Here is a 115,343-nt window from a genome sequence, read left to right as displayed (position 1 = left end):
TATGCTACTGTTTACTTCAACAGCCTTACTTTTAGAGAAAAAGTGCAAATTTAAAAATTATCTGTGCTATGAAATAACAGCTGCAGCAATATGTGAAAGGTAAGTAAATATCTTGTCAGTTTTATGACCCTAAGTAATGCGGAGTAAGTACTTGCCCAGCTTTGGGAGAGAAGGGTTCTAGGACCCTGCAAGAACCCAACACCTTCCTTCCAGAGCCAACCTTCTTGCTCAGTGCAGGATTGAGAGTGGTGCCAGTATTTTCTCTGCACAGGGTGCCAAATTAAGAAGATCCCCTTGGGGGCGCTAAAGAGCAGGCTCGCAAGGCCACCATGTTATGAAAGATCAGAGAGTGCCTCCATTTTGTCTGGCTTTTGGAGAGGGCGGTGCAAGGGCTCTGGGTTATGCTAGAGCCCTGGCACTGCCTTACATAAGCCGGAAACCTAAGAAGTGCTTGCCCATATTTGGGAAGGAGGGAAGGACTCTAGGACCAAGGGGTGACAGCAGTAAGATCTATAATAGAGAAAATCCCCTTGAGGGCGCTAAGCATTGGGAGCAGAAAAATAGAATCATAGAACTGTAGAGTTGGAAGGGACCCTGAGGGTCATCCAGTCCAACCCCCTGCAATGCAGGAATATGCAGCTGTCCCATATGGGGATCAATTGTGCAACTGTGGCATTATCAGCACCACACTCTAACCAACTGAGCTATGCAAAGTCCACCCATCTTATTTGTCTTTGGTTGGGCAGCACAAGTGCTCTTTTCCCAAAGACACCTGTCGCAATCACAGTTCTGCACAGGTAGGTGTATGGGGAGAAGTATAAATAAATGAAGACTGAGTTTCCTCATCTCTCCATTTGTTTATTTATTCCCTCACATGACCTAACACCCTTGCAAGAGCAGAAAGTGATTTCCACCTCACCTCTGAAATTGCCCCCCTCTGAAATTGCTGCCCAACACTGTGCAACACATAGATGTGTACCTGTGTCTCCCTCATTTCTGTTAGGCAACATTCACGTTACCTTTGAGAGATAGAGTATTAATTACTTATACAACTTTCTGCAAATTTAAAAGTTATCTGCAAAAGACGAAGTAGCACAAAATTACAAAGATCCATGTGGGAGCACTAAATAGCCTCGGACAGGCGGCCATTTTATGAAAGATTACGGAGTGCCTCCATTTTGTGTGGCTTTTGGTAGGGGGCGGTGTGAGGGCTCTGGGATGCTGCCAGAGCATTGGCACCGCTTTCCCTAAGCCAGGAGCCTGGCAGTTTTTCTGCTCATGGAACAGAGCTGAGTTGCCACAAAATTTAGAAGATACACTTGGGGACACCAAATATTCCATTTTTGAAAGCTGCTCCCTTTTCAAAGCCAGCTAAACCTGATGCAATCGCAGTTTTGCACAGGTGTGTGTATAGGGTGGGTGTGAGAGAGAAATCAATGAAGTGTGTTTTTTCTCTGCTTACTATTTGTTTCTCCACCTCTTGACACCCTTATGCATGGCCTCCCAAATCCCCCCCCCACGTTACTGCAAAACATACAGATGTGTACTTCTTTCTCTCTCATCTATTAAGGAACATTCTCTCACCTTATCTTTGATATCTATGCTACTATTTCAGCAACTTTAACTTAAGAGAAAATGTGCTAGGCTAAAATTATCTGTACTGTGACATAACAGTTGCAGCAATATGTTAAAGGTACTTATTTCAGACCTTGTGCAATATCAATGTATCACGATGTTTAGCTATTGACTTATCGCGATCTTGAGAATCGCCCAGCTGTACTTGCAGCCCTTTTAATTTCTGGCTTGTGTTCATGTAGGATGCTCATTTCAGTCTGTCAGTCTCCATGCCTTTTTCACATAGCAGAACCACATCTATTATCTAATACATGACAGGTATTCTTCCTGAGATACTTAACACGGTTTCCAGTCCATTATTGCTGTTCTCTTGTTTACACAGTGCTATGCTCTCAGTCATTCACAAATCCTAAAAGCACCTCTAGTGGTGGAACACAAAATCACATAAATACTTCATTGAACAACAAGGTAAAGCATCTACACATCACTAGTTTTGTCAGGGCAGGATGCTGGAGGGCAAAATCTGAGGAAAAAATGAATAAAGTCCCCAGCAAAGTATGGGGCTGCTTACCTGACTTTGGGAAGGTGGTGGTGGTGGAGCAATGGAACGCTGCCAGAGTTCTCCTGGCTGTCAGTAAGCGCTTGCCGAGCTTTGGGAATGCTCCAGGAATTTGCCAGAGTGAGGGACCCCAGAAAGCCTCCATGCTCAGTGCAGGATTGACAGCAATGACAGCTGTTCCTCTGCACAGGATGCCAGCCAAGGTGACACAAAATTAAGAAGATCCACTTGGGGGGTGGTAAATAGCGGACTCACAAAGCCGCCATTTTGTGAAAGATCAGAGAGTGCCTCCATTTTGTCTGGCTTTTGGAGAGGGCGGTGCAAGGGCTCTGGGTTATGCTAGAGCCCTGGCACTGCCTTACATAAGCCGGAAACCTAAGAAGTGCTTGCCCATATTTGGGAAGGAGAGAAGGACTCTAGGACCAAGGGGTGACAGCAGTAAGATCTATAATAGAGAAAATCCCCTTGAGGGCGCTAAGCATTGGGAGCAGAAAAATAGAATCATAGAACTGTAGAGTTGGAAGGGACCCTGAGGGTCATCCAGTCCAACCCCCTGCAATGCAGGAATATGCAGCTGTCCCATATGGGGATCAATTGTGCAACTGTGGCATTATCAGCACCACACTCTAACCAACTGAGCTATGCAAAGTCCACCCATCTTATTTGTCTTTGGTTGGGCAGCACAAGTGCTCTTTTCCCAAAGACACCTGTCGCAATCACAGTTCTGCACAGGTAGGTGTATGGGGAGAAGTATAAATAAATGAAGACTGAGTTTCCTCATCTCTCCATTTGTTTATTTATTCCCCCACATGACCTAACACCCTTGCAAGAGCAGAAAGTGATTTCCACCTCACCTCTGAAATTGCCCCCCTCTGAAATTGCTGCCCAACACTGTGCAACACAGGCAACATTCACTTTACCTTTGAGAGGTAGAGTATTAATTACTTATACAACTTTAACTCTGCAAATTTAAAAATTATCTGCAAAGGCGAAGTGGCACAAAATTACAAAGATCCATGTGGGAGCACTAAATAGCCTCTGACAGGCGGCCATTTTATGAAAGATTACGGAGTGCCTCCATTTTGTATGGCTTTTGGAGGGCGGTGTGAGGGCTCTGGGATGCTGCCAGAGCATTGGCACCGCTTTCCCTATGACAGAAGCACAGTAAGGGCTTGCCCATCTCTGGGAAGAAGGGAAAGGCTCTAGGACCATACCAGAGTCCTGGAAATTCCTGCCCAGATCCAGAGTGGTACCAGCAATAAGACCCAAAATAGGGAAGATCCCCTTGAGGGCACCAAAAATTGGCCTCAAATGATTACCAATGTCTTTGGGAGGGCAGCGTGAGCGCTCTGGGATGCTATTGCTTTCCCAAATGCAATAGCAGTTTTGTACAGGAGGGGAGATAGATAAATAAATGGGGAGTGGGTTTACTCCATTCCCCTTTTATTTATTCATTTCTGGGAGGCAAGGTGTTAATTACTTCCTGCTCTTCCAAGGGTGTTGAATAAATGAAATGTTGAGTGGAGTGGGTTTAGCAATACGTGAAAAGTAAGTAAAAATCTATCAGTTTTCTGTCACTAAGTAGCAGCAGTTGCCAAGACATTACTCCGTTTGCCTCTATGTAGTGCAGGCCTTATTCCAGACATTGTGCAATATCAGTATATCACAATGTTTAGCTGCTGATCTATCACGATGTTGAAAATCGTCCATCCCTAATTACAGCCCTTTTCCTTTCTGACTGTGTTCATATAGGATGCTAATTTCAGTCTGTCAATCTCCCTGCCTTTTCACACAGCAGAACCGCATCTATGATCTAATACATACCGCCTTCTTCTCAAAACCCAGTAACCCCTTGCCCAGCTTTAGGAAGGAGAAAAAGGCTCTAATATTCTGCCCTGGACATATTCATTCCCCAAGCCAGGTGACTTGCTCTGCTGCAGTGCGGGATGAAGAGCCATGCGAGCAGTTTCTCTGCACAGGGCGCCAAGCCGAGGTGGCGGTAAATTACAAGGATCCACTTGGGGGTGTCAAATAGCCCCGCACTAGTGCCCTTTTTGTAGGATTACGCAGTGGATCCATTTTGTCTCGCTTTGGGAGGGTGGCCCTCCCTAAACTATAAGTGTGGCAGTTTTTCTGCACAGTGAGCAGAATAGAGGTGCTGCAAAAATGAGAAGATCCACTTGGGGGAGCCAAATATCAGCTTCAAAAGATTACCAAAGTCTGTCTTGTCTTGTCTTATCTTATCTATCTATCTATCTATCTATCTATCTATCTATCTTATCTATCTTTGGGATGCTACCCCCTTTGCAAAGGCAGCTAAACCTGATACAATTGCAGTTTTGCACAGGTGTGTGTATTTGAGGGGGGAAATAGAGGGAGAGTGGGTTTCCTACAGCTTTATGCAACAGCTATGCTACTAATTACTTTTACAACTTTAAACCTTTACAAAGGGGTGTGACATTCGCAGGGAAACCAAAATGCTTGTTTGCAAAGCTATTGTACTACCAACCTTACTGTTTGTGAAACATGGACCACTTATAAACGCCATCACCAACTCCTCGAAAGATTCCATCAACGGTGCCTCCGAAATTTTTTACACATCACTTGGGAAGACAGGCAAACTAATGCAAGTGTACTGGAAGAAGCAAAGATCACCAGTGTTGAAGCAATGATTCTTCAACATCAACTTTGTTGGATTGGTCATGTCGTGCGGATGCCTGATTATCGTCTTCCAAAGCAACTACTCTATTCCTAACTTAAAAATGAAAAGCGTAATGCTGGTGGTCAATAAAAGAGGTTTAAAGATTCTCAAGGCAAATCTTTAAAAAAATGTAGTATAAACATTGACAACTGGGAAACACAGGCCTGTGAGCACTCCAGTTGGAGAACAGCCATTAACAAATGGAAGACAATCTTACTCAGCTATGATTGATTGCCTAAGAAGAAGTGGTGGTGGTAGGACAAATAAATGGAGAATGGGTGGGTTTCCTCTGTAGTCCATTCATTTATTTATTTACCCTGCACCACCTGACACCCAAACCTTCCTGGGGCCCTTGGAAGAGCAAGAAGCCATTTCCACCTTGCCTCCTCAATCGCACCCCCATGTTGCTCCCCAACCTACAGATGTGTCCTTGTGTTTCCCTCATGTCCATTAGTGAACATTCACTCACCTTACCTTTTATTGCTGTACTACTAATTACTTCTAGAGTTTTAACTTTGGGGGGAAAGTGTTAATAAAAAATTATATGCACTATAGAATCACAGTTGTAGCAATATGTGAAAGATAAGGGAAAATCTATTGGTTTTATACCACTAAGTACTAGCAGCTGCTATGACATTATTCCATTCGCCTCTACATAGCTCTATACTTATTTCAGACATTGTAATATATAAGTATATTAGAATGGTTAGCTGCTGGTATGCCACGATTTTGAGAACCAGACATTGCCCAGCCCTACTTGCAGTACTTTTAATTTCTGACCTGTGTTCATTTCAGTCTGTCGATCTCCATGCCTTTTAAATTAGCAGATTCTCAACTATGATCTAAAACAGGGCATGTAGGACCTTCTTTTCTTGTAGGGCATATTCCTTCTGAGACACTTAACACTGTTTGCAGTCCATTGCTCTTCCTCTTCTTCCTCTTCCTCCTCTTCTTCTTCTTTTTCTTCTTCTACACAATGCTATATTATCTCATTCATTCAAAAATCCTAAATGCGCCTCTGCTGGTGGAATCTCAAAATTGCAGAAATACTTCATGGTACAAATGGGTAAGCATATGTACATCATTGCTTTTGTCAGGACTGGACATGGTAAACAAAATCCAACGCAAAAATACGAAAAGCCAGTAATCCCAAAACTGGTTCCCCAGCAAGGTGGAGGGCTGCTTACCAGACTTTGGGAAGGTGATGTGTGGGTGTGGGTGTGGGTGTGCCCTGGGGTGCTGCCAGAGGCGGCCATTTTATGAAAGATTACAGGGTGCCTCCATTTTGTCTGGCTTTTGGAGGGCGGTGCAAAGGCTCTGGGATGCTGCCAGAGCCCTGCCCTAAGCTGGAAGCCTGGCAGTTTTTGTGCATATGGAACAGAGCAGATGCAAAATTAAGAAGATCCATTGGGGGGCGGCAAACATCGGCTTCAAATCGTGATGTTTAGCTCCTGGTATATCATGATCTTGCATCGCCCAGCCATACTTGCAGCCCTTTTCCTTTTTGACGTTTGTTCATGTTGGATGCTCATTTCAGTCTGTCAGCCTCCATGCCTTTTCATGCAGCAGAACTGCATATATGAACCAAAATACTGCATGTAGGACCTGCTTTTATTGTAAAGTATATTCCTCCTGAGGCACTTACAGCTGTTTCCAGTCCATTTTTGCTGTTATCAATTTTGAATTATGCAATCCTATTTCAGCCACTCAAAAATCCTAAATGAACCTCCACTGTTGAATCCCTAGAATTAAATAAATACTTCCTTGAACAAAAAGGTAAGCATGTATACATAACTGGTTTTGTCAGAGCAGGATGCTGGTGGATAAAATCTAAGGCAAAAATGAATACAGCCAGTAACCCCTACAACTGGATTCCCAGAAAGGTGGAGCACTGCTTATCCCACTTTGGGAAGGGTAGTGGGACGGCTCTGGGACATGGGAAGAGCCCTAGCTATGTCCTAGCTATAATAATTTGTGCACCTGTCAATAAATTTGTGAGCAAGTCCTTCATAGCCTGCAAACCTCCCACCCCATCAGAAATTGATAATAATGCTACTGCTGGACTTTTGGTCAGCTTTAACCCAGTGATTTCTGGTACCTCCTTAAACACCCTCTTGCAAAAAAAAAAAAGAAAGAAAGAAAAAAGAATGAAAATATTTACACCCCCACGACAAGTGTACATTATTCCTGGTTTCCTGGCAGTCCCTCCAAAATATCACCGAACATTCCTTGTTTATTTGATTTAATCTGACTAGTGTTAAATACCATCTCCAAACTAATTCATAATAATTTTCTTTTATTCTTATAAAGAATAAGAAAAAAAGAAAAGAAAGAAAATTATTAATTGCAGTTCTGGACAGGTGTGTGTATGGGGTGTGGAATAAATAAATGGAGTGTGGTTTTCCTTTGCTCTCCAATTATTTATTCCCCCCCCCCACACCTCCAGATGCCATAGTCCTCTATGAGGACCTGCTTTTCTTGTTAGGTATATTTCTTCCAATGCACTGAATACTGTTTCCAGTCTATTATTGCCATAGCGTCTTTACATAATGCTACACTGTTTCAGTTATTCAAAAACCAAAATGAACCTCTAGCGGTGGAACCAAGAAATGCATAAATACTTCATTGTACAAAAATGTATATATACACATCACTGGCTTTGCAGCAGCAGGACACTGCGGGGTACAACCTGCAGCTCCACTCAGATGAATGTGCCGGAGGATCTGGTATACAGGAAAAATATGTAAACTTAGAAAACCCCTGAACTGGGGCCACAGCAAGGTGGAGGGCTGCTTAATCAACTTCGGGAAGGTGGCACCATGGCTCTGGCAGTCTCCTTCCCAAAGCCATTAAGCGGATGCTCAACTTTCAGAAGGGAAGAAGGGCTCCAGAAGCTACCTTCCCCAAATCAGGCGCCTTGCTCATTGAAAGATGCCAGCAGAGAAAGTTTATCTGCACAGGGTGCTAACCCAAAGCGGGGCAAAATTACGAAGTTCCACATGGGAGCACCAAATAGCTTCGCCAGACGGCCATTTTATGAAACATTACAGAGTGCCTTCATTTTGTATGGCTTTTGGGAGGGCGGTGCGAGAGCTCTGGGAATCTGCCAGAGCCCTGACACCACCTTCCCTAAGCCGGAAGCCTGGCTGTTTTTCTGGTGCCGCAGATGGGACTCAAATATCAGCTTTGAAAGATTACCAATATTCATATATCTAGTCTATCTTTGGGATGCTGCCCCACCCCTGCCCCACAAAACCTGAAGCAATCACAGTTTTGCACAGGTGTGTGTATGGGGAGAGGGAGAAGTGAATGGAGAGAATGTCCCCACATCCCTCCCCACTAGCACCTCCTTACACCCCTGAATGAGCAGGAAGTCGTCTCCCAAATTGCTGTCCCCCCCCATGTTGCTGTCCAACCCTGCCCAACATACAGGTGTGTACCTGTGTCTCCCTCCTGTTTATTAGGAAACATTCTCTCACTTTACCTTTTACATATATGCCACTAATTACAACTAGGATAAAATGTGTCAATCTAAAAACTATCTGCACTACTAAGTAACAATTGTAGTAATAAGTGAAAGATAAGTAACAATCTAGCAGTTTTATGCCACCAGCTACCAACAGTTGCAAAGACATTACTCTGTCTGCCTCTATGTAGTTCTGTCCTTATTTCAGGCATTTTACTATTTTGGTATATATATATCGCAATGTTTAGCTGCTCACATATCACAATGTTGAAAACCAGACATCGCTCAGCCGTACTTGCAACCCTTTTCCTTTCAGACCGCTGTTCATGTAAGATGCTCAATTCAGTCTGTCTACCTCCCTGCCTTTTCACAGAGCAGAACTTCATCGATGGTTTAATAAATATAAGACCTGTTTTTTCTTGTAGTGTATATTCTTCCCAAGATACTTAATATTATTTTCATTCCATTATTGCTGCTCTTGTTCTTGTTTTTTGTTTTTTTTACACAGTGCTATACTATCTCAGTAATTGAAAACTTCTAAATGCACCTCTAGTGGTGGAAAAGCAGAAATGCATAGACACCTCATTGAAAAGAAGGGTAAATATATGTTTAGCACTGCTTTAGTAAGGGGGATAAAATCTGAGGGCAAATAATGTGCAAAGCCAGTAATCCCCAGAACAGGGCTCCCAGCAAGGTGTAGGGCTGCTTTCCAGACTTTGGGAAGGTGGAGGTGGGAGGGCGATCTGAGGTGCTTCCAGAGACCTCCTGCCCAGTAAGCACTTGTCCAGCTTTGGGAAGGAGGGAAGAGCTCTCGGATCCTGCCACAGCCCTAGACTTTAATTCCTGGAGCCAGGATCCTTGCTCTGCTGCAGTACAAAATTCAGAGAGGTGCTAATGGTTTCTCCGCACAGGTGTCAAGCAGAGCTGGAACAAAATTACCAAGATCCACTTGGGGGCACTAAATAGCGGCTTTCCAGAGGCGGCCATTTTACCAAAGATCACAAGAGTGCCTCCATTTTGTTTGGCTTTTGGAGGGTGGTGCAAAGGCTCTGGGATGTCAGAGCCCTGGCACCGCCTTCCCAATGATGGAAGCACAGAAAGTGCTTCCCATCTTTGGGAAGGAGGGAAAGTCTTTAGGACCATGCCAGAACCCTGGATCTTCCTTCCCAGAGCCAGGTGCCCTGCTAGGTGCAGGACTGAGTTGCTGTTGCACAGCTAAGATGCCACAAAATTGAGATGATCCACTCCCCTAAGCTGGAAGTCTGGCAGTTTTTCTGAACAGGGAGCAGAGCAGAGGTGTATTACCAAAGTCCGTCTGTCTCATTTATCATTGGGATGTTGCCGCCTTCCCAAAGCTGGCTAAACCTGATAAATTCACAATTTGTGCAGGTATGTGCACTGGGGGTAGGGTGGGAATGAAAAAAATGGAGAGTAGATTTCTTCGACTCTCCATTTGTTCATTCCTTCCCACCTGGTCCTCCCGACACCCTTGAAGGAATAGGAAGCCGCCTCCCAAATTGCAGCCCATGTTGCTGCCCAACTCTCCCCAACATACAGATTTGTGCCTGTGACTTCCTCTTGTCTATTAAGGAGCATTTGTCAGGGCAGGACGGTGCGCTGAGGAATAAAGTCTGAGACAAAAGTGAGACACCCGAAACTTCCTGGGGCCCTTGAAAGAGCAAGAAGCCATTTCCGCTTTGCCTCCCCAATCATGTCTATTAGGGAACATTCACTCACCTTACCTTTGATTGCTGTGGTACTTATTACTTCTAGAGCTTTAACTTTGGAGAAAAAGTGTTAATAAGAAATTATACAGAATCACATTTCTAGCAATATGCGAAAGGCAAGGAAAAATCTATTGGTACTAGCAGTTACCAGGTGATAAGCACAGAACTACGTACAGGTGAACGGAGTTATTTTGGACGCTGTGCGATAGTGGCATATTGCAATGTTTAGCTGTTGGTATACCATGATCTTGATAATCAGACATTGTCTAGTGCTAGGCTATTTGTCATTCTAAAACCCTAAATGACCTCTGGTGGTGGAACCCCAGAACTGCAGAGATACTCCATTGAACAAAAAAGTACTTACAGTCATTTGTTTGGTTCAGGGCAAGATCCTGGGGGGCAAAATCTGAGGCCCCACTCAGCTGAATGTGCCCCGCCCTACCACCTGCCATTATGGCTGAATAGTCAGGCTCCAAAGAAAGTTAAGGTATGCTTTTTAAATGTTGTACAACATTATTTACCAATAAATGAAATAAACCAAAGATAGAAAACTTACAGAAATACTGTTACAACAAGTTGAAAGCAGCATAAGTTTGGGCATTATCTCTGAACTTCTTGCTCAGTTTTCTTCTTTCAAAAAATACAATTTCCCCCATAAACCTGCTAGGCTGGTTTATATGTATTCTTTTGCAGTAAGTTAGGTTAAGCAGGGATGCAGGTGGCGCTGTCGGTTAAACTTGCTGATCAGAAGGTTGGCGGTTCGAATCGCCGCGATGGGGGGAGCTCCCGTTGCTCGGTCCCTGCTCCTGCCAACCTAGCAGTTCAAAAGCACGTCAGAGTGCAAGTAGATAAATAGGTACTGCTCCGGCGGGAAGGTAAACGGCGTTTCGTTGCGCTGCTCTGGTTCGCCAGAAGCGGCTTAGTCATGCTGGCCACATGACCCAGAAGCTGTACGCCGGCTCCCTCAGCCAATAAAGCGAGATGAGCACCGCAACCCCAGAGTCGGCCATGACTGGACCTAATGGTCAGGGGTCCCTTTACCTTTTACTAGATTAAGCATAGTTGCTATGGACCAAGGAAAGACATACCGTATTTTTCCATGTATTGGATGAGGTTTTTTAACTAAAAAATCATGTCAAAAAACTGGGGTTGTCCAATACATGGATCATGGCATGGCGGGGGGAGGGGAGAGAAGCTGTGCGCCACCAGCCAGCTCATTGGTGGGAGTGTGGCTTCCCCCAATGCCACAGTGAGCAGGGAGCGATCTGAGGGGGGTGTTTCCTGTCCGCAGCTGCATGGGGGGGGGGAGAAGCTGTGCACTGCCAGGCAGCTTGTTGGTGGGAGCGCAACTCCCCCCCCCCCCGTGTCACTGTGCGCAGTGAGCACTCCCTGGATTGTTTCCGCCACGCAGCAGCATCGGAGCACAATTGCTGGCGGGAGCACAAATTCCCCTGATGCTGATCCATGCTGAAATGATATAGGGATTGTTTCCCGCCTGCAGCTGCATGAGGCGAGAGGCTCAACACCTTTGGGCCATCTCCCCTCATTTTCCTAAAATTTAGTTCCCCAAAATAGGAGGCGGGTCTTATACATGGGGGCGTCCTATAGACAGAAAAAACCTGGTATGTTTTCCAAAGGGTTGGAATCTCAACCCAAAGCACAAGAGGAATCCTATGCTATTATGCTTAATGTAGAAATATAAATGGAAAGCTTACCCAAGAGAAAAGACAATTATCTCAGTGATAGTAATGAAACTGGGTTGCTAAAACTGCACAATACACTGCCAGCAGCACAGAGTAGGCTGGAATATGGTTAACGCATAAACTACACTTGCAGCTGCTGAGAACATATAACACCTGCTTCCTAGCACAATTCAATGTGTTGATGATGACCTTTAAAGCCCTAAATGGCCTTGGCTCTGTATACCTGAATGAGTGTCTCCACCCCCATCCTTCAGCCTTGAGATCCAGCTTCAAGGGCCTTCTGGCGGTTCCCTCATTACAAGGGGTAAAGTTACAGGGAACCAGGCAGTGGTACCCACCCTGTGAAATGCCCTCCCATCAGATGTGAAGTAGATGAGTAATTATATACCATATTTTTCGCTCCATAAGACGCACCCGACCATAAGACGCACCTAGGTTTAGTGGAGGAGAAGAAGAAACAAAATATTCTCTCCCTCTCTGTGCAGCGCCTCTCCAGCAAAGTGGGAAGAGAAATGGAAGGGGCTCTGTTTCTCCTCCCGCTTTGCTAAAGAGGCACTGCGCAGAGAGGGAAAGCTGCGCAGCGCCTCTCCAGTGAAGCGAAGTCAGTGAGCTTTCACTGAGCAGCAATCCCTCTTGCTGGTCTGGTTTCTGGGATAGCTGCACAGCCTTCATTCGCTCCATAACACACACACACACACACACACACACACACACACACACACACACATTTCCCCTTACTTTTTAGGAGGGAAAAAGTGTGCCTTATAGAGCAAAAAATACGGTAACTTTTGGAAGACATCTGAAGGCAGCCCTGTACAGTGGTACCTCGGGTTACATACGCATCAGGTTACATACGCTTCAGGTTACACACTCCGCTAACCCAGAAATAGTGCTTCAGGATAAGAACAGAAATTGGGCTCTGGTGGCACAGCGGCAGCAGGAGGCCCCATTAGCTAAAGTGATGCTTAAGGTTAAGAACAGTTTCAGGTTAAGAACGGACCTCCGGAACGAATTAAGTACTTAACCCGAGGTACCACTGTATAGGGAAGCTTATTAAGGTTTTACGTTTTTCTATGTTTTTAATATATGCCAGAAGCCGTCTAGAGTGGCTGGGGCAACCCAATCAGATGGGTGGGGTACAAATAATAATAAAATTATTATTATTATTATTATTATTAATAATTGCATCTGTGGACCCAGGTGTATGAACTGAAAACTTACAAACTTAGAAAATACGTAGCTGCAATTTCATTGCACCATGTTGCATGGCCATGTTATAAGCAAAAGTACAGTACAGTGGTACCTCGGGTTACATACGCTTTAGGTTACATACGCTTCAGGTTACAGACTCTGCTAACCCAGAAATAGTGCTTCAGGTTAAGAACTTTGCTTCAGGATGAGAACAGAAATCGTGCTGTGGCGGCGTGGCTGCAGCAGGAGGTCCCATTAGCTAAACTGGTGCTTCAGGTTAAGAACAGTTCCAGGTTAAGTACGGACCTCCAGAATGAATTAAATACTTAACCCAAGGTACCACTGTATCCTAGCTAAAAAAGCAAACATGCATTTTCTGCATTCTTTGCCATTCTCTAAGGCACACATGCAACTTGGCTATGCATCATGAAAGGGCTCAGTCTCCCTATGTAGGTGTGTATCACACCATTCAACTGTTTCTGATTCTCTCACTACATGGGCAAATTATCAGAGTACAGTCAGCTAGTTTCCAATGCTGGCATTTACTTGCCCACTGCACCAAATTTACAGCATATCTTGACCTATTAAAAAACTAAACAATGCAAAAAGTAGAATTTTACAGGCTAGGACCAGTTTACCCTCAATAGAGCAATTAAAAATATGCATTAGAAACATAATGAAAACATGCACTTTTCATATTACAGTAATAATATTTCAGACCAGTGGACCCAATGAAATTGGCATTTGGCTTGTTCACTACTGCACAATTCTCCAGTTTGCAAATTGCAATACAAATATGCCTAGTTTCCTTTGAGCAATTATTAGGGGAGCAAACTTTTGCAACTCAGATTATATGCCTTCATATGAACATACATGGGCACGCACACGTACAGAATGTATTCGTGAATTCCAGAAAAGAAACATGTGTACACATCAGGTTACACTCACATCAAGGACAACAAATTAACTATTAGAAAACTAGAAGAAATAAAACAAAACTACTACCATAATCCTAAATGCAAGGGAGTACGTTTTGGATACATAAATACACGTATGTGACCACGGCTGCACAGATGCTATTGGCCAGAAATGGAAAGTAGATAAAGTCCCTACCAGAGAAGAATGGCAGATTAAGTTGGTAGATTATGTTGAAATGGCTAAAATGACTGGAATAATCAGAAAAGAGGAAGACAAAAATTTTAATAAGGAATGGGGAAAATTTATAATTTATTTTAAAAACCATTGCAAACAGCTAAAATCATTGATAGGATTCAGAGTGGATTAAAAAAAAAATCAATGTTTTTTTTAAAAAATAAAAATATCAGGTTTTTTATTTAAATCAGATTTTTTTTAAATCAGATTTTTTTAAAAAAAAATCAGATATTTTTTAATTTAAATTGGATTTTTAAAATAAAATACTTTTGGAGGAAAAATCTTTCTAAATATAGTATTTTATTTAAGTTCAATAAATAAGGCTATTCATCAGGAAATAAAAATTTGTTTAAGTTTTTCATGTGTGCTAAAACTCAGTCTAAGTTTTTTTTAATAATTTAACCACATCAACAAACATGGATACACATGCTAAAATGTTATTTAGTTAAATAAATTGTTTAAATTGTTATTAAGGAAATGATTATTTTTCTCCTTCCAATAAAGTACAGCAGAATAGTTGTCCAAATATAAAGTTAACTTATTAAACTTCACAATAATTTCATAATTATCGTTCTATGTATTTCTAATAGTATAATCATATCAGTAATTTTTTATATAACTGTAAAAACTACTTTGAAAATTTATTATTCCAAAAATGAAACCTTCAGCTGGTTGTAAATATTAAGATTATACCAGCAAAAATGAATCTTTCTGTAAAAAATAAATAAAAATGATTTAAATCAAGTCTTACTGACTAGTGATTTAAATCAAATCCACCCTGGTAGAATTGGAATAACACTTGTAGTTTAATGGAGAATTTTGGACACAATGTAGAGGTAAAAGATTTGGATTATCATAAAAGAAGCAGGAGGAAATGATTAACAATCAAACCCAGAAAGTGGAGGAGGGAAGTCCAGGAGATTCTTTGGAATCTTGTTTTTATGTTGTGTATTGGATATGTGATTGTAAAATATTATGAAAAACCAGTTAAATATTTTTTTTATTTTTTAAAAAAGGAATAACTTTTGGATAGACATGCACAAGGTCACAAATTCAGCCTCCAGCAGCCGCTGCCAGTAAACAACACAGAGCTTAGATGAGTCAAGGTTATCAGAATGCAGAGGAGGCTGCCTATTACATCTCTGCATGAGTTCCTGCTATGGTGTTCCTAACTTCCCTACATGAAGCCTTCTGCTGCGTTGGGGAAGGAAGCAGGCAGCTCTGCCCTGGGTCTGCAAGGGGCATGGCTGAAGTAACCCCACCATTCTAGAACTTTAGACACTTGGTGAAGGGATTGCATCTTGAAAAAGCACTTCGATAACAAATTAAATTTCTTTGCCGAACTCTATGCTTATTTCGTAGTTGTTTTTGGAATTGTTACATTTCTCTTTAGCTTTACATTAACATTTTGACTGTGATTTAATTCTGTGCATGTGTGCCTTGTCACCTGTTTTATATTGGCCAGCAGCTGATTTGCAGGGTGGCTAACAACCAATAATAAAAATGATTAGAATGAATACAACTTAAAAACAAGATTAAAATACAACATTAAAACAATTAAAATGCAGCCTCGTCACAGGAGGACCCCTGGAAACAGAGAAACTCAGATATATAATAAGCTAGACACCAAATGGCTCCTTAAACCAATGTTACAGTCACCAAAAAGGAAAGTCACCAAAAAGTTGCCATTTCTAGGTGATGCAGCTTGAAAATCATATTTTTCAATGCAGCATTTTGGTTCCTGAAATTCATTCCGATGGTGCAGATAAAATATAAGGAATAGAATTCTACAGGATGTGTTGCTAGTGTGCATTCATGGCCCAAGGATCCCCAGGCACGCACATCCAGATGGTGGAGATGTCAGGCTCCATCCTGGCACCTCGGCATCTTCACTTGGTTGCAAGTGGCCAATAGCCAGGTGCATTTAAAATGCCTCCTGGAAAAATGTAAGAACATAGGAAGAGCTTGATGGATCAAGCCAATGGTCCATCTAGTTCAGTATTCTGTTCGCAAAGTGGCCAGATTCCTATCTACGGAACTCGCAAGCGGGGTTTTGAGAACAAGATCAACTCTCCCCTCCTGCGGCTTTTCGGCAACTGGTATTCAGAAGCATAGCTGCCTCCTACCAGTTCCCTTGCAGCAGATAGCCCTCTTCTTCTTCGTGAGTTTTGCCTAATCCTCTTTAAAAAAGCAGTTTAGGGTTGGGAACCATGATTGCCGCCTCCCGCGGGAAGCTGTTCCACAGTTTAACTCTGCGCTGTGTGAAGTTAAGACTTTCTTTTCTCTGCCTTCTCCCAAAAGTCAGCTTCGCTAGAGTTCTAGTGTTACGGGAGAAGGCAAAAAACCTTCCTCTTTCGCATTGGTACACAAACCTTTTTTAACAAGCTTCCAAATTGCCCGCCCTCCTTTAAAAATCAAATTGCCGCCCTGTGCGGCGTGTGCCGTAAGTTGGGAACCATTCTAGCGCTACGCGAAGAGGCAAAAAACCTTCCTCAATCGAAGCGGTTCCCAAACTATTTTTGGCCAAAATAGGCATCTCTAAAATCCCACGACATTTAATTCTTATCGTTCAAAAAGTGAAATCCTATTCACGTGGACGAAGCCTAAAATGCCATTAACTTGGTCTAAACAAGCTTCCAAATTGGCTCCCCCTTTAAAAATCAAATTGCCCCCTCCGTGCGGCGTGTGCTGTAAGTTGGGAACCGCGGCTCTACCCGCTTTCTCCATGCCGTGCATGCTCTTAGTTGCTTTTAACGCTGTAACATACTCCGGGAATTCGGGTTATAAGTATAATAATAATAATAATAATAATAATAATAATAATAATAATAATAATAATAATACATTTCTATCAGGTCGCATCTTACTCTCTTTGAAGGTGGGATAAATTTTTAATTTTTTAAATTAAAAATTCAACGAACTCGTCTGACGCAGAAGCGCCAGAATACAGTATTGGCCGCCTGTTGCTTGTGGACATTAAAGTCCGAGTTCGGAAGAAGCGCTACAAGTCTATTACGGCGCGCTCCCGCGGAACCCTCCATCACCAATCCATCCCGCCGCTCCTCACCGGGCTCCAAGTTATCATGCTGCCGTTCCGCGAATCCTCCATGATAGCCCACAGCTTTATCAGGAAGGGGGGCAGCTGCAGAATTGCGGGGGCTGCGGGACCTGCAGTGACCCCCGCGGCAGCCGCGGCAGGAGCAGCTGGCGCCTTCTGCATGGTACCGAGAGAGAGGCTGCTCTTCTCCGAGCGGCGTGCAAGCAGAGGGAATACCTTTGCCGGCAAGAGAAATGAGTTCAACTTTGCATGAAGGGGGCGGGGCCTCGCGCTCGGCCGCCCATTGGCTGCACCTGGAGCGGAGGCGACACAAACTCGCACGCACGTGCAGGAAGAGCGGTCCGGCTATTCAGAAAAAGGCAGGTTTCGGAAGAAGGGGCGGCGCGTCAGCGGCAGCGGTGTGCCGCTTTGCCGACGCTGGGGCCGCGAATGCGCTCTAAGCGAATCACTTAGCTTTCCTGACGTATACATCTATGCAGTCCTTTCACTTTCTCTTTCCATTTCACGTATTAATTTATTTCGAAGAATTTATACGCAAAAAAACCCCGACCTCAATGCATTTTACAAAATAATAATAAAGCAATTGGATTAACAACAAAAAATTAAAACTTTCAAACGTTAAAATAGCACATCTGAACAACCTGGACGTAGCCAAGAAGAGGAGCTGCCCTCCGCAAGTAAAACTACATACTTCTTTGACTGAGGTTCTGCTCCCCACAACATGAAGCCTGCCCCCCAACATAAATCCTGACAGCACCCATGCTAAACAATAAATACTTTTAGCAGGTGCCGAAAAGAGTATGCTGAAGGATATCAGCAGGCAGGGAGTTCCAGAGTGCAGGCGACACCGCACAGAAAGATCAATTTCTCGTAAACGCAGAAGGGATTTTGTGTGGCGCCTGTAATAGCGCTAGTTCTGCGGATCGAAGCAGCTGTTTTCCCCCACCCACTCTCCAGGAAAGATAGTGGTCCGCTTCCAAATCCAGTTCAAGTCCACTTCATATATCCTGGCTCCAGAGATCCATAAAGGGTAACACAAAAAAATACTGAAACCAACCAAAAATGTTTATATGAAACCCTTTATTGTAGGTTCTTCACTGTATGCACGATGAAACCACTTTCTTTCCTTTTGCTCTTTGCTTGGAAGGCTGGGAGTTTTGTTTCAGTTTAGTTGTGGGTTGGTTTTTTGTGTGTGTGTGTGTGGTTTTTTTTTGCTTTTTTAAAGCTGTTGTTTTGCTCAGACCATTCCTGCCCATTTTCTGCCATAGTTGGGCAAAGGGCTCTGCCAGCCACTGCCTGCTGTCGAACCAGATTAATTCATTCATTTATTGCATCTATATATACCAGCTTTCCTCCAAGAACCAAAAGGTGGCATGCACATTCACACTTCAATGCCATAAAGCAATATCCAGTCATAATTGACCTGGGAGTAACAAGCTACACAAGCAGCTTGCCCTTGCCATCTAAAGCCTGAAAACGAAACAAATGTAGGCGGCATACGGATATGCTAATGACATTGAACTGATCAACATAAGGCTGTTCCTTGCTCAGCAGCCAATCAGCTTGCAAAACATTTCTTATATTTAGTGCATTCCGAAAGCATTACATGTTCCAGATAGGCCAATGGCTTGGGTCCAGGGATCAGCTGGTTTTATGGCCTAGACTTTGCCCCCTCTTGGCGTCTGTAGCTATCATATGGCTTCTTTGGAGCTTCAGGAAGAAAATGTTCGGGGAACAGTTCTGAAGCCCTTCCCATGGTCTCAGCTTCTAACCAGCTCTTCCTCCTGTATCAAAGTAAGGGATCTGTGAACTTATTTAATTGAATACTTAGTTAGCAAGGGGGAGGTTGCTTGGGCCGCAATCCTAGGCACACTTACTTGAGTGTAAATTCTGGTTGGGCTTACTTCTCAGGAAGCATGCAAATTGCACATGTACAAGTGGGTCACATCTCTCAATGGGACCTGAGGTATGATGTGGGGAGGGTATAGAGGGGAATTATTTCTGAAGCAGGTGACTTCTAAGACGGTCTTCTTCGCCATCCTGGTCCACCTCCAGGTTTTTTGGGCTACTTAGGGTGGGAGCAATAGTTCAGGACACCTGGAATGCTGTAGATTAGGCAGAAATGGTGGCAAGGTTTCAATACTTCCTGAAGATTCACTTATTTAAACAAGATTTCCCTTGCTCATAAGATTAATAACACTGCTCTGTTTTATTATTTCTTGAAATTTAATTTAATGTTTTAGTGATGGATTCTCTGTTTTTGCTGATGTATTTCTTTGTATTTTTTATTATAACTTTGTGTATGTGTATACTTTTGCCTATAATTTTCTTTTATGGGCTTCCTGTGTTTTAAGTAGACCACTTAGGGATTTTGTTTATCAAGCAGTATTTAAAGACTGGGAGCATCTTCTTCATAGTTTCCGGACGTCAAAAGTGTTTTGCAGTCTCTGCCACTGAAAAGAGACAAACAACAGAGCTATTATTAATAATGGCATGTCCTTCACCTTAAGCTCCTAGGATATGTTGCTTAGTGCTGCCATATGTCCTGACATTTTGAAAGAACTGCCAGAAAACAGCTCAATGACTTTCGAGTCCCAATTGTCACTTTTTGAAATACAGTGGATACTCGGGCTGCGAATGTGATCCATGCGGGATGCACGTTCGCAACCCGCAGCGGTGCGTCTGCTCACGCGCGGGTTGCGATTCGGCACTTCTGCACATGCGCAAAGCGTGATTTAGCACTACTGTGCATGCGCGACTGCTGAAACCTGGAAGTAACCCATTCCAGTGCTTTTGGGTTTCGGCGGTCTGTATCCCGAAAAAAACACGACCTGAAGTGTCTAAAACCCGAGGCATGACTGTATGGCAACCCTAGTGTTGCTGCATTAAAACACAATATTAAAAACAACTTAAAACAACTTAAAGTCATAAAAACAAGTTGGGTCTTAAAACACACATGCATACAATAGTGTTCTTGTATGCTGATGTCCTTGCATCTTGTTACTGGATGCTTAGCAACCCATGCTGAAAGATGGATATGTTGTCCTATTATAAAGGTAGCAGGCCAGGATAATTCAACACACTGAGTTAGGGAACAGCTTTCGTTCAAGGGTGAGCAACATGTCAGACGTTAAGGCCGCAACTCTGTGCACACTTACTTGGGAATAAGGCCCACTGAACAGGGTGGAATCTATACCTAGGGGTGCTATCATAGGACTGGCACTGTGGAAGTGTATTTGAGCAAGGGATCCATGCATGTTTGATTGATCCATAATAAAGTTCAGTGGTCCATGTGCTTGCTCACAAATGACACACAGCTCAAAATATACTTAGGGTAGACTAGAATTTAATTTTCAGTTCTGTAACCAAGTCCCTTCACTGCTGTTCCTCCTCTGCAGCAGGGGAAGGCAGGTAGGCAATGTGCCCTCCAGGTGTTGTTGGACTCCAAATCCTGCTACCTCTAGCCAGCATGGCCAATGGGCAGGGAATGTGGGAGTTGCTATCCAGCAATATTTGGAAGGTGCTGTGTTGCCTACCTCAGCACTACAGCGATGGGAGTTTTTTCTGGGAGATAGAGAAATGTTTTTTCCCACCCAGTGCATAGTTAAACATTCAAATTTAAATCATCATCATTATCCATGAAATTTGCTCCAAAAGGAGGCAGTGATGGCTACTAACCTAGATGGCTTTAAAAGAGAAAATTCATGGAGGAGAGAGCGACTGATGGCAACTAGCCATAATTGCTATGTTTTGCCTCCACATTATTATTATTATTATTATTATTAATTATTTATACCCTGCCCATCTGGCTTGGTTTCCCTAGCCACTCTGGGCAGCTCCCAACAGAATATTAAAAACACTATTAAACATCAATCATTAAAAACTTCCCTAAACAGGGTTGCCTTGAGGTGTCTTCTAAAATCAGATAGTTGTTCATTTCTTTGACATCTGATGGGAAAGGGTTCCACAGGGTGGGTGTCACTACTGAGAAGGCCCTCTGCCTGGTTCCCTGTAACATCACTTCTCGCAGTGAGGGAACCACCAGAAGGCCCCTGGAGCTGAACAATGGGGGTGGAGATGCTCCTTCAGGTATACTGGGCCGAGGCCATTTAGTGCTTTAAAGGGCACCAACACTTTGAATTGTGCTCAGAAACGCACAGGGAGCCAATGTAGGTCTTTCAGGACCGGTATTATATGGTCTCAACGGCCACTCCCAGTCACAGGTCTCGCTGCCGCCTTCTGAATTATTTGTAGTTTCCGGGTCACCTTTAAAGGTAGAGCACATTGCAGTAGTCCAAGTGGGAGATAACTAGAGCATGCACCACTCTGGCAAGACAGTCCACGGGCAGGTAGGGTCTCATCCTGCGTACCAGATGGAGCTGATAAACAGCTGCCCTGGACTGACCTGCGGCTCCATGGACAGCTGTGAGTCCAGAATGACTCCCAGGCTGTGCACCTGTTCCTTCAGGGGCACAGTTACCCCATTCAGGACCAGGGAGTCCTCCACACCTGCCCGTCCCCTGTCCCCCCAAAACAGAACTTCTGTCTTGTCAGGATTCAACCTCAATCCATTAGCCACCATCCATCCTCCAGCTGCCTCCAGACACTCAAACAGGACCTTCATCACCTTCACTGGTTCCGATTTGAAAGGGAGGTAGAGTTGGGTGTCATCCACATACTAATGAACTACCCAGCCCAAACCCCCCAATGATCTCTCCCAGTGGCTTCTTATAGATGTTTAAAAGCATAGGGGAGAGGACAGAACCCTGAGGCACCCACAAGTGAGAGCCCAGGGATCTGAACACTCATCCCCCAACACCACTTTCTGGACACAGCCCTGGAGGAAGGAGCAGAACCACTGTATCCAGAACATGCACTCAGAAAACTGGGTCTTCCCAATAGGATGCCTGGTGTAAGCTTCCTAAAAATCACTGCAACCCTCCCCATCCCTGTTGATGTGTGTGCAGCATCTAATCTTGGGTTTTCTTCTTTTAATAGACTTGCAGCAGTTACCTTTTAATTGAATATCTTTATTATTTACAAAAAATTACACTGGTCAAATACAAATAAAATAACACAATTTTTTCCCTCTTTCAGCCATCTGGCCAGAGACCTAATGCTGACTCATGCTCATTTATACACTGACCCTTGTTGATCACATGCCCTTTATAAAGGCTCCTGTTGCTGGGTAGATTTTTCTGTTGCCTAGCAACCTGTTCAAGACCAATTCTCAAGTTCTTTCTAGAATATTCCAACATCCCTGCCCATATGACCTGGGTTGCTGTGTGTAAGAGAAACCTGGTGGACAAGCAGCAGCTAAGACAGGCCCATCTGCTTCATCCAACCAAGTCTCTGTTACACATGCCAAGTCAAGTCCTCCATCCACAATCAAGTTGTGGATGATAGCTGTCTTGTGAATCATTGACCTGGCATTGCACAGCAGCACCTTAAGATCATGTGGGTCTCCCTTACTGATTCCAGTATCCTTCTGGTCAAGATCAGACCTGGAGGCAGGGATAGTCTTCAAACGACGACTAAACCTGCCTCCTCAGTAATGACATGGTCTGGTCTTAGCGTGACTCCTTCTCCTGCCCATGATCTCTGAAATCAGATGTCCCAGTGCATCCCCCCGCCACGATGGAACCTGCCCCAGACATTCTGTTGGCTGGGGCCCACACCCAGGCAGCCCTGACCCCCTCTCCTTCAAAACAAAATACAAACTATACAATAAAACAGTAGAAACTTTTTTTTTTTTTTAAGCATTTATGCTACAACTAAACTAGTCCCCAGCCCCAACTACCGTAGATTCTGGCGTATAAGACGACTTTTTAACCCTGGAAAATCCTCTAAAAAGTCGGGGGTCGTCTTATACGCTGGGTATGGGTTTGCTGGGCAGCGGCAGCGGGCTCCATGCCGGGAGGACGCCGCCCAGTGATGCTAAGCCGGCTTCGCTGGGCAGCTTCCTCCCAGCGCGGCACGCCACCCGCCACCCGCCACCCACGGATGCTGCATATTAGGCAACTGGGCGTATAAGTCGACCCCTTAAATTGGCAATTTGGGGAGTCGTCTTATACGCCCTGTCGCCTAATATGCCGGAATCTACAGTAAACGTTTATCCCACCCACAACAGAGCAAAAAAACCCAAAACAAAACCCCAAAACATTTAAAACGCCAAAGATTTAAAACTATTTAATAACATTGCAAAGCATTTTCAGTGGCAGCAATGTCCCAGTGGCCTCTCAGGAGCCTTTTAGCTGTTCTGTGTAAGTGTGGTCCCCGTCCCCTAGGCCAGGTGGAAACGGGCCTTGCAGCAGGGAGCAGGTCTTCCTTCCAGCACTCACGTCAGCTTCTGAATACCAGTTGCTGGAAATCACCAGCGGGGAGAGTGCCCTTTGGGGCACCTGGCCTGTGGGAAGAGGATGCTGGACTAGATGGGTCACTGTCTTGATCCAGGTGGTCTCTTCTTAGATTCTTGTGGGCTTAGGTGCTTCTGTGTTTAATCAGAAGCCTTCTAAGCAAAGTGAGTAATGAAAACAGTAAGTTTCTTACTTGCAAGGCTTCCAATGAAGTGGAGAGACAAATGACCTTGGAAACATCTGGCAGTTGTTATCTGACTCCAACTTATTTGGGATCATTTCAGAGGAGGAAATATATTCTTATCACAGCAGAATGATTTGGCCTCTAATTTGTTCCTTCACCGTGGGGTTTGTTTATTTATTTGGAGCATTTGTACCCTGCTCTTCATCCAAAATGGCTCCTGAAGTGGTTTGCATACAGTCAAAACAAGACAATTCCCACCCGAGGGCTTACAGTCTAAAAGAGCAGCACATACAAGGGGAAAGGGATGGGGGGGCGAGAGAGAGAAACTGGACAATGATTACACATTAAAAATCATTTTCAAATCCATAGGACCACTCAGGTCCTCCTCAGAGTGGAAGTCATTGGCCCATAGAGTCCAGCATCCTATTTTCACAATGGCCAAACATTTAGGATTCACGCACAGGGGCCACTGCACCTGGCTCAACAACTGAAGAAAGCTCAACAACTTTGGCTAAAAAGGTGGCTGGTAGTCTCCTACATAAAAATAAATAACAGCAGGTTAACTTCAAATGTACCTCTGGTCTTGTTGCCTGTATCAGTAACTAAAAATATGAAACCAGGCAACTGATGATTGTTGGGGGTTTTTAACCTTCATGCTATAGGCATGCAAACAAATGTTTTCGTTCCTTCCATATAATTATTTTTGCCAACAACAACAACAAAATTGTTAGCAGGCTTTAGTCATGTTTGGAATGGGCTACTGCTTTGAATTGGGCACTGAGAGTCTATCCCAGACTTCCCTAACTTGGTACCCTTCAGACGTTTTGGCAGGCTGATAAGTCCATCCAAAGGCAGGCAGAGCCAGAGTTTGGCTGCTGCCCAGGTGAAGGCCCCAACTTTGAAGCATTTAGAGCCTATCTGGGATCAAAGGAACCAAAGGGCTATGGGACACGTTGGTGATGGAACCTGGGAAGACAATACAGACTTTTTTTCCAGGTCCCCCATGAAGGGTGCTGGTGGTGAGTAGACTAGGAGACTGAAATCTGCATCCTAGCTGATACAATTAAAACAACCCCTGCTCCACCATCAAAGCGAAAGAGTCCTTGAAGCTGTATGTCATCTTGACATTATCTGGCACTTAATTAAATGGACAGTAGTGGGGTGGATTACATGCCGAGAACATCACCTTCTCTTCATTCCCCACAAACACCATCTGTTGGAAAATAAAACCTGCAGATTTATATGGCCTTGTACCGTCTCCTGCCTTTCTTTCTTACGGAAAGTCTGTCGCTTAGCAGCAGAGAACAGGAGTTGAATGTGCAAGGTTCTAGGTTTAATGCCCCAATGTTTCCAGGTGGGCTGAGAAACAGGCCATGTCAGAAAGCCTGCAGAGGGCTGTCCGTCAGCAAGGCCAGTACCAAACTGCTTGAACCTATGGCCTGACTCACTATAAGCCAGTGTCCTCTGTTCCTTCCTCACTCGTGCTAAGATTTTATTTTTATTTCCTCCCTTTTTGAAGATCTCGACACCTGAACTGACCTTCCAAGAGCTGATATGTTGTCCTGTAAACAAACATGGCACACTGCATTCCACCTCCACCTCCTTGTTCATGTCTTGGTTGAAGGTGCCACCAGAGTCTACTACCTGGGCATCCGTGAAGTGGACTGGAACTATGCTCCCTTGGGGAAGAACACCATCACAGGACAAAGCATAGCAAATGATATGTGAGCTTCATTTCTTGGTTTACTAGGTCCTGGCTTAATAACTTAGTTAACTCTAGCCACTTCAGAGTTTCATATATATAAAAAAAAGGAGGATAATACATTCTTGATATGTATCTGGTCTTGGTTGGTTTAATGGTTAATGCCATGTTACCTAAGAAACAGGAGAATTACCAAGCTTCAGTAGTGTAACATACAAAATACCAGGATGTGATTTAACCCATGACTCTTCAGATGCTGGATACAGTTTCCATCATCTCTGACCGTTGGCCATGCTGGCTGGGGCTGATGGGAGCTGGAGTCCAAGATGTCTGGAAGGTCCCAGGTTGAGAAAGGCTGGTCAAACCTATGTACCCAAATAACCTGAAGGTGATGGGAAATCAGTCATGTATTGCAGCAATAATGAGGCATCAGTAAGTTCTGCTCTGGTGGTTTATTGGCAATGCTGCCCCCCCCCCACATGCACAAGCAGAAATTTCTGTGTGTAGCACTGACGCCACTGCCATGACATTTAAGAGCTGAGGGGGACAATATCTTCTGTCCAATGTTTGCCAGCAGATTTAGTTTCCCTGCTTGAAAAGTGGGTGCTGAAACTCCAAATTCAAAACAGTAATAAATAATTGCATTTATTCAAAATCTGATTAAAACTATTCAATTTAATTATTTCAACAAAATTGACTAACTTGATCCAGTGATACCAGCTTTTCAAAGTCTGATAGACATTTAGGCTGCAACACCCCCTTGCCATCCCCATGCCCCTCAGGGAACCCCCATCCTGGTGTTGCTCACTTTGGGAGCCACTGGTCTAGCCCAAAAATAACCTTCCTGAAGCCATCTGTGAAAATATTAAAGGAGATTAACACCCCCCCCAAAAGCAATGTAATTCTGGATTTTTTTCAGTTCCCCTTTTTATACCGTATTTTTCACCCTATAGGGCGCACTGGCCCATAGGGCGCACCTCGTTTTTTGGGGGGGGATGAATAAAAAATATATATTTTTCCCCCCCCAGCCACGGGGCTGGGTCGGGGGAAGCCCAAGCTTCCCCCGACCCCACCCCCAGAACAGGCTGCTATCTGCAAGCCGTGCGAGCCCCGCAGCAACTCCCGCCGGGCTTGCAAGGCTTGTGGACACCTGCGCGAAGCACGGGGCGCCCTCTGGAGGGCGCCCCGTGCTTCGGGCTGCAGGCTGCTGCCCGCAAGCCTTGCGAGCCCGCGGGAACTCCCTCTGGGCTCGCAAGGCTTGCGGATAGCTTCCTGAAGCCTGGAGAGCGAGAGGGGTCGGTGCGCACCGACGCCTCTCGCTCTCCAGGCTTCAGCGAAAGCCTGCATTCGCCCCATAGGACGCACAGACATTTCCCCTTCATTTTTGGAGGGGAAAAGGTGCGTCCTATAGGGCGAAAAATACGGTATATAAAAAAATCAATTCAAGCATTTGCACAGCTGGTTCAAGGGGCACCCTGCTGGCTGGGGTTGATAGAAGTTGGGAGTCCAACATCTGGAAGTGTGAATGAGTTGTACATGTCCAACCACTCTTCAGGTACATGTATGTTTTAGACAACTTAGAGAATGGCTGCACTTCTGAACATTGGTATACAGGACTTTTGGCTGGTGTAGGTTGTTATGCAAGGGACAGAGAGAAATTGTTTCTACTAGAATTCAATTTTCTGTATCAGTAAAAGATACAAGAGATTGCCTTTCCCACGGGGGAGGGAGATGGTTTCACCTCTGTCCTCTCCCCACTTGTCTGGAATCATCATAAACTACCCCCCACCCTACCCTCTGCATCCAATACTCAAAATCTCCATAGTCTGACATTCATTCATTTTATTTGTATCCTGCTTTTGCGCGCGCGCGCGCACACACACACACACACACACACACACACACACAAACACCATGCTAAAAGTGGCTTGCAACAAAGAAACAGATGCATTTCGAACAAGCACTGCAAAAACCAATAATATAGCAAAACAACTGCAAATATAATAACATATCAAAAAAAACCAAATTCTAATACTATACATATAACAAGATTCCTTAAACAGCATGCATCACCCGAAGCATAACAAGGCAGCTTCACACTTTCACCTTAGTCCTAATAAACACCCCTCCCATGATGTTGCTCACAGCCCATCTCCTGCAGCAGTTTCCAAGGGCAAAGGGTGGGGTAGCTGGAAACACCCCTCCCAAGATGTTGCTGTGCACATTAATGGCTGTGCACCTCTCACCTTCAAATAGAGATAAAAAGCACGTCACTGCTTGGCTGGACTTAGGACTCCCACTGGTTGTTTTAACTTTGATAAAAGGGACGTGGGTGGCGCTGTGGTCTAAACCACTGAGCCTAGGGCTTGCCAGTCAGAAGGTTGGCGGTTCGAATCCCCATGACGGGGTGAGCTCCCGTTGCTTGGTCCCTGCTCCTGCCCACCTAGCAGTTAGAAAGCACGTCAAAGTGCAAGCAGATAAATAGGTACCACTCCGGCGTGAAGGTAAACAGTGTTTCCATGAGCTGGTCTGGTTCGCCAGAAGCGGCTTAGTCATGCCAGCCACATGACCCGGAAGCTGTCTGTGGATAAATGCCGGCTCCCTCAGCCAGCAAAGCGAGATGAGCGCCACAACCCCAGAGTCAGCCACGACTGGACTTAATGGTCAGCGGTCCCTTTACCTTTACCTAGTAACCTGCCAGAGCAGAATTCTTGCCAAAGGGTATGTGACTGCTAATCTGATGTAGTAAAGCACACCTGAGTTTCTTAAGCAGAACAAGAACATACTCAGGATTTATTAAACCAATGGTTTAGTTTCATTAATTGCACATTTATTTAAAACCCAATTAAAACTTTTTAGTTTGAGTGATTCAACAAAACTGATAAACTTGATCCAGTGATGCCAACTTTTCAAAGTTTGATAGCCATTTCTACCTCCATTGCCTCCCTGTCAGCTCCTTGTCTCTTAGTGTCTACTAGGAATCCCGCCCCCCCCCCACCCGAACAACGGGACCGAACAACGGGACCTCACCCCGTTACGGGGATTCGAACCACCGACCTCTGATCGGCAAGCCCTAGGCTCAGTGGTTTAACCCACAGCGCCACCCGCGTCCCAGGGCAAGATAAAATGACTAATAATAAACAAATAAAACACACATTTTCTTCTCTCTGCCTTGCCTTAAAAACAACCAGCTGTGCATACAAATAGCAGGAGAGATGTATCAGCACATATGAAAATTGCTACCAATATTGTCATTGTTGTTCCCCCTTCCTTTTCAGGATAGCCTCTAGCTTTCTCCAGCCTGCCGAGAACAGAATTGGCAGCATCTACAGGAAATCTGTGTATAAGCAATACTTAGATGAGACGTACACATCAGAAATACCCAAACCCTCCTGGCTGGGATTCCTTGGGCCCATCATACGAGCCGAAGTGGGTGACACCATCATTGTACACCTGAAGAATTTTGGAAGGCGACCATTCACCATTCACCCTCATGGTGTCTTCTACAAGAAGGACTCAGAAGGTAAATATTTTGATAAAGAGCTAAAATTGATATAAATTGAATGCATAATAATAAACAAGTTTCCTCTCACCTCTGCTTTTGTTGATGTTTCTACATGAGTTGGCATGTTGCATATGATGCTTTTATTTATCTATATATTTATTTATTGCATTTTTACTCCACCTTTTTTCCAGGGAGCTCAAGGTGTACACGGGATGCAATGACTGGCCCAAGGTGATCCAGTGAGCTTTTGGGCTGAGTGGGATTTGAGCTGTGGTCTCCTAAGTCCTAGTCAGACACTATAACCACTGGCTCTCTAATCCTTGGATGATTTAAAAGCAATTCATAGTGGGGTGTTAAGTTTGAGAGGCTGCTGTCAGAATGGAAGCTCTCAAAGTATACTGTTATAGGTTGGAGTGTTAATGCTGTGATGTGAGCCCCTCCATCCCATGCTCAGATTGTATATATGTGTAAATAAAAACAAATATCCTATCAACACAGTCTGTTTATTTTCATTCCAATGGAACTGAACCCTGGCTAAGTACTGGCACCCCTGCAGTCTCTTGAAACTCAGAAGTTGGGGTTGTGTGCAACAGTACTATCCATGGAAGATTAGGCTGCCAGTAGCTTCTAGCCATGATGGCTGTGCTCTGAATACCAGTTGCTGGAAATCGCCAAAGCGGAGGGTGCTCTTGCACTCGAATCCTGCTTGTGAGTTTCCCAGAAGAGGCGTCTGATCAGCCACTGTGAGAACAGGATGCTGGACCAAATGGGCCACTGGCCAGATCCAGCAGGCTCTTCTCAAGGCTAATGCAAATGTATTAAATGGAAATTGTACTGAATGGATACTGCAATTTCTCAATTTTTCCAGGATCCCTATATCCTGATGAGTCCTCTTCCCAAGACCTTAAGAAGGATGATGCCATCCCCCCAGGCAGGAACCACACATATACTTGGACTGTTCCTGAGGATCATGGCCCAACAGATGATGACCCAGCCTGTTTAACATGGATCTATCATTCTCATGTTGATGCAGCAAAAGACATTGCCACTGGCTTAATTGGGCCGCTGCTGATATGTAGAGAAGGTAAGGCTGCCCTTGGGAAAAGATTGCTTAGTTTCATAGCTTATTTTTGAAATTACCGTATTTTTCGCCCTATAGGACGCACCATCCCATAAGGCGCACCTAGTTTTTTGGGGGGGAAATAAAGGAAGAAAAATTATTTTTCCCCCAGGCGCGGGGCTGGGGCGGGGGAGGCCCGCCTGAGCTTCCCCCGACCCCAGCCCCCCAGGCTTCAGCACGCAGGCAACTCTCCGCAAGCAGCGGGAGCGCTCCCGCTGCTTGCTGAGAGGTCCGCGAAGCCTGGACGCGCTGAGCTCAGCGCACGCAGGCTTCAGCACGCAGGCAACTCTCCGCAAGCAGCGGGAGCGCTCCCGCTGCTTGCGGAGAGGTCCGCGAAGCCTGGAGAGCGAGAGGGGTCGGTGTGCACCGACCCCTCTCGCTCTCCAGGCTTCACCGAAAGCCTGCATTCGCCCCATAGGACGCACACACATTTCCCCTTCATTTTTGGAGGGGAAAAAGTGCGTCCTATAGGGCGAAAAATACGGTATATCACAAACAGTGCAATAGGCCACAAGTACCTTTCCTGAATTGTTCCTCAGTTCAGGTTTAAATTGACTGAAACAAGCTTCTAGACCATATTCAGCCTGGCAGTTTAAATGAAAGAAAGAGGTCAGGGGTTGTAACATGCCATTTGCAGAACTGGAAATGAAAGAAGCAAAGCCCATAGGCCTTGTTTTAGGATAAATATATATAATATGTTGCTTTATTTTCTTGTTTGGGTGTTATTGGTTTTTGAACTCATACAGAGGTGGCAAGATATCAGGGCTCGGCCACAGTTCCATTTGCCCTGCCACTTTCCTCCAGTTAGAGTGGCTATCACGCTGGCTCTCAACTGAATGTGATTTAAATGTATGAAGTGGATTTGCACTAAATGGTGGCACTTGCTGCCTGGAGGAGGGACGCTGCTCACCACTGTGTGAAGCCAGCCCCACAGTCCTTCGCCAGACTTGCTTTGAGAGCAGAAGTGTGTGTTCCCTCAGGGCTAAGAGAGGTGGGTTTTCTTGAAAGTAGGAAGAAATCCCAGCATGCTCCCCCTACAGCATCAGGCCTCCTGGCTCCTTCCATTCACTCCTATCTTCTCCCGGCCCAGGGACTCTGAAGAGCGTTTCTCAAAGGCGGCATGACGCGGACCTCGATTTCTTTCTGATGTTCAGCGTGGTTGATGAGAATGAGAGCTGGCACCTGGATCAAAACATTGCCTCCTTCTGCGGAGATCCAAGCACTGTTGATGAGGAAGACAAGGGATTCAGGGAGAGCAACAAGATGCATGGTGAGTGCAGTTGGGCAGGACCTTTTCTTGACCTCTGTTTATATCCAGGTAGGGACAGCTGTAACACACCCTCTCTGGATCAAATAAACTCAGAGATCATACAGAACAGAGATGTATTAACTTCAGGGCTGCCAAACACTGAAAGAATTATAACTGATTAAAATGACTGACTGACTGACTGACTGACTGACTGATGGATTGTCTTCCCTTCACCCTAAGTTCCCAAGGCATGTTACAACATTGAAACAACACTGAAAACAGTTTGAAACAACTTACAATCATAAAAATAAAGTGACTCCTAAAAAATATACGCCTCAGGTGTCAGATAAAGAGGTGTGTCTTCAGCATCCTCTGGAAGTTGTATAGTAAAGTGCCAGGGAGCCTCTGTGAGGAGGGAGTCCTGCAGCTTACAAGGCCCCCTCCCCCTGGGATACCCCTCCCCAAGCCTCTGAGAGTGGAGGAATGTGTTAGTCACGTCTCGTGACTTGACAGTAGGGAACACAATACAAGGGTGGTGTCAGGGAACTGACATCAGAACGAGAGGTGGAGGCAAGGCTCCACAGCGATGCAGGAGAGGGGACCAGCAGGGGGGAAGGAATTCAGCGTAACACAGGTAGAGAAGGGAGGGAAATGGAGGATTCGGAGAAAGGTCTCCAAGACCCTTCACTCGAGACTAGTGGGGAGAGCGCGGACACGCCTCTGCCTTCCCCTTACTTGCGCAGACAAGTTCCGCGCAGGGAAAGTAGGAGGAGACTTGGCGTCGAACAGCTCTTATGCTGTAAGAGGTTCAAGAAACGCCCACTGACGGATTCTGCAAGTGACTGACCGGCCACGGAGTGTGAGCTGTCAGCCAAAGCATGGTTGGCCAGGCAATCTAACCAAAACTGAAGGCAACTTACGCACAAGTAACCCCTTACAACCATTACAGATGGCAAGTGGGATCTCATCATCCTTAGCAACTGTATCTCGTCCACAGGTTTGCCACTGGAGCACCAGTGAATGAACATCATGTGGACAGGCCATTCTGATAACCTTCCACCCTAGCCTGTTCAGCCACAGCTTTCATTCTTTCACATGTACAACTAGCTCTCTCATATGGGTACTGCCATAGGGAAACTAATGCCTAATACTTTATGAAAGCAAATGTGAGTCTAGGAACGCTGTATTGGGAAACAACCCAACCCAAACCACTCAGTTATACAACTTCACAGGAGTTACACAACCATTGGCGAGTCACAATGTGCCTCCAAACTGCAAAACAGAAGGAAAATTAAGCAAATCTATTAATATTGGAGCATTACCAAAAAAAAAAAAAAAAAAAAAGTAGGCGGAAGGTATTTAAATTATGTACATATTAACAGGATACATTGAACCTGTGGACCTCTGTCTTTGCTTTATTCAAACCTCTGCTGTTCTTTGAAACCACCATTTTAAACTGCCCTTCTCTCACCCTGACTTTATGCAAATCCAGGATTGTGATGAGGCACTGTAAAGTCTTCAGTTGCACAGTAACAGCCTTACATTTTTATGAATATAGGATGCTACATATATGTACACCCACACACTGATACGAAACCCCATTTTCATGTTAACATCTTGATCTCTATTTCTGCAGCAATTAATGGTTACGTGTTTGGGAACCTCCCCAAGATGACCATGTGTGCTGGGGATCATGTGTCATGGCATCTTTTTGGGATGGGCAATGAGATTGATATCCACACCGTCTTCTTCCATGGACAGACCCTGATTGTCCGGGGCCACAGGACTGACGTGGCCAGCCTCTTCCCAGCCACTTTTGTGGCAGCAGAAATGATCCCTCGCCACATTGGAAAATGGCTGCTGAACTGCGCAGTCCATGATCACCTGCAAGGTAAGGCAGTCTCCCAGACTGAGTTCCCCTTGCAACTGTGATCACTAGTTCTTTGCTGAATTCCTTGCCCATGACAACAGAAAGTGGGTGAAATATACTCAGAGTCGAGTGTGAATTTCATGCTCTTTATTCAGCTCGTAGTAGCAATGATGAAACTTTCCCCAAAACTTCTAGCTATATATACATTATTTACATAATGGGCCCCGCATGATTGGCTAATTCTGGGCTGCTCCTGTAGGCCAATCAGGTTGTGGATTCACTTCATACAGAAGCCTGATTGGCTGTTCCTGCAGGCCAATCAGGTCGCTGATTCACTTCGACCTGGAGCTGGATTGGGTGGCTCCTGTGGACCAATCAGACCACTGCATTCTGGATCCTATTGTTCTAGGATTCAGCTCAGTACATAACATCAGGCATATGGCTGGCTGGATCAGTATTTTCTTTTTCACAGATGATGTAAATAGGCCAGCCATCCCTGGAATTCTCCAGATGTTTTCGGCTACAGTTCTCATCACCAGATAGCGATGGAGGCAGTGTTGTCCACCACCCTAGATGGCTTTTAAAGTGGATTGGACAAATTCATGGAGGAGGAGAGGGCTATTGATAGCTGATAGGCTGGCTATGCTCTGCCTCTGTGGTTGGAGGCAGTAAATGCTTATGAATACCAGTTGCTGGAAACTACAGGGAGAGAGAGGGCTCTTGTGCTTGAATCCTGCTTGCAGGCTTCCTGTAGACATCTGGCTGGCCACACTGAGAACAGGATGCTAGCCTAGGTGGGCCACTGGCCTGATCCAGCAGGCTTTTTTTTTTTTTTTTTACATTCTTAGACATAGGACTCCAGCTCAACTAGACTGTAGCCAGGGCTGAGACACCATATTAGCTTCTGCCCAACCATGTACTTCAGAACTCCTCTTCGAATTCCTGAACTGTGTAATGTGTAACCTGATCTAGGTTATGCCATGCAGTCGTTTTTGGGAATCATACCTTCAGGGACAATTGAGCGGAGAGGGCTCATCCATGCTTACCTTTCATTCTGTGTTTTCTGGGCACAGTTCCACTCTTTAAAGCGCCACGTCCAGGCACTTTTAAAAACTTTTTTACTTCTTTTGCCCTGGCATATTTCACAGTAAAACCCACCCTTTATCAGAGCGATTGGGTTTTCTGCAGATTTGCTGTTTGCTCTGATTCTTCTGTAAAGAGTGGGTTTTCCTGTGGAAAACGCAGGACAAAAAAAGGATGGGGGGACCTCGAATGCAGCACTTTAAAACATGGACCTTTATCTAGATAAGGTAAGTTTTAAGTGCTGTGTGGGTGTGGGAGCCAAAATAGGAATATATGTGTGCTGCCAGCAATCACTAAGGGTACAAGGATGGATTTTTCATACAGGACAAAGCATGAAAGCTGCATATCTCTTACTACATATGAACGAACTGAGAAAAATTGGTCTCTAATAACTATGATTAAGTTAATCTAGTACAAAAGAATATATGTAAACCAGCCTATGGTGGGAAAAATTAGTAATGTTTTGGAACAGTAAGTTTAATGGTAGTGTTCCACCTAATGCTTCTTTTGACCTGCTGTAACATTATGAGTACAGCATGTTTGCATCTTGCACAGGGGTCACGTTCCAGGGGTGGTGTGTATATGCAAAAATATGTATGCTCTAACCACCCCCTTGGAACGGCCCCTGCATGAACAATCTTACCTTCTAGAGCTGGTGCACCAAATGGACATTGCCCCACAAGCAAGGCAGGGAGCATTTAAGCTTTCTGCCTTGCTAACTGCGTTCTAGGAGGCTCTTCTGAGATCTTGTGGGTCCATCTGAGTTCCCACAAGGTCTCCCAAGAGTATCCCTGAGCCCAGCAGGCAAGTCTGAGAGGTTAGACACTTTTTCTGCACTAGGAAAGCACAGCTCAAAAGGTGCTTTTAAGCTCTCTTCCTTGTATGCATTTAATTTGCACAGTTTCAGCCAGCCTGGGTTCAACCTTTTAAGGATAAAATTGTGCATGTTGATCACTCTCAAGATGTGATCATACTGTGTTTCTTTATGCTTCTTCCCTTGTGTATATAGACTACAAAAAATGTTTTTTAAAGTGAAATAGAGTTTGGAAGTTGAATCTGTGGTGGGGAACAGGATCTGACTGTTGGGCTGCTCCTGGCCTCCCCTGCCTCCATCACTCCCAACCTGCAGGCTGTTTTGACAAGCAGGCCAGTCTGAGTGTGTTGTGCTCTGTTGTGCTTCCTACAGCTGGGATGGAGGCTCTCTATGAAGTCAGGAACTGCTCCTATCAGAATCCAGAGCCTGCCCTGAAAGGGAAACTTCGCAAATACTACATAGCGGCAAAGGAAGTTCAGTGGAATTACGGACCCTCAGGGTTAGACCTGGGCACTGGGGAAAGCCTGCTGCAGCCAAACAGGTAAGGGGGCTTTTATTTGTGGATTTCCTGCTCTGCTTGAGAATGCATTTACACAGTGCTGAAAGGGGGTCCCCATCACACAGGAGACTTTAACTTTTCAACAGAGTAGCTAAACCTGCACTTTTCAAGGCGCTACAGTGTGGCATGTTGCCCCAAGAAACGAAAATGTTTTTTGAACCAAGCTTCTTTGTAATGTGGTAGGTCAGGTTTTGAATTTGGGTACTCATACAGCAAATATATAGGACACGAGTGGCGCTGTGGTCTAAACCACAGAGCCTAGGGCTTGCCAATCAGGAGATCGGCAGTGCGAATCCCCGCGACGGGGTGAGCTCCCGTTGCTCGGTCCCTGCTCCTGCCAACCTAGCAGTTCGAAAGCATGTCAAGTGCAGGCGATAAATAGGTACTGCTCTGGCGGGAAGGTAAACAGCATTTCTGTGTGCTGCTCTGGTTCGCCAGAAGTGGCTTAGCCATGCTGACCACATGACCTGGAAGCTGTACGCCGGCTTCCTCAGCCTATAGAGCGAGATGAGCGCCACAACCCCAGAGTCGGCCACGACTGGACCTAATGGTCAGGGGTCCCCTTTACCTTTACAGCAAATATAAAGCAGCTTAAAAATGGTTAACCGTAGCAGCTGGTCCACCTGTGGTCTGTTTGATAACATGGCAGAAATTTGTCGGCTAGTCTGCCTCCCTCCTGCAATTAGAAATAGCAGCAAGTGGATAGATACCTCGGCTCCTTTGGGAGGAAGGGCAGGATAAAAGTCTAATAATAACTAAATAAAAATAATGGTGATAATACCCCAGACCCCTAATCATGGGAATTGTAGTCTTCTGCAGATCCCGAGAGCTCCCTGTCCCTTTCAATTCCCTGTGTCCCAAGGTCGGGAGGTAGATCAGGCCAGCGGCCCTTCTAGTCCAGCATACTATTCTGACCAGATGTACCAAAGGGAAACCCGCAGACAGGACCTGAGCACAAGATCACTTTCCTGTGGTTTCCAGCAGCTGGGAATCAGGAGCATAGCAGCCTCCAGCTGAAAACACGGCATAGTTATCCTGGCTGGTAGTTATCAGTTGCCCTGTGTGAAGAAGTCCTTATCTGTCCTGAGTCTCCCAACATTCTCCTTCATTGTCAGCCAGTTCTAGTGTTAAATTGTGAGAAGGGGATAAAAACTTCTCTCTCTTCACTTTCCACAGGCCATGCATAATTTTATAATCTTCTATCATGTCACCTCTTACTTGGCCCAGGTGCTGCAACCTTTCTGCATTATAGACCTGGGTATAGTGTTTTTTTAATGAAATAACGGGATGGATTATGCTTCCTTGGGAAACAGAACACTGGGTACATGTTTACAAAGCAACAGCTCTGTGTCCTTGGGGATAGTGGGGCTGCTCTGCAGTTGCTTTTTTGATGGTGTTTTAAGATTACTGAACAGTTGCACTTTCTCATCCCATCTGCCAGCTGCCCTTTATCTGGGCATAGCTGTCAACTTTTCCCTTTTCTTACGAGGAATCCTATTCAGAATAAGGGAATTTCCCTTTAAAAAAGGAAAACATTGACAGCTATGTGTCTCGGTTTGTTCATTTAAAGCTGGGGGTGCTGGATGAGCCTCCCTACCCCAATCCTGATTTGGGTGAGAGCTACTTCTCTTAATTATCTTACTTTTGGATCACTTGGTACACACAGTGTTCTGTCAACACCACCCAAGGTCACCTTGATTTCAGCTGCTTATAAACAGCACGATCACATCTAACGTGCATTTAACTCACACCATTTCAACCACACACAGCTGAAGGACCACTGGCTAAAATGCCACAGTTTAAATGCAAGCAGGGCAAAGAGCTTTAAAGCTCTTTTAGCACTGGGTTTTCCCTTCACGAAGAGAGTTTTCAGCTCTCTGCCTTGCTTAGGCAGCCCCCACTGGTTCTTGCAAGATCTCACAGGGCCTGATTCAGCAGGCTTTTCTTATGTTCTTATGACATTATCCACCTCTGGCCTGAGCTGACTAGCAAAGGGGAAATGCTCCCTACTTCCTAGGAACCCGACTTTCATGGAGTCAAACTATTGGTCCATCTAATTTAGGGCTTAGCCACACCTCTGTTCGCCCAGCTGCTTTCCCCTGGAGAAACCCAGTCTTTAGCACTAAATCAGAACAAACAGCACTCGGGTTTTCTGTGGTTTGCCTTTCGTTCCAATTTCGTGCTGAAGAACAGATTTTCCAGGGGAAAGCAGCAGAGCAAAGGCAAAACCTCTTGGACCTGTGGCTAGAAAGTGCAGGACAAGCAGAAAATAATAATAATAATAATAATAATAATAATTATTATTATTATTATTATTATTTATTATTTGTACCCCGCCCATCTGGCTGGGCTTCCCCAGCCACTCTGGACGGCTTCCAAAAATATATATATTAAAATACTCTAATACATCAAACATTAAAAGCTTCCCTGAACAGGGCTGCCTTCAGATGTCTTCTAAAAGTCTGGTAGTTGTTGTTCTCTTTGACATCTGGTGGGAGGGTGTTCCACAGGGAAGGCGCCACTACCGAGAAGGCCCTCTGCCTGGTTCCCTGTAACTTGGCTTCTCGCAGTGAGGGAACCGCCAGAAGGCCCTCGGCGCTGGACCTCAGTGTCCGGGTAGAACGATGGGGGTGGAGACGCTCCTTCAGGTATACAGAACCAAGGCCGTTTAGGGCTTTAAAGGTCAGCACCAACACTTTGAATTGTGCTCGGAAACGTACTGGGAGCCTTTTAAGGTCTTTTAAGACCGGTGTTATATGGTCTCGGCAGCCGCTCCCAGTCACCAGTCTAGCTGCCGCATTCTGGATTAGTTGTAGTTTCCGGGTCACCTTCAAAGGTAGCCCCACGTAGAGCGCATTGCAGTAGTCCAAGCGGGAGATAACCAGAGCATGCACCACTCTGGCGAGGCAGTCTGCAGGCAGATAGGGTCTCATCCTGCATATCAGGTGGAGCTGGTAAACAGCTGCCCTGGATACAGATTTGACCTGTGCCTCCATGGACAGCTGCGAGTCCAAAATGACTCCCAGGCTGCGCACCTGGTCCTTCAGGGGCACAGTTACCCCATTCAGGACCAGGGAATCCTCCACACCTGCCCGCCTCCTGTCCCCCCAAAACAGTACTTCTGTCTTGTCAGGATTCAACCTCAATCTGTTAGCCGCCATCCAACCTCCAACCGCCTCCAGACACTCACACAGGACCTTCACCGCCTTCACTGGTTCTGATTTGAAAGAGAGGTAGAGCTGGGTATCATCCACATACTGATGAACACCCAGCCCAAACCCCCTGATGATCTCTCCCAGCAGCTGCATATAGATGTTGAAAAGCATGGGGGAGAGGACAGAACCCTAAGGCACCCCACAAGTGAGAGTCCGGGGGTCTGAACACTCATCCCCCCCACCACTTTCTGAACACGGCCCAGGAGAAAGGAGCGGAACCACTGTATGACAGTGCCCCCAGCTCCCAGCCCCTCAAGACGGTCCAGAAGGATGTTATGGTCGATGGTATCAAACGCCGCTGAGACTCATGCTTTCTAGGCAAGGAACAAGCAGAAGTTTGGATGAGACCTCAGTGTGGTCTACACTGATTGGCAGGAGAGGCTTTCTTTCATCTCAGACATGAGTTTTCCCCTGGCCCACCTGGAGATGCCAACTGAACCTGGGACTTTCTGTTTGCTAAGGAGATGCTCTGCTACTGAGCCTCTCTGGCCCTTCTCCCCAAAGGCAATTAGCTGGACTTTTTCTCACCCGCCTGCACTATCAGCCTTTATATGTGACACATAAACATCCTTTCCACCTCCCTAAAAAGACAGTGTTAAGGATGAAAACAGTCTTCTTTTGCCAAGTCTCTTGCATAGTTCAGCATGAAAGCTACTGTGGATCTTGGCTGGATTTGCAGAAGCAACAACAAAAGCTAAAGATTTGGTTGTTGTTGCATCCTAGAATCACATGTTTGCTTCTTTGTGTTTAGTTCTTCAGAGCAGTTTTTCAAGCAGAATTCCACTAGGATTGGGGGAACATACTGGAAGGTCCAATACACTGAATACATAGATGGAACTTTTCAGGTGGAGAAGGGGCGGACAAAAGAAGAAAAGCACCTCGGAATACTTGGTAATACATCATAATTAACTTTCCTGCCCAGCCAGATATATGGGCTATGACTTGTTACATTTTGAGAGGCACGGTGGGAAGTTTTATCTATTTATCTGGAAGATTTGTAACTCCCTCTTTCTGTCTTAACAGAGACACTCAATGCTGCTCACATCAACTACAGTATAAATATTTTATGATCTGGGTGGGAAACAGGGATAGTTATTCAAAAGCCAGTGCAGTGTTACAAAAACCTAAAAAACAAGAGCATTCCCAAAGATGAAATGCCTACTAGGAAAAAAATGGTATTCACAAGGCAGTGGAAAACCACCAAGGAGGAATCAGTCCACCCTCCCTAGGCAGGCAGAGTCCCACAATCTGGGTACAATCAATGAGGGGCTCCCATATTTTGTTGCAAACAAAATCTAATTTTTCTGTGTACATGATTGACTATCAATACACACTGTTTTTTTTTAATCTTAGATTTTTCAAATGCATTCTGCTGGTTCCTGTCCACACAGCAATAGATAGTTTCTGATACAATGTTTTCTGGCCCCTACCCCCAGTCATTATTCTCCTGTCTTCTACTACCTTTGCCTGTTCTGGGCATGCATGGAGGTATTTCTGTAGCTGTGCATGAACACCTTTTTAAAAGTTTGGGGTTTTTTAACCAGAAATGTGCAAGTGCAAAACAGAAAATGTTACCAGCTCCTAGTTACCATGTTTCACTATGGGCAAAATGTAGGTGGTAATGACTACTAACTAAGATGGTTTTCAAAGAAGATTAGACAAACTCACAGAGGAGGACAGCTATGAATGTCTGCTAGCCATGATGGCTATGCTCTGCCTCCATGGCCAGATACAGTGAATGCTTCTGCGTCCATTCCTGGAAGCCGCAGGCGGGAAGAGTACTCTTGCCCCAGGTTCTGCTTGCTGTTTTCCCAAAAGAGACTTCTGGTTGATCACTGTGAGAACAGGATGCCGGACTAGGTGGGCTGTTGGCCTGATCCAGTAGGCTCTGCTTATGTTCTTATGGAGGCCTGTGCAATTTTGGGGCACACGTTTCCTTTTTTGCTTTTTAATATAGAGCAGGGGTCAGCAAGGTTTATCTTGCCTGGGCTAGATCGGTCCCGGGGAGATCCCTCTGTGGGTCGGATCGCATACGCACCCGTGATTTTTGGTGTCTGCTTAGACGTGATTTCCGGTGCCACAGAAACAAGTCCCCACCCCATGCTGTGCCGGTTTAGCACAGCGCGCAAGCGGGCAGCTCGGTTTGGGGGCAGCTCGTGGGCCAGTCAAACGACCTCTGCGGGCTGCTTCCGGCCCATGGGCCTTTGCTTGCTGACCCCTGATATAGAGCTCTTGCACAATACTGATATTTGCTATGCCAGAATTCTCGTAAATAGGTGCTTTCTGCATGCAGTGTTCAGTGGAAATAAGGCATGCTCATGCTGTTTGAAAACAAAATGGCTCGCAGAGGGGGCAAACTTACAGACCAGCTTTAGTTGTGATTCCTGCATTGCATGGGGTTGGACTAGGTCCCTTCTAGCTCTACAATTCTATGACCTATGATTCCTGTCTTTCTCCCTGCAGGACCAGTGATCAAAGCTGAAGTCGGAGATACTATCCAGGTTACGTTTGCAAACAAAGCCTCTTGGCCTTTTAGCATTCAGCCCCATGGTGCGTTTTATGAAAAGGAATGGGAAGGAACTGCTTACCAGGATGGTTAGTTCTTACATGCACATTTTCATTTTAGCAACAGCTGTATTAAAAACTGTGCTCTTCACTTGCTTAGCAAGACCAGGATGAATTGCTTGGGGTGAAGAAGTAGAGGTTGTTTTCAGTTATTTCAGAAAGGGCAGGTTTCACAATGCTTTTAATGCAAGAGCTCCCTATGAGAAAGGGCTGCAGTGTTGGAACTTTCCAGTTTGGAGTGAGGTCTCATTCAGACCTCTTTTTGTGCCACATATTTTAGGATCAGGTCTCTGCTTTAAAGCTCCATGTCCGACACTTTCCCCCCTCCCTGGTGCTTTCCCCACAAAAACCCGCTCTTTACTGCTGAATCGGAACAAACAGCCATTTGGATTTTCCACGGGATTCTGTTTGCTCAGATTCAGCATCAAAGAGCAGGTCTTTCTGTGGAAAGCTGCAGAGCAAAATTTTAAAAAAGTGCTTGTACACTGACTTTTAAAGTTGGACATCTGCCTGGAAAGCGTGAGGCTTGATATGTGTGGATGAGCCCCAAGAAATGGCATGATAGAAGTCTGCAAAATTGTGCATGGCATTTCGGAGAAAGTGGATGGAGAAAAGTTGACACATAGGGCTTATCCATGCTCCCACTTGTCCCATGTGTAGAAAGTATGAGACTGAGTGGTTTTCCTCTTGTCCTGTGCTTTCTAGGCATGGGGCCGAGGGACCTGCAATGTGGCACTGCCAGAGGAATTATGATTCTGAATAACAGTTGCTGGGAATCAGGTGAGGAATCCTTTTTCAGCTAGAGGGATGATTTCTCATATGGACAAGTTTCCAAGGGACCTGCCTCAAAATGGGAAGAAGCCCAGGAGCAGAATCTAAGCACAAGGGCAGTCCTCTCCCCTCCTGCGGTTTCCAGCAGCTGGCATTCAGAAGCATTGGAGGCAGGGCATGGCTATCCAGCCTAGTAGCTCCCCTGCCCATCAATAGCTCCCCTGCCCATTTTTGCCTCCAGCCCCACCCACCACTGATATGTGGCCCCTGGAAACCTGCCTGGAAGAAAATGCAGCCCTCAAGCTGAAAAAGATTCCCCACTTGCCGGGGGAGGGAGCAAGGCCCACTTAGAGCATGGGGTCTGGGAGCATGGGGGTTTCTCTTTCTCCACCCCACCCTTCCAGTTGTAGGGTGGCTCCGAGGCTTTGGATAAACACAAACAGAACCCCGAATAAGATGCAATTGTACTGTGTTCTTGTTGCAAGCCGTGCTGACAGCTTGGTTATGAAGTGGGGGAAACGAGCCAAACCACAAAAATTAAGAAGACACAATGCCATGAAAAGGTAGACAAAAGAACAACTCAAATTGTTGGAGAACTCTTGGAGAACTCTTCCTAAGAGTAGGTGTTAAAGTTTCTGAGGCCTCTGAGGGTAAGGCAGGTGGGGAGATAGTGGAGGTACAGTGGTACCTTGGGATGTGGGGATCCGTTCCGAAGCCCTGTTCAGATCCTGAAGTGAACGCAACCCGCGCCCGCACATCTGCGTGTGCGCGGATCACGTTTCACCACTTCTGCGCATGCGTGTTACGTCATTTTGACTGCATGCGCATGCGGCGAAACCCGGAAGTAACACGCTCCGTTACTTCCAGGTTGCCATAGAGTGGAACCCGAAAATACTTAACTTGAAGCACATTTATCCCAAGGTATGACTGTATATAGAATGATGAATGGTATGGAAAATGTAGCTTGAGAAATGAGTGTCTGCCTATCATAATTCTTAGACTCAGGAGATTGCTGAACAGGTCAGTAAGACTGGTCAGTAAGATCCAGACTGACAAGAGAAAACATTTTTACCCAAACATGAAATTAACCCCCTCACAGCACTGTCTCTCACCATTGACATCTCCAGATAGTTCCCATCATCCTTGGCCATCTTTGTGGGGACTCATGGGAAGTGGAGTCCTGCAGTATTTGCAGTACAATAAGCAGGTTTCCCCCGGTTTGTGCTATCTCCCCCCAGCTGCTATGAACGGCTTTAAAATTTCGTTTATTTATTTTTTGCTTTTATATCCCACCTTTTCCTTCAAAGAGCCTGAGGTGTGGTGTGCATGGTCTCCCCATCACCATCAAATCCCCACAACTGTGAGGTAGGTTTGACCAAGAGGCAGTGACTGACCCAAGGTCACCCAGCGAGCTTCATGCCCAAGTGGGGATTTGAACCCTGGTCTCTCCAACACTCTAACCACTACACCATAACTAGCTCTAATGATACAAGGAGTTGCATAACCCTTCTTGCTTTTCAAAGGCTTATCTAGGAACGGAGCTGCTGTGAAGCCTCTGGGGAGCTTTGTGTACCACTGGATGGTCCCTCAGCATGTTGGGCCTACAGCCACCGACCCTCCTTGTCTGACCTGGATGTACTCTTCTGCATCAGATCCGGTCAGAGACACCAATTCTGGCTTAGTGGGGCCCTTGCTTATATGTCGGCCTGGGACTCTTGATGAACATAATAAGCAGGTATGCTTGGTTGCTTTGCCGTTGTGCCATTGACCAGTATCAGCAGAAGGGACTGGAGATGGGTAATTTTTTGAGACTCAACCTATGTTAGTACTCCCATGCGACCACCATCAAAACTGCCAGCCCTACAGGGTCTGAATTCCCTGGCTCCCTACCTGATTGACAGTGGCTTGTGGTTAGGTGGGTAGACTTGGAACATGATGGCGATTATTTTATTGCTTATATCTCGCCTATCCTCTCCTGAGTCCATGGCAATTAACAGCAAAGTTACAGCATTAAACACAAAGCAAAAAGTTTTACTTAGTTTACTTACTTTACTTATTTATAAGTATAATGGAACCTCGGTTTTCAAGTGTCTCAGAAGTCGAATGTTTCGACTTTTGAACTCCGAAAATCTGGAAGTAATTGCTTCGGTTTTTGAACAATTTTTGGAAGCTGAACATGCCACATGGCTTCTGTTTTGAGTTTGCCTGTTGTATTGAGGCTTCTGTATTGAGTGGTTTTTGAACATTTTGGAAGTTGAACTGTCTTCTGGAATGGTTTACGTTTGAAAACTCAGGTTCACTGTATATTTGTATGCGGTTTTGTCATTAAAAAATCTAAGCCATTTACAGCAATAAAACCATACAATAAAACCATTAAAAAGTTAAAAAACAGATATCAAATAACTATTGTAGTAGGACATGTTATTAACTGCCAGCATAGGCCTAGCAGTATAGAAAAGATTTCAGCAGAAATTTAAAAGTTGACAAAGAAGGCATGAATCTCCAGTGGCAGGGAGTTCCATTGACACTGAAGGCTTCGTTTCTCACTGTTGTCAAATGAGCCTCACCAGCTCGGGGAATGACCAGCAATGCTCTTGCGACTATAACCAACAATGATTAGTGCATGAGAATAGGTATTTTTCAAAAGCCTGACATCCTGTGTGTTGTTGCTATCCTAGAAAGGTGTCGAGAAGGAGTTTTATCTCTTGTTTGGTGTGTTTGATGAAAATCTAAGTTGGTATCTGGATGCAAATCTGAAGTACTTCTTGAAAAAGGACCATCCTTTTCAAGATCAAGACTTCAAGGAATCCAACAGGATGCACGGTATGTCATCACGCCCACTCTTAGGGAATGAAGACGCAGTTGAACATTGGATTACCTAGAAATTAATCGGAGCACCTATCTGAAATATCTACTCTGAGCTATCACCTCAGAAAGGATGTTATAGAGTTGGGAAAGGTTCAGAAAGGGGCAACCAAAATGATTAAGGGGGTGGAGCAACCCCTCTGTAATCAGAGGTTGCAACATTTGGGACTTCAGTTTAGAGAAAAGGCATGTAAGAGACAACGTTTGTAAACAATCTATGGCATGGAGAAAATGGATAGAGGAAAGCCCCCCTCCCCCCATAACTCCAGAACACATGGGCATCCAATAAAGCTGAATGTAAGAAGATTAAGGACAGATTAAAGAGAGGACTTCTTCACTCAGCGCATAGCTGAACTGCAGAACTTGCTTCCAGAAGAGCCAAGGATGGGCCACTAACCTATAGGTTTAGACAAATTCATAGAGGAGAGGACTATTGATGGCTACAAACCTATAGTACTGCTTTTGGGGGACAAGGGCAGGCAGGTGTGGAGGACTGTCTGGTCCTGAATGGGGTAACTGTGCCCCTGAAGGACAAGGTGTGCAGCCTGGGAGTCATTCTGGACTCACAGCTGTCCATGGAGGCGCAGGTCAATTCCGTGTCCAGGGCAGCTGTCTACCAGCTCCACCTGATATGCAGGATGAGACCCTACCAGCCCACAGACTGTCTCGCCAGAGTGGTGCATGCTCTAGTTATCTCCTGCCTGGACTACTGCCATGTGCTCTATATGGGGCTACCTTTGAAGGTGACCCGGAAACTACAATTAATCCAGAATGCGGCAGGGAGTGGCCACTGAGACTTTATAACACTGGTCCTGAGAGACCTACATTGGCTCCCAGTGTGTTTCTGAGCACAATTCAAAGTGTTGGTGCCGCCCTTTAAAGCACTAAATGGCCTCGGCCCAGTATACCTGAAGGAGCATCTCCACCCCCATTGTTCAGCCTGGACACTGAGGTCCAGCTCCGAGGGCCTTCTGGCGGTTCCCTCACTGAGAGAAGTAAGGTCACAGGGAACCAGGCAGAGGGCCTTTTCAGTAGAGGCACCTGCCCCTGTGGAATGCCTTCCCATCAGATGTCAAGGAAATAAACAACTATGTGACTTTTATAAGACATCTGAAGGCAGGCCTGTTTAGGGAAGTTTTAAATGTTTGCTGTTTTATCATGTTTTTAATATTCTGTTGGGAGCCGCCCAGAGTGACTGGGGAAACCCAGCTAGATGGGCAGCTTATAAATAATAAACTATTGTGATATTATTATTACAAGCCATGATGGCCTTGCTCTGCGTTAACAAGTTGGAGGCAGCAATGCTTCTCAATGCCAGTTGCTGCAAACCACAGGAGGGGAAAGTGCAGCTCTTGCGCAGCTTGCTGGTTTCCTATTGGGGCATCTTGTTGGTCACTATGAGAACAGGATGCTGGATTTGATGGGGCCCCTTTGGCCTGATCCAGCAGGCTCTTACAATATTCTTATTTATTTCATTTATTTCTTTTGTAAAGTTTGTACTCTGCTTGGTTGCAAAAAAAGAAAAGAAAAAAGAAAAGCCCCCCCCCCCAATTCAAAGCAGTATATGAAAAGGTATGGTCTATGCATGAATCAAATAAATAAATGTCTCCTTTTTTGTTTATTTTCCTTTGGGGTCCCCCCCCCTTAAAGCCATTAATGGGTTCCTGTTCAGCAACATGCCTCTCCTAGATGTCTGCAGGGAAGAAACTGTCTCCTGGCATCTCTTGGGCTTTGGCAGTGAAGCCGATGTCCATGGCGCAACCTTCCAGGGAAATACAGTCTTGATGAATGGGATGAGGCGAGATGGAGCCAGTCTCTTCCCTCACACATTTGCCACAGCCCTCATGCAGCCAGATAGTGAAGGTAAATGCCTCAACCCATTTGCAACCTTTCTCTCTCATGCCCAAACCATATATTTTATGCATGCTTAAAGGTTTCCCTGAAAGAATCCTGGGAACTATAGTTTGTTAAGTGTCTTGGGGAATTACAGCTCTGTGAGGCGTGCGCTACATTTTGCAGGATGCTGGGGAGAGGGGTGGAGTGTGTGCTTCCAATGTATGGTGTAGAGCAGTGTAGTCAGTTTAGAAGCAGAGTAAACATTTTCAGTCTAATCATAACCTTTACTGTCCAAGGAAACAGAGTTACGCAAGCTTTCAATAAAGGCCATGTAGAGACAGTGACCTTGGATATGCAAGATCTCTCTTCTAAATCCCTGGAGATGAATTTTTCAGGGTTTTGTTTTGCTTTCAAGCTTGAGGCACAAGTCAGTGTGGTAGAATCACAGAATTGTAGGGCATAGTGCAATTGAAATTAGAACCTGGGAGACCAGGATTCAACTTTCCACCCAGCAATGAAGCTTAGTGGGCTCTCTTGAGTCACACCCTCCTTCTCAGCCAAATCTACCTCACAGAATCGTTGTGAGGATAAAATGAGGGTTCGTTAGTTAGACCCATGGCTTGATATGATAGAACACAAGTCTGTCCTGCAAATGCAAGCCCAAGGGGGGGAGGTGACATGAATGAATTTTATAAAAATTATGCCTGGCAAAGAGAAAGTGGACAGAGAAAAGTTGCTCTACCTCTCTCATGACACTAGAATTTGTGGACATCCAATGAAGCCAAATGTTGGAAGATTAAGAAAGGTGAAAGGAAGTCCTTCGCAAAGCAGACAGTTAATAATAATATTATAATAATTTATTATTTATACCGCACCCATCTGACTGGGTTGAACTGTGGAACTCCCTGCAGTGGACTACAAAGCCCATCAGCCACAGCCAGCACAGCCATATGGCACTGGGGGGTGGCATTCCTGTGCTGGCTGAGGCTGGTGGGAGTTTTGATTGAAAACATCTGGAGGGACCTGTCTGCCACCATCTTGCACATCTCTGTTTATGCTGCCCACTAGGGACTTTTGAAGTATACTGTCAGACTAGCAACCACTACCAGTCTGGGATGAGAGGACGTTACTCAGTTCAGCAGTGTGGGAAGAACACACTGTTTCCAGACCAGCAATATGAGCAAGTGAGGACCTTCTACATCATGGCAGAAGAAGTGGAGTGGGACTATGCTCTGGATCGCCATTGGGCACTGGAAAGATATAACAGCTCTGCGGAGGAGAGGTAACTGGTCTGCTTCAGAAAGGAGCAGGAGGACTAGATAGTCCATTGGCCTGATCCAGCAGGCTCTTCTTCTGTTCTTCTGGCTCCTCTCCACACCAAGTTGGCTGAGTTAACTTTTATTTGCTTGCTTTACAGTATGGATTTGTATGCCACCTTTCAAAACAAAAGTTTCCATAAGAGGGCTTATAGTCAGTGTCATAATATTAAAAACAAAACAAAAACACAAATACCTGCAATTTTATAAAGAGACAGCATAAGACAATTACTAGTCCATACCCACAAAATAATGTTACAGTTTAAATACAGAGAGCTTAAAAACCCAGCTTGTCCTTTTAACCCAAAGGGGCAATGAGGTTGTCAGACCCCCAGAACTTTCCTGAAGTTCCCAGGTTTGCTTGGCCATTACCGGGGGGGGGGGGGGGCAGTGGCTTGAATCTCCAGGTGGACAAGTCCACCTGAAATTATTATTATTATTATCATCATCATCATCATCATCATCATTAAGGCTGTGAGTGCAGCTTGCAAGCTTCAGCCTAGTAAAGGTAAAGGTAAAGGGACGCCTGACCATTAGGTCCAGTCGTGACTGACTCTGGGGTTGCAGCGCTCATCTTGCTTTATTGGCTGAGGGAGCCGGTGTACAGCTTCCGGGTCATGTCGGCGGAAACGCCGTTTACCTTCCCGCCAGAGTGGTACCTATTTATCTACTTGCACTTTGATGTGCTTTCGAACTGCTAGGTTGGCAGGAGCAGGGACCGAGCAACAGGAGGTCATCCCATCGCGGGGATTCGAACCGCCAACCTTCTGATCGGCAAGTCCTAGGCTCTGTGGTTTAACCCACAGCGCCACCCGCATCCTTCAGCCTAGTAGGAGCCAGCTGAAAATCACAGCACAAACTCTCTGAGGGTATCTTCACTTCCCCCTCTCCCCCCTCCCCTTTTCTAGTTAGACTCTGTCTTTGCAAATTATTGCATAGACTTAGTGATTTCACCAGGACCTGTCCCCCATGACATCACTGGGGCCCACACCTGTGTCCCAGGTTTGGGCCCTGAAATATCAGGGTCTGTGAAGCTCCTGACCTGACAGTCTTTGGGGCAAAGAACTCAAACATACATTCCAGGTCAGTTTATTAATAATAGTAACAACAGCAGCAGTGTGTTTTAAGCACAGTTGCTGTGGTGGTTATCATTATTGTGATATTGTTCATTTTTATTCATTTCATTAAAAAATATTCTATGCTGCTTTATTCGGGGGGCAGGGGACCCCAAAGCTGTTTATGAAAAAGCTAAAGCAATAAAATTATAAGAAAGAAGAATTAACTGCAATAATTTGGGGCCCTTTCCAACTCGACAATTCAGTGATTTTAAGCTAAGAATTTTTCAGGGGGGTATATGTGGAAATCAAAATGACTATAAACTAAAAACAAATTGAAATTCACAACAACTTCATAAATGTATGGGTAGGCTAGCCTAAACAAAATACATATCTTACAGGTGCCGATAAGACAGTTATGAAGGTGCCTGTGTGGTATCGGTAGCCCAAGGAATGTCTGTTTTTCTAAGCCTGGGAAATGCAGGCTGAATTGAGTGGTTAGTCGCAATAGTTCCTCAGAGACTAGAACAAAGACACAGGCAAGAATTAGATGTGCTTCCTGAGTATTAACCCCAAGTGATCCAGAAAACCAGGCTTGGCTGAATCACAGTCCACCCTCCTCGCTCCCCTGATAACATTCTGGGACACATTTCACACACACCCATCCCACCTCCTGCTCCCTAGTTAAAAATGAGGCAGATTCCTCTCCTTTCCCCTGTTCTTCTTTGCCCCTTCCCAGCTTGGCTGCTTGCTCCTGCTGAAATCCCAGGCATTTGCCCTCTTCAGTCTTCCTGGTGTTTCAGACCATTCCAAACCTTGAATATCTGCATACAAAAGGGATGGCGTGCCCTCTGGCCTTTTAACATGCTTCCTAATTCTTGCCCCGCTATTGCTCCCCAGCAGCACCATATGGAAGGCAGAAGATTTTTGAGGCTTTAAATGTGTGGATTGCAGCAATGTGGCCTAAGGAAAGAGGTGGGGAACCTAAGGCTGGGGGGCAAAGAAGGCCCTCTCTGGGCCTCAGCAGCCAGGGCTCCAACCACCCCCTCAGTTCGGCACACACCTGAGTGCTTTTGCCTGAGTGTCCTTCAACAGAATGCCTCCCACTTGCCGGAAAATAGGCTGGGGAGACATGTGGGTGGGTAAAAGCTTCCGACTTTTGCACAGCTAGAACGCAGCTGATTGCAGAAAGATAACAGCAACATCCATTTTCAGAGCTGTCTTAAGCATATCCGGCCGTGGTGCAAAGATCCCTCTGGCGCCCCACCCCACGTTTTACAGAGTTGTCAACCTTTTCCCAAGCCTCTGCGGGGATCGCTCTCCTCCGCAGGGGCTTGGGAAGGAAGCTGCATGGCCGCCAGCCATACAGTTGGCGGGGCGCAGCTTCCATCCTAAGCCTCTGCAGGGTCGCTCTCCTCCTGCGGAGGCTTGGGAAGGAAGCTGCATGTCTGCCAGCCATGTGGTTGACAGGGCGCAGGTGGCGGGTGCAGGGAAAGGGGAGGCCACCGGCAAGGCCACGCAGCTTCCCCACTTGCTGGGGTGCCCCTGAGAAGCTAGCGCCCTGGCGCAACGCGCCAGTAATCCCAATGGAAAAGACGGCTCTGGCCATTTTAGCTCTAGCCACATCCACTTTTGCCTCTCTGGCCCTGCTGATCCCTGAAATGTGGCCCCTTGAAAGTTGCTCATGTGGGAATGCAGCCCTGAAATCCCTGGCTGGAGGGATCTCATGAAACCATTCCACCACCAACACCAAGGGCATGCACCAGGATATTATCACTTTTAGTTCCCCTGTACCCAGGTCCCCCTATGCTAAGCCTTTTCCAGGCATCTCCCAAAGCCTTTCCTCTCAGCGGGCTTCACATCTCCAGAAACCAGATTCCCTAGAGCCATGACCTGCCCAGCACAGACAAGATGTTATTGTTTTATTAATGCCAACAGAGCATCATTAACGCACAAAGGAACTTCAGCATTCACAGGTATAGCGACGTGTTTCTGAGTGGCAAGAATGGACTCCTTGGCTCCCGGTACAAAAAAGCAGTATACAGGGAATACACGAATGGGACGTTCAAGACCCCAAAGAGCAGGACGGATGGCGAGGAACACCTAGGGATCTTGGGTAAGGAGAAGGATTGTACACAAAGTAGGTGCTGCTCCTCTCACTTCTCCAAGAGTTAGTGATGGCCACCAAATTAGATGGGTTTAAAAGATGGCCCACTGACCTGATCCAGCAGGATCTTCCATTCGAGCAGGTCTGGGGCTTAACCTGCAAGCAAGTTTGTTAGATAGCACAATCAGAAACAGGCCTTTGGCTACAGGGGTCTTTTTTACTTATTTTTGCTTTTACTTTTTTTTACTTCCATAGAAAAGGGTGAATATAAATTAAATGCATCGGGGGGGTGTGTGCCAATTGTCACTTTGATGAAAACAGCATTGCATGGACACTGAAAAAAAAATGTGCACAAAAATCCCACAATGAACACCCATCCAGATGACCTGGTCTACACGTGCAGCAGAGTTAGATGTTTGAAAGCTAGAGACAGTAGAGTGCACTGCACTGTTTCAGACAGCAGGTGGGGGTATAACTTATGAATCAGTCCCTTTGTAAAAACATTCTCTGCAAATGAATTTTAATGCAGTAGGTGTCACAGGACTCTCTCGTTTTTCACAGCAATAGGCTAACTCAGCTATACCACTGGAAATTGTTGCTAGATTTACCAGTTTTCTAATTAACAAGAGGTGGGTTTTTTATGGTTTGGTTTAGTTTGATAATCTAGGAGAGTGTTCAAAAAATAGGATGCCTTGTGGTCAGAGGTGGTACATTGCATTCCCCGGCCTCAGAACCCTGCCATTCTGTTAACACTTCATATGTCTGCATGTGTAAACCAAGCCTGGTCACTGCTTTTTTTCCAGCTGGAGCTCACCGAAACCCAGTTCTGGCACCTCTTAGGTGGGCGCCATTGCCATTCTAAGAGAACAAGGGGGGTGTTCGTGGTGAGTTCTGGCACCTCTTTTTCTAGAAAAACATCACTGGAGGCATAAGGGTTTGTTATTCTGACTGGTGTGTAATTGGAATGCAGAGTTAAAGTAAATTATCAAATCATCAATTCTAGCATGCAGGGGACCACCTCTCCTGGTATGCCCCGCAGAGGACCTTAAGGGCTACAAATTACAACATTTTGGAGGTCCCAAGTCGCAAGGTGGTTAGACTGGTCTCAACTAGGGCCAGGGCCTTTTCAGTACTGGCCCCAACTTGGTGGAATGCTCTGTCACAAGAGACTAGGGCCCTGTGGGACTTGACATCTTTCCACAGGGCCTGCAAGACAGAGCTGTTCCACCTGGCCTTTGGTTTGGACTCAGTCTGACCCTTATGTTTCCCTCCCCTTGTGGTTTTGGTCTATGGGCTATCATTAAAATGAGGCTGCTTTTAAAATTGTACCTTAACCTGTATTTTAAATTGGTCCCCCCCCCCATTATGTTTTTATTGTAATTTTACTGGTGTTAGCCGCCCTGAGCCCCGGGGTATAAATATTTTTTTAAAAAAATTATTATTATTATTATTATTATTATTATTATTATTATTATGTTTGGCATTATTAACTGTATTATGATTTGGTATTATAAATTGGTATTGACAACAAGGCTTTTATTGGGTTATTGTGACTGAAAACTAATAAAAATTATTACATAAAAAAAAGAAAAATAGCACTGGGCCTGATGTACCTTGGACTTCAAATTATCATCATAATAGACTCCCATTATAAATGTAAGAACTGAGGATGTCTAGGCAATCGAGGGTCTTCTCCCCCACTGTGATGCCTCTCCAGATGTAGATGGGTGTCTCTCTGTGGCAACATTCACAACACACATTTAAAGCAGTATCTGAGCACCATGCCACTTCAAACAGTCACGACAACCCACCCCCCTCAAAAAAAAAATTCTGGGAGCTGTAGTTTGTTAAGGGTGCTTAACGTTGGTAGGAAACCCCTGTTCCCCTCCCAGAGGTACAATTCCCAGTGTGGTTTGATAATGCAGCTCCCATAATCCTTTTGGGGAAGCCACTGACTATTTAAACTGGTATAATAGAATTTAATGGCATGATGTCAATGTGGACTGTATCTTTGGAGTGCTGTGTTCTTTTGATAAGTTTTTTCTGCTTTTCCCTCTCCATGGCTCTTCAGCGTACTGTGGGTAGCGATGGAAATTTATTATGTGCTGCTTATTATGGGCTGTTCTGTCCATGCCCACTCTTTTCTGCCCATGCCTTTCCCGCTCTCATGGGAAAATAGCTGGGTCAGTATAAATAACTACCGCAGCTTAGTCACAGTGCAAGCCATCAGAAGAGATGGGTCTGACGATAATTGCAGGGGAGCACAGCTGTACTAGGCACAAAACAAATCTGGGGCCCAGACTCTCAGCTTTTCTATTTCCTTCTTCTTTTTAAAAACGGTTTTATTAACGTTATTATTGCAATTCATTGCCATAGCGATTATATATGAAGCATTCTTGTTTTCTAAGAAGAAAAAAGAAAACAAATTAACTAGAAAAGGCAGGGGAGCAGAGAGAACATGAGATGTGGAAGGCGGAAGGGATAATATAACAAAAAATTCTATGGGGCAATTAATAAAAAGAAAAATGTCATCATTTACATTGTCATCCAGAAATTTAAGAACTTCGCAATACATTTTGTTTTCTTAATTATTTCAGATTGCATTTTTCTTTTCTTTCTTCGGTTTTTTTGGTAATTGGTTTTTCAATTTCAATTAACAAAATATAGCCATACTAGGAAAAGGAGGCTTAGTAGATGTACAGAAAAGAAAGCTAAATAGCAGCTGATGGTTGTATTTTTAAAACATTCCAAGAAAGACAATCAAATGAAAGTATCTCTCAGTAAGTTTCCTTGAGTCTGTTGAGAGTGAAAACCATGTTTGATTGTGTTAAGTTGTGGGTTGACATAGCAGACGACACAGCGATTTCACAGCGATTTCTCCAAGTAGCTCTTTATTTCGTAAGCTGGAATAGAACTGACTGCAAACAGCTCAGCTGGCCTGCTTTTATAGGCAGCCGGCTGTCAACATTGTAACAACAATAGCCCAGAGTTCCCGCCTAAATAACTGACGTGGACCTGAGTGAAAACTATTTACAGACCTGAGTGAAAACTATATACAGTATCCCCCTGCTGGCCCAGGGTGAAACTTCACTACATAACACCCCTCCCCACCAAGATAAGGTGTTAGTTACAATCGTAATGGTTTCCTTATATACAGCACTACGCGTAATGGTTCAATTAGGCACAAAAGCATATCGGTTACATTTCCCATACTTAGACCAACAGTGATACATGTCCAACAACATAGTCCTTTAAATAAGTGGGGCGCTTGGAAACTCTGCCAGACCGCCGGGGACTGGTAGCCAAGTCCGGAGGGCCACACAGTTCTTGCTGAGGCTGTGGTGCGACCCTAGGTGGTGTTGGAACCAACTCCCCTGGATCCGCTGCTGTGGGTGGAGCCTCCGCAAGTGGAGTGGTCTGAGTCTGTGGTAAGTCTGGCAGACCCTCTGAAGCGGCTTGGTTCGGCTCCACGCTGGCAGTTTACGAGGGAGGTGTAGGTGGGGCCTCGCCATCTGTACGTGTCTCTTCTGGAGCCACAAGCGCAGTTGGGGGCACCTCGGTAGTGTCCAAGTCCCCAACCCTGCGCCTAAGCTGGTCTATGTGCCGTCGCCACAAGCGTCCGTCTTCGAGTGCCACCTGGTACGAGCGAGGTCCAGTGACTCCCACTACTGTGGCTGGCACCCAAGGAATGTCCCCCACATAGTTCCGGGCAAAGACCTGGTTTCCTGGGACAAATGACCGTGGCGCGTTGGCACAGCCTGGGGGTTCAGCCACAGCAAAGTCCGGGTGTAGCCGGTCGAGCGGTGACCTGAGGCGGCGGCCCATAAGCAGTTCAGCAGGACTCCTCCCTGTGGCCGCATGAGGGGTGATGTGTTGCACGAACAAGTATTCGGCGACCCGCTCATGCCAGTCTCCCCGGTCCAGGCGCGCCAGTGCCTCTTTTGCCGAGCGCACCATTCTTTCCGCTTGCCCGTTGCTGGATGGATGAAAGGGTGCCGTTAGGGCATGGCGGATGCCCAGTCCCAAAAGATACCGCTCAAACGTGCCTGACGTGAACTGCGGTCCGTTGTCAGAGACAAGGACATCAGGACACCCATGTGTTGCAAACAGGCCTCGCAGCACCCGGATGACAGCTTCGGTAGTGGTGGAGGGCATCAGGGCGACCTCCAGCCATTTGGAATAGGCGTCCACCACTACCATAAAGGTCCGGCCGTGAAAAGGGCCAGCCAGATCGATGTGCACCCTCGACCAGGGTGTCTTTGGCGTCTCCCAGGTGTGTCCCTTAGCTGCCGGTGGTGCAGGCCTCGACTCTTGGCACGCTTGACAGGCGGACACCCAGGCAGTGATGGCATCGTCCATATTAGGCCACCAGACGTAACACCGAGCCAACGCCTTCATTTTGACAATTCCCGGGTGGCCAACGTGCAGAGCCTCCAGGACGCGCTGATGGAGTCCCTGGGGAATCACGACGCGGTCTCCCCACAGCAGACAGCCGCGATGAGCTGAGAGTTCATGTTGTCTGGTTGCGAAGGGCTGGAACTCCGATGCAAAAGGCCCTTGTGGCCACCCCCTCCACACCCAGTTGAGCACCCGGCTGATGGTGCGATCCTGGGCAGACGCGGAGGCCACAGTGGCAGCCGATACAGGCGCTGCCGGAAGATCCTCAATCAGAAGGAGTGATGAAGCTGGAGCCGGGTCTTCCACAAATGCTGGAAGAGGGCAACGGCTGAGGGCGTCGGCATGGCCCATCGATTTCCCCGGGCGATGGATGAGCCGGTAGTGGTAGGCAGCCAGGAAAACAGTCCATCGCAGCATGCGTGGCGAGAGGACCAGTGGAGTTGGACGATCACCGGCGAGGAGGCCCAGGAGTGGCTTGTGGTCAGTGATGAGGTCAAAAGTCCTGCCATAGAGGTATTCATGGAACCTCTTCACTCCAGCCACAAGTGCCAATGCCTCCTTGTTGAGCTGGCTGTAATTCCGTTCCGTCGGAGATAGCGTCCTGGAAAAGTAGGCGAGCGGTGCTTCTCTTCCATCTGGAAAACAGTGACTAAGGACAGCACCGATGCCAAAAGGTGAGGCGTCGCAGGCAAGGACCAGCGGCCTGGATTCACTGTACTGTACCAGCACACTGTCTGATGAAAGGAGAGCCTTGACCGCGTTGAAGGCCGCCGTCTCCCGATGACCCCAGGCCCAAGGCGTCTTAGTGCTAAGGAGTCGGTGAAGAGGCTCAGCCACTGTGGCTTTGTGGGGCAGGAACATGTTATAAAAGTTCAGCAGCCCCAGGAATGCCTGCAACTCCGTCTTGTTCTTTGGAGTGGGGGCCTGCTGGATAGCGCGGATCTTGGATGTGGTCGGGTGAAGGCCGGAGGCATCGATAAGATAGCCCAGGAACTCTACCTGTGGAACGGCGATCTGGCACTTCTCCCTCTTTACCTTGAGCCCGGCCTCTTGGAACCTGGTCAGCACGGCACGGAGGCGCTCGAACAGCTGCTGGTGTGAGTCTGCAGACACCAAGACGCCATCAAAATATGGTACCACGCCCGGAAGCCCTTGCAGGAGATGCTCCATAAGGCTTTGGAAGATGCCAGGAGCCACACTCACCCCGAACTGCAACCGGCGGCAACGGAATGCCCCCCCGGTGGGTGATGATCGTCTGGGCTTCAGCAGTGGCATCATCGACTGGCAGTTGTTGATAGGCTTGGGCAAGGTCCAGCTTAGCAAAGACCTTACCCTCACCCAGGGAATGCAGCAGGTGTTGGACAACAGGAACCGGATAAGCGTGCTGCTGAAGTGCCTTGTTGATCGTGCACTTGTAGTCAGCGCAGATTCTCACCGACCCATCTGGCTTGACAGGTGTGACGATGGGGGTTTCCCACTTGGCGTGGTCAACCGGCTCCGAAACTCCTTGGGCGATCAGTTTGTCCAGTTGTTCGTCCACCTTAGCCTTGAGAGCAAAGGGAACCCGGCGTGGCTTTAGCTTGATGGGGGCGACTTGTGGATCAAGGCTAAAGGAGATGGGCGTACCTGTATATTGCCCCAAAGTGCCGTCAAAAACCTCGGCAAAGTCTTTGACCAGACCCTCAGTCTCTGCGTTAGAGATGCAGTTGATGCTGGTGACTTCCAGGCCGAGGGCATCAAACCAGTCTAGCCCTAGGAGGCTTGGCCGCTGACCTTCGACCACCACCAACCGGAGCAGGCCCGAAAAATCCTTGAAGGCGATCCGGAACCGGCCAACGCCTACCACGGGAATGTCGTTTCCCTCGTAGTCTCTCAAGTATACGCGATGAGAGTCGAGTTGCCTTTTGGACACTCTGGGTCTTTTGATGGTGCTCCATGACACGATGGACAGGGCAGACCCGGTGTCGATCTCCATGTCACATGGAGCTCCTTCAATGAGCACCGTGACGTTCAGCTTGCGTCGCGTAGGCGAGTCGGTTTGGCCAATCGTGGTTCCAGACGGGCAGCGGCAGTTGGTGAGAGCGAAACAACTTCCCTTGGCAGACTGGAGTGAAGACTTGGACTTGCGAGTCGATGAAGGGGGGGTGTCAGACGGAGCCGATCGGCAGACCTTAGCGATGTGGCCCCTTCTGGAACACTTCCTACAGATGGCGTCTCTGAATCGACACTTGGCACGGGAATGGTTGCCTCCGCAGCCGGCACATTCCGGTTGGCCCTTGGACTTCTGTTGGAACTTCCTGCGCTCCCGCTTTGTCTGGTGCACGTCATCGTCTTCACTGGAGGATGCCTCATCACTGCTGGCCTCTTCATGATGCATCGGAACTAGCAAGACGCGGGCTGCTGGACTTGCGGATCTCCTGGGCGGAGCGTTCAGCAGCTTCTGAGGCCACAGCCTCCTCAATGGCTTTCTGCAGCGTGAGGTCTGGCTTGGCAAGGAGACACCGTTGCAGATGGATGTCCCGGACCCCGCAGACGATTCGATCCATCAGGGCATCGTCTAAGTCTCGGAACTCACAGTGCATTGCAGCCTGTCGCATGGCGGTGGTGTATTTGTTGATTGACTCCCCCTCTGCCTGGTTCCGGTGGTAGAACGCATGGCGGGCAGCAATCTTGGACGGCTTTGGTGCGTAGTGGTTGCGGAGCTTCTCTTGGATTGTGTCCCATGGTGTTGCCTGGACTGCTTCAGGCGCAACCAATGCTCGGGCCGTCTCAAACACCTCAGGCCCACAGAGGCTGAGGAATAGGCCCCGCTTCCGATCCTTTGATACTGCTGTCAGCTCGTTGGCTTGGAGGTAGCAGTCGAACCGAGCGAGGAAGGAGTCCCATGATTCAGAGGCTGGCGCAAACGGCGGTAGAGGCTCAAGTGAAGCCATGATTCCGATGCCGGCGTGAAGGGCGATGGATGGAACACCGTGCTCTAGCCAGAACAGTCAGCTCTGAATTGGTTCTGTCCAGTGATTTCGCTCAGTGATTTCGCTCTGTGATTCAGCTCAGTGATTCAGCTCAGTTCAGAGGCTGGCCACATCTGGCTGTGCTCTGATGTCCATCTATCCCATCCTCGTCGCCAGTGTTAAGTTGTGGGTTGACATAGCAGACGACACAGCGATTTCTCCAAGTAGCTCTTTATTTCGTAAGCTGGAATAGAACTGACTGCAAAAAGCTCAGCCAGCCTGCTTTTATAGGCAGCCGGCTGTCAACATTGTAACAACAATAGCCCAGAGTTCCCGCCTAAAATAACTGACGTGGACCTGAGTGAAAACTATTTACAGACCTGAGTGAAAACTATATACAGTATCCCCCTGCTGGCCCAGGGTGAAACTTCACTACATAACAGATTGCCTTAACAAAGCCAATAAAAGGATATATAGAAAGCGTTAGTCCTCCCATCGCACTGGATCAATATTCCTTTTGTGAAATGTTTGTCCAAAAGCATGAAGTCCTTGCAAACTTCAGCCTTCAAAAAGATTTGCATTTAAAGTTTTCCAAATCTTTATGATCACTAATCTAGCTGCCAATAATAAATGGAGGATGAGGTTCTTATTGGTTATGTTCTTAATCTGAGGAGTAAAATAAGTGCTGCATGTTTCTTATACATAAGTTTTATCATTAAGATATTTTGCCAGGTTTTCCTTGGCTAATTAGTTGTAGCAGGGGGATCTTTGTTTCCCCATTTTTGTAGCTTTCCTTTCCTTTTGTAAAAGCCTCTTCCCCTTGAAGAATGAGAATTCTGAAGCAAGATATTCAGGCACCACTCTAACCAGTGAACCTCCTCCTGCCTTTCAGTGTTTTAGCTAATTAAAATCGTTTACAAAGATGATGCATGGGTGTATAGCAAGGTTTATTTGGGGGGGGGCAGGCCTTTTGTTGGGGTGACAGAACCTCAGTTAGCTATGCATTTTTATTGATTTTTATTGATTTGGGGGGACAACTATCCCCCCTGCACCCCCGGCTATTCCCATGTAAAGGTAAAGGGGCCCCTGACCGTTAAGTCCAGTCGTGGCCGACTCCGGGGTTGTGGCGCTCATCTCGCTTTATTGGCCGAGGGAGCCGGCATACAGCTTCCAGGTCATGTGGCCAGCATGACTAAGCTGCTTCTGGCAAACCAGAGCAGCACAGAGAAACACCGTTTACCTTCCCGCCAGGGTGGTACCTATTTATCTACTTGCACTTTGACACGCTTTCGAACTGCTAGGTTGGCATGTATAGTAGGCTAAATCAAACACACTCAGGTAAAAGCAGGCAGGGTTGTGCAGAACTGAGAGGCGTGGCCTGCATTGAGGCCTGGAGTGTTGCTTTCTCCCAAAGCAGCAGGTTAAAATAGTGCTTGCATATTTCACTTCAGAACTCTCATTACTTAGAGAGTGGGGACTTACTTTGGGAAGCAAGCAAGTGGAGGGCGGGTCTGGGTCCCAAATTCACTCTGAACCTAGTATAGCAATGCCCCCTGCACGTCTTGGCAGGCTTGAGTAGACCCACTTCTTCCGATAGCTTGGACTGTGGAAACATTGAGATAATTCTTTGTACTGACCCAGCAATAGCCACAGCTACTGCATGAGCCCATTCACATCACTGTATGAGCATTGTTATGCCACCCACAGTGCTTTCAATGCACTGCTTTCAAGTGTACATCTTTTTATGTTGTTCTCATCCATTCCTAGTCACTGTCCCAACAGCGCTTGTTCCCTAAAGCATCTCCTTGCCTCTAGGTCCGTTCCTCTGGGCAGAAGTGGGAGACGTCCTCAATATTGTGTTCAAGAACAGCGCCACACGGCCTTACTCCCTTCATGCCCATGGAGTCCTGGAGAAGAACAGCAACAAAGGCTCAGAAGCAGCAATGCCTGGTGAGTCTTAGGCCTCTGCTGTGAGTTGCCTTGGCTAGACCCCTGTGTCATGTATAGTGGCCAAGCTTCTTATTAACTATCCCCTGCAGTGCTCACAGAGACCACCTGGAGTCCATCCTCAGGCACCTGTATGGTTAGAGGCTGGGTGGGCACCCTATTATTTTGCACAATCTGGGACCCATACCAATAGACTCGAGTGACAAGAAAGGAGATTCCGATGAAACATCAGGAAGAACTTTCTGACAGCAACAGCTGTTCAGCTGTGGAATGGACCCCATTGGAAGGTGATAGACTCTCCTTCCTTGGAAGTTTTTGGTTTTTTGCTTTTGGTTTTTTGCTCCTGAGCTTTCCCCGTAAAAACCTGCTCTTTAAAGCCCAATGGAAGCAAATGGCAACCCAAAGAAAACCCAAAGAGCCATTTCCTCCCATTAAAGGAGCCAGTGCGCTCCTTTAAGAGAGCGGCATATCATGGAGAAAGCTCCAGAGGGAAAGGAAGGGGGGTGCTCAGATACAGAGCTTTAAAGTGTAGGCCTGTGCCTGGGAAGAGCAGGCCAAAAGGTAATTGTGGGTAAGCCCTGGATTTTCGATAAGAAACATTTCATAACTGGATATTTAAACGACTTAATTGTAAGATATGTATAGAAACCTGATACAAGTTTTAATCTTCTTCTAGTCTATTGTTATTTTAACTTTTCAAAAATTTTAAATTATTGTTAATTTTCCACATTGGTAATTGTATTATCTTTTTTTTTTTTTTTTTGCAAACCCTTTTGAGGTGTTCTTTAAAAATATAATTAAGCGCTGTACAGTATAAGGGACATGGGTGGTGCTGTGGTCTAAACCATGAGCCTAGGGCTTGCTGATCAGAAGGTTGGGGGTTCGAATGCCCGTGACAGGGTGAGTTCCTGTTGTTCGGTCCCAGCTCCTGCCAACCTAGCAGTTTGAACGTGCAAGTAGATAAATAGGTACAGCTCTGGCGGGAAGGTAAACGGCGTTTCCGTGCGCTGCTCTGGTTTCGCCAGAAGCGGCTTAGTCATGCTGGCCACATGACCCGGAAAAACTGTCTGTGGACAAACACTGTCTCCCTCGGCCAGTAAAGCAAGATGAGCGCCGCAACCCCAGAGTCGTTCACAACTGGACCTAATGGTCAGGGGTCCCTTTACCTTTACCTTTACAGTATGAATATTATGAAATAAATAAGTCTCTGAGATTCCAACAGAAGTAGAAAGATGTCAATTTCTCTCTAATAATAATAGTAAAATTTGTGTCTGTGTCTGTCTCAGGTGAAATTGTCACCTATCGGTGGGATGTTCCTGAAAGATCTGGCCCAGGACCTAATGATTCTGCCTGTGTCTCTTGGATCTACTATTCCAGTGTGGATCCTGTAAAGGTTTGCAGTTTTTCTCTAGCTTTTGTGAGAGGATAATGCCACCATGCAAAGGAGCTCCCCACCAGGATGTTTATTCATACTAAGCTTACACTGTGCAAGCAAAGACCAGTGCTCACTGTACAGGTTTCAGGGACAAGGCTGAAGAGGAGGAGGAATGGTGAAGGTCACCCCCCCCCCCCGTCTTCTCCTGTAGTTCCCAGAGAAGAGGATGGCAGTCTCGAATTACAGCAGGGCTTTCAGGAAAACAACAACTTAGAGAGAGGAAAACAGCAGAGTTATAAGGTGTTGGGAGATGGAGGAGGGGAGGCAAAACAGTTAGCTGACACGTCACTGGACTGCATAACCAACCCTTCTCCCAAAACGCGACATTTGTTAAGGGTGCAGAACAAAGGGCACAGAGACAGTTGACCATGGATGGACGCCATAGAGGCAGGTGTTGTTGCTAGAAGGGAAGGAGAGAGGAGCTCAGTGCGAGCAATGCCATCATTGAGGAATGACTGGATTCTTCGTCTTTCACTGTGATGACTCAAAAAAAATCTTAAGAAATAACTTTCTTGTTTCCTCCCTGCTTCTTGGTGCCATTGGGAGAGAATTCCTCGCTCCTGGCAATAGGGTTGCCATATTTCAAAAAGTAAAAACCAGGACACCCCAAAGCTGTTAAGCTTTCATTTTACAAAAACACACACACACAAAAAAGACAAAGTGCCACCTTTCAGAAATCACCCCCAGGTGCCAATTCCACCTTTGAAATCCCAGTAACGTCTGGGAAAATCCAGACGTATGGCAGTTTGGGAAACCCTGGTTTATAGAAATCCTTGGTTGTAGCCCGTAGAATGTACAGAGGTACCTCGGGATGCGAACGGGATCCGTTCCGGAGCCCCATTTGCATCCCAAACGGAACGCAAGACATCTGTGCGGGTCACGTTTTGCCGCTTCCGCGCCTGCGCATGACATCATTTTGAGCGTCTGCGCATGCGTGAGCGGTGAAACCCGGAAGTAACGCGCTCCGTTACTTCCGGGTTGCCACAGAGTGCAACACGAACGCGCTCAACCCGAAGCGCATTCAACTCGAGGTATGACTGTACTTTGGAGGAGAATTCTTTTGGTTCCAGAAGCTGCCCCAGCTAACAGGAATCTGTAAGTAAAAATGCTAGGATAACCTTCCCAACTTTTCTCTGCCCTTTTACCCCCAGGATGTGTTCAGTGGTCTCATTGGCCCCCTAAAGGTCTGCCGTAAAGGGACGCTGGATTTAGATGGTAGAAGGAAAGGTGTCAACAAGGAGTTTGCACTCCTCTTCTTGATTTTTGATGAAAATCAGTCCTGGTACCTGGAGGAGAATGTGCAAAAGTATGCCCAAGGGGACTGGGTTCATTCCCACCGAGAGGACGAAGAGTTTCTGGAGAGCAACAAAATGCACGGTGACTTTGTGTTATTACTTTTTCATCCTGCATGGCTGCCTGCCTTTGCCCTGGATTGCAAAGTGTCGCCTAGAATTGTCTGTATAAAAAACAACAACACTTGGGCCATCTATTTCCCACTGTTACCATCTTTTCAAAAGTAATGTTCATATTTATTTATTTGGGTTTCTCACTGGAAAGGCTATGGGGGTAGGGAAAAGAAAGGGACCTCTCTACCACCTTTCAACCAAGGTGTTATGTGTTTTCAGAACCCACCTTATTCTGATGACTGTAATTTGTGTTAACTGGTTTTAGTATTTCAGTTTAAACTTTAGCAAACCGTCTTGGGACCTGCTGGTGAAGGGCAAGTAATAAATAAATGAGAACAGCAGCAATAACTATAATATTTATAAGATAGGCAGCAATACTTCTGAAGCCCCTGGAGGGTAGGGGAGAGATGCTCTTGCAGGACCAGGCATCGGGCTCCCCTACCCCAACCCATGTAAATAAGGGATGCGGGTGGCTCTGTGGGTTAAACCACAGAGCCTAGGGCTTGCCAATCAGAAGGTCGGCGGTTCGAATCCTTGTGACAGGGTGAGCTCCCGTTGCTCGGTCCCTGCTCCTGCCAACCTAACAGTTCGAAAGTATGACAAAGTGCAAGTAGATAAATAGATACCACTCCGGCGGGAAGGTAAACGGAGTTTCCTGGTGCTGCTCTGGTTCGCCAGAAGGGGCTTAGTCATGCTGGCCACATGACCCGGAAGCTGTATGCCGGCTCCCTCGGCCAATAAAGTGAGCGCCACAACCCCAGAGTCGGTCACGACTGGACCTAACGGTCAGGGGCACCTTGCAACCTTACCGCCGCTCCCGGACCTGTTCTGGGGGCTGGGGTCAGGGGAAGCTTGGGCTTCCTCTGCCCCAGCCCCGTGGCTAAAAAGGAGAAGCCTGAAGCATCCGCAGCGCAGTGCGAACTGCCGCTGCACTCAGGGGGCTTCAGGCAGCTATCCACAAGCCTTCAGAGAGCAGCGGGAGTTCTCGCTGCGCTCCAAAGGCTTGCGGATAGCCGCCTGAAGCCTGGAGAGCAGGAGGGGTTGGTGCACACCGATCCCTCTTGCTCTCCAGGCTCCGCTTTGCTGGAGAGGCGCTGCACAGTTTTCCCTCTCTGCACAGCGCCCCTTCAGCGAAGCGGGAGGAGAAATGGAAGGGGCTCCATTTCTCCTGCCGCTTCGCTGAAGGGGCGCTGAGCAGAGAGGGGGAGATTTTTTTCCCCCTGTTCTCCCCCTCCTATGGTCAGGTGCATCCTATAGAGCGAAAAATACGGTAAATGGGCAAGGGGCGGATCTGAGGGAAGCCCACTGTTGGCTCCATCTGCTCTGCCCTCTGTCACAGCCCATGTCCCAGCCTGCATCCTCATTAGCCAAAGCCAAGTACAGGCTAGGATACAGTTCCTGATAGGCGGAGGGGGCTTAAGCCCCCACTGCCTATCAAAAAGGGCACCTCTGTTCCAGTTCCCTCATGGGTAGCCAGGTGAAGCCTCTGCCATCTTGCAATGCTTCCTCACCAAAAGGGGTAAGCGGACTTGTGTTCAAATTCTGCTTGCATTTAGTTGGGCACTGTGAGAAGAGGATGCTGGAGTAGGTGAATCGTTGGCCTGGTCCAGCAGGCTCTTCTGATGTTTAGAGGGTAGAGGGGGAGTCCCACAGCACAATGGCATGATGAGGCTGGTCACACCAACTACCTGTTGTGTTGGGGAAGCTGGGCAGAGAACTCAGGAGCATGTTTTGTGTAAGGTTCAATTCCACTTTGTGCCCTCACCCAATGTTCCAAGAGTCGAGAAGGTGTTGCTTAGCACCCTGCACTCAGGACCATTAAACACACCTTCTGAAGAGGGAGGACTAAGGAAGGATCTCAGACTTCACAGGGGAGCGCCCTTTTATTGGAAAAGTGCAATAGCACAGACTTCAGAACCTGCCACTTTCAGCCATTAGCTTTTCTCTCTAATTGTTGCTAAGTTGTGAAAGAAAAAAGCCTGCTGTGTAGCAATTTGCACATGATTAGTTCCTGGAAGTAATCCGTGAAAGACTCAGAAGTTGCTAGGATTTGACTTTTGGCTGTACCTTAGATGCCCTTTCTAAGTTAGAATCCACTGATAATGTTAATGAAACCAGACCAACTCAACCCCAAACCTCTGAACCCTGCCACTAGGGAGAGCAGGGGTGTTGCAGGAAGGACACACAGGAGCAAAGCACCTGAGATGACTTCTGTAAAGAGAGGGAAAGTCGATGTGGCATAGTGGTCTAGAGTATTGGATTAAAACTGTGGAGACTGGGGTTCTAGTCCCCACTCGGCCATGAAGCTCACTGGGTGACCTTGGGCCAGTCACTGTCTATCAGCCTACCCTACCTCACAGCGTTGTTGTGGGGATAGGAAAGGAAGACATAAACCCATGTATACCACATTGAGCTTCTTGGAAGAAAGGTGGAATATAAATGTAATATAATGTAATGTAGCTAAATTATGGGATGCAGGTGGCACTGTGGGTTAAACCACTGAGCCTAGGGCTTGCTGATCAGAAGGTCGGTGGTTCAAATCCCCGCGACGGGGTGAGCTCCCGTTGCTCGGTCCCTGCTCCTGCCAACCTAGCAGTTTGAAAGCATGTCAAAGTGCAAGTAGATAAATAGGTACCGCTCTGAAGGTAAACGGCGTTTCCGTGTGCGGCTCTGGTTCGCCAGAAGAGGCTTAGTCATGCTGGCCACATGCTGGCTGTACGCCGGCTCCCTTGGCCAATAAAGCGAGATGAGTGCCGCAACCCCAGAGTTGGTCACGACTGGACCTAATGGTCAGGGGTCCCTTTACCTTTACCTAACTACATTATAGGGAGAGGCAACTAAAACCGTTACTGGAGTCACTAGACAACCTTTCCTAGGGAAGGTTCCTCTTTATTCCCAGATAGGGTGGTCAACCAGATCCCATTGTGGGAGGGGGGGATATCCCACCCACAGAAGCATCCCAAGAGATTGTAACAGTTCCTGGTGTCTCAGAAGTGAGGATCTTAAGATCAAATATTTCAGCCTTCCCCAACCTAGTTTTGGACTACAATTCCCACCAGCCCCAATCAATAACCTGTGGGTATAAGATGGACAAAAAATGTAAGTTATTAGGATGCATTGAAACCTTGTAATCTTTTCTGACTTTTAGGCTTCAAGGTGAGTTGCTACCGTCTTTATGGATAGCAGCTCTGTGCCATTACAAGGCGTCTAACCAGCTGAAATCAACTGCTTGTATAAACCCATGGAAAACCAACAGTGCCCCCTAGCAGCAGTTTGCAATATTTCATGAACCAAAGAGGGGTGGATTCCATTCATTCAATAAGCAGACCTTTTCTTCCTTTCTTCCTTCCTTCCTCCTGCTTAGCCATCAATGGTAAACTCTATGCAAACTTGCCTGGGCTGACAATGTATGAAGGAGACTGGGTGAACTGGTACCTGCTGGGAATGGGCCAGGAGATTGACATCCACACAGTTCATTTCCATGCTGAGACCTTCATTTATCGGGTGAGCATTTGAAGCTGTTGCTTGAATAACCTTATGGCGCTATGTAATGTCAGTCTGCTGCTACAAAGCAGAGCTTTCCCATATAATGAATCCATGCAGTGCTCTGCCCGTATATGCAGAACTGTGGGGTCAGTGTCCTTCTCAGCTTCACCCCTCCCCCGAAGTTAACATGAAAAGTTTTTGTTTAAAGAAAAAGCAAGCAAGAGGTGACATGACAGGCATTTATAAAATTATACAGGGCATGGAGGAAAAGTGGACAGAGAAAAGTTTTCATAACACCAGAATTCCTGGATGCCCAGTGAAGGTGAATGTTGGGAGATTCAGGAAAGTCCTTGTTTATGCAGCACACAGACTGTGGAACTCACTCCCACAGTAGGCAGTGATGGCCACCAACCTGGAAGATGACTCCAGGGACGATTGGCCAAGTTAATGGAGGAGAGGGCTCTCAGTGGCTATTGACCACAGCAGCTGTGCTCTGCCTCCATAGTTCTGGAGGCAGCCATGCTTCTGAATACTGGATGCTGGAAATAAAGGAAGGGAGAGTGGCTCTTGTGCTCGGGTCCTCCTTGCAGGTTCCCCACAGGCATGTGGTTGGCCACTGTGAGAACAAGGTGCTGGACTAGATGGGCCATGGGCCTGATGCAGCTGTAGGCTCTTACGTTCTTATGACAACCCCTGTGTTGTTTCTAGAGGCAACTAATGAGATACTTACCTTTTTTATTTTTAAGCCGGGGGGAACGACAACCTTTTTTATTTTATTTTTTAAATCCCACATTTATACCCCAAGGTGGCATACATTGTTCTCCCCCTCCTGATTTTATCCTCACAACAACCTTGTAGTGTAGGTTAGGGTGGGAGGCAATGACTGGCCCCCAAAGTCACACTCAGTGAGCTTAATGCCAAGTGGGGATTTGAACCCAAATAAATGCAGGTGGTGCTGTGGTCTAAACCACACAGCCTAGGGCTTGCTGATCAGAAGGTTGGCGGTTCGAAACCCCGCGACGGGGTGAGATCCCGTTGCTCGGTCCCTGCTCCTGCCAACCTAGCAGTTCGAAAGCACATCAAAGTGCAAGTAGATAAATAGGTACCGCTCTGACAGGAAGGTAAACGGCATTTCCGTGTGCTGCTCTGGTTCGCCAGAAGTGGCTTAGTCATGCTGGCCACATGACCCGGAAGCTGTCTGCGGACAAACGCCGGCTCCCTCGGCCAATAAAGCGAGATGAGTGCCACAACCCCAGAGTCGTCAGTGACTGAACTTAAAGGTCAGTGGTCCCTTTAAAGGTAAAGGGATCCTGACCATTAGGTCCAGTTGTGGCCGACTCTCGGGTTGCGGCGCTCATCTGCTTTATTGGCCGAGGGAGCTGGTGTACAGCTTCCAGGTCATGTGGCCAGCATGACTAAGCCGCTTCTGGCAAACCAGAGCAGCGCACAGAAACGCCGTTTACCTTCCTGCCAGAGTGGTACCTATTTATCTACCTGCACTATGACGTGCTTTCGAACTGCTAGGTTGGCAGGAGCAGGGACCGAGCAATGGGAGCTCACCCTGTTGCGGGGATTCAAACCGCCGACCTTCTGATCGGCAAGTCCTTGGCCACCCGCATCCCATGGGTCCCTTTACCTTTACCTAAAAATCAACAAGACTGCAGAATAAATTTACCTTTTTTTAAAAAACAACAGCAACTTACCTAATAGGTAGAAGTCACATGATTCGACTTTCCTGGCCCAGAAACCCAGCTCTTCTTGGTGCAGGCAGTAGCTTTACAGGGGCAGCCCTCCCTGTTCCAAAGTAATGTTTGCTCTCTGGGTCCTCCCCACATGACAGAGTGGCAAGACGTACAGAGCAGATGTGGCGGACCTCTTCCCTGGGACCTTTGAAGTGGTGGAGATGCTGGTTGGCAATCCTGGAACATGGCTGCTTCATTGCCATGTGGCCGATCACATCCATGCTGGAATGGAAACCCTCTTCACAGTCTTTCCTAAGCACGGTAAGGAGAGAGCAGGTTGGTTTTTATCAACATCATTATCATTATATCATTACCATTACCATTATTTTATTTAGAGCCTTTGTCAGGGTTGTACCTAGGGGCTGGTTAGGTTGCCCCCACCAAGGTGCAGGTCCAGGGGGGTGGGGAGGGACACACAAAAATTGAGCCTCTCCACTCTGGCACTGAGTGGCTAGGAACCTGCCTTGCCTGTCCATGCACTCAGACGGATGGACTGATGGAAGAACAGGAGGAGGAAAAGCAGAGCAGAGCCAGCCCTGATGCCCAAGGACGAAGTCACAAGAGGAGTGCAAAAGCACAGTTAAGCTGTAGAAATCTCTCCCACAGGCGGCAGTTGATGCCAAGCAACCAAGATTGCCTTGAAAGATTATTAGACAAATTCGTGGAAGAGGAGAGGGCTATTGATGGCTATGCTCTGCCCTCTACAGTCGGAGGGAGGAAATGCCTCTGAAAACCAGTTGCTGGAACTCACAGGAGGGGAGAGTGCTCTTGTGCTTGAATCCTGCTTTCAGGTTTCCCACAGGCATCTGGTTGGCCACTATGTGAACAGGATGCCGGACTAGATGGGCCATTGGTCTGATCCAGCAGGCTATTCTTGTGTTCTTAATATTACAATGTGATGCTACAGACACCCATTTTATCTGGCTTGAACACAGGGATCTCTTGTGCTTATTTGTTTTGTCTCATTTCTTACCCACCCTTCACCACTGGGGCAGAGGATGGGTAAAATATGCAATTACAAAACAAATAAAACAGTTTGCAGCCCAAGAAGGAAGTGGAAAAACTATTAAAAACAATGCAAACATTTAAAAACAGTTCCCCCATAAAAATATTTCCAGTACAGTGTCCCAGTGCTTGGGAAGGGCCATAGTTTGGTGCTTAGAAGATCTTCTTTAAATGCAGAAGGTCCCAGATTCAGTCCCCAGCATCTCTAGGTAGGACTGGGAGTTGTCCCCTGTCTGAAACCTTAGAGATCTTTTCCCAGCAACTGTTACATTGGATGGACGTCATTCGTCTAAGTAGAACACAGCTTCCTATGCCATCCTTTTGTGCTTCCCAGTAGCTTCCTACTAAATTGTGTACTTTCTTTTCAGATTCAGTGCTTCTGAAGACCAATTCCTATACAGGTATGGCTGTCATTGCATCTCAGGTTTATACCCCTTTTGAGCATTCTTGAATAAGGACAATTCCCGGTGTGAAGCCTAGCAAGGCACCCCTTTTGTCCACCATTATTCTCCTTTAATTCCTCAAGTTCACCCAGTGGTCCAGTGCTGCTGGCTCCCTGCAAACCCCATGCACTGCACAGGGTTGATCAGGTTACCGTTTGGGTTACTTCCAATTCCATGATTCTGTGAGTGCAAACTGGGAGTCAGTGTTCTCTGTGTGCACTCTATCCAGCTCCCTTCTTCCATAACCATTGCAAATTATCTTGTCAGCTTTAACCATGGTTTGCTATTGCAGTGAGGGGGGGAAGTATTTGATCCCCTGCTAACTTTGCCTGTTTGCCCTCTGACGAAGAAATGACCAGTCCATAATTTTAATGGTAGGTGTATTGTAGGTGTGAGAGACAGAATAACATCAGCAAACCCCCCAGAAACCAAGAAGACAAAAGTCAGAGATTGATGTGCAGGGGATCAAATACTTTCCCCCTGTCACGGTACATCTTCACTGATTCTGATTAGCTAACGCTAGGAAAATTCCCTCTTAGCCATGGTTTGCAAACTATGTTCAGACTTAAGATGGAATCCCATGGCAATCTGAGTTGCAGAGGTCTGGTTGCGGCCTGGATATATACTACAGGGATAGACTTGAGTGAAGCCAGGCCTGTTGCCACAACCTCTCTCACACACACAGCCTCCTAATTGGCCCATTTGAAAGGGTTTGGGTGCCAAGCCACATGGCCAATGGGGGGAGGTTCTAACATCCCCCAGTGGTCGTGCTGTGCCGAAGATGGCCCACACATTGGGCCGTGGCTGCACCAGGCTGCAAACTGCTGCTTCCCAGATAAGCAGCCATTAACCTTGTCAGCTTTAGCCACGGTTTGCTATTACATCTTCACTGACTAACTGCATCTAATGCTAGGAAGATTCCCTCTTAGCCATGGTTTGCAAACAGTATTCAAACTCTGGTTAAGATGGAAGCCCAGTTAGCCGTTGTTATGGCTGACATCTGTGCAAACGTAACAGTCCATGGAATTCAAATTGTAATACAATACAATAATAAATAAATAAATAAATAAATAAATAAATAAATAAATAAATAATTTCCAGCGATCAAAGTGGTCAAGTGGGCTAAGGACTGGTTCCAAGTTGTTCCAAGTTCTTTGCATGGTACAAGTAACAGGTTGAACTTTTCCTGGTAATGAAAAAGATTCCTCTACTAGCCTTAGATAGCTCATCTAGCTATCTAACTGTGTGGTGGTTTTGCAGACTTAGTACCCGTTTTTCCTTGGAAAACGTGAATTTGCTCTTAAACTGAAAAGACAGCAGAGTGGTTGTTTGCTGCTGTCATTCTGTACTGTTAACTTCCGTTAATGCAATCTCATTTCCTCCCCACCCGCCCACAAAAAGTGACCTTTCATCATCCATTTGTCCTCAGAGACACCTCCTGAAGATGAAGACAATGGCCATCACTTTGTTTTGTTCGGGTCAAAACTGGCACATAGCCAAGTAGAGGCGACCATTATTTTCCTTGCCGTCACCGGTGTCTTGCTGTTCCTCATTGCCTGCACCTTTCTGGGAGTGATAATTTACCTGCAGAGACAAAAGAGGCTGAGACGCAACAGGAGGTCCATACTAGACGAAGGGTTCAAGCTTATGTCTACAAAAAAGCACTAACATCTGGAGAGGAGTGGCGGAGGTTTTGTGGCCTTTAAGCTGCATGCAATGAGGAAGTGCCTTGAAATGCCTTTTGCAAAATAAAAATAAATCACTTTGGGAGCTATGTTTCAAAACCACCCATGATGTTATCCTCTTAGGGAAAATAAAAAAGGAAACATCTCCAAATGCCACCCAGTGCCTAGTTTTCTACTTTCTATTCAGGACTCAAAGTAAGCCACAATAAGTTTAATCAGGCACATTTATACAATAATCCTGTAATCCTCCAGAACTTGGGGAACCAGCTGACAAGCAAGGATCAATCCAGAGCAATTTTTCATACTACAGTGGTGCCCCGCAAGACGAATGCCTCGCAAGACGGAAAACCCGCTAGACGAAAGGGTTTTCCGTTTTGGAGGCACTTCGCAAAACGAATTTCCCTATGGGCTTGCTTCGCAAGACGAAATGTCTTGCGAGTTCCTGCGGGTTTTTTCCCCTTTTTCCCCCTTTTCCTAAGCCGCTAAGCTGCTTTTCAGCTGATCCACTGATAAGCCGCTTATCAGCTGATCCGCTAAAAGCCGCTAATAGCGCTAATCCGCTAAGCTGTCAATGGGCTTGCTTCGCAAGACGAAAAAACCGCTATACGAAGAGCCTCACGGAACGGATTAATTTCGTCTTGCGAGGCACCACTGTATAAGAAAGGAGATTGCGCTATACATCAGGAAGAGCTCTGCATCAGCAGAACAGACACCCTTGGAAGGCACTGGACTCCCCTTCATTGGGGTTTTTTAGAGAGAGGTTGGATGGCCATCTGTTTGGGACTCTTTAGCTGTGATTCCTGCATTGCAGCGGGTTGGACTAGATGACCCTTGGGGTCCCATCCAACTCTACAATTCTATGATTCTGTGGAACAAAGCTCCTGGATCTGCAGCATTCCCTTGGTCTCTTTTTGCTCAGGGAAGCCACTCATCCTGCTGCTCTCTCTCCTGCTCCTATTTGTGTTTTTTCAGACAGTCTGCTTGGCTGCTATCTGCTCCAGCAGGCCTAAATGACCTTATCAGCCAACTGAATAGAAACAACATGTGTGGGGAGGAATCTTCCCAGGGAAGCATGGGGGAGGAGGGAGCAAATACTCCATGGGACTGTTTTCTCTATGGGACTGTTTTCTAATGGCAAATTCTTTTCCCTGCTTTGATCTGCTTCTATCTCCTCCCATCCCTTCATGCACAGAAAGTAAAAACAAGGAAATCATACAGTGTGACTTCTGTTTGTCTCTGCTGAGGAAAAAGAGGTGATTCTTCCTAATTGGCCATTGCAGTAAAATAGTCATGACTGCTAATTAAATGAAATGGAGGAATCAGTGTTTGATGGCTTGTGATTGTATAAACATTAGATGGGGCAAATGAGTGAAGGTGCACATTAATTTGCTGTTCTAAGTAGCAGGAGGCTTGCAATTTGTGAGCTCTGTTCATATCCCCATCCAGACAGGGCTTGAGGCAGAAAGTGGGCAGAATAGCAGCAGTGACTCTTTGTGAAGTAGGCTACCTTCCAGCCACACAGAAGCCAGAAGCTTCTACACACACACACACACACACACACACACACACACACACCCCTCCATCCAAGCAAAGAAGAGGTATTAGCACAGCTGAGGCTGAGTGCCTCTTGGAACAGGCGCTCTGATCCCTGTTCTCTGTTCAGAGTCCTGAAAGTCTTGTTTCTTGGCTGCTTCCCCCCACTTCTTAACTTTATTTTTCAGTTTCCATATATATAACAATTCCCTTATACCACCACCCAACAAGAAACATCCCATGAATATGCAATGTACAGTCAAACATTATGTTTGCAATTAGTTTAAAATTGATTGCATCAGTTAGTTGTCTTCTACTCTCCATATTGATCCAGAGTTGAGTCCTGCTCATTATTTTCCTTTCCTTCAAGAGATTTCTTGCAGGATCTACATACTCTCATTGGCTTTGCCTTGCCAGAACTGATCCATCACTGGCAGCTGAGCTTGTGAATGGATCCCAACTTTGTATTCCAAGTGATGTGTAGAACTCTCCTCTACCTGTGATGCTGTTAGATATACCATTTCCCATTCAAACATGCAACAAGAAAATGTCTCAAAAGGGCTTGATCTTTCAGCAAAGAGGCAAGGGGCACCAAATTTTGGCACCGCACAGGGTGCCACTGAAATTTGAGACCCCCAGTTCCTCCACTGGTATCAGGCTATTATGTACTTATATCCTCCTCGAAAGGAATTGGGTCTTCAGGCACTGCTGCCATTTGTCAGAATGGACAAGATAGATAGAAACTTTATTTGCATTAGCCACTAGCCATAGTGATAAGATAAAATATACTGGGGATAGAGTTAAACAGTTGACTATACAAAATATGTTCTGGAGTTTTACATCAATACAAATGACAAAACTGATACATGATCCTTTAGCCACAGATCAAACATGTGAGCCAATAGGCTTTATTTTGATTTAAAAAAAAAAATGCTGAGCAGTGACCTGTCAGGAGAAAGCATAGACCAATGTTATCAAATAGTATGGGAAATAGCCTTATTAGAAAACCTAACCAACAAACTGAAACTGACACAAGGACAAATAGAAGAAGACGCCTTCACCCCTGTATGGTTACCCTTTATCACATACACAACCCAACAAGACAACAAGAACCCGCCAACACCATGCAAATCAGCATGGCTAACCAGATCCAAACACACACACACACACCCCACTCACATATGAAAACAAAGTTCACCACAGCCAATCACAAACAACCACACCCTAGGCCAACCCCAACCTCTCACCACCAAAGGAATACAGGCGAATAGTAAAGAGAACCTACACAAGTGACGCTGACATAAAATCCCACACATACACTAAGTGAAACAGAAGCCATGCCCCCCTCCACCTCTTTCGCCCCTTTTCTTCCTAATGTAACACTAATGTCTCAACAAATGTAACTGATCTGTAGAAAACGTAACTTGGGAAAAGAGACATTGCACATAATTTTGTAAACCAATAAATCTTTAATAAATATATATATATATTTAAAAGAGCTGAACAATGTTAAAAAAATTAATCAAATATTAGATCTTATTCTAATTGTACCTGCTAAATGTTTTGCAGTTTTTGCTGTCACCTGGATATTTTGAGCTGTCAGAAGAAAAGACATAGTGGCAATGGTTGAGTAACCTGGTATAGTAGAGGGGTAATAACCTCACTCCTCAAATCTTTATAAAGAATATCATCTAGCAGTACATGAGCTACTGATTCAATACTGCCATCTCCACATGGACATAAATGGTTTTTCGGTGGAATTTTTTTAAACCGACCCTGCAGAACAGCGGGATGCAGTATGTTCAATCTTGCATAAATGAAAGCACATCTGTATTTTGGGCATAGCTGTCAAGTGTCCCTTATTTGAAGGGACAGTCCCTTATTCCAGCACCATGTCCCGTTGCTGTCCCTTATTGATGGATGTCCCTTAAATGATGTCCCTTAAATTTCAAAGGAAGCAGCTCCTCTCCCTCCCTCCCTGCCGGCCAGGGAGGAGGGAGGCTCCAACTGTGTTGCTTGGCTGTGTTGCTCACCCAGTAAGAAGTCTAAGAACGACTGGGGGGTGGAGCTTGAATGCCTTGTGTGTGGCTAGTTAATGCAAGCTGAGGGATTTTTTGAATGCTGGATGCCATTTTGTTGCACGTGCTGCTGCAAACTTTCCAGTGCTAAGCCAGGCTGGGGAGCCATCTTAAGTTGAGGCTGCATAGGCTTGTGGTGCATGTGATTCAGATTCTATTCAGCTGAACCTCTGGTTACAAAGTTGGTTGGACAGCGTTCTCTTTTTTAAAAAAATGATATTTATTAGAAGTTTCAAAAATTACAGAGAAAGAAAAGAGAAGAAAGCAACAACAACAAGAGAAAATTTTCAAAGCATATATAACAATACTTAAAAGAGGGGGAAAAACATAAAAAGCAATACAACAATAACAATAAAAACACAATATTCCATATCTTTATCTTTCATTAACTTGTTTCATCGACCTCCTCACACCTCCCTTTTTGTATTCTAGTTTAGTTATTTATTTCAGCAAATTCTTTCCATCCTTCTCAATTTTTTAAATAGTTTGTCTTAACAGTCTAACCTATTAATTAACTCGACAAATCCTTTCCATCTTTCACTATATTCTGTCATTCAGTTTACCTTAGTTTATTTTAACCTTATCTTCCCAAAAATACCTTAAAACTTAAAACTTAATGTTTATTTATACATAATTCCTTATAACATTTCTACTAAAGCCAAATATTTTCATTCCAACATTTTTCCTAATACTCATTAATTTTACACTAATTCCCAAAATAAATTTTTAAAAGTTTTCTTCCAATCTTCCTCCAGCGTCTCTTCTTCCTGGTCTCGGGTTATGTCAGTCCTTACTGTCCATTCCATCTAGTCCATCAACCTGGTAATCTTATATCCGAGGCTCTTAAGTCTTTTCCATGTCCCTTCTGCAGGCCTTCTTCTTGTTTGTCTTCTTTACCTTGTCTTTTGTAGATCTCTTTCTTAATTTCTTTCCTTTCTCATTGAGGAGTAGGTCTCGGGGATGTTCCAACTCAAAAATATCTCCATCTCTCCTCAGCAGATCAGCCCATTCCCCACAGTCCCATTCCCCACAGTCAACAGTGTAGTCCAGAAAATATTTAAAAGCATGTTTCAAAGTCCCTCCACACTTAAGGGGCCCCACAACTCCAGACCCCCCCTGGCCCACTTCAAATTCAGCCTTCAACAACAATAGCTTATGCTCCTGTAGGCCCTCGGGCCTCTTCATTTGTGTTACTTGAGGCTCAACAGCAGCCTCCTCCATTATCTTCTGCGTTTTCACTTGCTCTATCAAAGCAGATTCCTGAGTTGGCTCCTGGATGGTTTCTGTATATATATTCGCTGTTTGTCCAAAGTTTCTGACTGCAACAGTCATCAAATCCATCTTCTCATGCATCTGCTCCAACAAAGCGCTTGTCTTGCAAAAAGCAAGCACCAAAACTTCTTCCAAACACATTTTTGTTCAAGGTCACAGTCTGGTCCCACGATCCTAATCTCCACAGCTGTAAAATCCCCAGAACGACTCCAGCAACAATTTAACAAGCTCCCTCTAAAGGAGGCAATTTCTATTTGTATCCATCTTTTAAAAGCAGATCCAACAAAAAAAAAATTACTTTCATTTTTCGGATTTTTTGTTTCTTTTAAATGCAAAAGGCAACATCGGAATCAATTTGTTTCTCTTCTTCAACTAACTGTCAAAAGATGTTCCATTCACAGTCAATGAACTTCACCAAAAATCTCCGTCTCTGACACCCTGTTCCCAGGTTTGAGACGGTGGAAATTTATCTTTCTTTACTCTCTCTCCTGAAGGCTTAAACAGTCAAATTTCCCCTCTTTACTCCTGCTTCCAAGAGGGGTTTAGATGATCAAAACAGGAGGAATTTAAAACCTTTATGTACAGCTTCCCAGACTTTAGCTTGCACGATTTTTGCTTCAGACTATTTACAAAAGCGGAAGGCGGACTTCCTGTTTAGAACCTTCCCGCTGAGTGCCAAATTAAAGTGTTTCTTAGCCCAATTTTCCGTTCTACTCACGGGTACTTGTTTAGAGTCCAATTGTCCCCAGGAAAAAGTCAGCGCTCTCCGGCAACGGCTGTGCGGCTTCACTCCGTAAAAATAGCGGTCGATTCAAAACACCGCGCCGCTCACCCCACGTCGCTTCAGGTCCCCGAAAAAGGGGTTTCCTTGTGCATAGGGGGGCGCTCCTGGTGTCAGCCGAATCCCACGTTCCCAGGCTTCCTCCGCCTGGGATTTTTAAAGGGTCTCCGCCTTCGCCGCAGCGGCAAGACCCAATTTTCGCGGAGCGGGTTCCTCTGGATCAGAGGAATTCCGCCATTGCCGATGGCGCTAACCTGGAAGTCTGGTTGGACAGTGTTCTCGAAGCTACCCAGCATGAGTTTGACCAGACTTCAGGAGGACAGGAAGACTGGAGTGCCTGGAACAGGTGAGGCTGCAGGTCCCATATTTTGGCTGCTGGTCCCTTATTTTCAAATCTGTAAGTTGACAGCTATGATTTTGGGACTGTTAAATTTTGCAAGTAGGGTGCCAATGTGTCAAGAAGACTAGGTGGGAAATAATCATACCATGGACAAAATTTCCTTTACCGTGGCCAAATTAATCTGTCATTTGATATATAAAGTGCTGTCTAATTAAATTATCTGCTTTGCAGAAGCCCAATGATAATAACTGTTGTGATGAACCAGAGGAGTAAAGCTTTTGGATGATAATTTTAGTCCAGTTGCTCTTGTGACAGTCTTGCAATACTAGAGGTAGTAGACCAGTGGGGTTTAAATTCAGCCAGAGCCAATAATTAAATGTCCTATGCCAAATCTGTAATTCAACAAGTTCTCTGCACCGACTGCCAAGGAATTTGACATGCATGAGTTTAGCCATAGACTTGCCCTGGTCTGGCCACCACAAACTCTTGTGTAAAAGAGAAATTTGTTTTGGAAAGCAGTTTGAAAGAAAATTTCAGTCAGGAACTAGAGCACAAAGGTCTTCTGTAGAAATTATTAATATAATGGTGTTTACTTGATGAGCACAGCACTGTTTACTGAAATGTCCCTAAGCATACATCTACACCATTTTCACATTCACACATCATTCAAAACCAGTATTAGAATAAATCCTTTTAGCATCTGATTAAATCCTCTTTGGTAATGGAGGGACAGCCTGGAGAGAGAGGGACCTGATCAGCTCATAAATATGGATCCAGATTCTGCAAGACAACATGGGAAACAGTCTATAACTGGCCGCTAATTCACTCACCAGCCATAGGAAGAAAAGGGGAAAAAACTGGATGGTTTTGTTGCTATATAATTAAAATGGTTTTTTGGGGGGGGGCTGGGGCAGAAGTTACGTACATAAATGATACAGAAAACCCTGTAAACATCAGCCTCACCATTTAATAAAGTCCTCTGGGTGCTGGAGTGGAAAGACTGAGCCATTTGATAAAAATAGTTTTATCAAATGGATATTAGCATTTGATGGGCTCAATTATCCACATTTACTAGCTGGCCAGAGAATCGGTTCCACTGGATTTCCATTTTTCACAGAAGCAAGCAATTCATTATGCTGCAGGTGTCCTATGAACTGTATATACAAAACCAAAGGCTGGGTTGTTGAGTGCTTCTTTATACATGAAAGAGCTACATTGGATGAGCAACCTTTACATCAACAAACAGGCCCCTTCATCTACAGTCAAACATTCTGAATCCAGAAGTTCATTAGAGAAGCAAGGTTATCTCACCACAAGGTAAAATAGTGGAAGGGGGAACCAGAAATGACTTACATCAGACCCATACTGACCTTCTCTGACACATTCCCACTTTTGGAGATTCTGGCGTCTCCATTGCTGCCATTAAACACACAGCAGACTGTTCCTACAAAGGAGTTTTCAGTTCCAGGAGTTTCTGTGGCAAGGCACCCTCCATACACACATAGGCCCCCTGGGCCAGTTTGGTCCAACAAGACCATCATATACCTTAGCTGTAATTCCTGCATTGCAGGGAAATGCAATGGGTGCTTTCCAACTGTACTATGATCCGAGCATGTTAAAAAGTAGAGCGAAGGAGTGGGGGTTTTTGTTAAGTCAATGTTCTCTTCAAACAATGCAATTCTCACCATGTTATTATTACTTTAGATTTGATTATGGTATTCCACACTGAGAGTAGACCCACTAGGCTTAATGAAACCAAGTTAGTCATACCCAGTAACTTCAATGCATCTACTCTGAGTAGGACTAGCGTCAAGTATCACCCTATTGTTTTTCATTTTATCTGTCATTTATTGCCCTGGGATTTCAATCAATGGCCACAGCAGACTTAGAGGGTGCACACTACTGAAATACCTGTAAATTGTTACCTTTCCCTTTCTGGTCAGAGAGAGATGGAAGATATTGCTCACTACGAATTACCGGTATATGTTGTTGACATAATTTAGATTTCCTGGGGTGGGCTGAAACAATTTAAAAATTACAATATAAAAATAAGTTGAAACAAATTGCTGTAACATGGTATGTTTAAGTTGTTGCATTGCAACCAGTTGACTCTATTCTCTTGACTGTAATTTGCACGGAAATGTATTAATTGTTTTGGTGGATTTTTTTGTCTTGACTGTTGCTGAAGGATCTCCAGCTATTTAGTGTCCGTGGTGACACACAGCCTGTACTTGACCATCTCTTTAGTTATGCAAAGGCCTATTCTCCCAACAAAATTAAAACTGCTAAGACAGGGGTCACTAAACCTTTGGGACCCATTGTCCCATTTGCAAACTGGAGAGCCAACGGTGGGCACCACACACAACGCACCTTGAGAGGGCATCTATGAGGTAAGACGGTCCCACAGATAAACAGTTGTTAAGGTTGCTAAGGACTTTGTATACTAATAGTAAAACTTTGAACTTGCCCCAGTAGCAAATCTACAACCAGTGCAGCACTCTGAGCAGGGGGTTATAAGCCAACAAGGCCTAACTCCACTAAACAATCATGGTGCAGCATTTTGCACTAACTGCAGCTTCTAGATCAAGCACAAGTGAAAACTCCTATAGAGCGCATTGCAGTAATCCAGTCTTGCCATAACCAATGCATGAACTAGGTGGGTGTTGGGCGATGTGGCTTTTAGCAAATGAATCTGACTGAGTGATTCATCAGCTACATCATGTCAATGCAGGATGTCACTCACTTTGGACATGTGCCGTGGATTTTGTTCAATTAACTACACCAGCTGTGATGTTTAAGTCACCTTTATTTCAGTCAAAGCAGCAGCCTCTGGGGAATGAATTCAGAAGGCCTCCAAGAGCAGGTCAAATTTTATAAGCTTCCAGATTAACACATCTAAGCACATGCACACTTTCTATGTCACGTAACAGGCAGAGGTTACAATTAGGCATCTACGCAATGGCCTTATCAGAATATCAAAAGGTAGCAGTATAATAATAATAATAATAATAATAATAATAATATATCCCGCCCTCCCCTGCCAAGACCAGGCTCAGGGCGGCTAACATCAAAATATATAATACATTAAAATATGAAATCAAACGATCGATTGAAATACAGCTTAAAACCAGAATAAAATCACAGGAACAGAGGAAGAACTAGGCCATAAACTTATCCATCAATGCCAGTAAATTCCTTCACACATCTTCATAGAAATCTTGGCTCTTTTTACAACACTGACTCCCAAACATCCTTCTAACACTTTCTTTTACTGCCCATACATCGTAGACTATCTATCAATGTATGTATATACCAATCATTTCCCCACTACACTTGCATCAACTTTTCAAAGTCCTTTGGCCAAAGGAGCTACCTATGGGCCTTGCTAGTGGTACTTTGCACCTTGGTGCATAAAAGAAGACACATCCTTGAGAAATGTAAGTTGTGTTTTCACTTACCAAACCAGCCACATAACACTGGAAATTAGAGGAAAGGCATTCCAGGAGCGAAAGCTGTTTCTTACAGGCAGCATCTCTCATTTCACACATTTATTAAATTTGTAGCTCTAGATTGCACCCAAGATTCCTGCTGTTGATCTTCATGGAGAAAGACTGCCCATGTAGGTTCCTGTAAATGCTTCTCTGCCCTGTACCTCCCAAAATGCCGTATCTAGGTGCCCTTCTTTGTTGCCAGGGAATAGCTTGTTGATTTGTTGAGAAGCAAAAACAGTGCAATTGTATTGCATTTATGACCTTTCAAGGAACTGAATTGCTAAATTGCATTATATTTAATAGGAATCTTTGCCTTGGAAAAGCTCATTAGTGGCCTATTAGCCTTTGTACAACCTCTGTGCCTGCCTTCAGCACTAAACAAGGATACTTCACAGGAGATTTTTCCTCCTGCTAGACACAGCTACAGCTTCTCAAAGGAACAGCTTCATAGATTTCAGTTTTCAGCAAGATTGATTTGGGCCTATGCTGTGCAACATTAACATCTAAAACTACAGATGCATATACAGTGGTACCTCTGGTTACGAACTTAATTCGTTCCAGAGGTCCGTTCTTAACCTGAAACCGTTCTTAACCTGAGGTACCACTTTGGCTAATGGGGCCTCCTGCTGCCGCCGTGCGATGTCTGTTCTCATCCTGGGGCAAAGTTCTTAACCCGAGGTACTATTTCTGGGTTAGCAGAGTCTGTAACCTGAAGTGTTTGTAACCCAAGGTACCACTGTATATAAACATTCCAAACTCTTGTTAAACATGTCAGCAATCACAGTGCAGATAGACTCTGCAACAAGTAGAGATGATCCCAACAATTTTCCCCAGCTGGGGTGTGGGAAGGAACCCTAGTTACTGGAGGTGGGGGGGGGAGGACATTTTTAGTCCTGGAAGATAACTATGCACATATACTCCACCCAATGTAAAAGCTGGTATAAAGCCATCACGGCCTAAGACCCTTGTACCTATGGGACCACCTCTTCTGATACGCCACATGGAGGACCTTAAGGTCCATAAATAGCAACACCCTATAGGTCCCAGGCCCTAAGGAAATCAGATTAGCCTCAACCAGAGCCAGGACCTTTTCAACACTGCCTCCGGCCTGGTGAAACGCTCTGTCTTATGAGACCAGGGCCCTGCTGGATCTGATTTCTTTCCGCAGGGCCTGTAAGACAGAGTTGTTCCGCCTGGTCTTTGGCTTGGAGTCAATTTGATTCCCTCCACCTCTTTCTTTTTTCCTTTTCTCCTCCTGTGATGAGGCTGCATTTTAATGTTTTAACGTTTTAATGTTGTATTTAACCTTGTTTTTTAAGTTGTATTTCAATCAACTTGTTTTTATTATTGGTTGTTAGCCGCCCTGAACCCGGCCTTGGCTGGGGAGGGCGGGGTATAAATAAAATTTATTATTATTATTGGTCTCTAACATCAGTATTGTATCTAGGAATACCCTGAGAATACACAGTCAGTACTTCAAGGGGAATGCAACCCCTTCAAGGCAGATACTATACCTACACCCAGATCACCAGAACCAAGTGCAAAAACACACCCATCGTGTCTGAACAAGTGAGCCACCATATGGCCTTGCTTGTCAAACAGGCAGGGAACTTGTTGTCCTCCAGATGCTGTTGGAATACAATGCTCATCAGCTCCAGCCTGCATGGCCAATAGAACCAGTTTTACATTGTGTGAAATTACAATTCTCAAACCTGCATGCATCAATGTTGCTTGACTTGCAACTTTATCTGTAATTTTTGGAAACAGAAAAATTTTATTTGGCTTCCAGTTTCTTATTGTGATAAGGTTACCAGATTTTTTCCCCAGTGAATCCAGGGACACTTTTCAACTTAAATTGATTTTGTATGGGGACGTCTGGTAACCTTATTCTGTGAGAGCATACAATTTATTATCATCTGCTGCTTTGACAACAGCCTGTGTGAATTCTCAAATGTCAAACAATGCTGGAAATTGTACTCAGTTTATAAAGGTTTTGTTGAGTTGCCTCAGAAGCATTTCCTCAGAAATGTCCCGTATAAAGGACTCAAAAGTAATAAGGCAAAATCTGAAGGACAAGAGCAAATTTCACTTTCTGTCTCTTATAAAATTCATAATTCTGAACACAATTTCAAACCAACATGCTGTAGTCATGATGGGTCCTTGTGTTGTCTTGCTATTTGTCTGGGATTTGAATATGGATGCATGGCTCTGGCAATTTTGGTTCTCTCTGTTTCACTCCCCCCCCCCAATCTTAAATTCAGTTCCCTACATTTCTGCAGCAATTTGTGCTTTTAAAAAAAAATTAATATCCTCATGAAAATGCTTCAACATTCTCCCAATGAACATATTTTTCCATGCAGTTTTGAGTAATGGACATAGTTTCTGCAGACAATCTTCCCTAATATTATTTTGTATGTTGTTTTCACTAATATATTCAGTTTTATGCACCTTCACCTAATATACCCATTTTGTAAACATTGGTTGGTTGGAGAACTGTATTTTAAAATTGAAGATCAAGATAGGAAAAAGGATGCATGTGGGAAAGTGATTGGCTGTTGGGTCAGCAACTGGGAGAGGAGCGAGAAGATTAATTATTTTGCATAGGTGGAGCCTAAGGAGAAGCAGAGGTACCTCACCAACCCCATCCTTGGAGCCCTGTGGAAACTTGAAGGAAAGGTTCATTTTTCAAAATCAAATGAAAAATAAATAATAATCTTAAAATAAAGCTGCAATCCTAAGCATGCTTGCTTAAAAGTTTAAACCCTCCTTCTCCAGCTGGTGTCCTCCAGATGTTTTAGACTACAACTCCCATCAGCCATGGCCTTATATCGTCTGTCTGGCAGGGGTTGATCGGAGTTGTAGTCCAAAACAGGCACCAGGTTGCAAAAGGCTGGACCGGCAACCAAAATCAATAGGACTTCAGAGGAAATAAGTTTAGGTCTGGGAGCATTAAGTATCTTTTTTTTCAGATTTTTGACATATGGGACAAAGCTCCCCTCCAACACTGAAAAACTTTGCCCTTTTTAATGCCCCCTCATAATATATTTTTAAATTTACTTTTAAATCTTCTAAAATTACTTGATGTTAAAAATACTGTTATCAGTTTGGAGGGTCAGTATGGATGATATCTATGGGTCCCTTCCAAACCTGTGATCCTATGTATGTGCTGTTAAGAGTCTATGAGAAGAAGCCTACTGAACCAGCCAAACCGGGTGTAGTTGGGACAACCCCCCCAAAAAAGTTATATATTAATAGGTGATGAAGAAAATTTTTTAGTATGGCCAAAATCAGTTCCTTTTATTATTACTATTATTTATTAAATTTTTGTACCACCCTATCCCCTCAGGTCTCAGGACGGTTACAACATAGAATCACAATATAAGGTAAACGTAAAGGGACCCCTGACCATTAGGTCCAGTCGTGGCTGACTCTGGGGTTGCGGCACTCATCTCTCTTTATCGGCCGAGGGAGCCAGCGTACAGCTTCCGGGTCATGTGGCCAGCATGACTAAGCCGCTTCTGGCGAACCAGAGCAGTGCATGGAAACACCCTTTACCTTCCTGCCGGAGCAGTACCTATTTATCTACTTGCACTTTGACGTGCTTTCAGACTGCTAGGTTGGCAGGAGCTGGGACCAAGCAATGGGAGCTCACCCCGTCGCGGGGATTTGAACTGCCGACCTTCTGTTGGGCAAGCCCTAGGCTCTGTGGTTTAGACTGCAGCGCCACCTGTGTCCCAGAATCACGATATAAAAACACACAAAAAATAATAAAATCAAAAACAACCCAATCCTTCCCTGTGTTGCCCTGTTTCTATGGGAAGAGGGTACTAAATACTCTCAACACTGATTGTTTGTAGTTTCCCAAACAAGGTTTGTAGCTTCCCAAAGCATTGAGCAAAATCTACTCTGGAAGATTAACAAATGTGCGTGCACCTACAGAAAAACTTCTGTATTGCCTTTTTAATATTTCATCAATAACATATGAATGTAATTTTCTTATTAGGCAAGCACAGTATGAGGCTTGGAACTTAATATAGTAAATTTAATTTATATTCAGCAAAATTGCTAGCTGAGCAGCAAGCACTGAGTGTCATTCTATGTTCAATGGCTCTTCTGAAGTTGTGCATAAAGATATTCATCATAATTTGAGCATAGGAATGTAATTGGTAGAAATGAGCAGCAGAGGGTGTGACACAACAAATTTCTCCTGTTGGCTGCAACGCCCATGAATACTTCCAGGGTCAGCGCTGCAAACAAAGCCACATAAGCAAATGAACCTGGCACAAAGAACGCAAATCACCCTTCTTCCCCCATCCCTTTTTATTAATGTTAAATGAGAACCATGTAGCACTAATACAACAATAAATGACTGTGATATTGGTGTCAGCACCACCCATTGATGGGGTGGGGAGCAAACTGAAGCATCCAGAGATCACAAAATATGTAAAATGAAGAAACAGCCATTTAGAAGACCGAAGAAAGTAATTCACAAATTTTTAGGCTAGAGGTCAAAATGCTTAGATATAGTACCAGTCCATAATAGATGAAGAAAGGAGACCAAACAGCAGAGAAGAATGTTTTCGATTTCTCAATAGGGCTTATCCACACTAATATTTTGCACTGCTCTTTCCAGACAGAGGTCCACACTTTAACACTCAGGTCAAAGCATTTATTCCCCCCTCCGAGCTTTCCCTCCAAAAACCTGGTCTTTAAAGCTGAATCAGAGTAAAAGTCAGTTCTGGGTTTTCTGTGGATTGATGTTTGCTCTGATTGAGCTTTAAAGAGCAGGTTTCCACTGGGAAAGTTCAGGGCAAAAATGGATACTCTGACACAGAGCTTTAAATGGTGAACCATGCCTGGAGAGAGTGGAGAAAAGGTAAGTGTGGATAAGCCTTAAGCTGTCTGTTCTGCTCCTTTTCTACAATTGTCAACTGCCACACCTTGTTCCACCATCCTTTCAGGTGAAGTGGGAATGAGATCTCCAATGTTGGGCCAGTTCCAACCTAGTAGGTGGTGGTAGGTGAATAATTAGGTCATTGTATAACACATTTTTTTAAAAAAATATATTTATTAAAAGTTTTTAATTACAATACAAATAAATAAAACACAGTAATACATCTCATAACACATTTTCTTATCATCTTTGGACTTCCTCGCATCTCCCACTCCTGCGTTCTTAATTTAAAAATTTAATCCAGCAATTTATCACCCTGTTTCTATTCTTTAATAGCTAATCTCCAGATGTTATTTCACACATTTTATCTACACTTGTTTGAAATCTTAAACAATTTTAAATTTAACCTAATCATTGTCAAATTTGAACTTCTCTTCATAAATCACATCATCTATTTTAATGGTGCCAAGTTGTTTATGATCTAGCCTCCAGCTTAACATTCATACAGTTTATAATGTTTTTGCAAGTAAGTCTTGAATTTCTTCCAGTCCTCCTCTACCGTCTCCTCTCCCCAGTCTCAGATTCTGCCAGTCATCTCAGCCAGTTCCATGTAGCCTATCAGTTGCGTCTGCCATTCTTCCAGTGTGGGTAAATCTTGGGTTTTCCAATGCTTAGCAACGAGTATCCTTGCTGCTGTTGTTGCGTACATAAAAAAAGTTCGATCCTTCTTTAGCACCCTCTGGCCGACTATGCCCAAAAGGAAGGCCTCTGGTTTCTTAGTGAAGGTATACTTAAATACCTTTTTCAGCTCATTATATATCATTTCCCAGAAAGCCTTCACTCTGGGGCAGGTCCACTAGAGGTGAAAGAATGTTCCTTCATTTCCTTTACATTTCCAACATTTGTTATCAGACAAATGGTATATTTTTGCAAGTTTAACTGGGGTGTATAACACATTTTTTAAGCTTTCTGGAAATGGCCCTGCTTGAAATGATAAATCACAAACTACAAGTATATAAAGGACAGAGGTTGATGACCAATTCTCTCCTCCCCCATATATGATATTATTTTATTTCATATGCGAATATTGAGGCACATGGTCACTCAGGGCCACTGGTATATGCAAATGTCTGGCTCAATTAAGACTATACAGAACCTTTATTCTATATACTTTTAATTGAGCTGGACAACTTTATTCTCAATAATGATGGAACTCATAGGTGGAGAATATATAGGTGGAGTAAATGGGATATTTGTATGAGTTAAGATATTATTATTCCTTTGGAGCTGTGCTGTATGTTTGTACCTGTTTGTGGTGCTTTTTGGTTTTACAGTTTTTTATTATTTGTTTCTTTTCTTTTTGCTGTGTTTACGCCCCCCCCGCCCCCCCCCCACCCCATTAATAAAGCAATAACATTTTTTAAAAGATAAGAAGAAATAAGAAACTGTGTTCTTTGTGCATTGGACAGAACTTGATGCTCAGAACTGCCATTGTGTACCTCTCAAAAATGATTTCCCAGAAAAGGCAGAACTTGCAGCCTGAACCATCAATCATAGCAAGCTCTGGGCTCTCTCCATGGATATTATGTAACTCACAAGCACTTTAGGTGAAAAAAATAAAAATAAAAATCAATGTTGCAATCCATGAAAGGCGTATTCCAGTAGACTTTTGTTTGCAACTTTCTCTTAAGAAATGGCAGCATGGTGACTATGGTTGTACTTTCATGAATTGCTAGACTAAACAAATCACCTAAAGTTTTGAGGCCTTGTGTCCCAAATCCTATTTGAACATGGGAAGATGGCAAACAGGACCTGAGAACAACAGCAATCTTGAATAGAATACCAGCAATCCAAATTATGAAGATTCAGGATTATTATGAAGTCTTCCAGGATTAGGCAATACAGCCCTGCAATGCTGTTAAGAGGTGAGAAATAAGCACATACCGTAGTTTCTGACCTCTGAGTGTTGATGAGAAATTGAGGTTGGGACTGCAATAAGATATGAGCAAGTGAGGGTATGGTTCTTTGTTTTTTTCTGCTTCAAACATAGCAAAGTTATATATGTAGCTTGTTAGCAATATCCACTGCTTCCAACAAGTCCCATTCATCCTGCTCTGCCACTCACCCCACAACTACCATTGAGTCCACCCACCCAATGTTCCTCCTACTTTCTTGACCCTGGCCTTGCCAACGGAAACTCTATCAGTCATGAGGCTAAACACAACCTCCGTGTTCAGAGGATATTTGGCACAGTGGTGCAAATGTTTTCTGCATTCCCGCATCAGTGCCCTCATTAGAGCCCCCAAAAGAACGCTTTGGCCAACCACTGCAACAAAGGCAAAAAGCAAAACTCAGGAAACCAGAATTAAACTGTGTCCCTTGCAATCTTGGTTTAGAGGGAATCCCACATATCAGAGTTTGCCAGGTCAGACATCACAGTAAACTGTAGTTTGATTGAACAGGGGGAAAGGAATAAAATAGGACAAGGAGTAATGGTGCTAGGTAATTTTAGATCCTGGACTTTACAGTCATACTGTACAACTTCTAGATTCTTGATATGTTAGAGCAGAAGGAGGGGTCCATCTTGGCAATCATTATTTTTTTCTAAGAAATATTTTCATCATATGCAGGTTCACATTTCAAACTCACTTAAATCACAGCACCAACAGGACTCTAGGAATGAAATGGAGTTTGTTTCTTCTACTTGGATGCTACACATGTTTGCTTTGCTATACAAAATGATAATATGCATATTTTAAATAAAAACGATAAAGCCAGTGGCTGTCACCTTGAGCATGCCTGCCTGACAGTAACCCTGACAATAAACCGGGGGTAGCTAACCTGGGGCCTGCAGGTTGGATCCAAACTGCCAAACCACAAGAACGGGGGATTGTTGGGTTGTTCTTGTTTTTACTATGCATTTTGTGTTTTTTATATTGTGGCTTTATGTTGTGAACTGCCCTGAGACCTGCAGGAATAGGGCAGTATACAAATTTAATAAATAGTAGTAGTAGTAAATAGTAGTAGTAGTAGTAGCTCTTCTATGAGACAGAGTGAGGCAGCTGCCTCAGGTAGCAAATGGTGAGGGGTGGGACATGGACAAAGCTGTGTACCACGTTGCCCACACTGCAGTTTCTAAGCTGCCCTGCTGCCCTCAGGGAGATTGGAGGATGCTATACTGCACCAGCATTCTGGCTGGCTGGCTTTTGTACATGAACTGTGGGAGGTGCTGCCTTATCCTTCACCTCAGGCAGCAACATGTATTTGGCCAGTCCTGCCCCCACAGCTTTAAGACTCTCTCTAATGGGCACTTGGAACTTAGTGCTAAGTATCAGAGTGCTAATAAAACATCCCTGCTCTTGGAAGACTGAAAGACAACATTGACAAGGGCACAGCCCAGCGCTGGACTTTGTGAGGGGTAGATATAAATGCTGTGTTTTACTTTGCACAGAACAATCTTACTTTGCACAGAACAATGCACAGACAGCATTTCCAGCACTGGAATGGGGAGCATTGGAAATGCTATTCTCTCATACCCTCCCAGTGTCCCTATTTTCCAGGGACAGTCCCAGATTTAAAGATGTCATCCCGGTTTCTTATTTGATCCCAGAATGCCCTCTTTTTCCTTAGGACATCCCTGTTTTCACATCAGATAAATGTTGGGGGGTATAGACTTATGCAACCCCCGAGTCAAGAAAATAAGTTTGCAACCTTAAGAAGATATCAGAAGGCAGCCCTGTATAGGGAAGGTTTTTAAAAGAAAAGTTTAATGTTTTTCTTATGTTTTTATATATGTTGCAAGCTGCTCAGAATGGCTGGGGTAGCCATAATAAAATTATATTCCCTAGGATGTCCCTATTTTCATCCGAGAAATGATGGAGGGTATGTATTCTCTCTGTGTGACATGTGTGTACATAAATGTTTTTGTGTGAGAGGTTGTATTTATGTGTATGAGATAAAGAGTGAAATGAAGACATGGCAAGAGAACACTGCCTGCCTGCCTGCCCGCCTGCCTGCCTGCCTGCCTGACCAGTAGTGTGAGTGTGAGTGTGAGTGTGTGGCCCATCCTCCACCAGGCCTTCGCTGGAGTGACGGACCATCAATGCAGCCCTCGGGCTGAAAACAAGTTAACCACCCCTGTTTGTTTGTTTGAAAAAAGAAAATAGAAAAGATGCTGCTGTAATCAGCGCCAACCCCAGTGGCCCCCTTGCTGACCCAAGAGGTGACATTGGACCTGTTTCCCATGGCTTCCCTTATTCACCGCTCTTTTGGTGGTCATTTGCCCCCCCCCCTCCTAAATTGGGTGTTCTGTCTGTTAGCCCCAATATCCATTCCTAGATGTACCAACTCACCATGAGGGGAAGAGGTTGGGAGCACAGCGCCTACTCTCAAGCTTCCTAACCACAGTTTACAGAGCCGTCTTAATGGAAGGGCCCAACTCAAGTCTGATCTGAGTATGGGGAAGGTTTGGACTTTCCTGTTGGATGCCTGGCACCTGGTGAAGACCATTTTATCCCAGCAAAGAAGTGTAAGAAAATTTTCTGGCTTGATTGTTACTCTTGGCAGATGATGATGATGATGATTACTATTAACTTTAGAGGTAATTGTGTCTATAACCTGTGGGACCAAGTAAATCAATAAACTGAAGCACATGGCCTGCTCAAAGTGTCCTCAGCAATATGCTTCTGTTTGCCTACCAAATCTGCCCCCTCCAGTGTTTACCAAGGATAAAAAAATGATTTGGGCTTTTGGGTGGTAATGCTTAAGATGTCATGCCAAGTTGTCCCTGACCCTGAGCTTCCATTGCTTCCTCTGCCTAAGAGATGCCTAAGGAAAGTATCCGGCTGATGATGAGTCTGGCTGAGTCATTCAGTCTTAAAAGGTGCCAGCATATGCCAAGGACAGATGTTAACCAGACACAAAATTCAATTGTTATCGAAATATGACCAAAAAACCAAAAACAACCTTATGGCTGTGAACACAGCAGAACCTTTAAAACAAAGTGGGCAGCTTCTTCGGCCTGAGACCACATTCACTCCAGATATTGATTTATTTACAGTGTGATCACAACCTACGCAGATTTGACTTGCAATTTCAACCATATGCAGTTGAACCATCTTGGCTGTTAGTCCTGGTAGACCTGATCCCTGCCTTGCCGGCTGCCCACCCCTACTCTCACCCCACGACCTGGTCTGGGAAGGTGGGGCCCTGATTGACTCCAGCTACGAAAGCTGAGGCTGCTGAACAGACTCTTGGGTTGGAGTATTGTTTAGGGGGGTGGGGGTGAATTGTTGCTGGCTTTGATATTAATTTCTTGTATCTTTATTTTAGATTGTACAGTGGTGCCCCACAAGACGAATGCCTCACAAGACGAAAAACCCGCTAGACGAAAGGGTTTTCTGTTTTGGAGGTGCTTCGCAAAACGAATTTCCTATGGGCTTGCTTCGCAAGACGAAAATGTCTTGCGAGTTTTTCCGACTTTTTCCCCCCTTCCCCCCCTTTTTCTAAGCCGCTTATCTGCTTATCCGCTAAGCCGCTAAGCCGCTAAAAGCCGCTAAGCCGCTAATGGCGCTAATCCGCTAAGCCGTCAATGGGCTTGCTTCGCAAGACGAAAAAACCACTAGACGAAGAGAATCGCGGAATGGGTTCTTTTCGTCTTGCGAGGCACCACTGTATTAGGGTTTCTGTGGAAATTGTTTAATTTGGTTGTGTACTTTTGATGTTTTATGTAATGTTTATGAATGCTTTTGCTATGTTTGTAATGTGCTCTACCCTGCCCCACCCCCAGGAAAAACAGATGCTGGACCTCACCATGAAGTTGTTGCAATAAGTTGTCGGTGATTCGGGACAGCCCAGAACAGAAGCCAGTTTGACAACAGCCACGTTCACCAACTGTGGAGGTGCTAAAAACTATGGCAAACTGTCTCCCTAGCTGGTTTGGGGGGTTGCCCCTGATCCTGGTGACTTCAAGGGTTTTGGTAAAGGCAATTTTCATGTATGTATGGAAACCTTGGAATGAACCCCTGCATAAGATGTGATGATATTTATTTATTTATTTATTGCATTTAAGCCCACCTTTTCCTGCAAGGAGTTCAAGATGGTGCAGGTGGTTCTTCTCTCCCTCCTTGGTTGATCTCCATGACAATCCTGTGCAGGCAGCCACTGGCTCAAGGCCAGACTCAGCTTTCATGTGCTCAAGTGGGGAATTTGAACCTTGGTCTGTTACTCTTGATATGTTGATCTAACACCTCTGCTCCTGCAGGTGTGAAAACATGTCCAAGGTGGCTTTCTTTGTGGGCACCCGTTGGTGCAAAAGAATGGTTAAGCTCCCACAGCTGCTCCAATCCAATTCCGAGCTCCTCACAGCTGTGCTATGGTTAAAAATGAGAGAGAAGTGACTCCAGTTTGGCTCTCACCTTCAGAGTACATTCACAAAGAGTTGCCAAGGTGACTCAGGAACAAGTCACATCCCTCTTTTTCAAAGGGTTCATCAACATCCACACTGAGTGGATGTTCCCAAGGACTGCCTGACTCATGGAGAATGGCACAAAGCAAATCAGAGTGAGACCCTGCAAGTAGACCTTAAACAGCAGCCTTTGTGTGGGGGATATATTACCCAAGGTTGTTACATTTCTCTAGCAGGAACAACAAATGCTCAGCAGTGCTCAGCCTTACACTGAGGGCTCATCCACACTTTTGTTTGACCACCCATATTTAGATCGTATTGCTCGGTTAATTTCCTTGGGTCCAAGAGCTTTTCTCATTCTTTCACGGCGGTGCCTTGCAAAAATCCCACCTCACCCACTGAATTGGAGCTCCATTAAGCAAAACTATGCATCTGCAAAGATCCACTTCTGTGGATTGGATCAGATTTTCACATGGAACGACTATGGAACGATGAGGAAAAGCTTTCAGACAACCCAAGCAAAATGCAGGGGGGGGGGTCCAGCCAAAGTGAGGATGAACTCAATGATCGGAACGAGTCAGATCGTTGGTCCGGCTAACTCAGCATTAACTGGCAGCAGCTTTTCAGGGTTTCAGGACATTCCCAGTCCTATCTGGAGCTGCTAGAGATGGAGTTGAAGACCTTCTGCATGCAAATGTGTTGTTCATTTAACTGAGCTCTGGCCTTTCCCAGAGCTCCCACTTAGAAGAGCTCTCATTTGACGAACTCAGAACACTTCAATATGGAAGGATACTACCTTTCATTAGATTGAATTGAAGCCCTGTCGTTTACCTTTCTGAGCCTTGAAGATTGTCTTACTTGGAGTCACTGCTAATTAAACATAAACAGGAAGGACCTGCAACACCATTGTATATGCACAGTGCCTTGTGAGCACTAGTTAATGCAACAACCCAGCTCTCCAACTAATCGGCAAACTTCCAAAATTGACCTCCCTCTAGGACTTTCCTATTCTGTTCTCTGCCAGTAAACACTTATATAAATGGGGAAGATTATGTAAGAATAAATTTATGGTGCAGTCACATTTAGAATGTTGTGCATTAGTTTGGTCTTAAAAGAATGTCATGGGGCTGAAAAAATTACAGAAATTGACAGCTTAAACAACACCCTTTACCACAATTCAGTCTCCCAGCTTTCCTGTTTGTGCTTTAATCCAGCTGCAGGGGGCTCTGAATTTCATTGAAACAGCCATACCGTCGGCAATGGGGGGCAGGCTTCTGCATCCCCTCTGTGCCCGCTTTCATTTTGCCTCGGTAGTACAGGTAATAAGGTATCCAAGCTCTTCTGAGTCCCTAGTTCATCTCAAAATTGCCTTATATAAGTGTAGATACATTTTATTGCATTGTGAAATTCTTCTGAGATGCTTCATAGAATGCATTTCAAAAATTAAATGGACATCATACTAATAGATTTCAGTTGAAAGAGCCCATAGCTCTTACTCATCAGAGGCATTTCTCATGTTCCAAGGTAGATAATTTCAACATTATTATTACTATACAAAAAAAAATTATTGCAATAATGTTTACTATCATATTTTTGTTAATGGGACTATTTATTCAACTAGCCTTGAAGCAGGGATGAGGAGCCATGACCTTCAAGACAGGATTGGACTCCAGGTTTCTATCAGCCCCAAAGAGCCTGGCCAAAGGTCAGAGACAATAGGTCTTAGATGAGTCTTGGATGGTTGAAAATTCCCCACCCTTGCCTTAAGACAATAGCTGGTCAGAGTATTGGATTTCGGCAAAGGAGTATCAGTAGCCTGATATATACAGGCATTGTGTTTCCATGGGAAGTAATTGCTAGACAATTGTTTCTTGATGCAGGTAAATGATCCCAAGAAGGCTAGCAGATGGCTGGAGGAAACGACTCATTCTTATTGTACCTTCTAGCAAGAGAGAAGGCTAAAGAAGTAGAGAATAGGTTTTTCAAGTGGGACACAGACAAAGCACAGTTTTGGAGGGCTCTGTAAGCTAACGCATACCCTCCAAGTGTCCTTAGTTTCCAGGGACAGTCCCGGAATTACAAAAGTCATCTGGCTTCTGATTTAGTCCTGGAATGTCCCTATTTCTCCCATCAGCACAAACCAGTGCCAACAATGCTTGCCCCAAGTGGTGGCAGCAGCTGTGGCAGCTGCAAGAGAGCATCCTTTCACCTCTCTATGGCCCCTTCATGGTCTCTCCATGGCTGCCGTTGCTGACCTCCTGTCTTGGACGGCTTGTAGTGGCTACTGGAGGACGGGTGGAGGAGGAGGAGATGCTGCCACTGCCAGGCCCCAGCCCTGCATGCCGTGCTTGCTGTGAGGGGCAGGCAGAGAGCTGGGCCATCCTGGGTGGGAAGAAAGGAGGAGCATAGAGGGGTGCAATGAGTCTTGGGGTTGTTGTTTTTATAAATTGAAGGTTTGTTTGTTTTTTTTGTAAATCTACAAAAGAATAAAATAAAATAGGGATTCAGAGGTTTTCTCAGGACAGTGGTGGGTGGGTGTGCTGTGTTCCATTGACGTAGTGGTGGTGGAACTTGTCTGTCTTCTGATAGGAAATGCTCTACAGGACGGGGAACAAAAATGGGGTCTTGAGGAGTGTCCGTTGCAGGGGGAGTAAGAAATTTCCCTATTTTCCTCTGAGGAATGTTGGAGGGTATGCTGACAGTATCAGGAAATATAGGGATTATCAGGATAGATAAAAAGTCATTCACTCAGTGCAGAGTTAAACTACAGAACTTGCTTCCACGGGAGGCAGTGTTTGCCACCAACTTGGATAGCTTTAAAAGAGGATTGGACAGATTCATGGAGTGGAGGACTACTGAAGGTTACTAGCCAGAGTGGCTGGGGCAACCCAGTCAGATAGGCAGCACAGAAATAATAAAATTGTTGTTGCTGCTGCTGCTGCTGCTGTTGTTGTTGTTGTTGTTGTTGTTGTTGTTGTTGTTGTTGTTGCTGCTGCTGCTGCTGCTACTGCTACTGCTACTGCTACTGCTACTGCTACTGCTACTGCTACTGCTACTGCTACTGCTACTGCTATGCTCTGCCTCCAGAGGCAGCAGTGCTTCTGAGTATCAGTTGCTGGAGTGGAAAGTGTTGCCCTTGGGCTTGAATTTGTTCATTCATGGCATTCATTCCTCCAAGAAGCTCAAGGTGGTATGTGTGGTCCAGCTCCTCTCCTTTTAATCCTCACAACAACCTGTGAAGTAGGTTAGGCTGAGTGATGGTGAGTGCCCCAAGGTCACCCAATGAGCTTCAGAGTTGAGTATGGATTTGAACCCAGGTCACCCAGGTCCTGGTCCAGTGCTCTAACCACCACACCAATTATTGGAGAGACCAACAGTGACCTTGGTGTGGTGTCTGCTATAGACCACCAAGCAAGAAACTACAAGGAGGAAGCAGCTGGAGCGAATGACTCATGGTTTCAGTTGTCTCTGTACTAATGCGCAGAGTATTGGAAACAAGCAAGATAAATGGGAGCTTTTAATACAAGATGGCAAATATGACCTAGTAGGTATTACTGAAACATGGGAGGGTAAGACTCATGACTGAAATCTGGGAATTGAGAGTACAATCTACTCAAAAAGAATAGACCAGACAGGAAGGAGGGAGGAGTAGCACTGTATGTAAAGGATGTGTACACATGTGAAGACATCCATGACATAAGCTGGAGCATGGAAAGCAGATTGAGGATTTATGGGTAAAAATTGTAGGAGAGAGAAACAACAGTGACCTTACTGTGGGTGTCTGCTATAGACCACCAAGCCAAACTGAGGACTTGGATAATGCTTTACTAGAGCAGATTACCAAACATTCCACATTTGGAGATTTCCAACAGACTCTAAAGCAAAACAAAGTCAAATTATTTTAAATTATTTAGAATGGAGAGCCAGGTTTCCCCTGCAGAACATTGCTCAATCCTCATACCAAGCACTGAAGGGGAATCATAGAATGGTAGGGTTGGAAGGGATCCTGAGGGCAATCTAATCCAACCCCCTGCAATGCAGGAATTTCAACTAGATCATATGTGGCGGACGGTCAACCAAGCTCTGCTTAAAAACCTACAAGGGAGCAGAGTCCACCACCACAGAAAAGCCAGGTGCTCGAGATAGCAAGAGGACCAGGACACACAATGGAGGTCATGGTATGGTACAGTGGTAGCAAGTACATGCCCTGTGTAGTTCTGTAATAAGATGGATTTCTCTCTCTCTCTCTCTCTCTCTCTCTCTCTCTCTCTCTCTCTCTCTCTGTGTGTGTGTGTATACATATATAATGATGTCAAAAGGCAAGTACAGTGTAAAAATGGCAAAAGAAAAAAAATAATAACAAGAAAACAAAACCTATCTTTTTGTTGCAGGTTGGGAAGATAGAAATAAATGCAGAGGTTGATTAAGAGAATCAGAGGAAGCCAGACAAAAGAAGGAACAGCAGGTTCTAAAGAGCTCACAGCAAAACATAAAATAAATAAAAGCACATTGAGAGTATTTCTAAAAGGTGCCATATTTAGCTCACCCAAGGTTTTTGTGAAGCTGCTTATTCATATGCATTACACAAGTCTACCAGAAAGCAGCAAAGCCCTCTGCTTCTGCTCTACCCTTCAAAACCTTCAGCTGATAGGGCAGTTTCCTAGCAGTAGCAATGTATAGAGCTTTGTTTAAAAAGGTACCTGTCCAAGGTAATATTGGTAGCATCTTTCCATCCTTGTGCAACCTCTAAACCATGGGTAAGCAAACTAAGGCCCTGGGGGCCGGATCCGGCCCAATCGTCTTCTCAATCCATCCCGCACACGGTCCCGGAATCAGCATGTTTTTACCTGAGTAGAATGTGTCCTTTTATTTATAATGCATCTCTGGGTTATTTGTGGGGCATAGGAATTCGTTCATTTTTCCTTTTCAAAATCTAGTCTGCCCCCCCCACAAGGTCTGAGGGATAGTGGACCGGCCCCCTGCTGAAAATGTTTGCTGACCCTTGCTCTAAACGCTCACAGTGCCCTCCCTCTCCCTCTCCATGCCTTTCTGCAGTGCAATGCAGTAGCAAGAATGAAAAGGTTACTGGAATTCTAGGATGTGTAAGCAATAGAGTAGTACAACAGACCCCAAACTTTTCTTCCCCATTCAAAATTTGTTTGGTAGACCACTTAATGGTTTTTTTCGCTTGTCACAGCAATTGTAATGGTGCTGGATGTTTTTAATTGTATTCTTACCACATCTTTTATTTCTTGCACATTTTTAAAAATTACATATTGTATTTTATTGTATTACAGTGTGAATTGTACAATACCATTTAAAACATTTATTTAGTTATTTCACAAAATTTATATACTGCTTAATAATAATAATAATAATAATAATAATAATAATAATCCCCCACAGCCTCAAAATGATTTACAAAGGGAACGAAACAGTAAAATTATCAGTAAGAACAACACTTGAAAACATTCAAAAGATAAAATCAGCAATAAACTAAAAATGGATTATAACGTATATGACCATTCTACATGTCTGGACAGATTTTTTGCAGACACCAAAAAGAGTACAGTTGTTGTTCAGGGCTTTGTATACTAAGATGTTCAGGGCTTCGTACACTATTAGCCAAGGGCTGCATGATGGAATCTAGTGAATCGAGATGGTGGCAGTCATAAGGACAAAGTGTGTGTGTGTGTGTGTGTGTGTGCGCGCGCGCGCATGTGTGTACTCACTGTGTGCTCACTGTTGCATACTACAGTTGTTGTTGTTTAGTTGTTTAGTCGTGTCCGACTCTTCGTGACTCCATGGACCAGAGCACACCAGGCACTCCTCCCGCAGTTTGGTCAAACTCATGCTGGTAGCTTCGAGAACATACTACAGTAGAGTTACCATATTTTGAAGAGCAAGCAAGATGACACATTTGCCAATTTCCCAAGGATGTTCATATTTCAGCACCATATACGACTGTTTGAAGCAAACACGCTCCCCAAACAGTTTTTTATTAGTTGTGGAAGCCCATGGGATATTGGATTCAGAGGCTTTGCCCAAAATATCTCTAAATCACACAGTGTTATATTGAGGGAGCTTAGGCTAACACATCAGTTTGAACTTCTCAGACTGAGGACTGCAAATGCCATAGTGTGATGATGATGATAATAATAATAAAAATACATCATATTACAGTCCAATTTTGATTTTTACAACATGGTGTGTCAGAACAATACAAAATCTGCTTCTCTTCTTCCCCCACACTAAAGAAAAACAAGTTTTCCTCTTCACTCCCAATTCTCCCACACGTACTCATCCACCCAAGTTCCGGTGGGCTGCATGGGGAGGCAGCAATTCCACACCCAGCATGAGCCACATCAGGGCATTGAAGCCATAATGGTTCCAATATCATTTGCACAGCACATAGTTAAACCATGGAGCTCACTCCCATAGGAGACCGTAATGGCCATCAACCTGGATGTCTTTGAAAGAGTACAGGCAACAACCAATTTAGGCATATCCGAAAGATACATGATTGTGCTCACGTGCATGGCACCAAACCCGGAAGTTGCCCCAAAACGTCATGAAGGTGTCATGGAAGGGGCGGGTTTATGCACAATCTGTCAGTGCACACAGGGTTCTGGAACAGAACCTCCATGCAAAGTGAAGATTGCCTGTATTAGGCAAATTCATGGAGGAGAAGGCTATCAATAGCTACTAGCCACTGCAGCTATGCTCTCCTCTCCACATTTGGAGGCAGCTTTACCTGTTGCTGGAAACCACAGGAGGGGGGGTGCTGTTGTACAGTGGTACCTCGGGTTACAAACACCTCGGATTACAAACACTTCGGGTTACAGACTCTGCTAACCTGGAAGTAGTACCTCGGGTTAAGAACTTTACCTCAGGATGAGAACAGAAATCCGCCGGCGGCAGCGGGAGGCCCCATTAGCTAAAGTGGTACCTCAGGTGAAGAACGGTTTCAGGTTAAGAACAGACCTCTGGAACGAATTAAGTTCGTAACCAGAGGTACCACTGTACTCTGATTGTGCTTGAGGGTTTCCCAGAAACATCTGGTTGGTCCCCGTGACACTGGCTCACCTGATGTTCTTAAGTCATGGAGGTATCAGTGAGCTATTTTTCTTCTTTTCTTTCTTTTACATAAATAGGTTTTTTTTAATTAATGTTTAGCCCAAACAAATACATGGCACACCCCTTCCCCCTACAACTGTCATAAAATGTGAGTGGTACAAATTGATGAATATTAATATCCTTCAATATTGCCATCTAAGTAATACCAGAACATTTCTATGGCAATCTAGTGACAGTCTTTAAAGGCCAAAGCCTTTAGTGTTCAAAGGCCTGCATGACTTGCACTCCTAATACTTGAAAGGCTGCTCCCTTCCCTACAGACCCTCCTGGCTGTTAGGATGAGCATTGGGGGAGCCCTTGGTACCTCAGCGGTTGGTGGGGGAAGCAGGAGAGGGCCTTCCCTGTGGTAGCCCCCTAATTTGTAGAACTCTTCATAGAGGCGTATCCAGCTTCTTAACTATGCAGCTTTTGGTGAGTGCTGAAGACACACCTTTTTATCCTAGGATGTGTGTTTTCAGAACCCATCCTATATCTGTGATTGTAAACTGGCAGGTAATTGATTATGCTCCTAATGTGATATCCTGAGAAAATGAACAATTACAGCAGTCCCTTCTATGGCACACTGACATCCATATTTGCTGATTTGCTGGTGATAGCTTACTTACTTTGTATACATGATAAATAGATGCCCTTCGGAATAGAATGTGGTTAGTTTCACAAACCCTTTCATTGCTTTAGCATCACAAGTTATATTTTTCTACTGTTGCTGGTCTCTGTACATTTTTATTTCATAAATCTAAATTTAATGCAGGCAAAGTTCTCTATATCTGAGCTTCAACTGGTCTTTTGTTATAACATTTTCATTTTTTTCTACAAATAACATTAATATAGATAGCGGAGGCATATATTCAAATCAAGAGAGTCAGTGTGGTGCAGTGGTTAGAGTGTTAGTCTACTCTAGGCCCTGGGAGACCAGGGTTCAAATCCCCCACTCAGCCATGAAACTCGCTAGGTGACATTGGGCCAGTCACTGCCTTTCAGCCAAACCTACCACACTGGGATGTTGTGGGGATTAAATGAGGAGGGGGAGAACCATGTATGCCACCTTGAGTTCCTTTTTCATATTTCAACTTTATTTGTCTTTAAGGCCTTCATTTATTCAACAGGTGACATTCATGGATATATATATATATATATATATATATATATATATATATATATATATGCTTTCGTAGATTTTCACGGGTACAGGAATGCAGGTTTTGGTGTCCTCGGGTGTCTTCCCGTGTAAAAGTTGGGGTGTCTAGGCGACGTTTCGACGAGGTCTCACTCGTCATCTTCAGGCTGGTGCTTTCGGCTTCTTGTTACTGGAACAGAGCAGGATCTCAGTGTTTGAGTTCCTATAAATACTGTAGAGGGGGTGTGGTGTATAGCCTCCAATGTTCTGGGCAGAGAGGAAGTTCCCAGGCTAGTGTGCCTTTTCTTCTTTTGTTCCTTAATTACTTGAGAGATATCTTGAGTGATTTCTTGAGTGATATCCTGAGTACCACTTAGGTGGGTCATTAGGTGTGGATTAGTTGTTAAAGTCTTTGTGTCTTGACCTCTTGAACTTTGTGAAGAGTTTTCCTGAGAAGATGGCTGTACTGTACTTAGTTGTGCTCTGGCTTGGCTTCGTGTATAGGGGCGAGCTGTGGTTTTGTGGCTTGTGTCAGCCAGGTCTGTGTAGGGATTGCAGGGGGGTGCAGCATCCGGAGGTGCCACCATGGATTGGCTACTGGATGGTGTCTGTAATTCATCTGTGGAGAGGGTCTGGGTTTGGGTCTGGTGTGGTTGATTGGTGTTGGCGTTCTGTGTGCCTCTGGATCTGGTGTCAGTTTTTGTGGGGAGGGCTAATTTCCAGATGTCTGGCAAGCGGGATGTGTCGTCACGCTTGTTCATGTTGTGAGGGTGTTTCTCTATCTCGATGGCTTCCATGATTATTCTCTTGTGGTGATGTTCCGTGTTAAAGAGCAATTTGGAATCTGCAAAATTAATTTCGTGTCCTGTTTCTTTCATGTGTTGGAAAAGAGAGGAAGTTTTTTCTTCTTTTTTGACGGCATTCTTGTGTTCTGCGATACGTGCATTTATTCGTCTGTTTGTTTGTCCAATGTACGTGGCTGGGCAGACTTTGCAGGGTATTTCATAGATCCCTTGGTTTTCCAACTGGATTTTATCCTTGGGGTTTCTGAGGATATTGGCTATTTTTTGGTTGGTGCAAAAGGCTGTTTTGATATTGTGTTTATGGAGGATTTTGCTAATTTTATCTGTAGTGCCCTTGATATAAGGAAGGAGGGCCATGCCATTGTTTTCTTCTGTGTCTTGGTTTTTGGGGGGTGTTTCCTTTTGGATTAGCTTCGTAATCCTGTTTTGCTGGTATCCATTGGCAATTAACACGTTTGAGAGATTCTGTAACTCAGTTGTCAAGTGGTCTTTGTCAGCCAGGCGTTTGGTTCTGGAGATGAGAGTCTTGGCTACGGAGTTTATTTGTGCAGGGTGGTGGTGTGATTGTGCATGTAAGTAGCGGTTGGTGTGTGTTTTTTTTCGGTAGATAGTGTGTCCTAGGGAGCCATCAGGTTTTTTGTAGATTAGGACGTCAAGGAAGGGAAGTTGGTTGTTGGCTTCTATTTCCATAGTGAATTGTATTTTGGGGTGTAAGTTGTTGAGATGTGTGAGGAAGCTATCCAGTTTTTCCTTCCCGTGTGGCCAAATTACAAAGGTGTCGTCAACATATCTGAGCCAAAGTTTGGGTTTGTGTTCTGACTTGTCTAAAGCATTGGTTTCAAAGTGTTCCATGTACAGGTTTGCGATGACCGGTGAGAGGGGTGATCCCATAGGTGCTCCTTCTATCTGTTTGTATCTTTGTCCATTGTGGATGAAGTACGTGTTGGTTAGGCAGTGGTTGGTCAGGTCCAAGATGTATTCGGGGGGATTGTATTTGTTTTGAATAGCTGTCAAGGCTTCATTAATGGGCACTTGTGTGAAGAGAGATACAACATCGAAGCTCACAAGTAGGTCATTAGGATGTAGGTTTTGCTTCTTGATTGTTTCTATGAACTGGAAGGAGTTTGGTACGTGTGAAGAGATGGATTCTGCATAGGGCTGAAGTTGCTTGGCGAGAAATTTAGCGAGATTTTGTAGAGGTGAGCCTATGGAGCTGACTATTGGTCTGAGTGGTGTTCCTTCTTTGTGTATCTTGGGGAGGCCGTAGAGTTTGGGGCATCTGGATGATTTTTCTCTGGGGATGATTCTTAGCTGGATTTCTTCACTGATAGGAGAGGCTTTTATTTTGGATTTGGTGGTTTTTTCCAGGTAGGTGGTGGGATCTGTTTTTATAGGTTTGTAGGCAGGATCTTGGAGTAGATTTGATAGTTTTGCTTGGTAGTCCGATGTGTTCATCACCACTGTGGCATTACCTTTGTCTGCTGGGAGAATGATTATGTTGTTGTCTTTCCTCAGGTTGGTGAGTGCTTTCTGTTCTTCTTTGTGTAAATTGCTTCTGAATTACAGACACCATCCAGTAGCCAATCCATGGTGGCACCTCCGGATGCTGCACCCCCCTGCAATCCCTACACAGACCTGGCTGACACAAGCCACAAAACCACAGCTCGCCCCTATACACGAAGCCAAGCCAGAGCACAACTAAGTACAGTACAGCCATCTTCTCAGGAAAACTCTTCACAAAGTTCAAGAGGTCAAGACACAAAGACTTTAACAACTAATCCACACCTAATGACCCACCTAAGTGGTACTCAGGATATCACTCAAGAAATCACTCAAGATATCTCTCAAGTAATTAAGGAACAAAAGAAGAAAAGGCACACTAGCCTGGGAACTTCCTCTCTGCCCAGAACATTGGAGGCTATACACCACACCCCCTCTACAGTATTTATAGGAACTCAAACACTGAGATCCTGCTCTGTTCCAGTAACAAGAAGCCGAAAGCACCAGCCTGAAGATGACGAGTGAGACCTCGTCGAAACGTCGCCTAGACACCCCAACTTTTACACGGGAAGACACCCGAGGACACCAAAACCTGCATATATATATATATATATATTACACAGGGGGGGAAATATCTCAATAAACTATAGAAATGTTTTCACTGCTAATGTTTCAAAGGCATGACTTTTAGTGCTAGCTGAACACTGCAGAATATCTACCAGATCAGTTAGGAGGGGAAATGTTCCAACTATTCTATAAATATTATGGCACCAACACACTAATTACCACCTGAGCTTTGACACAGGCCATTACAGCTAATAGCTGAACTGGCCCCTGTTCCACAGTCCAGCATTCTAACAGGCAGGCAGTTGTGTGGCTTTCCTCTGGGGTCCCTTTAATGAATTTCTGTTTTCATCCTTTAATCACATTTTTGTAACGGAGCCCATCGGAACACAGTTTCTTGCTGCCTTGCTCTATGTCAGTTTCTAATTAATGCTTCTCTTGCATGATCACAAACTGCTTTTCCCCTACCCAAACAGGCTTTTCAGGTGGCAGAACAAATCAAACTCATGTTGCCCTCTCTTGCAGATGTTTAGGACAAATGCAACAGAAGCGATTTACTTGGGAAAGAACGACCGCTTACCATTTTCGGTGGCACTGGTGATTGTGGCCTGGTGCAGCTGCAGGCAGGGCCGTCTTTAGCAGATGTGGTGCCGGGGTGCAAATATCCACCCAGCACCCCCAAATTACCACGGATAGTGTTGGGGTGGCCATAGCTGCGGACTGCCAGCCATGGGGGGGGGGCGCGCAACTCTCCCCCATGCTGCTGCAGGAGAGCGATCCCCGCAGAGGCTTGGGAGCCTTATGGTTGGTGGGGCACAGCTGGCTGGCATGCAGGGAAAGGGGAGGCTGCTGGAAAAGCCGTGCAGCTCCCCCACTTGCTGGGGCACCCCTGAGAGGCCGGCGCCCTGGTGCGACGCACCACTAAGTTTCCGACGGATTTCTCATTTACAACTAGCAGAAAGATTTAAGTTGAATAAAAAGACTTTTGGTATAGAACAAAAAATACAGATTTTGAAATACAATTGTATACAGATGATGAACGTATTGTTGAGAAAATGTATAAACTTTTGTGGAAATTTGAAATGCAAGAAGAACAAGTTAAAGAATGCATGTTTAAATGGGGGGGAGTTATAAAATACAGTTGGACAATCCATACGTGAACTAAAGGGTTAAATGAATTAAAATGCACATTGTGTTATGATTTAAAAGAGAATTTTTACAAAATGATGTATCATTGGTACTTAACTCCTGAGAAGTTATTTGGAATGCACAAAAATGTTTCAAATGTTTGTTGGAAGTGTCAAGAACATGAAGGGACATTTTATCACGCAGCTGCCAAGACCAAAAAATCCAAACTACAGTATTGTTACAAAAGCCCAAAAGCATTTGTCATACTTCTTATATTGCCTGTTGCACCAAGAGATAACTGCTCCATTTCACACAACTTCCAAGACAGCATACACATTCTTATGCCTTGATTTTATTATTAAGATTTCTAACTTTACTGGGAAAAATTCAAGCTACAAGTACATTCAGCACAAGTTTTTAAAAAGGATTATTATAAAATAATAATCATACACAAGATGGATTGTTTCAAGAAGTGGCAGAGAGATATTTCTAGATTTGTCTGGCAGGGCAAGAAGCCCAGAATAAAATTTAAAATACTTACTGATGCAAAGGATAGAGGTGGATTTGCCCTGCCAGACCTTAAACTGTATTATGAATCAGCAGCATTTTGCTGGCTGAAAGAATGGCTGCTTCTTGAGAACACAGACATTTTGGACTTAGAAGGTTTTGACAATGTTTTTGGGTGGCATGCATATTTGTGGTATGACAAGGTTAAAGTACATAAGGCATTTAAAAATCATATTGTCAGAAAAGCATTGTTTAATGTCTGGACAAGATATAAAGACTTACTTGAAAATAAAACCCCAAGGTGGCTATCACCTATGGAAGCAAAGGCTCTGAAAAAACTCAATATGGAGGCCAACTGGCCAAAATATTGGGAGATTTTGGAACAGGAGGGTGACAAACTGAAATTGCAGAGTTTTGAGAAATTAAAGGATAAAGTGCGAGATTGGCTTCACTGCTTTCAAATAAGGGAGGCCTATAACCTGGACAAAAAAATTGGCTTCCAGGTGGAAAAATCAAAATTGGAAACAGAATTGTTAGATCCCAAAACTAAGATATTATCAAGAATGTATAACTTGCTGTTGAAATGGAATACTCAGGATGAAACGGTGAAATTTGCTATGATAAAATGGGCTCAAGACGTTGGACATAACATTATGTTTGCTGACTGGGAACAGTTGTGGACCACAGGTATGAAATTTACGGCATGTAATGCCTTACAAGGGAATATTATGAAAATGATATACAGGTGGTACATGACCCCAGTCAAGCTTGCAAAAATCTATCATTTGCCCGATAATAAATGCTGGAAATGTAAAGAGACTGATGGTACATTTTTTCACCTTTGGTGGACGTGCCCAAGGATTAAGGCTTTCTGGGAGATGATATATAATGAAATGAAAAAGGTATTTAAATATACCTTCTTGAAGAAACCAGAGGCCTTTCTCCTGGGCATGGTCGGCCAATTGGTGCCAAAGAAGGATAGAACTTTCTTTATGTATGCTACAGCAGCAGCAAGAATACTCATCGCAAAGCATTGGAAGACACAAGACCTACCCACCTTGGAAGAATGGCAGATGCAAGTAATGGACTACATGGAATTGGCGGAAATGACTGGCAGAATCCGAGACCAGGGAGAAGAGTCGGTGGAAGAAGATTGGAAGAAATTTAAAATCTATCTACAGAAATACTGTAAAATTATTGAATACTAATGACGTTGGAATGAAACGAAGTGGTTCTAGCAATAAGGAAAAATAAGAATATGTATGAAGGGATCGATATAAGATGAAAATTTGAAGTTAGAATATGTGAAGATAAATAATTAAGGTTAAATTAAGAGGGTATGAATTTGCTGAACAAATTATAAAATGGAATACAAAAAAGGGAGGTGCGAGGAAGTCAGGAAAATAAGTAAATGATTGGAAGATACCAGAAAGAGGGATTTTTATTTGTTTTTTCTTTTTCTTTTTATGTTAAATCTCGTTTTTTGTATTGTATTTGGATTTTCTTTATGTGTTTTTTGTTAATTGTTTATTCTTTTTCTTCTTTTTGTTAAAAAACTTAATAAATATTATTAAAAAATAAAAATAAAATAATAATCATAAACAACAACTGCAAATATGTAAAAAATGCAGGATTTGAGTGACATTCAACTCTCTCTCTCTCCCTCTCTCTCTCTCTCTCTCTCACACACACACATTACCCATGGACTCCACTACTTAAATCTGAAATTGTTTCCCTGGTTGCTCTTATATTATCAGAGTCTGCTTCTAAATTCAACCTCTTCAGTGCTATTGAGGCATTACTTTTCCGCAATTGTCAGGAACAGAGATTCCACAAAGCACTTTAGTGTATCGCAGCATTATCCAGACAAGACCCTTCTATAATATTTAATTTCAAATAAGTTCCATCAAGCAAGGATTCCTGGCAATTTCAATTACTGTAAATGTTTAGTGCCGTAAGTACATAAAACAGCCTATTTCGCATATCCAAAGGAGAAAAACTAGTTAATTAATACCATCTCCACACACAGTAACAGAAACACACGTTAAGTGGCAGTTAAGAGAGACTATTCAAGAGTCCATTCCTCAGTAATTCCCTATCCAGTATTGGGGGGGGGGAGGAATAAAAGGAGGTGAATTATAGTTCCTGAAAAGCCTCAATAGTGCAGCCATAAAATTATAGTTCCCAAAAAGTCAATATCAGGAGGATGCAACACAGTAAACTATGGATTGCAGTGATTTGCAGATGCAATTATCTAACTGCTCTTTTAAGAGGGTGAGTGAGCAAAGCAGGGGTGAGCAAATCCAGCACACCAATCAATGTTCTCTAGCTTATCCTAGACCCTGTCAGACCCTGGATTGAGTGCCTGTGGGTGGGTGTACATGCGTGCAAGAGTGTGGGGTTGCCACACCTACTTTGGGCCATACACATTGATGGCATGTGGCTCCTAGAGGGGTGACCTCCCCCATCCCCTGCACTCAACTCCTGAGAAAAGGCTGATTAGCTGGAAAGGCAAGAGTGAATTCTTTTATCCCCTTGCCCTTCCCAGCCCAGCAACATGGCAAAGCTTCAGAGGTGTTATGTACTGAAGTTCTCACTCTGGGCCAGCAGGGGGATACTGTAGATAGTTTTCACTCAGGTCCGCATATGCAAATAAGGAATTGAAAGTGAAGTTCAGTGATTGGATAGTTACAGAAAGTTGTTACTGTTGCTTTGTAGTTGAGCTCTATATAAGCAGGTTGGCTGAACCCTTCAGCCCGGTTCTGTTCTGGCCTGTGAATAAACAAGAGCTGTTTGAAGAATCGCTGTCATCTGATATGTTCACCCACAACTTAACAAGAGGCACCCATGGCGCAGCTGCCTAACTGTTGCACATGCGCACTGCCTTCCCCTGAATCGGAGTGGATGGCAACCCACAGAAAACCCAAATTCAGCATTAAAGAGCAGGTTTTCCTGGGGAAAACAGCAGGGCAAAAAAAAGCACTTAGACATAGACTAGGAAAGCACAGGACTGTGCCTAGAACAGGGGTCTGCAACCCACGGCTCCAGAGCCACATGTGGCTCTTTTACATCTTTGCCGCGGCTCCAGGGCGGATACTAGCAAGGGGAGGAGGCACATTGTGCGTCCCAACACTCCCCACTGTGGCGGGCGCTGTGACATCGCATGGGGGCGGTGCGTGTGTTAGTCACGCACCATCCCAACGTCACCTTCCCGCCCGCCCGCTACATTGTAAGGGGCATGTACGCTGGTCACTGCATTGAAAGGGGGCATGTACGCTGGTCACTGTTTTGAAGGGGAGTGAAGAACACACACACACACACAAAAGGTAACTTGTTAATTTAACGTTTATTTCTATGAGGAGGAGTAATTCTGAGGGGTCAAACAAAGAAATAATTTAAAAAAGTGACAAAAAAGTTATTTTTATAATGACGAGTTTTGCGGCTCCCAGTTTTTTTTTCTTCGGAAACGGGTCCAAGTGGCTCTTTTTGTCTTAAAGGTTGCAGACCCCTGGCCTAGAAAGTGTGGGGCAAAAGGTACGTGTGGATGATACCCTGCTCTCTGTCACACACACTGTTATGTACTGAGCTTGGATCCTAGAACAATAGGCAGGTAGGATCCTAGAATGCAACAACTTGATTGGCCTGCAGGAGCAGACCAATCAGACCCCAGGAGGTAGTTAATCAGCCTATTAGGCTGGTAGGATCCTTCACACGCACACACCTAATACATTCAATCATGGTTTCCAGTCTTTTGGGGCTCGGTGCACATCTGGAAGTCTAAGAAAGTGTCACGGACACCATGACAGCGCAACACTTCCTGTCAGGGTGGCACTTCCTGTTCTACCTCAAGCAGCAAAAGGGGGCATGTTGCTCCTGACGATAGCATTTCATTATATTCACAAATGCTCCAGAAAACCAATCCCATATCCAATCCCAAAGGTTTATATAGTGGTACCTCAGGTTACAGACGCTTCATATTACAGACTCCACTAACCCAGAAATAGTACCTCGGATTAAGAACTTTACCTCAGGATGAGAACACAAATCATGCACCAGCAGCATGGTGGCAGCGGGAGGCCCCATTAGCTAAAGTGGTACCTCAGGTTAAGAACAGTTTCAGGTTAAGAACGGACCTCCGGAACGAAGGTTCTTAACCTCAGGTACCACTGTACTAACTTGTGGACAACTTTAAAAGAACATTTTTTTTAACAGATATATGCTGTTATTAACTGCAGTGCATGTTTGGGAATACAAGGTTTCATAAGATATTTGGGGGGTCTCTGGTGACATTTAAAGAATGAGAAAAAGAGAAAGAAAGTGGGTGCTGTTTCCGAGAAGTGACAATCTCGCTGTCATTTTGACATATAAGAAATACATGTAAGACTTAAGCTGACTTCAAGCCAAGGCTGTGGATAATTTAAAAAGCAGAACTCAGGAGGTCAGCCTGACCTTTCATGTCTATAGCCTTGTTTACCACAACAGAGTGAAAGATTACTGAGTGAAGGGTAACTGACCAAGTTCATCCAGAGGATATAAGAAGAGGCTGCCGGATGTGGCCATTGGCCCATCTAATCCAGCATTCTCTTCGCTCCCTGGCCAACCAGTTACCTATTCAGGAAACCAACAAATAGGATTTGAGCTCAAGAGCACTCCAAACTCCTGTGGTTTCTAGTAACTGGTATTCAGAAGCATTGCTGTCTCCAGCTGTGACTAGTAGCCATCAATAGCCCTCCCCTCCATGAATTTGTCCAATAATATTTTAAAGTTGGTGGCCACCCCTTCCTCCTGTGGAAGCGAGTTCCATGGTTTTAACTATGTGCTGAATGAATAGTGTGGTAATAGGAGCACCTATTTTGCCTTGTTCAGACCACACCTGGAGTACTGTGGTTGGATGTCCACATGCCATGTACGTTTTAGTTGAGATTCCTGTATTGCAGGGGGTTGGACTAGATGGCCCTTGGGATCCCTTCCAATGCTACAATTCTATTATTCTAAGAAGTAATTTCTTTTATCTGCAGAGAAAGCTTCACAACTCAGACTGGAAGTGGAGAGGGAATTCCCCACAACTAATCCCAGCACATGGGCCACTGCCCCTTAACTTTCTCTGTAAAAGTTTTCCTCCCTTTACACACACACTTCTGAACCACTTCTTGCAGTACTTCCATCCTCCAGTCTGAAAGGAATGCTTCTGAAAGGAATGAACAAACAAGCTTTGTTGTGGCCACCCCCACTGAGTTCTAGTAGTTCTGGATCCAATCCACAAACCTGTCCAGGAAGAGAGCACATGGCAAGAGTAGAATGAGGCTGGAAGATTCCGGATTGATAACTTCTTCCCTTAACTTACTCGCTCCCACAGGAGGCAGAAACAACCACGAGCCTAGATGGCTTTAAAAGTGGATCAGATGCATTCATTGAGCAGAGGGCCATCAAAGGCAACTAGCCATGATGGCTATGATCTGTCCACAGTTGGAGGCAGCTATGCTTCTGAATATCAGTTGCTGGAAACCAAAGGAGGTAAGAGTGATCTTGTGTTCAAATCTTGCTTGCTGGTTTCTCATAATGGGCATCTGGTTGGTCACGTGAGAACAGGATGCTGGACTACATGGGTCACTGACCAGATCCAACAGGCTCTTCTTATATTCTTATGAGTCTGTAGAACAACCTCCTGACCTAGTCTCCAGATGTCTCCATCTGAAGGGCACCTGGTTGCAGAAGGCTGCTGTAGAGCTGGTGACAACTGAACCACACCCTGTCCCTTATGCTGCCCATATTTCTGCTTCAGCAAATCCTACAAAGGATCCTACATTTACTGTTTATGGCAAAACTAGACCTTTCCAACTTCTATGTCTTTTTTCCTCTGTGCTGTGTTGAAGACTGTGTTTGTGTGCATGTTTTAATTTGAAAAGGCAAGGTTCTTAAGCCTTTTCCCCTCTAACTTTTCAGTTCAAAATCACCCTCCCACAAACCACTTTCCTTTCACAGTGAAAAATACAGAAAGTCCGTATCACCATTTTTCTTCATGGTGGAAAAACATGTCAGAGGGACCTCATTTTCAAATCAACAATGAACAGGAAGAAAAAGAATTAAGAAAGCAATCAGAGAGTATTCTTAGTAGTCTTCTGATCTCATTGGTAGCCTCCAAGGCTGTTCTAAAACAGAAGCAGCAGAAGAATAAAAACCACACAAAGGAAAATAAAGTCCAGAAAAGATGCAATGAATTCTATGCTACAACTCATCTGGTTTGGCCCATAGCAAAGTTATGACTGTATATGATGTATCTATTTATATCTGGTGGTTGTTTAGGCAACCTTTTAATACAGATCTGGTGGTTATACAAGCAATCTCTTCCAATATGTACCTATGGCTGGGGAGAGTAAAACAAAACAGAATGCAGCCCTAAAACAAGACTCATGTTTTCAGACCTCCTGGTTGCAGAACCCACAATAACTTGCCTATTTTAGTTTAATGGAGGCAGATTTAAGTCAGGGCTCAGCTGAATTTCCATATGTTTTCTTATTTGTGCCAATTCTAGCATTATTGGTAACAGAGAATCTTTCACTGAATAGGGTAGTCAGATTGCACTACAATTCTTTCTCTTTTTTTTGCTCAGAGATGAAATAATTGAAATAAAACCACTGAGCCTAGGGCTTGCTGATCAGAAGGTCGGGGGTTCAAATCCCCGTGACAGGGTGAGCTCCCGTTGCTCGGTCCCTGCTCCTGCCAACCTAGCAGTTCGAAAGCACGTCAAAGTGCAAGTAGATAAATAGGTACTGCTCTGGCAGGAAGGTAAATGGCATTTCCGTGCGCTGCTCTGGTTTTGCCAGAAGCAGCTTAGTCATGCTGGCCACATGACCCAGAAAAACTGTCTGTGGACAAACATCTGCTCCCTTGGCCAGTAAAGCGAGATGAGCGCCACAACCCCATAGTCATTCACGACTGGACTTAACTGTCAGGGGTCCTTTACCTTTACCTTTTTAATCTAATAGCCACCGATAGCCTCTCCCCTCTGTCCCTCAAAGAATTTGTCCAATCCTCTTTTAAAGCCATCCAAATTAGTGGTCATCACTGCCTCCTGTGGGAGAGAGTTCCATAGTTCATGCGCAATGCGAAGAAGCCCCCCCTTTTTAATCTGACCTACATCTCCCAACATTCGGCTTCAAGGGATGTCCACAAGTTCTAGTGTTTTGAGAGGGGAATAAAAACTCTATTCACTTTCCCCATGCCATGCATTTTTTTTATAAACTTCTACCATGTCATCCCTTACTTTCCTCTTCTCTAAACTAAAATGCCCCAAATGCTGCAGTCTCTCTCCACAGGGAGTTGTTATTACACTGATAACCTTTAATGGAGGGGTGGCTAACCAGTGGGCTTTGAGCCTGATCTGGATCCCCAAACTATTTCCAAGGACCCCAGAATTGCCAATAATTTGGTGGCACCACCCACCCACCCTCAGAAAGTTATGAACCACTCTGCAGTTTTAGGGGTGTGTGTGCAAATGTATTTATTTATTTATTCAATTTATATCCCACCTTTTTCTCCAAGGAGCTTAAGGCAGTGTGCATGGTTCTGTCCCCATCCTCATTTAATCCTTGCAACAACCTCTATGGTAGGTCAGGTTGAGAGCAGTGACTTGGCTCCCAAGGACAAGCCCCATGAGGTTCATGGCTGAGTGGGGATTTGAAACCTCTCCCAGGTCCTATCCCAATACTCTCTAACCACCATTGGCCATGTGGTTTGGGAATGCAAGGATCAGCAGTGGTTTGTTAGGAGACATTGATGGCAAGCAGCATCACCACTGTTACTTCTGCATTCTTGAGCATTGGCAATTTCTCCTGTCAGCAGTTAGGAGAGTGCTTCATAAAATCAGAGCAGACTAGAGTTGCACCTGGTGCACTCAACGATTTCCAAAAACACTCTTCATAGCCCGGGTCAAAACTTGGGTCTAAGAGGTGCAGATCATCCTCCTGCCAGCATTGCAAGGAGCTGTACTTCTGGACAGGGCTAAGATCCCATGTACATGCCAAGTACTAATTTAAGAAAGGCATTGGTCAATAAATTAATTATTCTGGAATCTGAGTGCACACCAATTATCCCCCCCGCCCCCGCCCCCGCCGATATATACCTAATATATATAGAGAGAGTGACCATTCTCAGTTGTTTGGGGGCGGAATGGGGAAAAGAAGGTTGGAGGGAATGTTTTTATCTCAAATGAATGCAAAAGATGGAAGAGCAGAGGAAGCTTTCAAATAATTATAGGTACTTTTGAAAGTATCGGTCAAGCTAGCCTAATTATTTCATGTCAATTAATTCAGGCTCTTACAAATAGTGTCACAATTATTTGGGAATATTAGAAAACTAATTTGCAAAGCAAGCGTAGGCGACCGCTGAGTAATGATAACATCACTTGACTTTGACCCCTCTGTGGCACTTCACTCCCTCCCACTGTGACATGAAAACACACACACACACACACACACACACACACACACACACCCCAGAGAATTTGCAATGAGGCCTTTGACCTCCAAAAGTTCAGCCACCCCTGTTTTATAGTGTCCTGGAAGATAACAGTAGCTGTGGAAGCAAACTCAAGGTTTGGAAGATGCCCCCCCCCCCAAGTTACGGCACATACATTTGTGAAATTTACAAAACCCTGGGCTTCTGAGTCTCACATGGACATTGTGTATGGATTCCTATGGTTATTTACTAGTTAATGGAGCTTAGTTGGCTCGGAAGGACTGGACAGAGATTTATGGGCAGAGATTGGATAACTCAGATAGGACCTAGGAGCGTGTCTCATACTAAATTAACCTACTGGTCCATTTAATCTGATATCAGTACTGAGTCTCTGGCAGCTCTCAGGAGTTTCAGGCAGGGAACATTCCCAGACCTACCTGGAGATGCCACTGGGGATTGAAGCTAGGACCTTCTGCATGCAAAGTAGGTGCTCTACCACTGAGCTACATCCCCTTCCCAATGAATGACCCTCCATGTTGAAAGGCAGCCTGACTCTGAGCGACAGGTGCTGAAGACAGCAAAAAAGGAACAGCCAGGGCTTTGGACTTCATGCCCTCTTTCTGGGCTTCTCAGTGGATAGTATCCAGGTGATGAATGTTCCAGGCAAGCAGAGCTAGATGAGGTCTTGGCTCAAGCCAGCAGGGCCCTGCTACTGTACTTACAAGTTTGAGGCAGCAGCCTCCAAGGCAAATGGTGATCCATCTCATCCAGAAATGAGCGTTAATTCCCCTGAGAGATGAAGTGTGGTATTTGAAGGCTCCCAGTCACTCAGCTGACATTCCAGGGCCTTTGCAACCCAAGAGTTGGGGAATTTGTCAGCTGGCGCGTCACATGCACTAAATAGATGGGTTCAAAATAATATTTTGTTTTGGGGCTTTTAAATACAACAACAACTCATTACTGCTGTGTGATGCAAGGCATCTCATCACATCTGTTAACACTACGGCAATTTCAGAAAACCAACATGCTTACCAAGTTACAAATGAATGACTTTTTTGAGAGCCAGTGCGTACCCTCCAAGTGTCCCTGTTTTCCAGGGACATCCCTGATTCAGAGAAGGCATCCCAGTTTCTGATTTGATCCTGGAATGTCCCGCTTTTCCTTAGGATGTCCCTATTTTCACTGGAGAAATGTTGGAGGGTATGGAGTTATCTGACCCCCGAGCCATCTGAAGGCAATCCTATATAGGAAAGGTTTTATTATGTTTTTATATATGTTGGGAGCTGCCCAGAGTGGCCAGGGCAATCTAGTAAGATAGGTGGGGTAAAAATAGTAGTATTATCATTATGGAATGGGATGTCCCAATTTTTATCAGAGAAATGTTGGACTGCCAGTGTGGTGCAGTGGTTAGAATGTGGAACCAGAGCCTGGGAGAGATGGGTTCATATCCCCCCAAGTAGAAATGAAGCTCAGTGGGCATAACTTTGGGCCAGTCACTGTCTCTCAGCCTAACCTACTTCACAGGGTTGTTGT

At 45.0% G+C, this 115,343-nt stretch overlaps 1 protein-coding gene across 2 annotated transcripts; it reads left to right on the top strand.

Moving 5' to 3' along the window:
- The first annotated feature begins 18,819 nt into the window (after nt 1–18,819).
- HEPH (hephaestin) lies at nt 18,820–71,876 on the top strand. 2 transcript variants are annotated; one of them, XM_081848555.1, is made up of 21 exons: nt 18,820–18,926; nt 25,192–25,396; nt 28,653–28,897; nt 29,748–29,963; nt 31,090–31,269; nt 32,885–33,139; nt 35,388–35,556; nt 39,541–39,680; nt 41,253–41,384; nt 43,649–43,860; nt 44,804–44,948; nt 46,641–46,853; nt 47,895–48,108; nt 51,174–51,313; nt 60,469–60,603; nt 61,887–61,993; nt 63,187–63,412; nt 66,806–66,945; nt 68,768–68,930; nt 70,043–70,075; nt 71,547–71,876. In XM_081848555.1, exons 2-21 carry the CDS (start codon nt 25,227–25,229, stop codon nt 71,783–71,785), a joined length of 3,474 nt encoding a protein of 1,157 aa, XP_081704681.1. In that variant the 5' UTR covers nt 18,820–18,926; nt 25,192–25,226; the 3' UTR covers nt 71,786–71,876. The 2 variants fall into 2 exon arrangements, with proteins under 2 accessions (XP_081704681.1, XP_081704680.1); XM_081848554.1 differs by having other exon boundaries at nt 51,165–51,313.
- The last annotated feature ends 43,467 nt before the right edge of the window (nt 71,877–115,343 follow it).

The sequence above is a fragment of the Podarcis erhardii genome, assembly GCF_964252035.2.
Source record: "Podarcis erhardii genome assembly, chromosome: Z".
NCBI classification, from domain to species: Eukaryota; Metazoa; Chordata; class Lepidosauria; order Squamata; family Lacertidae; genus Podarcis; species Podarcis erhardii.
This window is presented reverse-complemented; position numbering and strand designations above follow the sequence as displayed.

What these genes read in the sequence shown, in the direction of transcription:
- HEPH (XM_081848554.1), top strand. Translation starts at nt 25,227, where the DNA reads ATGTTGTCCTGTAAACAAACATGGCACACTGCATTCCACCTCCACCTC. An exon ending in AGCCTGCTGCAGCCAAACAG is followed by an intron (nt 35,557 to 39,540) that starts GTAAGGGGGCTT and finishes CTTTGTGTTTAG; the next exon opens with TTCTTCAGAGCAGTTTTTCA. An exon ending in CATGCAGCCAGATAGTGAAG is followed by an intron (nt 46,854 to 47,894) that starts GTAAATGCCTCA and finishes GCTGCCCACTAG; the next exon opens with GGACTTTTGAAGTATACTGT.